Source organism: Stenella coeruleoalba (genome assembly GCF_951394435.1).
Source record: "Stenella coeruleoalba genome assembly, chromosome: 9".
Taxonomy (NCBI): domain Eukaryota; kingdom Metazoa; phylum Chordata; class Mammalia; order Artiodactyla; family Delphinidae; genus Stenella; species Stenella coeruleoalba.
The window spans coordinates 78,240,280-78,384,458 of NC_137155.1; the positions used below are offsets into that span (position 1 = coordinate 78,240,280).

Below are 144,179 nucleotides of genomic sequence, written 5' to 3' on the forward strand. Positions count from 1 at the left end.
GGTGAGCTCAGTTTTGAATAGTATCATGTCTGAGTTGCCTGTCCATTTGAAAGTAGGGGTCTAGAATCATGGGGTGGGATTCGGGCTGGAAGTGAGGATTTGGGGGTTGTATATGAGTAGCATTTAAAGATGGGGATTTGGACGAGGTCACTCAGGGAGACCGTGGAGAAGGGCAGAGGCTAAGTATGTCCAGAGAGAAACCAGACGAGAGTCAGGTGGCAAAGCAGAGAGTTGCGCTAAGGAAGGGCCAGTCGGCAGCATAAGATGCCTCAGTGAGTTCTGCAGCTTGACAGGGTTTACTTGAGCCGGTGATCTTGGTGGGAGCAAGTCCATGGGAGCCGTGGAGATGGAAACTAGACTGTAGGGGTAGAGTGGGGCGACTCTACCACTGCAATGAAGAATGTAGGGCGATGCTTCAAATAATGGGTGTGCTGCTCTCTTGCAGAGTCAGCCGGTCCACAAATCTCAAAATTAAAAAGGCACATCTTCCTGGTATGTCATTACATTATATTACATTATATTATATTTTCACATACACAAATATATACATACATTATCATCTTTACTTTATGTGAGAAAAAAATGTTATATATGTTTCTCTGTAAATACATTTATATATTATATACATACTTTCCTCATGTCAAATAGAAAGGACATATATGTGCACATACATGTATATATACAGTCTAGATAAAGTTCACTGGAAACCTCAGTCCACCTCTGTGACAGTCCAAAGTCTTCTGCAAGGTTTCTGAGAATTTCTGGGATGAAGGGGCTGGGGGCCGGAGGTTTATCTGCCCGTCGTTGTCTCTGGCTCCACGCACCAAGCATGCATCTAGCAAACCTATGGTTTAATGGCCCTATTTCAAACCACATGGAAATGGACCTGTGGCAATCAGCCCTCTTTCTTGGTTTCCACAGGTTCAACATTACATGAAAATTTGGGAAATAAAGGTAAGGTTGACATTACAGCAACACAAATGACTTGGTATCAAACATGAGATGTTATAACAATAACAGAGGGGCTAATTCCCCATCAGAGATTTTCTTCCCCCACTGGCTATTTTATCGCACATAATAGTCTGTATTTTCTTGTTAGTTTATTACACTTGCCTCTTCTCTCATGATTCACCCTCATTAGTATCCTCCTAAGTCACTCCTGGGAATTCCAGATTCTCTTCATTTTGTTTTGCACAGCAAATTCAACTCTCTCCAACCCCTGGCGAAGGGCAGCTCCAGTTTACCTTTGCATATCCCTCAACTGGCCAGAGTGGTGCAGATCAAAAGATGCTTTTATTTAACAGGAGCCTCCCTAAGGTTATGGCTGTGAATAGAATTTCTCCCCTTGAAAATGGCATATCCTCTCATTGGTCACCACAAAAACCTTTGGTGGGTCACTCACAATCTGTTATCCGGACTGTTGCTTCTGAACTGGCTTCTTCCTAACTGGTTCCTAACCAGTTGCTTCCTAACTGGTTTCTCTGTCTCCATTCTCCCTCACCCCACATGGCTCCTCCACATGCTAGAGTGAGATTTTTCCAAGATGCAATTCTATTGACATCAGTCGCCTGCTTGAAATTCTTCCGTGGTAACCCATATTCTGCAGAATAAACTTCAAATCCCTTGGCCTGGCAAACATGGCCCTGCTGATCTTTCGACCTCATCTGTCCTCACGTGCCCTGTGCTTAAGCCATCCTAGCATCGTGCAGTTCACTGAAGCAGTGATGTTCCCTCTTGACACACACCTTTCACATACCATCCTACCTGCCTGGAATTCCCCTCCCACTCTTTACCTCGGGGGAGCGCCTACTCATTCTTCAAGAGACCTTGAAGGATGAGTAGCTAATTGAACCAAGGAGATGGGGAACAGGGCGCCTTTCAAAGGAGACTCTATTCTCTTCCACACTCTCCCTGGGTGACCTCAACCAAACGCCTATCTTTAAATTCCACTCGTACCACGTGATGCCCAAATCCTTACTTCCAGCACAAATGCCACCCTCGTGATTCTAAACCCATACGTTCAAAAGAACAGGTACATCAGACACAACGTATTTAAGGCTGAACTCATCTTTTTCCTCCAACACTGCTCCTGTTATAGTCTGTATCCCACTATCTCGCAATACATTTTACCTTGCATTATATACTACCTGTGTAGATGTCTTAATCTTCCTACTATCCTACTGGATTCTATATCGTGGAGATCTGGGACTTTATCAGCAAACACTCAATGCATATATCTGAATAGACGGAGATGATTAGCTGCTCAGCAACAATGAAGAGACCAATGACGGTATCTTCTCGCCATCCCTCCCAGGGTGGCCAAAGGGTGATGCGGGACCAAAAACGATCATGGTCGAGAAACCAAGCTTAGAGGCGAGATTGGTCCCAGGGTCTGTGACAGGGCAGGACCTACATGTGGAGGCTGAGGGGCTCCAAGGAGTGCATCACTAGGGAGCAGCCAGTGGTAGGCACTCCCTCTGTGTGCATTGCAGGGCCAGAGCTCTAAGAATATCTGCATCCACTCTTGCTGGCCATCCTCTCTCAAAGCCTCACTCCACCCCTTCTCCCGTGTGATCTGGGGCCATGGTCAGGATGTAGTCACGAGCGGCTGCGCAAGCTACAGTCGGGAGAGTGTTCGGGTAAGCCGAGGACTGACAGCTGGCGGATGGAAGTCCTGTTCTCTACATCCTGAGGTCAAATGAGTATCATCCTTAAACCCCTAACCCTTGAATTCATTACACAAATTTGCACGCCGAAGCAGAAGTCTTTACTCTGATATACTATCTATTCGTACATTGGCTATTTTGCACTAATTTTCAGATGACTAATCACTTGTTCCATATTGGAACTTTGTGTAATTAGCCATCTAGTCTTTATGACAAGTTCAGCAGGTTCTTAGCAACACGACTTTTGTGGGGTTATAGATTTAGAAGTTTTAAAAATGAAGCATGTATTTGAAGTCTAGCCATCTCCTCTGATCGAAATACTGTTGTCACTCGTACCCACAGCTAAATTCTCTGTCTTCCTGAATGAAATCTCAGCTGATCCATCTGAGTAATCATCATTACATAAACACAAAAACAAATCATCTAAAGTCAGTCTCAAGTCACAATTTGAAATTTGCCCTCAGCTGTTGCCTCATAGTTGCAGACTATGCAGGAGACCAGCAGAAAGCTGAAAATATCACAGTCAGAAAGAACAAGATCATACTCACCAACGTGTTCATTTATCTTTCTCTAAACGCTGCCAGGAAGTTTTGGTGATTCTTCTCTGCGACACTCATAAGAAGGTTAACAAGAATCTTGATCTGTCAGAACTTGTTGGGATGGTAACTATGCTTTTACCCCAGAAGCTGTCATTAATAAGTTTGTTTTTAAAGAAATGCAAATTATTTTTAACAGAAGCAAAAAAAAAAAAAAAAAAAAAGGCAAAACAAATCCAGCTTCTTCTCTACACATGATATTCACAAGTTAAAAGTCACCATTGGGGTGATGAAAAATATGACATCAATGAAAAATGCTTAAGGAAAGAGACACACTGACAGAGATTACTTGAAATTCAGAGAGAAGATTCTGAGGTAATTCCAAATAAATGCTTGTGTAATCATTTATTAAGCATTTGGGATTACTCAAACGTGCCAGTTACCTAATCTAATATTTAAATGGAAAAAAAATTTTAATGGCGATGGAAGGAGGAATGGGGATTGGGGATGAGCAAACACAACAATTATGAAAGATTCTATTTACCGAATAGTCCAACCATCTGAGGCTGTACCGATCTCAAAGCTGGCCTTGGCTTTTGCTTGAGTGGCTGTTGGTTTGGCTGCATGATTTTAACATATTTTCCTTCCTGCTTTTTTTCTTTTGGAAAACAGAATGACAGCATTTCCCTTTGGGTCTTTACATGTGCAAAAGCAGAACAATCCCAAGCCTCCTACATTTGAAGTAAAGATATTGGAGTGATATTTTTTATCCAGATCATTGCTGGTGTCTTGATGCACCTGAGAGGCCAGGAACTATAGTGGTCGAGGGTACGTCCTTTGTATTAACACAGACCTGTCTGATGCTCAGCTCTGCCATTTACTATTTAACTTGGTGCAAATTGTTTGTTTCATTTGCCTTGGCTGAAAAATTGGGATAATAACCTCCTCATGTAAAACATTTCATGTAATGCCCAACACTTAATAAGTGGTCCAATAAATAGTGGTTAGTATTATGATGGGTCCTTTTAAACATGACTTTTCTCAAAGGAAAAACATCTCAGTTATGAAAGGTCCGGGAGTGGAATAAGCACAGCCAAGGGGCTTCTGGAAGCCCCTTTAAATGGCATCATCATTATCATCAAAACGTGGCTTGGTCTGAACTAGCTGATTGCTCACATTACAGCATCCCCTGCAGAAAGGAGACAGGGCCAGGGGATGCCTCCCTGTGGAAGTTAGAGAGCAGTCTACACTGGGAATTGCACACTAAGTGCGCAGGTGTTGACCGTGCCCTCTGGGGACAGTGTTTATCAGAAAAACACTTGTATGGGCAGGGAATGTACTCCCTGTACAAAGCAGAACCAATACCTGGAGGTGTTCGTTCTTTTTTTTTTTTTTTCCTTTTTGGCTGCGCCATGCAACCTGCAGGATCCTAGTTCCGCGTCCCCTGCAGCGGAAGCATGGAGTCTTAACCACTGGACTGCCAGGGGAGTCCCTATTTGAAGGTGTTCTTGACATTACTTATACAAGAAATCCATTGAATTTCCACTGTGCTCCCCAAATCCCAGTATCAACTCACAAGTCTCAAGAACCCACACGTGCGAAACCAAATCCCCCTAGCTCTCTTGGTTACCAGATAATTACCGTTAACTTCTGTCATGGGGGAGAGATGTAGGAGGGGATGACAGGAACCATAAAACAACAACGAAAAACATTGTATTGGATAATTTCTAGGAGAGGTAAGCAGAATGGAGGTTATTGCTTTAATAGTCAGAGAAAGAGTAAAGCTGGAGGATGATTTAAGGGGACAATGCTTTCAAGAGAAGCAGTAACTGAAGACCGGGAAGCAGCCCCCATAATTTTCTGAAACCTGTTGCTGCTTCCAGTTCCCTAGTCAACATTGTGTAGTAATTTCTATCTCTGGGGGAGATGCTGTGAAAAAAATGCCATTGGGAATTCAGGTATGGAAACCAAACAACTTGGGGGAAAGTTTTCTATATTTTGAACTTTACATGGCATTATTTTTGTTCCTTCAGACTTGTCAGAACAGATCTCGAGTCAATTAATACCGTCGTCAAGGCGCACATTTATTCAGGCCAGTTATTCCAGAAGAAATAGATGACAGTCTAAATGTTGCCTGGGCCTGCATTTCACTGAATAGTGTGTAGGGTATCAAGATTTGTCCATGTCTAACAGTTGGTCGTTTTTCCCAATTATAAGAGAACAAACAGCCATGGAGAGATGCTGACATAGCGTTGACAAAGCTTGAGATGTATTTCCCATATTACATCAGTGATTCAAACTCTCGCCATATTTAGAGATAAATCTTATGGCAATTTGATGTTAACACTCCTACATAAAACAGTCTGGAGTCACCAAATCTTTCAACTAGCCTAAGTTTTCATCACTAAGCTCATTGCCAATCTTGTGGGTAACGCTTACCGATAGAAGCCTTTTCCCTATCTTTTTCTGTCTTCCCCACATTTTCTCATTAGATGCTGAGTGCGGTCCTGTGAACTCCCTAAGAATCATGACCTATGGCTAAAATGCTATTTCTCAATCTAAATGGAGTCAGCTGAGAAACTGTGCACTAATTCCTCCTACTTATACCTGGTCAAGTTAGTAATTTCCACAGGCCAGGATAGTTCCATAAATATATTTTCTATACATCAAAATACATAAATGTTCCTGTTCATACACCCTAACACAAAGAAAATTTCTTGAATAACGTCAAGTGTCTCCCCAGTGACCTGCTAGAGGAACCCATACAAGTGTTTCTCCAACATCTAGTGTCGTTTTTTCCAGCCCTTCTTTCTTCTTCACCGTGTGCCTTTTTGCCATTCTTTCATGATCGATCATGAGCACACCTTCTATTCCTGATTGTGTGAAGCTAACTGAGTAAACTACAAAAACCTGCTAGGGAGCTGGCAGGCGGGGTTGAGAGGGGAGCCTGATTTCTCAATGGGTCTTAGAATTACGTGGTCACATGAATTTCCTCTATTACCCTGATGTAGATATATTAATACATGGAATGAGAGATGTGTTTTATTCTGAAGCCTACTTCCAACTTACAGTAACAATAATCATTTAAAATAGTTTGGTTTAGGATAGGGCATTAGGATAACACTTGCGTTCAAGTGCATTCACCTAGTAGCTCTGAAAATACGATGTCTGGGAATTTGTGACAACTTGGGAACATGATCTAGGAGAACATTTCCTTATGTTTCTGTTTCTTCTTGCTTGATTCACCGGTTCCTATTAATATTTAAGAAACTTGTGTATTTGAAGGCTTTGGGGGCAAGATTCTCCAAAAATGTTAACAGTTTTTACAACGCCCATCCCCATCCTCAGTTTTGTGGAAAATCTTATCAACATAAAGACACAGCAATGGTTTTCATGTGTTGAAAGATACTCCAAAGTTTTATTATAATGTCGGACAGTTCATATGCGGGGTCATTACTGCAATTATAATTTACCATATATCATGAACTGAGACCAAGATATGAAAACAGTGCTACATCTAAGTGTTAACCAGCCATGCAGTGGAAAGAATACCACCACATTTTTTTCCTACAAGTATCCTATCTTTTCCAACAACCAGCAAATCCCACTTGAGGAGTAAGCTTTACAGAATTACAACTGAACTCAAATGCATAATGTTTCCCCCTATCCATCTTCTCCCACGCAGGCTATTGGAATAGCCAACGTAATGATGATTGGTTTCGGATTTAGCTAGCTGGGAAATGAAGAAACATATAAGAAAAATATAAAGTGGTCCCTCAGTACACACAGAGGATGAACCCCATGGATACCAAAATCCAAGGCTGCTCGAGTCCTTTATATAAAGTGGCAGTCCAGTGGTTAGGACTCTGTGGTCTCTCTGCCAAGGGCCTGGGTTCAATTGCTGGTTGGGGAACTAAAATCCCACAAGCTGCACGTTGAGGCAAAAAATTTAAAATAAAAGTAAATAAATAAAATAATAAAAGTAAAGTAAAATAAAATAAAATAAAATGGAGTAGTACAGGGAATAGAGTTGGCCCTTCGTCTTTAGAGGATGCGACACCTGCGGGAACAGAGAGCTGACTGTAGTGTTCCCCGTCAAACCAGTTTTTCTGTTGTTCTGCGTTCTGGAAAACAAAGTGATGAAAATGGAAAGTAAAAAGGATACTGAAAGGGCTCGGGTTGTGTGTAGAATTTCTCTTTGCTCGTGGTCTAACTGGCATAAACCTCATCAGGCTGTCCCAGACATGTTGGCTGTAAAACCGTGGGGCACTGGTACAGATCTAAAGCATTCATCGGGCTCAGAATCTACTTGAACTTTCTAAACATCTTGAGGCAACAGGTCCTTATAAACATGTTCCATAGGGGCCAGAGGCATTCATGCATGAACAAAGCAAGACCACTTACAGGAGAGAATCCATTTACAGGTGGCTTGGAAAGTGGTTGCAATTCTAGAACTACGCTTATTAAGTTAGACTCTAATAATAATTTTTTAAAGTTGGTTTTATTTTTTTAAAGATTTTTCTGATATGGACCATTTTTAAAGTCCTTATTGAATTTGTTACAATACTGCTTCTGGTTTTATGTTTTTGTTTTTCTGGCCATGAGGCATGTGGGATCTTAGCTCCCCGACCAGGGATAGAACCTGCACCCCCCAGCCTTGGAAGGCGAAGCCTTAACCACTGGACCGCCAGGGAAGTCTTGACTCTCATAATCACTTAACTATTAATGTTAACTACATCACAACCTTCAGCAAATATCCATAGCAAAGTTCACAGGAGTCTTAAAAGGAAAAAAAAATTTTTTAATTTCCATTTGAATGGGCTAGTATGGATTGAGCTTTAGCTGAATATACAACTAAGATGTTGGCCTTACTACGTTTACATCCTTGTGCAATAAACAAAACCCAGATATGCTGAGTATTTCATCAGCTTCTCCCTAACTAGTTATCATCCTTCAGAATGGAGATGTGAATATACTTAATTTTACTTGCCGAGTGTTTTCCCAATCCCATTCTGAAAACAAAAATCTGGCAGCAGACACAAATCCCTTCTGTTCTCTGCCTCCTTGGAGTCCCACTCTAGTTAAAAAAAAAGAAAGAAAGAAAGAGAAGAAAAAGGAAAGGTTGCTTCTTTTTAGGCCCAGAAACTGATTTAAGAACCAGAATTGTCTTACAGACAACTACAGAATTGAGATATTATGAACAGCTTTGATGATTTGTTTCCCTACAGTTAACTGCACATAATGTCTTTTCCTTTCACTTGTTTCTTTCAACACCACAAATACTAAATATGTTTTATTTTCCTGCCTCTTTTACAATAAGGGTGAAGTACATGCAACCAAATTAGAATCTCCCCTGTCTCACTAGTAAGAAAACCAGGAAATTGGATTTAAAGTGTTCAGTTTGTCCTTGTACTCCTTGGAAGAACTCCTGGTCTTTAAATTGACAGTACAGCTGTTGATTGGAAATTATACAGAAAGATTAATACATCCTCAAAGTAATTTTCTGTGAGGCCGTTGACTAAGGTTTTACAAAATACGTATGTTTATTTAAAGGCATTGCCCATTTTACATCTATAAGAAACGAATGAAAATAATTTGGATGTAGAATAGAAAGCTCAATTTCATTTCGACCCAGTACTAAATGACAGGAGTGTCCTGTGACGACTGAATGCCTTGACAATGTAGGGTGGCCGCCATCACTGAGCCAGACTACTACCACATGCCTTAGAGTCAGAGGCTGGCTCCTCAAAGTAAGCCAGCTTTCCGGGGCAGATGACAACAGGATGTGCTGGAGGCTTCTATCAACACCCAGCTGACATGGGTGACATTTGTAGCCATAAATCTTTCAGAAACAAAGTAAATCTGCAATTTATCCACAACTTAAGGAAAACAGAGAAAACAAGGATAAAACAGTATTATGGTAATAAATGGAAAAGAGCAACTGACCTAGTAGCCAGATCTGGCTTCTAGTACCTAGCTTTCTAATGGGCTTCAGGCAAGGCCCTCAACGACCCTGGATACCCTCTCACCCAGGAAAGGAGAATAGGCTTGATATAACTCGATTGTCTCCAACTGTCTTTCAATTGTGAAGTTAAATATTTTAGATTTCAGGAGGAAGGGAAGCTGACTGAACTGTTATATTTTACAATACCCATCACATAGTTAATTTTAATAAACAGTTGTTTAAATAAGGTGATACTGATGCTTAAAAATTCTTAGACTTTTGGGCTTCCCTGGTGGCGCAGTGGTTGAGAGTCTGCCTGCCGATGCAGGGGACACGGGTTCGTGCCCCGGTCCAGGAGGATCCCACATGCCGCGGAGCTACTAGGCCTGTGAGCCATGGCCGCTGAGACTGTGCGTCTGGAGCCTGTGCTCCGCAACGGGAGAGGCCACAACAGTGAGAGGCCCGCGTACTGCAAAAACAAAAATCTTAGACTTTAGGCCTTGATGAAAATCCTCACACATCTAGCAATAACTAAGATAAAACTGAATTTAGGTCAGGACACGCCAACCAATTCAAGGTAGAAAATGCCAACGTGACACTTGGAACTTCAAGTTCCACAACGCAATTTGATACTGCTAAAGCTGTACTTCTTCTTAAATAAAAAAAATTTTTAAATCCTTAAATTTTTTTGGTTGTTAAAAAATTAAGGGGCTACTTCGATTTACTAGAAATTCCCCAACACACAAACATCTAAGCCAGAAACCACCCATAAGCTACTGTTACATTTTACTCAAAATAATTGTTATTCATATCTTGACTTGTCAATCGTGATGGTGGTACACATGACCAGTTTAGATATACACGGGACTTGTGTAAAAAGTAATACTATATGTGTATCAATAGTTAGTATGGCCATTGGTATATATTAAAAAATGTTTTTTTAAGCTATGGTTGATTTATCTAGATTTTGTTCTAAAGCCAAAATTTGCAATGGGTTCCCTCATGGCAAGGGAGGATACCATGTATCACATATGGAAGTAAAGGCAGTCTTCGTATTAACTGCAAAGTAAGTTCCCCATCATATTCATAACAGCCAAGTTATTACACCTTTTTCCAGTGGCTTCACTAAAAGCAAAGTTAAAAAAACAATCTATGAATAAAAGAACAAGTGATTACAAAGAGTATGCTGTGTTTTGGAGGTATGATGTGACAATGTCAGTAAGATAGGTGTGCAAAATAAAATGTCTCAACTTTTCCATAAATAATTTTCTATTGTACAATAAACAGGCCTTATCTCTATAGTTGTCCTTTAAGAACTCCCTTTCTAAAGCAGAGTAAGTTGTTTCAGGAATTTCTTCACTGATTAGATTAATATAATGCGACAAGAGCAATTCTGAGGCACTTCCCTCTTTAAAAAAATTTTTAAGAAACAAAATTTGTAATAGGACATATCATTATGGAAATGTTTAAATTTGACTAACACTATTAGAAGGCATTTTTGTAGCATCCTACACGCTGGATTCCGTAACTCAGTTTAATCTTTAGACACCCACTTGTGCCAGGGCCAGGAGAACAGAAAATTCTATTTATCAAAAACTGAATTTCCTATTTAAAAGGAAGCACCATGTTTGATACCATTTATTAAAAGCTATTTAAGTCCCACATGAACTTTACATTTGGTTTCTACTGCAACTACCAGTAAACTCCACTATTACTCTGATTTAGGAAACTGCAACATTTTCGGTGTGCGAGAGTTCTGGTTTGACCTTGCAATGTGAATGCTCTGTGTACCACAGCAGTGGCTCCCAGGGGAACAGCTGAGCAGCCGTCACGTTTCCCAGAACAGGGTGTAACATTCTTTTGCTCACCATGTTTATTTAACGGCATGCTCCAACTCTCAGGGCATGCAGTCAGCTAAAACTTTCAACCCTATTGTTCACTGCTATGAACCCGTTACTATACAGTTTAAGATTTTTTTACCCATTTTAATCTCTTGACAATAAACAAATAAGAAACACACTATTTTATACTATTTGGGTCAAATTAATTTTATTATGCTCCATGATGAATTGCCACCAGTGCAACATCCTATTCACTATACATTTCAAAAAAATATTTCACATACTAAACAAAATTTCAGTTGATAAATGGAAGTGAATGATTGAGAGTCTTTATGAATCTCATACATACAGCATGTGGCTAGCTGAAACTATCACGCAGCATTCAGATATAAAAAGCCTCATGCTAGTTTGTTAAAGGCGAACGCTGTCAGACAATCATTTAGCTGGAGCACACGTGGGAGGCCCTCAGGCTGTGCACAGGTGTAGTGCTGTCCACAACGCAAGGCAGTGGGGGACTGAAACATGCAACCTTTACGTCTAAAGCGGATTTAGTCTTCCTGGCTGGACGGAGCTCCACAGCTGCTGTGTTTAAACCAATAGCGCCTCAGACTTTGTGCAACAACAAACAACAACAACAAAGTCTTTTACTTTTCCTTTAAGAAGAAAGAATAAACTCGATTATCACTGGCAAATTTTATACCCACCTGACGTATTTCAAATTGCGTTTCCAATTCAAAGAATTGATATCCTCTGCTCAGAGCAGCTCCTGATAAATCTTTATCATAACAAAGTCAGCGGGGAAACCCTGAATTCCTTGCCCCAAAGTTAACAGAGATCTTAGATTGGCATTACTTTAAAGATATTTCTAAGATATTTTAAAAATTCTGTATAATGTCTAAAATAAAAGAAAGGAACACGTTTATTATTACTTAAAATAATTACAATGTTCTATTTACCATTTGCACAAATTTCTAATTTTACTGGTTAGTAGTTGTCCAGCCTCATCCACACCAGACCCACAGAGCTCAAGCCACAATAAAAATGAGAGTAAGCAGAAAAAGGTTTCCAGCAGCAGAGGGCACTGTTTTTGCAAGAAACAAAAAGTCTAGAATCTTTCCCACGTTCTTAAATTATTCCTGCAAGGTAGGTAACATTCTTTGAATAACTTAACTGTTTTACTGCACCACTTACTGCTTTCAGCAACAAAACCTTTTAAATTATTTCTCATGATAACTAGACGCATGATCACTAGAGATTATGTGATAACTGGTTAAAATTCAAGCCACATCTTGCAGGTCCAGCCTGTCAAGATCATGCCAACACCAGATTTTGGTCGGTACAATTATAGACAGCTTAATTTTTAGTTGGATATTGTGACTATAGTAATGAAATACATTTGCAACTACATTCTGAGTATGACTCAATGTGAGAAAAATAGGTGTCTGTATGTAAATCAGATAATTTTTCTACCTAAAATTTAAAGTAGGTAGGTATGATAATTAATGCTATAAATATGAAACAACCACCTTTAGGCAGACTAGTGTATTGTAGAGAGGCATCGTATCATTTAGCATACATAACAAATGTGCAGGTTGTAAAGTTTTATTTGTTTTTTTTTTTTAAACCTGTCATTCAGTTTTGTATTTCAAGAAATTTGACATTGGGACCACCAATCTTTTAAGAAAAATGTAACCCTTCACCTGACATTTGACAAAAATCTTGAGAAATTATCAAACTTTAAAAAAACAGCATAATAGTTTCATCATTACAGTGTATACCTTTGCCAAATAGGTAAGATTTTTATGTCTGGTATTTCTGAATACCTCAATCTATACAGACTGCAAAATAAAAATACTTAATTCCACACCACTTTTATGATGTTCTGATTTTTACAGTATATTTAACCAAATATTGAAGTAACCACAATGTATAGCCTCCTTCAGTTCATGTAGAACGAAATTATCTCTAAGATCCCCAAACCTCAACAACTTTTGTTTCAGAATAGTACCAAAAATATTTTTTAAATTTTTGCCTAAAAGAGCCTGCCACATTTGCTATAGCACAAAAATAACCTCAGTCAAGCATAGGTATGCAAGGGCTCCTTATGATTCCAGCCTCCAAATACCACATCTGTACAGTAACAGGCAATATTGCTGTAAGAGGTGTGTTACCATTTTCCCAACTAGCATCTCTGTAGTGATTTTACATAGCGCATATTGCTAAAATTTGAGAAACTGCATCAGTGTAGTGATGTCTAGAGAACTGTGCAATGTATCAGCTTCAACATTCATGTGGCATGTGTTCGAAATGAAGGGGCTAAATAAACTAAAGTTTGCATCACTTAAAAAAGAATGTAGTGCTATACTAGATTTTAATAAGAAAATTTAGGTACAGAAAAAGTAGGGTATGAAAATAGTGTTTTCCTTCTGGCATTATAACTAAATTACATTAAGGTTTTTGTCAGTCTCACATATAATATTTAAACTCCCTTGTTGATGGAATGAGAAATATTCACAAATTAAGTGAGCATCCTGGTGTAAACGTGCACACAGTAACAGGGAGTAGCTTTGCAGAGGATTATGACAAACCCTTACAGATTAAATGAGGTATTGCACAGATTAATAAAAAAAAGCAAAAAAGGCAACAAAAATATACAGCAAATTGGTAGAACATTTACATGATAATTTTACAGAATCCATAGACAGAAAGTAGTGTTTAGTATTTCACCTTAAAAATATATATATAATATATAGATCAGTCTTCCCATTCATCATCATCCTCAAAATCTTCTTCATCATCTTCATCCTCATCTTCATCTAGAAGAGAATCATTAATACAAACAATTAAAACATATGTATAAATCAAATGACATTTCATAATTCTTAGGGGACTTCTCTAATTATTCAGTTTCTAAAACACAAACCTGGAGGAATCTAGTTACTAAAATGGTTTAAAATGAATCAGTAAAATACATCTAAAGAGTATTGGATAGTAAGCTGAAGATTAGAACATGACTAAGAAGACTTGGGTTCTAGTCCCTAAGTATCTATGTAACCAGTTTCAACCTGCGTTTCTTTATATGTAAAATTACATTTGAGTTGATCTCTCTGAATTTTAGGCTCACATATCGCAAACCCAACAAAGGTCCCTTCAATGACTGTCTTTAAAGAAAAGTTGTAAAAAATATAACCAGCACATTGTTTGGCTACCAATTTTAATTATAATTCCAGTGACAGGTGGGAACCGCATCAGCACTAAGCCATAAAGGAAACGGAGTAGGCAGTCCCAGTACCTAATCTCCTCTTCTACCCCCTATTCTCCCTTGAACCCACTGACACCACTCCTTCCGGGTCACCAAGGACCTACCGTCGCTAAAGCTAAAGCTCAATTCTCTGTTCTCATTTTCCTGACCCATCACACCCACCTGACCCAGATGATCACTCCATCCTCCTTCAAACACTTCTTCACCTGACTTCTAAGATACCACACTCTCCAGTGCTCCAAACTCATTAAACTTTCTCTTCTCCATTTATACCCACTTTGATGAGCTCATCCAGTTCCATAACTTTAAATACCATGTATATCTTAATGACATGCAAATTTATATTAACCGTTCACATCTCTCCCCTGAATTCCAGACTCATAACCAAATGTCTACTCAATATCTTTTAATTTTTTAATAAGTATCTCAAATTTAATTTGTACAGAATCAAATTCCTAATCCTTCCTTTCCAACTTGCTACTCCTACATCTTTCCCACTCTGTTAAAGAAAATTTCACTCTTTCAGCTGCTCAGTTCAAAAACCTCAGAGTTATCCATCACTCCTTTTTTTCCAAACCTCACTTCCAATCCATCAGCAAACCCAATGACCTCCATATTCAAAGTATAACTGGTATCCAACCACTTCTCAGGTGCTCCCAACCTGATTCAAACCTGCATCATCTCTAGCTTGGATCACTGCCACTCCTCTGCTAAGAACCTTCCAGTGACTTCCCATCACATTCATGGCTTCCAAAGCCTTACTCCTGACCCGCTGCCACCTCTCAAACTACATTCCTTCTTCTTTCTCCTGCTCTCTTATTCCAGCCCTACTGACCTTGATTGGCACTGTTCCTCAACCTCAGGAACTTTGTACTGGCTGTACACACTTTCCTGTTTTCTACATGGTTTACTCCCTGAACTCCGTCTGGTCTTTTCTCACATGACATCTTAGGTAGGCCTCATTATCCTATTTCAAAATGAACTTCCCTCTCACGGCCTGTTAGTCCTTATATCTCCCTTTTCTGCTTAATTTCTGTCCTTAGTACGTATCACCATTTAATATACATATTTTCTAATTTGTTTTATTTATTGTCTCTCTCTTTCTCACTAGAATGCACGGTCCATGAAGGCAGGAATTTTTGTTGTTTTGTTATTTTATTATTATTCCACAATAAATATTTGTGGACTGAATTAACCTATCCTATCTTTGTAACACGGTACGGAAATAAAAATGCCTATTTAAGAAAAACAAATGTTGCTAAAAGATCTTAGATACCCACATCCTTAAGGAGAAAGAAAGAGAAGGAAAATAACATTTACTGAACACCTACTATGTGCTAGGCAATCTGCTGGTTAGCTGCATATTAGTTTACTTACTGTTCATATCAATCATCTGATTTATGAATTCTCTACATGTAACAAACTGGAGAATTGAGGTCCACCACAGGGAGTAAGTAATAGATTTAATAAGAACAAAGATCTGCTTCTAGTACATCATGCTCTCCAGTAAACCTCAACCATCACACCAGCAAAACCCATATTCTTTCTCTCTTTTAAAAGTGATATTCATTTACGTGGTGGTGTGTATATGTTTAATAACCTCAAATGAGTACTAGTTTATTCAAATAAACCTTTTAGGAAAAAAAAAAGAGGAAACAAAAAACTTTAGGATTCTTTACTAAACCCTAGAAACAGTATAAATTATCTCATTTCTCAGCCCCAACTCTTGCAAATCAGGGAAACCTAAATTTCTTATGTCACAAGAATGTCACAGGAATGAGATTCAGAACTCTCCAGCCTTGTTTACAAGTTGTTTGCCAGGCATTCTATTAGTATTTCTGGTTCAGGAAACAAAATTGTCATTTTGCTAAAGTTGTTCTTCCAATTTATGATTATGACAGTGGTGTCTTGACATCCATTAAGCTTCAAATAGACTAGTCACAGTTGCAACAACTTAAAATATATCCTAGAACCTACATCAATAAGTTATTCAATAGCAGGGGAAAATCTAGCAAAGACTGTGTCACAGAATAAAAAGAGAAGCAGAACTTCAAATATTCAAATTTATTAAATATATATATATACACATGCAAATATACCTGAAGAATGAATGGCTTTGCTCCTTTTCTGCATCACTTCCATTAATGCACCTACAATTCCTGAAGTGGGTGCAGGTGTCGGTGGTGTAGACTCTGGGCCGTCAGATACCTTGGAAAGGAAAATCAGCAAAATTTAGTAACACATCCTTAGCAACAAATCTCTGTCTCCAGAAAATCTTTCTCTCTTAGAATCACTTTATTATTTTAAAACAAAACAAAACAAAAAAAGCAAACAATCAAGCCTAGAATAGGATTAACAAAATTAAGAAGAAAAAAAACTGCTGCCTTAAAATAATTCTCCAAGATACATTTCCCCTCCTTAATGTATAAGCCATTAATACACTTCCAAATTTAATACAACAGTCAAACTTTTTCCTAAATAATACTTGCCCTTACAGCTGGGTTACTTCTGTTCATTCTAGTACACAAAGCCTTGGCTGATGAGAAACTTTAAAACGATTATCAAAGGACATCACTTTACAAAACTAAGGTAGTATTTAGATGCCTAAAGTTATTAGAGAAGAACATTTTAGGATATCTAAGAGCAATTAAAGAGACTTATGGTTTCCTAGAAAAACTCAGCTTTACTAATAGGCTTTATAACTTTAAATATTATACTTAATATAAAGTTATAATGTAAATATGTACAATATATAATATACTAGAATTCAAAATGAACCTTCCTTCTCATATCGTGTAGGAGGAGGAGATCAGATGCGTAGCTTTCAAAATGTACCTCACAAGGCAACTAACTATCCCTAACTAAAGTACTTTACCTAATATAAACTACATTTGGGGGGAAAAAAATCAATATCAAAGGGTCTCATTAAAATCTAATTTCTATATAAAATAATCCCTGATTCCAACACTCATTAAAAAAGAAACTACAGGAAGTTTGTAGAGATTTAGGAAAAAAAAATACAATTTAGAAACTATTGCTGTATGTGCACTCTGACTAAAATGAGCAGTCGTTTATACAAAACAGTCATTTTGTTAACTTTGTCCCTGGGATGATACTGGTATAATTAAAAATGAAATAGCACAGCTATACTAAATAATTACATACACACACACACACACACACACACACACACACACACACACACACACACAGTTGACCCTTGAACAACACGAGTTTGAACTGCATGGGTCCACTTATATGCAGATTATTTTCAACAAATATATTGGAAAACTTTTTAAAGATTTGCTACATTTGAAAAAACTTACAGATGAATCACACTGCCTAGAAGTATGGAAAAAATTAAGAAAAAGTTAGATATGTCATGATTGCATAAAACATATATACACATCTATTTTATCATTTACTACCATAAAATATACACGAATCTATTATAAAAAGATAGAATTTATTAAAGCTTATACACAGACTGTACACGGCACCATTCCCTGTTGAGAGAAATGTAAACAAACATAAAGATGCAGTTTTAAATCATAACTGCATAGGATTAACTGTAGTGCACATTGTACTACTGTAATAATTTTGTCCCCACCTCCTATTGCTATTTCAGTATGCTCAAGTGTTGTAAGTATACGCTTAAAACTCCCTGTGATGTTATCAGTGTGAGCAGTTTGTCCCTCCAATAAATTGCGTATCACAGTAAAAAGTGATCTCTCGCAGTTCTCATGTATTTTTCATTGTATTTAGTGCAATACTGCAAACCTTGACCAAAACCACGGGACCCATACTAAGCACCACTAGTAATGCTAGAAGTGCTCCCAAGAAGCAGAGAAAAGTCATGACATTACAAGAAAAAGCTGAATTGTGTGATATGTATTGTAGACTGAGGTCTGCAGCTGCAGCTGCCCACTGTTTCAAGACAAATGAATCTGGCATTAAGGACCATAATAAAAAACAGAACAAGAAATTCATGAAACCATCGCTGCAGCTACATCATCAGGTGCAAAAACCTTGCACTTTTTGTGAAATAACTTTATATCTCATATTGAAATGCAGCTTCCATGTGGATGCAGGATTGCTATAAGAAAGGCATACCTATAGACTCTAATGATTTGAGAAAAAGTGAAGTCATTACATGACAACTTAAATGAAAAGGAAGGTGAAGGATCTAAAGCTGGAAAATTTAATGCCAGCAAAGGACGGTTTGATAATTTTAGAAAGAGGTTTGGCTTTAAAAGAAAAGCAGCTTCTGCCGACCAAGAGGCAGCAGAGGAGTTCCCAGATGCCATTAAGAAAATAATAGAGGAGAAAGGATATCTGCTTGAATAGGTTTTAAATGTAGACGAAAGTGTCCTAGAAGTGCCCTGGAAGAAAAATGCCACAAAGGACACTTATAAGTAAGGAAGAGAAGCAAGCACCACGATTGAGGAGGGATAGGTTAACTCTGCTGTTCTGTGCAAATGCAGTCAGGTTTACGATCAGGACTGCTCTTATCTATAAATTTGCTAACTCTTGTTGAAGGGAAAAGATAAACACCAGCTGCCAGTCTTTTTGGTTAGATGACAAAAAGGCCTGGACAAGGAGAACACTTTTTCTGAATTGGTTTCATCAATGCTTTGTCCCTGAAGTTAGGAGGTCCCTTGCCAGTAAGGGACCACCTTATAAAGTTCTTTTGATACTGGAGAGTGCCCAGGCCACCCAGAACCCCATGACTTCAACACCACAGTGGTCTACTTGCCCCCAACACAACATCTCTAATTCAGCCTCTAGATCAGGGGGTCATAAAGACCTTTAAGGCTCATTACACATGGTACTCTATGTGACGAACTGTCAACTATAGAAGAGAACTCCGGGAGAGAGAACATCATGAAAGTCTGGAAGGATTACGTCATTGAAGATGCCATTGTTCTTACAGAAAATGTGGTGAAAGCCATCAAGCCCAAAACAATAAATTCCTGCTGGAGAAACTGTGTCCAGATGTTCTATATGACTTCATAGGATTTACAACAGAGCCAAGCAAGGAAATCATGAAAGAGATCATTGATATGGCAAAAAAGGTGGCGGGAGGTGGTGGCAGTGGTGGTGAAGAGTTTCAAGATATGGATCTTGGAGAAATAAAAGAGCTAACAGATACCACACCAGAAAAATTAACAGAAGATGACTTGATGAAGATGAGTGTTTCCAAACCAGTGCCAGATGATGATGAAGAAAATGTAGAAGAAGCAGTGCCAGGAAAACAAATGGACATGAGACAATCTGGAAGAAAGAAGGGTTCTCGGATTATTCAAGACTGCATTTGACTTCCTTTACAACACGGACCCTTCTATGATATGGGTACTAAAACTAAAACAAGGAATTATTGGGTTGGCCAAAAAGTTCCTTTGGTTTTCAAGTAAAAATAAAAGACACATTTTTCATTTTCACCAAGCACTTTAGTGAACAATGTAGTCACCCTTTTGTTCCACTATCTTCTGCCACTTTTCAGGCAACATCATAATTCCATCTTCTAAAAACTTTTTTTTTTTTTTTGGCGGTACGCGGGCCTCTCACCGCTGTGGCCTCTCGTCGCTGTGGCCTCTCCCGTTGCAGAGCACAGGCTCCGGACGCGCAGGCTCAGCGGCCATGGCTCACGGGCCCAGCCGCTCCGCGGCATGTGGGAGCTTCCCGGACTGGGACACGAACCTGTGTCCCCTGCATCAGCAGGCGGACTCTCAACCACTGAGCCACCAGGGAAGCCCTTCTAAAAACTTTTTATCTTTTTGAGCAAAGAACTGTCCCAGGTGCCTTTTATAGTCTTGCAGGGAATTGAAATTTTTTTCATTAAAAAAATTCTGTGAAGACGGAAATAAATGGAAATCCGAAGGTGCAATGTCTGGTGAATATGCAGGATGAATCAGAACTTCCCAGCCAAGCTGTAACAGTTTTTGCCTGGTCATCACAAAACATGCAGTCTTGCATTATCCTGATGGAAGATGATGCGTTTTCTGTTGACTTAATTCCCGATGTTTTCATCAAGGGCTGATTTCAGTTGTTCTAACTGGGAGCAGTACTTGCTGGAATTAATTGTTTGGCTTTCCGGAAGGAGCTCATAATAGAGGACTCCCTTCCAATCCCACCATATACACAACATCATCTTCTCTGGATGAAGACCGGCCTTTGGTGTGGTTGGTGGTCGTCCATTTCGCTTGCCCTACAATCTCCTCCGTTCCACATTATTGTACAGTATCCACTTTTCATTGCCAATCACAATTTGTTTGAAAAACGGAATGTTTTCGTTATGTTTCAGTAGAGAATTGCATGTGGAAATATGGTCAAGAAGGTTTTTTTTCGCTTAACTTATGTTGAACCCAAACATCAAAGCGATGAACATAAATCAAGCTGGTGCAAATGATTTTCACCACTTGATTTGGATATTTTGAGTATGTCGGCTATCTCCCGCGTGGTATAACACTGATTGTTCCCAATTAATGTCTTGACTTGATCGCTATCAACTTCAATTGGTCTCCCTGACCGTGGAGCATCATCCAGCGTGAAATCTCCGGCACGAAACTTCACAAACCACTTTTGACACGTTCAACCAGTCACAGCCCCTTCTCCATACGCTATACAAGTCTTTTTTTACGTTTTGCCTGTGTTTTTACCTTTCTTGAAATAATAAAGCATAATATGCTGAAAATGTTTTTCTTCCGTTTTCAATATTAAAACGGCTACACAAAAATTCACCAATTTTTGGTAAGTTTTTTTTTTTTAATGCACGCTGATATGACAGCTGTCACAATACAGTCTAATAAAATTGTTTCGAATGAAGTTAAAGACAACCTAAGCGCTACTAGAGCCATCTTACGGGAAAAACCGAACAAACTCTTTGGCCAACCCAGTATGATATAGTTCTATAAAATTAGTGTGCCTGCCTCTCCTGCCTCCCCTCACCCCTCCCTCCACATCTTCCATTGAGGCCACTCCTGAGACAGCAAGAAAGACCAACACCTCCTTTTCCTCCTCCTGCTCTTCAGCCTGCTCAACGTGACGACAACAAGGATGAAGCCCTTTACGATGACCTACTTCCACTTAATGAATAGTAATCATCATGCTGTACAGTTAATAAATTTATCTGTTGTGTATGTGTGTCTCTGTGTGAAAATCTAATAACTATATGGCAAGAAGTGTATGAAATATTTTTGTGTCATCATCATCACCTAAGTATTCATCATGTAGAACACTGTGTGTAAGAGTTGAAGTGGATAGCCGCTCCTTACATAGGCGTAAGGTGAGGGATATTTAATATAAAATTAACACTGTGTTAGTTTTCTTACTGTTCTACAACTTTGCTTTTGGAGAACTACCTTACCATACAGTATGCCCCCCCTCTCGTAACTGGAGAAACTGCGTATCTGCCTACCTTCACAGGCAAGTGGTTTTTGAAAAAACATATAACAATGTTCCCAATACAGTATTATGAATATGACTGTACTAACATATGCCATAAAAATTTTATAACGATTCATTCACTAGTATATAGGCTGGCTACTGTGAAGCAACCATATCGAATATGCTAGGCTACCATAAAGCAATCATATGGCTGTCTCTCCGTTAACGCTGCATGAATTATTATACATGTAAATAAATATAAATTTCTCACATTCTTTTCATTTTTGATGTCTACTGTTAGTATTACATATAACATCTACAGTGTTTGTATTATATTAATAAGACAATATTGACCAAATTGATGTAGGTACTAACAGATAGATTATTCATCTTGTAAACAGATGATGTAAACTTACAGCATCAATAAATACAGTTCAGTACTGTAAATGTATTTTCTCTTCCTTATGATTTTCTTTATAACATTTCCCTTCTCTAGCTTACTTTGTTGTAAGAATACAGTATATAATACATATACAAAATATGTGTTAAATTAACTGTTTATGTTATTGGTAAGGCTTCCAGTCAACAGTAGGCCATTAGTAATTAAGTTCTAGGGAGTCAAAAGTTATACACAGATTTGACTGCTCAGGGGGCTGGCACCCCTAACTCCCATTGCTGTCCAAGGGTCAACTTATGTATTTGAAATTCTAAAGTATATGACCCCATTAAAATCTGCTATTCACCTGGGCTGTGGTCATTTTGACAATAATTCCCCCCCCCCCAACAACTATTCAAAGTTCTTCAACTGCTCCTGAGAAACCTGTAGTCTGAACTAAATGGGGAGAGGGAGCAGAGGTGATTGTTCACAGGCTGATCTAAGTATCATCCTGAATACATATTAAGAAAAGATGTAGACACATTTTAAAGAAGTTTCTTAAATCTGTGCTAGGTTGATGTTTAAATGCTTTCCTTCGATTAGCTGTGTTCCCTAGCCATCATTCTCTTCCTAGCTAAAGCTTCTGAGATTTAGTAAGTTATCATAATTCTCTACACACTGCAAAATAATTTTCAATTAAAATCTCCTTTCAGCTCCATTTACTTCATAGAAAAATCTACCATCCGTAACCTGCCTGAAGCCCTGCAGAGCAAATGTTCCTCCTGGAACTGAGAGACCACACATAAAGGCCCAGAGGAAGCATGTGAATGTTAGCCAGGTTAGGCTCTAGGTCAGGGGTCAGGAAACTACGGCCATGGACCAAATCTAGCCTGTCCCCTGTTTTTGTATAACTTTTTTAAAGCTAAGAATGATTTTTTACATTTTTAAATGGTTGAAAGAAAACAAAACAAGAATATCTGTGATATGTGCAAATTACATGAAATTCAAATTTCAGTGTCCATAAATAAAGCTTTACAGAACACAATCATGCCCACTGACTTATGTGCTGTCTATGGCTGCTGCTTTTGTGGTATAATAGCAGAGTTGAGCAGCTGTAACAGATACCATATGGTCTGCAAGCCTAAAATGTTTATTATCTGGTCCTTTAAAGAAAAAGTTTGCCAACCTCTGCTCTGGAAGATGAAACGATGACCTCAACCAATTCAGAGAATCCAAAATTATCTGTCACTATAGAAATTCTAATTAGAACTCTTTGAATTTTCTGTGGAGTCTCATTCTCTACTAATCTAAATTTCAGACACATAAACTTTAAAATATGGTTTAGTTTTCATAAAGTTAATGGTTTGACTTTGCCAAAATGATTACAATTGGTTTCAATAGGACTATTTTTACTTCTGTATAGTTTAATAAAGATTTTTCTTTAAATTAAAATTTATTTAAAAGTGTAGAATGACAGATTGCAAACATAGTGCAATATTCTTTATATGAAGTTCTAGAATAGGCAAACTAAACCTATGGTGATAGAAATCAGGTCAGTGATCCTTTCTGAGAAGGGAGAGGCATGAGGGAACTTTCTGGGGTGATATTTTGATACAGAAGTATGGACCACACAGGTAAAGGTATAAACTTACGCATTTTAGGGTATGTAAGGGTTGGAAAAACACACACCAAGAGAAAAAGTAAAAAAATTTTTTTCAAAGATGTCTTATAATTGCTTTAAAATTCCATTAAGACAGGCAGTCTAAACCGAAAGGAACAGATTACTTACAGATTTCAGCTGAATACCCTGCCGTATCTGGTCTAAAAGCGCATCCCTTCCAGAGCAGGACACCGGTCGACTGTTCTGTTCCACTTTTTTTAGCTGAGCACCCTCTCTGATTTGATCTAAAAGAGCTGCTTTGCTTCCTGCAGAAGTTGGAACCTGATGGTCACCATCGGAAGGGAGGCCGGGGGGAGGTGGCGGCCCCGGCGGCGGGGGAGGTGGAGGCGGCGGGGGCGGTGCCGCCGGCCCCGCCACCGACATTGGCGGAGGAGGTGGCGGCGGCCCGGAAGGCGCTGAGGAGGGAAGGGCCGGAGGAGGGGGAGGGTACATCCTGTTTGGCGGTGGCGGAGGCACCCCGACACCTGGCCTGGACGGAGGCGGCGGTGGCGGCGCAGCCGAGGGAGCTCTTGAAGGGGGTGGGGGAGGAGCCCCTCTTCCCCGGGCAGGAGGGGGAGGAGGGCCCGAACTGTGCGGAGGCGGCGGGGGAGGAGGCGGCCCTCCCCGGGACGGTGGTGGAGGTGGTGGTGCTGCAATGAAAACAGAAAAAAAAAGCATGCTTTCCCCCCGCAAAACATGATACTGAAAAAGCGGCTCATTTCAACATGTATTAAAAAAAACCAATATGAGGGGGAAAAAAGAGGCCTCATCTTTGTATGTTACTTTACAAAGATACCTGGGCACAGATGATACCTTACAACTCTGTTTGGGACTACTCGGCCTGAAGATCGCCTTCGTGGTCTATCTTGAAAAAATACTAGCTAAAATAGTAGAACTTAGTTTTTAGGAATCAGCACCACTTATCAAGGTAAGGGAATAAACACATTTTTATGTAATAATAATAAAACTATAACAATGATATCAAACATTTTGGGCAATAAGCGACATTTTACATTTTCATAAAAATGGATACCTTCTCTCTTTAAAGAATCAAGTACATTTAGTTGTTTTATAAAATTAATTTACATTCAGAATTAAATAGCTAATGTAGTATAATCTATTAGAATTTATTCAAGTTAATCTGAGCTAAACTCAAAACTTTTTGACAATGTAAATCTTTGTCACCTAACTTACATTTGTAATTTATATTGTCCTACATTTTTACATGTATAGAACATATAATAACATATAATACAAGTTATGTAATAAATATATATTATAGTGATATATAATACAATATATCATGTATATATTGTATCTGTTGTACTACATTAATAAAAGATGGTCAGCAATTCCAGTGATGGCATTAAGGGAGGCTGGTTGCTCAGCTGAAATGTTCAACTACTTATCCATTAACAAATTAACTGAGAATTTCTAAACACTGTAAAATTAAAGTTATTAATAAAATATTAACATTATCCTGGTAGTAATGACATATACATTCTTATTTTACTTAAGGGAAAATGTAAGCTAAAATAGAGAAACAAATTCAAAGTACAAAATTTATTACATTTCTAGAGACATGATTTTACCAACAGCATACACAAACTTACATAATAATGAACTTCATTACTTCTCCATTCATTTAAAGAGTGACTAGAAAAAATAACTATTTTTAGGAATAAAGAAATCCTAAAACCCATAACAGCTATTTGTATTTACTGGTACCAACCAATATATTATTGATGGATATTTCGACAATCTATATAATAAAAATACCTACCTTAATTTCAAATAATAATAGGCTCAGATGCTCAATAATGCAATGATACCAGAGAAGAAAAGGCCCCCCTCAGTTCAAAGGAAATCAAACATTATCTTCTGATTTTATTTGGGACTATCATGGAAATACACTCTAAAATATGCTATCAAATGTAGTCATAAACATTAGATGAAATATACGGAAAGGCCAAAGCTCACAAGGGTACTGTCTCCTGGCATAGAAACTTTTAAAACTGGAAATAATATATAGCTGCAAACAGGACAGTCATCCTACTTGGATACAGGCCATCACTGAGGGAAGTTCCTATGATTTACACTCAAGGCATACTGGAGATCTGGGTGTTGCAGCTAAGGTTCACCCAATTTTCTCACCAGATCCAAGGCAAGGAGGTTTAAACTTGCTAAAACCAAATTCTTTTCCTAACATAATTTGTAATAACAGGGTAAAACCAAGAGGATATGGCATATGTATATTATGTATACTCCCTGAATAAGATAGTACATCAAATCCTTCAAGCAGATACAAAGATTTCATTTTAATCAGCTGAGGTTTACATTTCAAAAATCAACGTTGTCTGAACTAGCATTTTTATGATTTAGTTGTTTGTTAATCAAGAGGAAAAGGACCCACTCTATTCTACTACAAAAGGTATTAGTCCATCATTTCCTGTGGTTTCACCAAGGACTCTGGAACCATAGTCTTTTCTATGTACAATGATGTATCTCTTCAATAGATAGATTTAAAGTTCTTTTGAACTGGGAATAAGCACATTTATTGGAATAATGTGGGACTCAGCTAATACCCATTCAAAGAGACAGTAAATTATTGTTCAGGCAAAGGGAGAGCCTTAATTGATAGTGAATAAATTATCAACTGCACCAAGTTTGGGTACAGCACAAGTTCAGCATTTCTATTATCTGAAAAGTGAGCAGTAACATCTCTGTATTTTCATGAGGAAAACATCTATTACCAACTTTCTATTTTTAAAATCTGTATTATGCCTACATAAAAAAAGGAAAGTATGCAGAAGATATGCCATATCATACCAAGGTAAAAAGGTGAAAGAATTAAAACAGGAGGAGAGGAGAGATAGCACGTTAGGTTCACATGCACAAAAATGTCTGCTGAGCAGATCACACACCACTGTGATAAAGTCTGGCGGCCTACAGATTTTCAAAACTGAGTCACACGAACACCAGAATCAGAATGACAATGATAGTTCTTAGATATTTAATAAATACATAAAGTAAAAAGCATGAGACAAACGTTACAACAAATAAAACTGTTCTTACTATCAAAGCTTAGTTAGAAAAGAAGAAAGACTGAGGCTTATGGAAAAAACCCCGTCTTGATGCTGCACTATAAAGAAAAGTTGATATACTTAACTTTCAGATATTATTTCAGATCAAATTAATATTAAGAGTAATTGGTAGATAACTCTAGATATTTAAGGGAATTATAAGCAGAAATTGTAAAATAATATAAATATAACTAATATTTAAAAGAAATGTAGTTTTATAGAATTCAGGAAACTACTCTCATGAAGATGAAGTAAACCAGGCAAGTATTATTCAAGACAAATTTAAACTTATGGGAATACTAACAACTCTCTGAGTAGTCATTTATAACTGCATGTTTGCTTATGTTTAGTCCTCCCCACTGCCCCAAATTAATGTAAAAATGTAAGTATATTTTATGTAGGTTATTGAAATAATACCAATTGTGAAAAGCAATCACTAAAAATAAGTATATTAATAATAAAAACAGTGGTGCAGTTAAGAGGTAATCCACAGAATTTCAAAAAAATTATCTAAATTACAGATGAAATATGAGCTCTGACTCATATAGAAATAAACTTCCTTTTTTACTTTAGCATCTATGTAACATTAGTTACATAGCCCCAAACATTAGTTTGAATAGAAGGCAGAAAACCTTACTGGATGTTAGATTTGGAGGCAGGATAAATGAGTTGTAGCTTCTTTGAAAATAAACACATGCATAATTTAGTACACTGGGCCAAATAACATCCCCCATACATACCACTCCACTGTGGTGGACCTAAGAACAGATTATTAGAAATTAATGGACTTCAAACAATTGCAAAGACACACACACAAAAAGATACAGTGGAAATCACAAGGTCTCCTACTTTTTACAAATTTGATTACATGATTTTACAAAATAAATTTCAAGAGATTTAAGTTTTACAAAATATATTTTTATGATAACTTCATAAACTTCTGTCTCTAATTTTTTTTCATACTTCTGAACACACTATATGTTTTGCCTAGAAAACATTTCCTTAATAAAAATCATTAATCTGTCTTTTTATTCTTCCTCTAAAAAAATGTACCTTCTATAAAATCAATCTTGGTTGTCTAAAAGGTTTCAAACTGGGAGATAAGATTCTTGAGTACATGAATCTTGAGTATAAGTTCCCAAAGCATGTTTTATGTAATGCCTGTGAATTTTTTTTGTTTTAGGTAATTTAATTGAGGAACGACCTTGCCTAATTTGATGTTTTAAAAGCAATTAGAATAAAAAGCAGTAATAATAAGTTTAAAAAACAAACTCAATTAAGTTAATACAGACAACTCTCAGTTACAGATATTCAGGTGAGAGGGCAGCAGTATGGACTAACAAATGTCAAGAGTATTTATAAACTTATAAATTCAGAGAACTCAGAGAGACCCTGAAAATATTTTGGTATAAGGTGAAGGTGAGTGGTAACAGTGGAGAAAAAGAGAGTCAAGGAACAAACTAGAGGTCCACAAGACCTTCCATCATCTGTATACTAACTGTAACTACAACTCATTCTGGCCGCATTAAAAAACAATAATGTTGCTGTGCCCCAGATGTTTTTATTAAAAATCCACAGAATTTGGAAATGTAATCTCTTCATGAAATAAGATAAATTAGCATCATACTAGTTTCAGTGGGACTAGCATTGTGTTTCCACAACAGTAATTATGACTGTATACTTCTTTATATACCTGTTGTCACACCAGACTAAGATTTCTGGGGGCAGAAACCGTACCTTTATATCGAAATATCCTGAGTAGAGACCAGTGCTGACATAACAATGTTTACTGAATATATGAATGAGTGAATGAATGAACATCAGCAGTGAAAAAGATACAGGTAAGTCAAATACCTAATTGAAAATGAGTTAAATTCTTCAGAAGAATGCTATGATTAACTGGAGCTTTTGTTTTGCTACACTATCTATCATGAGTATGCAAAGACTAGGAAGAAGAAAAGTAACCCCAAATGAATAAGGTGGCAAAGAGATAACAGTTATATTAGAAAACTCAGAATTAACTGTATTTGCATTTTACTGTGATAATTATTAAGATATGACCAAAAAACAAGGTGATTTAAATAAAATATCAGCTCTTAAAAGGTTGCAAGTTGTTTGTGCTCTCAGGTACCGAATGACAAATTTTATACTTTAGCCAAGAAAAAAAATGTATTTCAAAATAAATAGATTTTTCATTATTTATATTCTGAAAATGCTTATTATACATTACAGAATTCATGATTATATTTAAATTACTACTTCTGAATTGTAATAAAAACAACATTGATAGTGGTCTCTAAGATTCAGTAAGTGAAATATTATGCAACTATTATTTTTTATTCTAAAACAAATAGCCAGAAGATTTTGTATGAATTTTCATTAATTTAATATAAGACTTTTTAATAATAAGGAAAGCCTTGACAAGTTTTTCAATTATACTGAAATAATGTAAAACACAGTACACTGGGCCAAACTAGTTCTCCATAAATTTGAACATTCTGCTTAAGGAAGGTTCACGTGAATGTATGTAGCTGTCGTCCATGAAACTGGCCTCAAAAGAGTCAAAAGAAAAAATAGATCAGAATGCCTGAATAGAAATAAAAGTTACCTTGCCTTCGTAGTTCATTTTTAACAGCTTCAACACCTCCTGTTTTTTCAATGAAGTCATATATAACTTTTGATGTTTCTCTGTCTTTAAGTTGTGCCTCTGAGATTCCACACAGATCAAAAAGATTCTTCAATTCTGGATCCAAATTATTCAGCTACAACAGACAAAATAACTGCTAACTATAAAACCTATGTCAAATTTTTTACAATAGCAAGTTGAAATATTATTCTCATATCTATGCCCTTTATGAAATTATTTTCTTTTATGTTTATAAATTTTTAATATAGTTAGATTATTTATATGCTAACTAAACTGTCTTACAAAAAATAGAAAAGATAAGAACAAAGAATAGGTTTTATATTTTATCTCATCTCTTTGTTCCCTACCTTTAAAAAGAAGGCATCTCATTTAAAGTTTTACTAATCCTTCCATGACTCAAGACACCTCTAATGCTCACCTACTATTCCACCTTGTCCTAAATAAGATTTAGGTATAATCACAAATACCACAAAAAAAGTAAATCATTTGAAAATTTGAGGTCAAGGACCTCTTTATGACCCAAGCACCCTGTACAGTGCCCAACACAAAGAGGCACTCAAAAAAACTGTGGTGTTAACATTGTAGTTCTAACAAAAATAACCAAAATAATTTTTGACCCCAATCACAAATAATATTTCTTTTCAAATAATTTTTCCAAACCCTGATTATCTGCCAAATGTTAAATACGTAACTTAGGTAACCAAGTTTCAACTATTTTGCTCACAATGCTATAAATTAATGAATGATGAAAGTGCCAAAAAGAATAATAGAACAAAAAGACCTAGATAATTTTAACAATTGGATATTCAGAATTTTATTATAGTACTTTCCAGTAATTTGGCATATATTCCCCTCGAATGATCACTTTGCAGAAATAATTTTCTTCTCTTGGCTTTCAAAACATAGAGTTTTTACATTATAGTAGATAAAGCCAAGGAGTTAAAAAAAACTTTCTCTTTAGAGACTTAGCCATCAATGATAGAACAGTCTATGATTTAAAACCTCAGTGGAATATGAACATAAATACAAGCACATTCTAATAAACACTAGAGTTAACAAAAATGAATAAGAATAAAAGTCTAAAGATAGGCCATGACATTCCCACATATTTAGAATAATAATGCTTATGGCTTGAAAAGACACTTACATCAAAGCCAGTATTCGGATCCCAACCAACATGTCCAATGTGCCTAAAGCAGTAGATAGAAAAATATAGAAAAATAAAATGCATAAATGGCATTAAAAACCTAATATATATGAAATCCAATCCACTCAGTGAATTTTTGGCCTGAACTAACAGTTCTCATAGACATAACCATATTCAGGGAAAAACTGTACAAGTAGTCAAGAAACCAGGATTCTAGCCCAGGCTCTGCTACTAATTGGGCCGTAACATTTTTACACAATCTTTCTGAGTATCCATTTCCTTAACTGACAAACTAGCATAAGAACACAAGCATTATATGTATGAGAGGACAGGAGTTTTGTAATGAAGTAATGAAATAATGGATAAGAGAATGCTTGAAATATGTCAAATAAATACCACAGGTATGATGCCTACTATAGACTGAGTATGTCTTCCGAAAATTCCTATCTTGAGACCTAATCCCCAATGTGATAGTTCTTGGAGATGAGGATTTGGGGAGGTCATGAGAGTGGATTCCCCAAGAATGGGATTGGTGCCCTTAAGAAAGAGGTCCTGGAGAGCTCTCTCGCCCTCTTCCAACATGTGAGGACACAGTGAGAAGATGGCTGTCTATGAACCAAGAAGTGGGACCTCACAAGACACCGAATCTTGCCTGCCTCTTCCTTTCTCACAGCCTCCAGAACTGTGAGAAATAAATTTCTGTTGTTTATAAGCTACCCAGTCTATTGTATTCTGTTAGCAGCCCAAACAGATTAGGACAATGCCTTTAGGCAATTTCCAAATATCATTTATAGGGAAAAGTGAGATTTCCTTTTCATGTCCAACAATTAGTTGAAAAAACAACTCTAATTTTTCTTTTCTCATGGGTGGAAAAGTAAATAAACTAAGATTAATAAAATGTCTATTGAGCAATAGCCTTTAAAAAACTCCAACAAAATTTATAGCTGAAAAGGTATGCAAGTGATAAATATAAGGGTTCTCCCAAAAAGCAAACCAAACTTTCTAACAATTTAAAAACTCAAGAGCAGAAATGAGTAAATCAAAAGTAAAGATAAGAATAATAAAAGAACTGTCTTACTGGAAATTGCTTGGTGTTCCAATATCTGCCTTAGTTAATCTCTTCTTTTTAGCTTTTCCTTTTTTCTTTTCTTTGGTATGGGAGATGTTGTTGACTTGTGGACCATAAAATCTATTTGTTGTAATTTCTGGATTTTTTATGTCAACTGTTGCCATGGGTAGATTAGGACCTGCAAATAAAGTCAAAATAATATAAAAGGGATATAATTTAAGATAACAATTATTACAATCATAATTTAAATATTTTTTTCCTGCGGTAGGACCACTTCATTACTATAAATTATTTAAATTTTAAACCTGCATGTTAATTTTTTATAATTTCAAAAATTCCTATATTTCCAAAGTCTATAATAAATTCTTTTTTTTTTAAAGTGTCTGTCTTTAATTCCATATAACTTTCTTACAGATTATACCATCAGTTACCCGAAGTGAAAAAGCAAAAGAGAAAGCAAAGCAAGATGCATATGCCCAAAACAGAGCAAGGGCAAAGGAATTTCATAAGGTGAGCAGCCACCGCCCCCCCCAATTTTTTACGTCTAAGGCACATCAGAACTATAACTGATAAATGTTATTATTCCCTCCACAGAAAACATTAGAGACACCTCGAGCCAAAAATATATGCTGACTTTCCGTACAAAGTGTAAAGGGTTTTTTTTTTTATTATGTGTAACACAAAGTTATTTAAGTCAATAAATTTTTAAGGAATTTCACACGTTCTGATTCTTTCCACTGCCAATCACCTTAGTTCCTCCAAACTCATAATCTTCAAGATAAAACAGCCCTTTCAAAAAGAAGTTATCATGTGAGTCAGCCCACAATTCTTTTAGTTAGGCTTCTTTGATCTCCAATGAAATATGGACACACTTCAAAATTCCCCACCTGTAATCTTTGGGATCCAATTTCCTCAAGCAATTTACTTTAGGACCATGTTTAGGGTCAGGAGATGGATCTGCCTGGTTCTGAATTTGACACCCTCTAAAAACGTATTAGGTTCAAATCATAGTCACTCCTAAGCCATCACAACCTAGTACAGATCATTGGGATATGCCAATACCTAAGATAAAAAGTTTGTTAGGTTTTTCACAGTTTACTTGGCAGCTCTGTCTTGTAGTTCTTTCCCACAGATCTAACAGGTAGTTCTATGAGTAAAGGAAACCACGCAGTTAATCTATGAGGCGTTTCCAACGATGTAGGTTTACAGAAAAAGCCCCATCGGGATAGACCTCAACTATAATAAATTCTTAAACAAATTAGCATAGATACATTATTTCAAAGCAAACTCTTTTTATAACATTAAATCTCATGAATATAAATTTTCAACAAGAATTTAAATTTAATTGATCTGATCCATCAAATTTTGACTGTAACAGCCTCACATCCAACACATTACTCATTGGTAAAGTGGCATATATTACATAGGAAGAGTAAAAGAAGCATCGACTTTGTTTTAAATCTAGTAAAGAAGTCTAGTCTTACTTCTTTATTTCAACTTTATTAGTCTATGATGAACAAAAATTTATACAAATATTACTACCATTTTTTTCCAAAACTGTCATACTTAAGTCTAGTAGTATTCTCCCATTATACATACACTTTGGCTAGCAGAAGTACAGAGCTCAAAAATTTAAAATAGAAAAATTCTCAAAACATTCCATCTTCCACAAGGATCAACAGTAAAAAGATCTCAAGCATCTTCAGGTATTATTAATAGCATCATCAGGAATGACACTAAACGTAGCACACAAAAATTTGTTTTGTAATTCACAAAAGTATTTTGGTCTTAAAAGTATGAGAGTCTGAATGAAATATATTCATCTTAAAAATTCCTTAAAAAATTTAACCAAAGGGCAACACATGTTCCTTAGAGATCCCATTTTAACATATGATTCTCTGATATAACTTCCTATTAGACCAAATTCCTCTGAGATGATATTATTGATGACTTTTAAAATACTGTATAAAATATAATCACTACTGTGCAGAGAAACAGTCAACATAGCAGGCCTGAGACTGCTATCTTTAGAAAGGCCTGCTTTGCAAGGTTGGCCCTTAGCTGGCATCTAGGATCTAGGATTTCAAGAGGGTTCCCATTATCCCCTGATAAGATGGGCTCATTGTGTCTCAACTATTTGTGCTAACAATGTGGTTTATGCTGAATACTTGCTTCCCTTCTGGGAGTCTAGAATCTTGGTATGTCCTAGACAGAAGATGCCCACGTGACTAGCCCCCAATAAACCCTAGGCACTGAGCTTCTTTAGACAACAGTTCATGTGTGTTGCAACAATTCATTGCTGGAGACATTAAGCATATCCCCTGTGACCAATGAGAGAATACTCTTGGAAGCTTGTGTGTAGTTTCCCCCAGACTTAACCCCATGTGTCTTTCTCTTTTGTTAATTTTTGTTTTATATCCTTTCATTGTAATAAATCTTTGCCATGAGTACCTCTATGTGCTCAGTCCTGTGAGCCCTAATGAATCACCAACTGGAGGAGTGGTCTGTGGAATCCCCAACGCAAGCATAGAATGGCAGACAGAAATCCCAAGACATTACAGGCTAATGTATATCGAGTGATCACTAAATGCTAACTTGACTATAATTCTTCAATTATGCTGAAAACCTCAAATGCATCCTATTCATAAAAGTTGTCTGCAATAAAATATTTACCTATATGGGAAATTATATATAACTAATTTTCTCTCTCTCAACTCTACTATTAAAGACGAAACAGAGTTAAAATAAAATTATAAATGCCATCTGCCACTTTATCAGACAAACAATTTTGAAAGAGGTGCAAAATTCATCTATTTTCCCTTAATATTCAAAGTCTAATTACATAAGTATAATATGTAAATGTCTAAAGTTCTATTTATAATTTCACACAAAATTCCATGGGAAGTTGCTCATATTGGCAAGAAATAAAAATTCTTCTTGGAAAAAATGGAAGCTAGTGAACAATACGGATAAAACCTTTAAAAGCTGATTCAGTGTCAAGGAATAATCTGAAAATAATTGGATCAAAAGTTAAAGGTTAGTTAAACAATATAGAAGGCTTATTAAATAGTAGATAAAGAACTGGATTTTCAAATTGGTTCAGATTCAAGATTTCAGAAATCACTGTAGTTTCACAAAATAAGGGACTTATTAAAAATATCCAGAATTTGAGCGTTAGAGGGTTGAATTGGGGTGATACTAACATTTTCATAGACTTAATCTAGTAATATGTTTTCACTTCTCATTCTTCCCTTTCTGCTTTCTCTCCTCTTATAGTTTATCATTACCAATCATCATCAGCAACACCGTCCAAATTAAGATGTTGCAAATTATTACTCTCCTATCTTTACACTTAATAACATTTAAGAACTTCCTTGAGACAGATTTAGGTTAAGTCAGAGTTAGGCACTCTCTTTATACATGTCATCCTTCCTGAAATAGGTGTCCAAATAGTAATAATGAAGGAACAACCAGATTCACCATTAAAAAATAACAAAAAATTTGGGAATTCCCTGGCGGTGCAGTGGGTAGGACTCTACGCTTCCACTGCAGGGGGCCGGGGTTCGGTCCCTGGTCAGGGAACTAAGATCCCTCGAGCCATGTGGCATGCCAAAAAAATGAAAACAAAAATTTAAAAATTATAATTAGTTTTTAGGAAAAAAACAAAAATAAAAACATTTTGATGCTACTTTAGTTTACGTAAAAGTAACCAATTATACTATGGATGTCCTAAATGCTATAGAGTTGGTAAGGTTAATAGTTTAAATTATCCAAACCAGTAAATTCTTTTCTGGGAAACAATAAAGTTAAGGTTCTTATAAGCCTGATTTATAACTCACTAGAGAAAATAACTCAGCCATCTCTGAAGAAAGCTCAAGGATGAAGAAGACAGGAATAAAATATAAGTGATCTGCAGAATGAATACCAAAGTTTCCCCTCCTCTCTCTACCCCAAAATCAGGTGTGGATATATTGTATGCATCCACCAAGCAGTTCATAAAGCTGTGGCATTAGCTCCTTAGTGTCCTTACACATGAACTTCATCAGTACTGGTTAAAACATTATTTAATTAACTCTACATAGAAAAGTCCAGATTACAGAGATGTACAGAAAATTGATATTAGCTGGGAAATTAAAGAGCTTTTCTAAATCTTTCATTTTATAGATAAAAACTAAGGACAAGAAGAGTCAGGTGACCTGTCTAAAGTCACACAATTAGTGACAAAGGGAAAGGTGGACTCTACTATCTTGGTTCCTACTCCACTACTCTTTCTATTAACTATTATAACTTTTTTCACAAAAGTTAAATGACAAGGTGATTGATAATGCTAACTTTACAAATGTTATATTTTATTTCTTTACCAATTTATCAGTTCTCTTAGTTTGCAGTCCAACAGTTCATCATTCAAGAAATACTTACGAATAACTTTCAATATTTAGAAAAAAGGCTTTTTACACATTTAAGAGATTAGGTATTTGGATATTCCTGTTGACAAGCGTCATTTTACAGTTTGAAGATGTTAGGAAATAAATTTAAAATAATGTTCTAAAGCCCAATTAAATATTTGTTTCAAAAGTGACAGACCAAAAAAGTGATAAGTTGTATAAGGCACAGAGGTATTTTTAAATAAACTTTATGAAAGATATGGTAATGGAAATACTCAAATCATATCTAGTAAAGTTTAATTATTCCATTTCTGAAATTACACTCATCCTAAGAACATGTACGAAGTAAACAGATAATAAAGGGGACTGTTTCCCTTCTTTTTCAAAAAGCAGTCAAAAGACAAATTACCTTCTTCTGATTAAGGACAACTGTCAGAGAAAAGATTTTTTAATATTCTCACTGAACAGCATTTCTAGTTAATTTTAAAACTAAAAGAACAAACTGAAGTCTTCCCCTTAATTACATAAAAAGCAGAGAGCTCTCACCAAGGTAAAATAGTTGAGAAATAGGGGGCCTAGAGGCCTCTAATGTCAAGCAGTCATGAAGCTGAGAACAAATCATTGGAAAGCATCTAAGCTAAAAGGTGAGACTGACCAATAAAGAAAAAAAAGAAAAATATATGGATTAGGAGTTAATGAGGAAGACACTGAATTGTATTTCAGGAATATATGTTACTTCTACATAAAGTGTCTTTTTAATAGTTAACAATGTGAAAAAGGTTTGCTAAACTGATCTTCTAAATGAGGATCTGGGACAAAGCTCCTGTATGGACACTGCTAGGCAGTTAAGGTGTCCACTGCCACCTAGTGGCAGTGCAGCAAATGCAAAAAAGTAATATGCCACCTGCAAAATAGTGGTCTCCACACCATGAGGAGAGCAAGGGAACCCACTGCACAGCAGGAGAAAATATTAAAACTTCTATTAATAATTATGTTATGTATATTTAAAAAATATATAAGTATGCAAATATTGTCAAGACATGCTGTATAATTTCGCATTTTAACAATGCCATTTTTTTAAACTCTCCTTTCATTTAATGAAAAAAAGTTTGGCACCACTGTATCAAAGGGTTAAAACTTTAGATCTAAAGATTTAAAACCAAGAACAAACTCAGAGAAAGAAACTGCATTTAATTATGAGTATCTCTCTTACTATGGGTAATAAAATTGTAAGACACCATTGTCACATAAAGAATATCCAAATTCTATTATGGATTAGGTGCCTTTTCAAAAATATATTTTATATGTATTGAAAAGATTAAATTTTAAAAAAACCATGAAGTATTTACATCCTTAACTTTAATTATATTATTTGTACAACATCTACACTTTAAAATCACTCAGGTTACTTTCCCCAAAGATGGTACCACTAGGAAGCCTTCTGCACTGGTATTTAATATATGCTCACAGAATGCCGAATAGTTTAATAAATTAAAAAAGACATTAAAATATTGAGCACAGAACAAGGGGGAAAAATTCTAACGCCACATTAAAGGTTCACGGATGAAGGACTTCTGGCTCAGCTGCTTCTGCTTCCTTTGTTTCTGTGACATACTAGCTGCATACCTCAAGGCATGTTACTTACTCTCTTCAGGTCTCAGTTTCTCCTTCAAAATCATCTTGACACAGCACAGTGGTTAAGGGGGCAGGCTCTTGAGTTAGAACACTTGAGACTGAATCTTGCTCCACTTTCCTAGTTTTGTGACCCTGAGCAAGTTACCTATTTGTGCCTGTTTACTCATCTGAAGTAGGGATGATAGCAGCTACTTCATATGGTTTCTGGACAGTGCCTGGCAGGTAGTAAGTGATCACTAAATAGTAGCTGCTATTATTATCACTGTCATTGCCTTCATCGTGATAACTATACTGATTAAGCACCATGCTAAACACTTTGATTACTTCATTTATCTCCAAGCAGCCCTATAACGTATTAAAAATTTCCATTTAAAAGAGAAAGTCAAAGTATACAACACTTGGCACATGGTAAGCACTACTGAAGGTACAGTCAGAGTTTTTTAAAATTATACTAAAGTAAACCAAAATTTAATACAGCAGTATTTGGTTCATGTTTTTGTATCAGGAAAACAAATTTAAGGACAAAATCAGAAGGCAATATATTGGTTTAAAAGAAAAAATACCCAACAACCACTAACAGTTGTCATATATTAAGGACTCTGTACTATATTAAGTGTTTCCCTGAATAATCACTCTAAATTCTGATGAGAGAATTTGAGATGCCTTTAAAAAGCAGCAGCTATATTCCCCATTATAACGAAGGCTCCTGGAGCAATGTTCTTTACTATCATAGGGTCAGGGGTCCCACTTCAATCTGATGAAATCCACGGATCCTCTCTCCCCAGAGAAAAGAACATATATACTTACAATATTTGGCACAAAGTTTCAGCGAGAGTTTATGGGGCCCAGGATGAGATTCTATGCCCTAGAGATCTGGGACCTTCGTATTCTGCTTTTATTCTTTGGTATAAATACATATATTTTAAATGAATCCATATTACTTCAAGTATTCGTTAGCAAATTAAGGAGAATTATGTACAGCTACTATGTGTTCTAAACGCACCAGCACAGTAAGCATAGCTACTATTTGTTTAAACACACCAGAATAGTTAAGTGTTCATTCTTGAAAGGGGCTAGTTTTATATTCCCAGTGTGAAATAATCTTTTGAAATAAGAAAAAAAAAGACTAACATGAAAATAGGAAATGAAGAAATATGCTAGATAAAACTTACCACTTTTAAGGAAGACATTAAGACCAGGTTGTACAATTTCTAAACTTAAACAACTGTGAATAAGGAATTAAGATATAAGTAATAGTGATATTCACCCTATACAGTCTTCCCTCATCCTAGAAAAAAGCCAAAGAATAGTACATTTCTAAGTCCCATCTGTTATTTATTTTAAAATAAGAACACAATAAACTACAGTATTTAATCGTAGATATTAAATACTAGGTATTAATATATGATACATGTTTCCACAAGGATTAAATTAAATCTAAAATCTTTCTGATCAATAATTATCAAAGAGCTTACCGTTTGGAGGGTCTCGTCTTTTCTCTGTTAGGAAATAAAGGAATATTATTAGACATATGCAATACAAAAATCAACATAAAAAAATCAACTCATCTAAACTGTTTTATTCCTACGTCCATATATAAGTGGTTAACAAGTTTCTCTGAGGAACTGACATTGGAGCAGACATTTGAATAAAGCAAGAAAGGGAACAACATATTGAAAGGCCCTCAGGAGGGAAGAACATGAAGGAACACCATAATACTGGACTGCAGTGAGCCAAAGGAAGAGTGGAAGGAGAGGTCAGAAGGAGAACCAGGGAACTGGAGCGTGTAGGGTCCCACAGGGCATGGGTTAAGGAATATAGTGTTCTATACATGATAGGAAGCTCTTACAGGTTTTTGAATAGGGGAAGTGACATGATCCAATCTATGTTTTTAAAAGTTTTGCCTGGTTACTATGTGGGAGAGAGCTACTAGGGGGCATACAGTGACAGCAGGGAGTCCGTCATAGTCCCGATGACAGACAACGGTAGCTTGGATTAGGGTGGTAGCAACAGAGGTGGTGAGACAGATCCAGGACTTGTTTTTGAAGATAGAGAAAATGGGACTCATTGATAGGGCTTATGAAGAACCACTGTGAGCCAGACTGACAAGGTGGAGCCAACGCCTTTTACTGGGATGGGGACGGCTAGGAGAGGAGGAGGAGCAGGTCGAACTGGGGCTTGGGGAACACGGGTCAGGCGTTCTGCTCACACATACTAGGTCTGAAGGCTATTCTGACACCCAGCTGGAGCACACAAGTCTGAAAGTCAGGGGCGAGGTCAACAGGAGAGAGAAAACTTTGGGAGTCAGCAGTATATAGACAGTGTTCAAAGCTATGGGACTGAACGAAAGCATAAAGATAATGAAAATACCTAGAGATGCCTGAGCTATGGGGGAGACCAAAATAATACTTAGAAGCTATAGCCAATTAAGTAGGAGTAATACCAGGAGAACTTCTATTAACCCTTTGCATTCATACTCTTACATATCAGGTTTGACACAATTTTGGTTTCAAGAAAGCTCAAAACTGGTTGAAGAATTTTCAACAAATATAATTTCCACAGATTTTTCTAATACAAAAATTTCCAAAATTATAAGACAAATAGCCATAATAATAATATAATAAAATATTTAGTTTATAAACAGCCACAATCCTAAAATTAATTGGATTTAATTGAGGGACAAGTTGAAAATCCTGGCAATGGGAAATATAAATGTATTACTCCATCTGGTGGTCTGATGAAGTAATTTTCTGAAACATTTGATGTAAGCACATCCTATCTAATGTCAATGAATGTCAAATCCCCAATTTCCAAGGTGATGTTACCTCTGCATCCACAAAGGAAATACTTCTTAAATTGGCAGTGCCACAAATATGCTGAGATAATGTAAAGTTCAGAGTGTAAGTCCTAAAAAGCAATTACTTAGAAACATGACACTATCGTGGCTTGAGAGCCATTCTTATGAAAAAAAGAGAAGGTTTGGTTGAACTAAGAATGGGAGTTGATGGTGTGATGTATTTGCTAGAAACATTAGCAGAACAGTGTTTAATCATATTAGGGGACGTTTTTAGTATCACAGTACTAGTCATACTACTGTTGGATTACTGTGTTCAAATCTGGACATCATATTTGAGCTGGACCATTTTCTCAAATCTGCATCATTTGAAGAAGACATAAAAATGTACAGGGCATTCAGAGCACAGTATATAGTGCTCTGAATACAGTATGATGAGTCTGTAAGTTATACAGTATGATGAGTCTATAAATCATATCATGTGAGGAATAAGAAACTGGAACTGGTTAAGCTAAAGAAGTGTAGGCCTAAGGAGGGCATGGTAGATGGCTTCCAACATTAAATGGCTAATGGAAGGAAAAGAAAACACTAATTCTTTGTTGCTCCAAAAGTTGGACCCCATGCATCTAAGTTAAAGAGAGGCAAGGCTGAAGGCTGACTTAGCATGAAGGGGCTACCCCACAATCAATCAGCTGTCTCCCATATGCTGTGATCTTCTGCTTCTGAAAACACGATGCCTAAAAGCTTAGGAACTGTATAAAACAGAATTCCCATACCAGTTAAAAGACACCTTCAAGTGACCTATCTATTTCAAAAGTCAATTATTCGATATTTTAAGAAGTATTTTTTACTTTTTTTTTAATTGAAAATTTAGTCACACAGTTTGACTAAAAGAAGTCCCAGGGAGTCCCTGGCCTGGCACCACAACATGTCATTGAAATAAGAACTGAACCGTGAATTATTCCACAGAATTAAATTCTTCCACAGCATGGAATCAAGTGGTAAACACCCTTGGCCCCAAAAAGAAGTAACAAAAAACAATAGGCTCCTAATCATTCTCCTATTCACTCATGACAAGGGGGATATATAAGATGGCAGTAAGTAAGGCAACAACTTAGTTCATTTCATTTTCATTTTTACATTACCTTCCTCTCGGAAACCCATTAAAATAACAATAAACATATATAAAATGTAACACACGTGTTTACATTTCTGTTTTCAGGATCCAGTGCCTTCCTTTTTCATGACTTATTCCCTCCTATTGGTAAAGCACATCCTTGAATACAGTGATTTTCAGACTGGGGTAACATGTATACTTGGATGTACAAACTTTTCAAAGAATATATGGGCATGGTTAGTTTTAAGGGGATTTATTTGCTGATCTCAACTCCCATATGTTATTTCTCCTAAAAGTGACCTGCTTAAGAAGATGATTTTGGAGAGGTTCACCTTTCCTAATCACCCTTCTCCCACGTTACAACAGAAAGGCCTGGTATGTGACAGCTGTCAAATAGTTCCACATCAATGAATTTAAAGCTTTACACTATCCTGCGTCGTTCTCTAATTGTCTTATATGTATTAAAGTCTCATGCATTAAACTAAGTTCCTTATAATTTTACAATATACAACATTAGGGACAAAATAGAGACAAGGCAATGTTTACAGATCTTGTTTGCAACTTTGCTTATTTGCTTCTAGGCTTGCCTAAAGTATTTGTTCACAAACTATAAAATATTTTTGTAAATGTAAGTTACAAATAATGTCATAAAAATGCAAAGTTAAGAGTCAGTATATGTAAAATGTTATCAACAGAAAAGGTTATTGGAATGAGTTCTTTAATAAACCTGAAAAAAATCAGCTCTCAATGAAAACAGTATTTCTTGTAAGGTAAGGATTAGCAACCTGTTTTTTGTAAAGGGCCAGATATGCGTCACATAGTCTTTGTCATAACTAGACAACTGTGTTGTGGAAAAAAAGCAGCCAAAGACAGTATGTAAACCAACAAGCATAGCTGTTTTTCAATAAAACTTTATTTACAAAAACAGATAGCAGGCCAGATCTGCCCCATGAGCCATAGCCAGCTCCTGTTTAAAGGAATTTTTGTTTAAAAAGTTTACCAGATTTCCTTTGTCGACGGCCCAACAAGTCTGTAACTGCTTTTCGAAATTTTTTTGCTTCTTCTTCATTGGCAAAATTAAGGGCAACTTGACAGGTCTGAAATATTTTCATCAAAAAAGGTAAACAACAAAAACCACAAATCTAGCTTTACTTAACAAAAAAATTAATAACCAATAGAAGTACACTCTGAAGAAGAAAAGTTTCACTTTATTAGCAGACAAGAACTTACTTTATGACTTAAAAGTTATAACATAACTTAAGAAGGCAAAAAGCATAGAGAAGGTAGAGTAAAAGAGTACTATTAGAGAGGTTACCTATCACAGTAGACACTCAAATGTTAAACTGAATACTTCATCTTCAATTAAAAAAACAAAATAGTAAATAGAATTTGATCCTTCAAAAGAGCTCTATGAACATTTGGATTTGAAAAGGCAAACGCTGGAAACATTGATCAAATGCAGATCAACTCTATGTTTTTCAGATATTATTTAAATTATAACCTTAATTCATGTAAATTATTAGAAGTGTGGAAACACCCTGAATTATTATGGCATTTAGTCCACACTTTTATATATGTACATATATTTATATACAATCCAGAAAAATGTGAAAAATAACAAATAAGGAAGAAAACACTTTTTGAAAAGATGGACATATCATCTAATCCAACCTTTTATTGTAGAAAATTTAGGAAATACAAATATGAAAACAAAAAAAATTAAAGTCACCCATAATCCAGTCACTCAGACAAGTCCTGTGAGTATATGGTATAAAAATCCTTCTACTTATTATATTTTAGTACTCTTCTAGATCATATTCTTTCACAAAATAATTTGAACAGCAATATAATCTTCAATTTTTAAAAGTTACCATGGATTAGTGGTTTCACTTTTATAGATAAGAAAACTAAAACTCAAGAGAGGTTAAACTATTTGTCCAAAGTCACACAGAGGTAAAACTATCTGACTAAAGAAAGAGAAGACGAAAAAACAAACCTCTTTTCTACATACCAAATTACATTTACAGTACTCTTTGAAACCTTTTTTTTTCCCTTAAAATCTTAGCCATTGCTTCCTACTAAGCCATAATATGGAGGCTTTTAAAAGTAAAATAATTCTTTATATTTTATACAATGTTTACACAAAAAGCTCAAAAATACTTTCCATAGACAAATGTAACAGTAATTACATTAAACAGGGCAATAAAGAAAATATGACTTACATCTCCAGCAAAGGTATGAAAATATCCTCTAGGACTATTATATACAAAGTTATTGTATAGCTCTTGTTCCCACAATAGTTTCCCATCCTAGAAAAAAGTAAAAGTTAAAGTAAGAACTACCAATAAGTAAGCCTCTTGGAAAACACACACACACACACACACACACACACACAAAACAAAGCCGATGGGCCTTCCCTGGTGGCACAGTGGTTAAGAATCCACCTGCCAATGCAGGGAACGTGGGTTCAGTCCCTGGTCTGGGAAGATCCCACATGCCGTGGAACAACTAAGCCCATGCACCACAACTACTGAGCCTGCGCTCTAGAGCCCGCGAGCGACAACTACTGAGCCCACGCACCACAACTACTGAAGGCCATGAGCTCTAACGCCCGCGTGCTGCAACTACTGAACCTGCATGCTGCAACTACTGAAGCCCGCATGCCTAGAGCCGGTGCTCCGCAACAAGAGAAGCTAGGGCAATGAGAAGCCCACACGCCACAACGAAGAGTAGCCCCCACTCGCTGCAACTAGAGAAAGCCCGCGTGCAGCGACGAAGACCCAATGCAGCCAATTAAAAAAAAAAAAAAAGCAGATGACTCATATTAAAGAAACTTTATATTAATACTAGCTTTTACATACACACAGACCACATATATATATAATACATAAGTAACATATCACATAATTTAGTAAGTAGTAACAGTAAATACTGGATAATGTTTCTTTCATAAAAACTACATACCAAGTGAGTTGAATTCAGTATGCTAAGATATAATCTCATTAGCCAAGCATTTCCAAATATAGTTACTTGGTCAAATACATAACCAAACACTTACTAGATCATCAACGTCAGATAGAAGGGGTAGGATACTTTTATATATGCACTGATTATCAATGCATAGTTCCATCAGCAGTACCTAGACTGTATGCTATCAAATATTACAGAAGGATTTCATTCTTTTCCTCAATTCTGTAGATGCTGGGAGGGTCAAATAAGTCTTCTCTGTACTGCTCATTAACAATCTTTGAATTCCTAAGTTTTGCAGAGTGGTCTAATTAAACATTGGTATAAACAGTATCAATCACGTGCAGAAGGAGACTGAGGATTAAAGTGCACCGAGGTTAAACTATGGTTAAGAGATCCATGGTGATTGTCATATTGATAGCTGTAGTACAAGAAATATAATTAACCTTAATACCAAAGGTGGCTAATTCCAAGTATTTAGCAATGGCTATCTATAATTGGAGATGAATGGTTAGACAAATATAATCATTGCCCTATTCTGGTTTTGTTGTTGTTGTTGTTATTTTTTTTGCGGTACGCGGGCCTCTCACTGTTGCGGCCTCTCCCGCTGCGGAGCACAGGCTCCGGACGCGCAGGCTCAGCAGCCATGGCTCACGGGCCCAGCCGCTCCGCGGCATGTGGGATCTTCGCGGACTGGGGCACGAACCCGCGTCCCCTGCATCGGCAGGCGGACTCTCAACCACTGTGCCACCAGGGAAGCCCCCATTGCCCTATTCTGAAATGCAAGGTTCTACATAGACCACAATTTTAAAATATTTTAAAATGTTGTACACACATTATGACCATTGTAATAGAATCCCTTTCTTCTCAGTGGAGTTATATGTACGTTTGATTTCTAAACAGTGCTTCTCCTTGGTGGTGAGAAATAAATATATCAAAGGACTTAGGAGTGTCTTTCAAACTATGCATGTGTTCCCCATCCCCCAGAATCACTGCCATAGTAAGTAAGCTACTGTTAGTAACAGGAGTATGCCACATCTCTCAGCTGTCTTGGGGTATGGAGAAGGGGATGTTACAAATTTCTAATGTACAAAGTGCAGTAACTTAAATATCATTTAATCTCAGGGGAATACTCTGCAACAGATCCAGATGGTTATCCCATTTTACAAATAAGTAAGCCGGAGCCCAGGGAAGTAAACCAGTTTGAATACAATCTGTCTAACCGTAAGTATCGTCCAGGAGTTCAAACTCAGTTTTATTTTTCTGTAACTACAATCCCATTACACTTATAGCCACATATGAATATTAAGCAAGGAGGCTTACCCACGGAAAAGATTTTAAAAGATAAATGGAGACTTCATCTCAGCCAAAAAATTATTTTTAGTGACTATCAGAGATGAATTCCTGACAAAGGGCATCCAATCTAAGACAAGGTGGATTTATGTTTAAGAGTGAGGGATACAAAGCTGTGAAAATCGGAACATACCTATGTTGACAAACAACATAAAATGGGTAGCAAATACTTTATTATAGATATTGTATAATGCTTTAAACCCAGGCCGAAGTAAGTAAGTACACACCAGGCTAAATATACTTTTGTAGCTCTCTGAAAGAACTATATACACTAGTCTGTAATGGACAGGATGGGATAAAAAGAGTATCATTAGAAAAAGAGAGAATGTGGGAAAAGCTCAAGACCCAAAGGAATAAAAACAGACAAACCAACAAAACCTTTAGTGTGCAGACAGATAAAATGGGGAACTATTCATGTCCTGGTTTAGAATGTATTCCCAATTTGGTCACAGTGCCCATGGTTCAGTATCTAAAACCAAGCTTCACTCTTCTAGTGTTAACTGAAGTAGAATATAAATATTACATACAGGATAAACAAATCTATACTATGATAAATTACAATTGAGGTAGAAAACCCTACAGTTTAAGTGGAAGCAAAATAAAACTCACCTTGATATCAAATATTCTTAAAAAATAAGATCTCTGTGGATTGTCCTTAACAAGACAAGCAACACCACTGCACTTCTTTGACCACATACAGTTCCGATCTGCTGCATATAACTGTACCACTGCTGAAGACATAGTCTGCAAAATATAAAATTTATAGCCATTAGGTTCAAAATAACACTAGGATAACCATAGCTTCTGCTAACACCTTGACTGCAATCTCGTGAGAGACCCTGAACCAGGACCCCCTGCCAACCTGCTCCTAAATTCTGGACCTGAAGAAATAAACATTTATTGTTATTTTAAACTACTTTTTGAAGTAATTTCTTATGTAGTAATAACTAATATAATAACTATACTAAAAATAATTATTGAAAGCTAACATTCATTTAGGCTTAAAATGTGTAAGGAATGTGCTAATAAGCAGTTTAAAATATTGGGTTGGCAAAAAAGTGCCTTCGGTTTTTAAGTAAAAATAAAAGACACATTTTTCATTTTCACCAAGATCTTTATTGAACAATATATTCATCTTTTTATTCCATCTTCCCAAAACTTATCACCTTTTTGAGCAGAGAACTGTTCCAGGTGCCTTTTACAGTCTTCCAGGGAAGTGAAATTTTTTCCATTAAAAGAATTTTGTAAAGACCAAAATAAATGGAAATCTGAATATGCAGTGTCTGGTGAATACGGTGGATGAATCAGAACTTCCCAGCCAAGCTGTAACAGTTTTTGCCTGGTCATCAAAGAAACATGAGGTCTTGTGTTATGCTGATGAAAGATTATGTATTTTCTGTTGACTAATTCTGGATGCTTTTCGTCTAGTGCTGCTTTCAGTTGGTCTAATTGAGAGCAGTACTTATTGGAATTAATCATTTGGTTTTCCGGAAGGAGCTCATAATAGAGAACTCCCTTCCAATCCCACCATATACACAACATCACCTTCTTCGGATGAAGACTGGCCTTTGGTGTGGTTGGTGGTGGTTTACTTCGCTTGCCCCACGATCTCTTCTGCTCCACATTATTGTACAGTATCCACTTTTCATTGCTCGTCACAATTTGTTTTAAAAATGGAATGTTTTCATTACGTTTAAATAGAGAAGTGCATGTGGAAATATGGTCAAGGTTTTTTTCCGCTTAACTTACGTGGAACCCAAACATTAAAGCGATGAACATAAACCAAGCTGGTGCAAATGATTTTCAGCGCTTGATTTGGATATTTTGAGTATGTCGTCTATCTCCCGCATGGTATAACACTGATTATTCTCAGTTAATGTCTCGATTTGATCACTATCAACTTCAACTCGTCTACCTGACCATGGAGCATCATCCTGTGTGAAATCTCCAGCACGAAACTTCGCAAACCACTTTCGACACGTTTGATCAGTCACAGCACCTTCTCCATATGCTGCACAAATTTTTTTTGCGTTTCGGTTGTGTTTTTACCTTTCTTGAAATAATAAAGCATGATATGCTGAAAATGTTGCTTTTTTTCTTCCATCTTCAATATTAAAATGGCTACACAAAAATTCACCAATTTTGATAAGTCTTTTTTTAAATGCACACTGATATGACAGCTGTCACATACAATCTAACAAAATTGTTTGCAATGAAGTTAAAGACAATTAAGTGCTACTAGAGCCATCTTATGGAAAAAACCAAATGAACCTTTTGGCCAACCCAACATAACTCAATTGTTATTACTATTATAACCTCACTTTATGCTTGAGAAACCCAAGATTAAAGAGGATAAATAATTTGCCCAATATCACACAGCTGAGCTGAAATTCTAATCCAGGCAATTTGTGACTTTAGATCCTGTATTCTTACTCCCTGTACTATATACTGTTTTCCAATAAAATGAACATTTGATCAACAAAGTAGTAGTATCAATAAAGTCTGACATCCATAAAGCAGTTAACCCCTTAAGTAAAGATACTAAGTCAAACCTGAAAGCAAGATTTATGTTTACTAATTACAGTGCTGGAAACTTTGAACATATTATCATATGAAGATAAATTCTAACATCTCCTTTTTAAAAAATAATTAATTGATTAATTAATTTTTGGCTGTGTTGCGTCTTCGTTGCTGCACGCAGGCTTTCTCTAGTTGCAGTGAGCGGGGGCTACTCTTCGCTGTGGTGTGCTGGCTTCTCATTGCGGTGGCTTCGCTTGTTGCAGAGCACGGGCTCTGGGCGCGTGGGCTTCAGTAGTTGTGGCTCGTGGGCTCTAGAGCGCAGGCTCAGTAGTTGTGGCACATGGGCTTAGCTGCTCCACGGCATGTGGGATCTTTCCAGACCAGGGCTCGAACCTGTGTCCCCTGCATTGGCAGGTAGATTCTCTTAACCACTACGCTACCAGGGAAGCCCAAACATCTTTTTTAAAGATGATAAAACTGAGGGGAAAAAAAGATTTAAAGTGAACTGCACCTGGCCATACAGCTTGAAAGCTATACTGAAGATATGGAAAGTGATTTGAGTGACGACTGTCCCAATTATCCCAAGGGTATACCTAACTAGCACTCTTTTAGATGCACAGTAAAGAAGCTAATTCATTACATACAATGGACACCTTAGAACGTGCATTAGGGTTTTCCAGTACACCACGCTGCCACCTCCCTCATGACTATATCATGAACCAGTGGAAACTTTCATTTAACTCTAATTTAAGTTTCCTGTATATTATAATCTAGAATGTTAACTATTCAATCCCAGTTTCTGTAAGAGTTATTAATACACCCATTACTGGTACAGCACTTACAAATCTTCTAAAAATGATAATTTCTTCTGATCCAGCAATCTCACTCCTAAATTAGAAATTAAGGAAATAATTTAAAATAAAACCAAAAATTGTATTTTTAATATAAATATAAAAACCAAAATAGTTATATGAATATATATTAATTATGGTTTTTTAAATAACCAGAAATAGGAGACAATTAAGTAACTTGGTACATCAGTTCAATGAATACTGGGCACTGTAATAAAAAACAGACTACATTAAGATTTGGAGATGACACTGTTTTGGGTTACTTAACTATGCCTAGGGAATGCCCTCCTTTGACAAGAGAATTCCAAAGACCTATTCTACACAGGAGTCTTTTCTAATAATAATAAAGTCAGAAATGTAAGATCAGTGTACTGCTGGAGATCAGAATTTCAGAAGAACTTTCTTTCCCAGATAACAGTGATCGATGCTGTTTTTAACTTTTGCAGACCAAACTCATCTTTGAATTTCATAGACGGTCATGAACAGGACACAAAGCAGCAGGAAAAGTTCCACAAGAGCCATTTTAAAAATTATGAAGATAGCTTAGAAACTAGGACATTGGGTTTTTAAAAAGTAGATTGAAGAATGTGGGTGTGCCTTTGGCCTGCTCAGAACATACCAGTGTGCTGCAAGTGCACAGTCTCAGCATGATACCTCCACAGGCCCCCTGACCCTAAACCCCTAGCACTGAAACCATCAGAAAAATGGATTTTGCATACATTATACAAAGATGTTAAAGACCAAGCTGAAAAATTTAAAAATCAGATGAGAAAATTTGTTTTCCAAGGAAAATTCATATAAATTACAGCCCTTTTTAGTATGGTGCTGTCAAACTGCAGTCATTTCTAAACAGAAAAGCAATTAGTAAACTAGATACCAAGATAAAGTTCTAAGAACCTTACTTTACGTTTTAACTAGAAAATAAGAAGTTACAGCTTGCAAAAGAAAAAAATATGCTATTAAATAGAGTATGAAATTCCATTATGGAAATCCCCTTGTCAAAAGAACCAAATATAAAACCAAATGTAAAACACTGTCTGGATGTATATGTGAACTTAATAACAACAACAACAAAACCCCCCAAATCCCATTTAAACATTTACATAAATTTAAAACAAAATCTAAAACATCTGCTTTTAAGAAATAAAGACCCTGGAAACAATGTTATAATTTTCCACACAAACATGTTTGGCATTATAAACAATTCATAAACTTTTTTTTTTTTTTTTTTGCGGTACGCGGGCCTCTCACTGCTGTGGCCTCTCCCGTCGCGGAGCACAGGCTCCGGACGCGCAGGCTCAGCAACCATGGCTCACGGGCCCAGCCGCTCCGCGGCACGTGGGATCCTCCCGGACCGGGGCACGAGCCCGCGTCCCCTGCATCGGCAGGCGGACTCCCAACCACTGCGCCACCAGGGAAGCCCCAATTCATAAACTTTTAATACTAAAGAACTCAACTAACCAGCAATTTTCAGTAATGGGATTTTCAAAATTTTGCTACAATGTTATTGTCAGTCTAAGTGTGCCTATTTCATTCCTTCTTATCTTAACCTGTCAAAAGTCTGAAAATTATATACTATAATACCTTATAAAAGCCTTTTCTGACTAATTCAGAATAATTATAGTAAATGCAAGAATAGCATAACATTTAATATACAAATGCCAGAAATAATAACAACAGTGACTATCCCTAGAACTCTAGATTGACAGTCGCTTAATTAAGTTTTTAAAAACATTCCTTCCATTCCTTTAAAGTAATTATAGCTAATCAACTCTATTACTTTTTGTCTTTCATAATCAAGAAGGTAGTCTTGAAAAACAACCTAAGGACAAGTGCTTAGGAAAGGAAACCTATTTCTTATTAGCTCAATAATGTTAGGGTTAAAATTTGTTAATTAAAAGGGGAAAAAAGTACTCTATCAATTTTTGTAGAAACAGAACCTGCCCTATCTCACACATTCCTGATATTTCAGTAGTGAGTTACTGCAATAAATAGCACATCCGTCCTCAGAACTTTCACTGTCAAGGGCAGAAATAAAATGGAGGATGAATTCTGGGATGTGAATCCCTCCCACTCTCCTTCAGCATGGCATGTCCACCTCTCTGGGGCTGACTGCACCAGTCAAGAAGTATTTGGCTGATTCTCTAGGTTGAAACGACTGCTTTTTCTTCGTGTTTCTAGAGTACCTTTTTGTGTATCTTGTATAAAATCTTGTCATGTGACAGATCTTATTCTAAAATAGAATTTTCTATATTGATTTACTATCCGTTAAGTAGACTGTAACTCCCTTAAGCACCTAAAATAGTTTTGTAAGCCTATATTTCTACGTCACCTATACTTTGCCCCAAGTAAGCAGACACGTGTTAAATTAAATTAAAAACTGCATACTATGATTTTGATAATGATACTATGATAATGAAAAAGAGATTGACCTTTGTTTTAGGATACACACTCTGAAGTATATGGGGCATCATATCAGCAACTTATTCTCAAGTGATTCAGAAAATAATAATATGCACGTATATACACACAAAGAGTAAAATGTTATAAATGGTAAAATGGTAACCCATGGTAAAATGTTATAAATGTTTGACAAATATATTCGAAGGATATACAGGAATTCTTTGTACTGCATTTGCAACTTTTCTGTAAGTTATGAAATTATTTTGAAATAGAAAATTTTTAAAAGCACAAATGATTCAAAACAATGCAAGACTCTTAACCCCCTTCCACAGTCATGACAGGCTTGCGAAGGTGGTTCTCTTCTCAGAGTCAATGCTACCTCTACACATGTTAGCCACTGCCACTCTGACCCAAAACTAAGAAAACTGCCACTTCTTCCAAGTCCCTCTATACTAATACTAACTTTGTTAAAAGGAGTTTCATCTTGAATAAGACTCAAATCATATTATCAGAACAACCATACTATATAACAGGTCAGAATAAGAATTTTAGGTCAAGAAAATAGATTTTTATTTTAGAATCAGCTAATGACAGGGAAAAGACTGAAAAACACCAGGAGTTACAGATCCTTGCTTGACAACCGTCTACAACAAGTACTATGACTTAATACTGAATAATTGTCTACAATGATTACTGTTTTAATAATCAAAAAACATACAATGGTGTTAAAGAAAAATTTTTTAATATATTTTCAATGAATATGAAAAATAAACTGAGTATGGAAAAGGAAATCATATGATTGAATAAATAAAAGTCTTTTCTGCAATCACAATGGCCTAGATTAATAGTCAAAAGATTTCAGCTTTTGGGCTTTCCTGGTGGCGCAGTGGTTGAGAGTCCGCCTGCCGATGCAGGGGACACAGGTTCGTGCCCCAGTCCGGGAAGATCCCACATGCCGCGGAGCGGCTGGGTCCGTGAGCCATGGCCACTGAGCCTGCGCTCCGCAACGGGAGAGGCCACAACAGTGAGAGGCCCGCATACCGCAAAAAAAAAAAAAGATTTCAGCCTTTTTTTACGTGCGTGTGTGGCCCCAAGTTCCTAAAAACGAATCTGGGAAAATCCATCCTAAGTTTTCTTAATACATAAAAACTAAGCTTTAAATATGTTCCTAGATACTCTGATGACACATTCACATGAAATGTCCCATTATTATCCTGAACATGAAATTTTAATATGAAACATAAAAGAAATTTTAAAAGTAAAGAAAGATAAGGAGTTTGGTTATTCCTCAATTAAAAAAAATTTAACTGTAAAAAATTTGAATTCTTATAATTACTTAATTATACAGTGATCTCAAAGAGCAATTTCCTAAATAATTAAATTATAACACCACCTAAGTTACATGGCAACCTAAAAACCCAATACAGAAACCACCCATTTAAAAAACAGAACCAAGATTCATAAGTGGTAAGTACCAGTAAAAATTATCCAGAAAAAGAAAACAAATAATTCACTTTGGAAAGAAGAGATTTTTATTACCTGGTAATTTCCACAATGAGAAATAACCAGAAAAAGAAAGAAAAAAAAACAATAGAGAAGGTAGAGATTGAAAAAGAATACATCAAAGACAAAAGGCTCCACAAGGAGTAGTAATTTTAAAAAAGCAAAGCTGGAGGACTGAAAGAGGAGGAGCACAAAAGCAGTAAGTAAAAAGCAGGATCCCAACAGTGAGGAAAAATGGAGCCATATAAAAGCAGCTACTGCCTTAGGACCAAGCACAAGTAGTCTTTTAGGTCTTATTAGCTATTTAAGAAAACTGGTGCTGGATGTATTCATTCATCAAATGTTTACTGAGCACCTACTATGAACACAGGACTGATCAATGGGGGTGGGGAGGAATAAAAGTGGGGTCAAACACAAAAGTGAATTAGATAGACACGGTCCTCGTGAAACATGAGTTCTAATGGGCAGACAGACATTAATAACTATTACAAATGCTATAAAGGAAAAATCCAGTATGCAAGGAGTGTGTACAGTCTACCGAGCATGGAAAGGCTTCCCTAAAGTGACACTATACCTGAAGGATGAAAAGGGATGAGTCAGGTGAGCAAAGAGTTGGGGGGAAGTGGAGAGGAAACAGCATTCTAGGTAGACACATCAACAAAGACCCTACCACGGGAAAGTGCTAGGGGAGTTTTAGAAGCTGTTTGGGGTGGGAGATAAGAAAGAAAAGAGTGGTATGGAATGAAGTTACAGCCAATATTAAAGCAACATCAAACAGTTCAACTCCAGTTGAGAGAGATAAACAGAGATACACAGTTTGGAGATGTGGTACAGCGGGTTAATCGTTCCCATATTGGCCCTTGATTCCTCTCAGAATCCAGGTTCTTTTATAAACTCTCCTCCCCGCCTGACCCTGGGTATGTCTATATGACTTGCTTTAACCAGTAAGATTTCAGCAAAGTAGAGCTTGAAAAGTACTTGCACATTGTGCCTTGCCTTCTTAGAACTGCTGCCCTGGGGTAAAAGACCACACGGAGAACATGGGCCCAATCATGTCACCTGCACTTGCTGAGCCCAGTTCCCATCAGGCCTGCCAGGTGAACGCCACTGCATGAGTGAGCCCAGATGACAGGAGTAGACTAAACACCCAGCCAGTCCACAGAATCGTGCAAAATAAATTGATATTGCTTTAAGTCACAAAAATTTTAGACGCTTTGTTTGTGGCAATACATAACAGATGTTGGGGATTGTTTTAAGATACTAAAAAGCACAGTAACCTATAATAGGTAACTGTAGCTCCTGCCTCCATTCCATTTACATTGGACCTGTGTTTAAAATTACAAGTAAAATCATAAAAATTCTAGAGCTCACTCTCATTACCAGTACACTCTCTTTTTTGAAACCATTTAAAAAATCACTTTATAAATGAAAGCCTTACTAAAAGATATACGCTGTGCAACAGACGAAGCTCACTCAGTAAACTCACAGCCACACATCATCTCACACGGTGCCTGTGATTTAAATTCATACATCTAGAACACTGTAAATTATATGGCACAGATCTTCAGCATTACCTGCAAATGCTGGTATTTACAGATGCTAAAACTACAAATGGCAAGGCTTACTGTATTCTTAATTTTCTACTTCAAGGATAATTATATACAGATTAAGGCTCTGAGAGGGATACTGATCTCATTACAGACTGGGTCACATTTGCAAGCAGGTGAGGACACTGTTAAAAGTGTGAGCACACAGGTATGGCTTGCTCTCTTCTGCTTCTCCCTTCGCTGCAGCTTAAGTGGACCTACTTAAAAGGGGTTTTTCTCTTGTTGCCTCTTCCCTTTGTCTGCTTCTCTCTTGCAAGGTCAGTTGGCTTATGGTAAAACCTGAAGTTTAGGATTGGGTTTTCAGGGAATGAAGGTGGGAAGGGTTCCCTAGGATGCTCACCTCAGCTAACCAAAGTTTAACGTTACCAGCTGAGACCCAAGCTCTCTGATGACAAACAATCCCCTCATTTTATAGATGAGGTCACTTTATTTGCCAAAGGTCATATATTGGTCAGCTCTGGATGCGTTTTCCAATTAGCTGCTCATTTTCTATTCACTGTACACCATACTCATTGATTCATCTAGTTCCTATATTGTCATATTTTTGCCCTATCCCATCTAAATGATTCTCTAAGAAAAATATACCCTTAATATAATTTTATTTCTCTACTGATCCCATTTGGTTTAAGATTCTTACCTTATTTTGGGGGAGGGAAGGGAGAGGCTGGCGGTGGTGAAGGTGGTGGGAAATAGAAGATTGCTAGTGCCTGAGAGAAAAGGATCTTTGTGAAAAGAAAAACTTCAAACAGATATACATTCTATGTTCTGAGGACACAGGTAGATTTATCATGAAGTCAGTTAAGTTTAAGTTATAGGCAGATTTACTATGAAGTCAATTAAGTTTAAGTCAGGTTAAGTTAAGTTTCCTTTACTTGGAAAAGTCCCTTATAAGGCTTGGCTTATTCTCCTTTGAGGACACATGAAGTAGCAGCAACCCCTCTCATTCCCAGGGGATCCTCTCCAGCTATCCCTGGTGGTAATCTTGGTATTTCCACCAATGATGCCTTATCCCAACATTTGCCCAGCCCCAGAAATAACCTGTCCCTCTTGGACCACATGATCCACGCAGACCCAACCTTTAACTCTAAGCAGAAGGATCTGAATAAGTGCTGTCCAGCTCCCTGCTGGGGGTGGAATACTATGACCAAACTTCATGGACATTTCTGGGGGTGGTGGCAGCGGTCCAGCCAACTGAGATCAAAGAGGTGGAGTTTTCCCAAGGCAAGAAGCACCCTCTAAGCAAAGTGAAGGAAATTAGAGATGTGCCATTACCTGTAACTGCTTTCAAAAAATTTCTTTCAGCTTTACAACTATCAATAAATAATAAGAAACAATAAATTTTGATCAAATGTACTAAGCAGGAATCTTTTTCTGCAAAGTGCCAGACAGTTAATATTTTAGGCTTTGTGAGCCATTTGGTGGTCTCTTTCCACTCTACACTGTAGTGTGCAAACCCAGCCACAGATAATTTGGAGATGCTTGTGTTCCAATAAAATTTTATTTACAAACTCAAGCAGGCTGGATTTGGTATAGAGGCCATAGTTTGCCAAGCCTTGGACAAGAGGAAAGATTCTCTCTATAGAAAATATAAGATTGTTGTCATGTAAAGAGGCGCTGATAAATATGTGGCCAAAAACGTAGATAAAAACTATTAAGGAGGTGTATCAGTCAGTAGTAGCAGAAATAAGTTATAATACTAAGGAGCTACTTTTCTGAATTTTGTAATGTTTATGGTATTTTTTATTTGTTGTGATCCTTGCTCATACTAAATAACCATTCATTTTTGTATTTAGTTTTTGGATTCTTTTTCTTAAAGACAGCCTCTCCAAATTGAGTAAGTTTCAGACCACAAAACCTGGATCAGCCTTACCTGGAGTGAGAAAATGATGCATCAATTAGAGCAACAAAATTCTGAATCTAAAGAAAATGAACTATCTAAGCTAATATATTCCTTTTGCCAAACCAAATTTAACATAGTTATTTTTTAACATACAATGACCTTTCCCCACTAAGAAAACAGGCTAAGCAACTTAAAAAAAACCCACTAAATAAAACAGGCTGGAAAGGCCAGTTATGTGTTTTGGGGGGGGAAGGAGGGAGGGGATGCTTTTATAGTCAAATCCTTCATATAACATTCTTAATAGATGACTAAATAGCATTTGCTTGAACGCCTGCTGTAATGAGGAGCTTACAACTTGAGGGAAAAAACTATCTCATCATGGAGCAGCTCAGTTAGAAAATTATTAATACGTAACCTAAACCTGTTTTCCTAGCAATTACCACTCATAGGTATTTTAATCTTTAATTATCCATTTAAACACCTGTTGAGCGTTTGCTATGTGATAGGCACAGCGCTAGGTACTGTAGCTACAGCAATATAAAAGTGGAGGTGTGTACTGTCCTCACTAATTACAGCGTACTGACTCCTGTGTAGCGGCAAGAACATTCACTTCCCTAGAGATGTGTCCCCACAACCCTATTTCTCAGGTCATCTCCTTTCCAGCTAAAATTTATTTTGATCATTCATCATCTGACCTGATTTATGGATTCCTTATCAGTCTGGTAAAATGAAGTAGATGATATTTAGATGTGGTCTCATCAATGCAGGATATTAGCTAAATGATGGGGAAATAATTTATTCCCAATCACAAAAAGGAATGCATGTACAGCCTCATTCTCATCTATCACACTGCATATTGGAGACACACGGGATTGTCTTTGTCTAACTCATTATCCTTTCTCATATCCTGATCTTCCATTTCAATTCCATGCTCCCAAAGGCAAAACACCCTGCATCTCACCCTCCTTTTACCTGGCTAACTCTATTCATCTTTCAAATCTCAGTTCGGGGGTCATCTATGGGATGCCTTAAGTGTTAACACTTAACCTACTATTATAGCCTACTACTTATGAGGATACGCAACATGAGCTTGCCTAACAAAATACTTTGGTCAGCTTCAGCCATCAAAAACTAGAGGGAGAAAGCAGTGCCTCTTTTCACTAGGCCTTAACAAAGAAGACTCTTCAAAAATGCCAATGGACTGGTTAGGTAATTAGGTCCTTTCAAACTATACAAATGAGTGGGTTAAGTATTTTTTAGTGGACTGGAAATACTAAAGAATAAAATGAAATACAGAATTAAAAGCCAACAAGAAGCAAACATGCTGAGAAACTTAAAGTTCATTTGGAAACAAAAAAAAGCCTGGAACAGGAAAAATTACAATCTCTGATGTAGCTAGTACAGGGGTTTCCCCATTAGCACTCACAGATACTAAGAACAACTCTCCTAGAAGGAAGCCTAATGGAATGTTTCCTTGACAGCAGAGTTGCCATAAATCCTCTGCAGTCTAGCCCATGCACTCAAAAAATATAGGCAAGCATTACTCAAACAATCTTGCCTATGTGGAACAGTAATAAATTTATAAAACACTGAGACAAAAGTTTTTAGTAATTAAGAGGGATGAGAAATATTACATAATCAAAGATAATATAACATACAGTATAAAAGAAGAGCTGTAACTGATTGGCAATAACCCTAAAAAGTATTACCATGGTCAAGATGAATAAATTCATAAGATGATTAGATAATTTGCATCCTACAGTAACAACAGACTTTGGGGCAAGGAAATACAACACAGTAAAATATATGGTACCCAAAATGTTCACATAGATGACCTACCTTATCATATAGGCGTTAAAATAAGTTCAGTTCGGTCTATTTAAACCAGGGTAAAGGAATAACTCATTTTAGAAACACTTCCATCAAAACTATTAAAATAATTCAAATCTTACATTTATTAATTCAAACCTTCAGAACCTTAAAATTATCCAAAATTACTCAGGCAACTGGAATTTTCTAGATCATCAAGAAAAATACCCACTCAATTTATTAAATAAGCCACAATTCAGCTATACAATGGGATATTATACAGCTGCTTAAAAAAAAAATAAAGAGGCTCTTTAACTCATGATAAAGAAAGACCTTCAAGATACATTGTTATGTGAGAAAAAAGCAAGATATAAAATGAAGGGTATAGTACTCTAACATTTGTGTGCAATAGCAGAAGCAAGAATAAATAATTTGCATTGCCTAAATATGCATAAAACCATCTGGAAAAAGACACAGAAAGCTAGTAACAGTTGCCAGCTGTTTAGGGGTTTTCTGTGTGTGTATGGGTTTTGTCGGGCAAGGAGGGACTGGGCAAATAAATGTAGGATAGGATGAAAGAGAAACTTTTCACTTACTTTTCATACACTTAATTTTAAACCAAGTAAATATTTTAGCTTTTCAAAAAATTAAATATTGATTTGAAAAATACACACACAAAAGAAAAACAAAAGACCTATTCGTGTCATATCGTGGTATAAGTCTGAGAAAAATAAAAACATCATCTTTCTGATTTAGAAAATTATAACTGAGGAAGCATTTCTAGTAGCTTTTAAAAGCCTTCCCCTTAAAAAGAATTAGAAGTGAACACTGATGAAAATAACATACTACAGTGTCTAAAGCTATAAAGTAAGAGAAAAGCAAACTTTGGCTAGTACAGGGAGATAGCCTATGTCTGTAATGAAGGTCAAAGTCTATGATTTCTTTCACAAACTTTCCCTTTGAGTCTTTTGAACTCTTAAACATGACTAATCAAGTAAGCAAGTTTAAAATACAGTTGGCTCTATCGCCTATATTTGTTACTATATATGCAGCAATTCATAATTATCCAAGCTTTTAAAGACAATCACAGGAATGTGCTTATATATTATATATATAAGCACATTTAATTTGCTTGACTTTCATATGTACAATCAAGCTGGGGAAGAACATGCAAAGAGAAGGTTAATCTAAGAGTCAGTAACAGTTTAAATTCAATGTACAACCTAACTTAAGGACTTTAAGTACAACATCTGAGACTCTCCCATATATTATGCATAAGAATTAGATAGGCAAAAAGGGGGGTGGGGATTGCAGATAGGCAAGAACAGTTCTGAAGTTGTTTTTACGATTTACACTTTATAGGGCTTCCCTGGTGGTGCAGTGGTTAAGAACCCGCCTGCCAATGCAGGGGACACGGGTTCGAGCCCTGGTCTGGGAAGATCCCACATGCCATGGAGCAGCTAAGCCCATGAGCCACAACTACTGAGCCTGCACTCTAGAGCCCGTGAGCCACAACTACTGAAGCCTGCATGCCTAGAGCCTGTACTCCACAACAAGAGAAGCCACCACAATGAGAAGCCCACACACCGCAACGAAGAGTAGCCCCCACTCGCCACAACTAGAGAAAGCCTGTGCAGAAACGAAGACCCAACACAGCCAAAAATAAATAAATAAATAATATTTTAAAAAAAGATATGTACAAGCTTCCATGCACCTATTTAAAAAAAAAGATTTACACTTTATTACAATTTCAGAGACTTAAAACTGTAGTGTAAAACATTAATAATGATCTAGTCAGTAATTTGAAAAATAAATTTACTCAACAAAACAAGCTTTATATACTTCCTCAGAAAGCTCAATGTTGCTAGTTTCAAAAGGCAATTTTTATTCTAAATGCATGAGCCAACATTTCTAACTCTGGTTATTATTACTGAAATCGAATGACCATGCATATCTAGATGTTAGACTGCAACCCCTACAAAGGAGTAGGAAACTGACTGTATTTAAAAGGTATATCATATTAGTTTTTTTTTTTTTAAAGAACTTTACCATTTAATAGATCAAGAACTTGTGGGTAGCAGGGGCAGGGGAGTGGGGAAGATGTGAGGATTTTATATAATAAGAACAGCTCTACTACCAGCTTATAAAAACTAGTAACTGGAGTTCCAGCATTCCTCAGTTTTCAGCAAGTTGGTCAATGAAAATAAAGAGAACCAGGAAAAACCCCAAGCTTCCAAAAACACGAAAGATACTCTTACACCTTTACTATCTGCAAATCTAGGATCAAAGTTGTGACTAAAAAAGTATGCCAGTATAGTACAGAGTAAACATTTTTAATAATGGCACCTAAAGAAGGTTTAGGTCAGTGAGAGACCAAATAAATAATCATGTACTGTATCTTGGTAGGATTTTCACTAGCTTTTATATATATGATAAACTTACCTTGCAGGTCCTGCCTGTCCCCCACCCCCAATACTTCTAATTGTTAGAGAACTGCTGCCTCTTCCCAGGGACAAGCACAGGCGCTACAGCTCAGTCAGTTTAGATTCTCTCCCAGGAATTTAGAATTCCAAACTGAGTCATAAGACTGAGGAGTTCAGGGAAGAGATGAATGGAGTTGAGAGAAGTTCCACTGACTCTTGTTGTTCTCAGAGCTTCCCAGCCTCCTGCTGTTCCTGAAACTTTATTGTTCAATTCTGTTTTGGATTCCATGGGATCCTCTGGTAGCCAATATATTCCTTTTTCCTTAAGCCATAACATTTCATTTACACATCCAATGAAGCACTTATCACTGAATGACTTGTTATAGATTCCTATGTGAGGTATGCTTCACCAATAAACTGTTCATCCTCTAAAGACAAGGGCCATGTATGTCCCTCAGCCTTAGCACAGTACTTAAAATGCAGTGTGCACTCATTCACTGGATGAAATAAACTGAGAAAGGTGAAAAGTGAAAGGATTCTTTCTTAGAATCATATTAATTATTGCTACATTATCAAAATTATTTTAAATACTTTTTCAAAAAGGTAGAAATTGCTAATCTGTGCTATTTAAATTATTTTTAGATGACAACAGTTCTCTTCTTGGCACTTCACTGACCGAAAAAAACATCTACATGACATAGTGAAAAACTTCAGTCAATGCAACCACATTCCTAATATTTTAAATGCCACAAAACACAGGAATTTGCTTCCACCACAACCTCCACCCACAGAAAAGGGGAGTGAGCAAGGGTTTGGGGACAAAAAAAGCATACCAAAGTCAAAACATATTTTTAAAAATAAGAATGTACTTTCCCCACTAATTTTCAAAGCATGTCAAGGCCAGTAAGATGAGCACAGAAGCAGGAAATAATTTCCAGTACATTCACTTAAATAAACAAACAATGTTGTGGTTTTCAAGTGAACCTAAAAAATAGACAGTGCTCATCTTTTAGAGAATACTCAATCCCATCCATCTGGATCTGGTTCACATTTATAGAATACTTCAACAGTAGAACACACATTCTTCTCAAACTTACGTGGAATAATCACCAAGACAGACCACATTCTGGGCCATAAAACACAACAACAAGGAATTCATACATTGTTGTCTGTTCTCAGACAACAATGTAGGAAGCAATATAAGAAAGACAGCTGGAAATTTTCAAAACATTTGGGGATTAAATATACTTCTAAATAACACATGGATCAATGAAGTCTCAAAAGAAACTTTAAAACATTTTGAACTAAATGAAAATTAAAACATGGCTTACCAAATTCTGTGGGATGCAGCAAAAGCAATGCTTAGAGGGAAATTTATAGCACTGAATGCATGTATGAGAAAAGAAAAAAAGATCTAAAATCAATAACCTAAGCATCTACTTTGGGAAACTAGAAAATGAAGAGCAAATTAAATCCAAAGTAAACAAAAGAAAAGAAGAAAAATAAAATTTATAGCAGAAATCAATGCAATTGAAAACAGGAGGAAAGAAATCAAAAGACAAAAAAGAGATAAGACACAAATTAATAACATCAGGGCCCAGAAGTAGACCCATACAAACATATCCAACTGATCTTTGACAAAGGAGCAAAAACAATTCCGTGGAGAAAGGATAATCTTTCTGAAATACGGACATCCACTTACCAAAAAAAAAAAAAAAATCTAGATACTGATCTTACACATTTCACAAAAATTAGTTCTAAGTTGATCACAGATTTAATTGTCAAGTGTGAATCTAAATAACTTCTAAAAGATAACATAGAAAATGTACATGACCTTGGGTTTCATGATGACTTTTTAGGAACAAGAGCAAAAGCACAACCTGTCAAAGAGAAAACTGATAAATTGGGCTTCATTAAAATTAAAACTTCTGGGGCTTCCCTGGTGGCGCAGTGGTTGAGAGTCCGCCTGCCGATGCAGGGGACGTGGGTTCGTGCCCCGGTCCGGGAAGATCCCACATGCCGCGGAGCGGCTGAGCCCGTGAGCCATGGCCGCTGAGCCTGCGCGTCCGGAGCCTGTTGCTCCGCACCGAGAGAGGCCACAACAGTGAGAGGCCCGCGTACCGCAAAAAAAAAAAAAAAAAAAAATTAAAACTTCTGCTCTGCAAAAGAAACTGATAAATGAATGAAAAGCCACAGACTAAATAAAAATATATACAAAATTCATATATGATAAAGGATGTATATCCAAAATAGGCAAAGAACTCTTAAAACTCAATAAGAATAAATTAACAATCCAACTAAAACTTGGGCAAAAAGACTGAACAGACACCTCACCAAAGAAGATACACAGGTGGCAAATAAGCATACAAAAAGATACTCAACATCATATGGCATTAGGACTTGCTAATTAAAAGGATGAGCTATGACGATAAACCTATTAGAATAACTAAAATCCAAAATACTGCTAACACCAAATGCTGATGAGAATGTGTAACAACAGGAACTCTCATTTATCCCTGGTAGGAATACAAAATGCAACAGCCAGTTTGGAAGACAGTTTGTCAGTTTCTCACAAAGTTAAACACATGTTTCCCATATGAGGCAGCAATCATGCTCCTAGATATTTACCAAAATCAACTGTAAACTTACGTCCATGCACAAACCAGCAAATGAATGTTTATAGCAGCTTTATTTATAACTGCCAAACATTGAAGAAATTGCGATTTCTTTTAATAGGTGAATGGATAAATAAACTGTGGTATATCCACACTAAAATGAAATATTTTTCATCAATAAAAAGTAACAAGATATCAAGCCACATAAAGTCATGGAGGAATCTTAGATGCATATTGCTGAGTGAAAGAAACCAGTCTGTAAATACCACCTACTGCATGGTTCCAACTATGACATTCTGGAAAAGGCAAAACTATAAAGAAGGTAAAATATCAATGGACCCTAGGGTTTCAGCAGGAGAGAGGAGGGATAAATAGGTGGAGGAGAGGGTAGTTTTAGGGCAGTGAAACTATTCTGTGTGATACTGCAATGGTGGGTATATGACATGCATTTGTGAAAACCAAAACTTATATATCTGTACAGACTAAAACCTAGTGTAAACTATGGACTTTAGCTAGTAACAATGTATCAATATTGGTTCATCAATTTTTTTTTTTTTTTTTTGCGGTACGCGGGCCTCTCACTGTTGTGGCCTCTCCCGTTGCGGAGCACAGGCTCCGGACGCGCAGGCTCAGCGGCCATGGCTCACGGGCCTAGCCGCTCCGCGGCATGTGGGATCTTCCCAGACCGGGGCACGAACCCATGTCCCCTGCATCAGCAGGCGGACTCTCAACCACTGCGCCACCAGGGAAGCCTGTGGTTCATCAATTTTAACAAATGTATCATACTAATGCAAGGTATTCATAATAGGGGAAAGTGGGGGTGGGGAGAGGGAGACAGGGTAACGTAAACCCTCTACACTTTCCACACGATTTTTCTGTAAATCTAAACCAGCAGAAAAAATAAAGTCTATTAATAAAAAAAAATACAAGCTAACTATCTATATTAGAAATCAGACTTTCAAACATAAATTTGGACCACAGCCAAGAATAATCAGATAATTGAGGAAACGGGAGCAAAGAAGAGAGCAACTATATGAATATTAATTGAAAATTTTTTTCAATGATGAGAACTTAAAAAAAAATTAGTATCTTCAGATATATTTAATTAGTTATTATTGCAGAAGGAGGGGGGAGGCTGCTCTTAAAATACAGCAACTAGCAAATGCAGAATACTTTGATGGAAAATAAAAAATAACACCTTACCATTAAAAATTCAAAGATAAGTGTCACAATATCTGGTATCCAATAAAAAAGCTACCAAGTATGTGAAAAAGCTCTTACCATGCTAGAGCAAAGATAGAACATGTTAAGTAGAAACACAGAATATACTTTTTTAAATCCAAATTAAACCCCAGAGATGAAAACTATAACATCTGAGATGAAAAAACTAACATCTAAATGGTATTAATGGCAGATTAGACATTGTAGACAAAAAAGATTAGTGACTTTAAAGACATAGCATTAGCTACTATCTAAAAGAAACAGCGAGAGAATAAGATGGAAAGAAAAAAAAAGAGCTGTACAGTAGTGAAGTCTAGGACAAATTCAAGCAGTCTATATGTGTCTAGCTTTTTTGAAGTCAAGGGTTTTTTTCTGGGGGGGTGGATATTTGGGGGGAAAAAAGACTGAAAATTTTCCAAACTTGATATAAACTTACTATAAACTCACATATCCAAGAAGTTCAAGAAATCCCAACATAAGAAACAATAAGAAAACTAGAGCAAAGCACATCATAATCAGAGTCCTTAAAACCAGTAATAAAGAGAAAAATCTTAGAAGTAATCAGAGAAAAAAGACATGTTGTATACAGAAGATTAAAGAAAAGGACAACAGCAAATTTCCTGTCAGCAGTAACTGCAAACCAAAAGATACTGGAGCAACATCTTTACAGAAAGAAGAAAAACAAAAAAACTATCAATCTAGAATTATATATATATCCAGAAAAAATATCTTTCAAGATTCAGGGCAAGATATAGACTTTTTCAGAGATACAAAGCTGAAAGAATTTACCAGCAGCAGACCTGTACTACAAGAGATGTTTGGGGGGGGGGGGGGGAGAAAGAAAAGAAAGAAAAGGAAGGAAGGAAGGAAGGGAGGGAGGGAGAGGAAAAAATACTCTGAAGAAAACTGATAGCAGAGAGAAGTCTGGATCTAGACAAAGGAATTAAAGGCAACAGAAATGATAACAAGTGGATAAATATAAGAATTTTTTTTCCTTACCATCAAATCTCCTTAAAAGATACTTGAATCATTATGGCAAAATAACAATGTATCAAGGAATTTAAAGGTAAAATGTATGGCAACAATACAGGATAATGGCTTGAAGGGAAGAAATGGAACTGTGCTATTGTAAAGTTCTTATACTAAATGTGAAGTGATATAATAGCCTTTGAAAGTAGACTGTAATAAGTTATATACTGTAAGCTCTAAAGCAACTACAGAAACAAAATAAAGAGTTACAACCAATAAACCAGAAAAGGAGGTTAAAAGAAAATTTAAAAATACTAATCCAATCTAAAGAAAGCCAGAAAGAGGAGGAGGAAAGGAACAAAGAAAATGTGAGACAAACAGAAAACAAGTAGCAAGATGGTAGATTTAAACCCAATCATATCAATAATCATCTAATTAAATGTAAATGGTCTAAACACCCAAAGTAAATACTACCAGACTGGGCTTAAAAAGCAAGACCTAACTATGTGCCGCCTATATGAAACCCATTTTAAGTATAAAGACTCAAAGAGATTAAAAATAAAAGAATGCAAAAAACATTATAACACCAATCAAAAGAAAGCTTCAGTAGCTTTATTAATAACAAAGTTGCTTTCAGAGCAAAGTATATCAGGGACAAAGGGGGTCATTTCATGATGGTCAACTCTTCAACAGGACATAACTGTTGTAAATGTTTATGTACATGATAAACAGGTTCAAAACAAGTGAAGGGAAACTGATAGAACTGCAAAGTGAAACAAATTCGTAATAACAGTGGAAGAATTCAATGCCTTTCTCTCAAAAAATTGATAGAGCAAGTAGACAGAAAATCAGTAAGGAGAGAGACGACTTAAACTACACTACGGACCATCTTGATATAATTAACATTTTCTGAACACTCCACACAATAGTGGAGTACACATTATTTTCAAAGGCATGTGCAATGCCAATTTAGACCATATTCTTATCAATAAAAAGGATCCATGTATTTTCTAACATAATAGAATTAAGTTAGAAATCAGTAACAGAAAGACATCTGGAAAATCCCTAAATCTTTGGACACTAAATTGCATACTTCTAGAAAACCTGTGGGTCAAAGAAATGAGAAGGAAAATTAGAAAGTAATTTAAATTAAATAAAAAATAAAATACAACATGTCCAATATGTGGGATGCCAGTAAAGCAGTATTTACAAGAAAATGTATAGCACTAAATCTCTACATTAGAAAAAGAAAAAGGTCTCAAATCAATTACCTAAGTAGTTACCACCTTAAAAAAGAAAAGCAATTTAAACCCAATGTAAGCAAAAGGAAATAATAAATATCAGAACAGAAATCAATAAAATAGAAAACAAGAAAAACAACAGAAATCAGTTAAACTTAAATCTGTTAAGAAAATCAATAAAAATAACAAACCTCTAGCCAGACTGATTAGGACAAAAAAAAACCTTATATAATGCCCGCTATTTATTTCCAAATAATACAGGAAAGGCAAAAGTGGGTAGCGATATACAGCAAACAAGACTGGCCATGAGTTGATACCTACTAAAGCTCAGTGACAGGTCCACGTAGATTCATTATCCTATTTTACTTCGTATATGTTTAAAAGTTTCCATAATAAAAATGTTAAAAAAAAAAAAAAGCATGAGGTCAATCTATATGTACATAATATAATCTGCCCAGAATATGACCCCTTTCAGGTAAAATGCAGAGATATGTATTCATATACATACTTACAAACAAAAAGGAAGGGAAAGAGACACATCAAAACCTTAAGAGCTTTCTATGGAGCCTAATTGTATTAGGGGATGAGAAGTGTAAAGGGCTGTTTTACCTTTTAACTCCATATAGTGCAGACTGCATGTATGTGTGTGTGTGTGCGCGTGGTGTGTGTGTGTCTAAACAATGAGTATAAATGGGTATCGCTTTTGTACCTAAAAAAAAAAAAAAAAAATTTAATGGCTAGTACGGATGATATGAAAACTATATAACTACAGAAGGAAATAAGACAAGTGGCAAATAAAACAGACTTGCTTGCCAATGGAAATCCCCACTATGTCAATTTTTCTTAAATTAATCTACAAATCCAATGCTATTTTGAAGCAAATATGCTTTTGGTGGGAGATGGGGTGGGAGGTAGTCTTGAAAAAATACTAAGCATAGGCACATAAAAATAGCTAGAAAATACTGAAAAGGAGAGTAATGAGGGACTTTAATCAAACTATGTCATAATTATAAAGCTACACTAATTAAAAATTCAGTATACTGGCAAAGAAATAAACAAAAAATAAGAGAATGTAGAAATGATCTAAGTACATCTGGTAAGACAGCGTTTCAAATAGATGGGAGAAAATCAATTGCTCAATAAATGACATCGTTTGTAAAAAGGTAGCACTGGCTTTCTACTACCCTTGTTTTCCAAAATCACTCCAGAAAGATCAAAGATAACACGTACAAAGTAAGACCATAGAAGTACTAGGAAAATGTGAGTAAATATTTTTGCAGTTCTCAACTAGGACAGTATTAAATAAGAACTTGATATACTAGAAAGATTATCATATTTAACTACACAAAATTTAAAACTTATGCAATGACCAAAAATACTCGTCGAAAAATAAAATGATGACTGCCAAAAAATACTGTAAAATTACTATCCCTAAAGAGTTCTTTAAGTCACTAAGAAAAAACAACCCAATAGAAAAATGGTCTAAAGACAAGAATAGGCATTTCACAGAAGAAATATAAATGACCAACAGACATGAAAAAATATTTAACTTCACTAAAAACTACAAATCAAACAATGAGATTTTTTTGACCAGTGAAACCGTCAGAAGCAAAAAAAGATTTTTAAATTCTAGTGTTGATGTGACTATACAGAGTTTGGTAACACCTGTTTTGTAAGATAATTCAGCAGTATCTATTACTATTTTTTAATACTCATGCTCTCTGACTTCACTGCTTTGAATTTACTCTATAGAAATACTTGGAAAGGATACAAAGAAACAGGTATTTGAATGTTCATTACAGCACTGGTTCTAAAAATACACTGTTTATAAAAATACCCATTGTTATGGGTTGAATTGTGTCTCCCTAAAAAATACATTTAAGTCCTAACCCCTGTATCTGTGAATGTGACCATATATCGAAAAAGATTCTTTGCAGATGTAACCAAGTTAAGATGAGGTCATTAGGGTTGACACTAGTCCAATGACTGGTGTCTTTATACAAAAAGAAGACAGAGAAACAGACAAGTAGAAAACATCCTGTGATGATTACATAGGTAGAGACTGGAGTGATGAATCTATAAGCTGAAGAATATCAAGGATGGTCAGCAGATGCCAGAAGCTAGAAGATGCATGAGACAGATTCTCTTTCAGTGCCGCCAAAAGGAACCAACCCTACCAACACCTTGATTTTGGACTTCCAGCCTCTAGAAATGAGAGAGATTAAATTTGTTTTTTAAGCCACACAGTTTGTGGTACCTTGTTAAACTAGCCCTAGGAAACTATTAGAGGTTAATAAGCTATAAGCAATACATAAAATATAGGATGTAGTAATGAAAAGGATGCACCAGATATAAATGAACATGGAAATGTTTGAAAGATATACAATATAAGTGAAAAAGTTAAGTTGCAGAATACCACTTCTCTGGTAATTTAAAGAGAACATCTTTCTCCCCCTTCAACTCCTCACTGAAACCCATCCTTTTCAAATGTTGGTCAAGTCAAATATGGACTAGACTGCCTCCCTCTGTAATCTTCACGTGCACTGACACCTTCACGGATCTAACTCCACTCCTAAGGCCTCGACAACCAACACTGTAAAAAGGATTCCAACAGCTCTAATCCTACAATTTAGCCATTTCCACAAGGAGGTTCTGTTGTCATCTTGAATTCACAAAGCCAACCAAGTACTGACATTTTTTTCTTCACAATGTTTCTAGAATAGAGCCTTGGAATGGCAACTAGATTTCATCAACTGTGAACATGGACTGATTGGTAGTGGCTGTGTGTAGGACAAAGTAGGAAAAAATGCTGTTAGTGATAAGTGGTGTCTGCCATGAGAGCAAAGGCCAAGGATTTACTATCCTTCATAATCCTTTTTCCGTACCAGATGCTGCTACAATTCAGGTTCCTTAGCCAGGCCAGGTCTGGTCTGCTAAGATAATGAATAAGAAATTGGTTAGTAAACTTTAAAGTGTTAATTATTCTTATTACGAATAATAATTTCCAGTTTTCCCCATTCCTAGATCCTTCCTATCTTGACATTTTTTGAATCAAAATCTTTGTGACTTCTCCCTACTTAGGGACTAAAGTTCAATCCCTAGGTTTGACGTTCAAGGTCTTCTAAAATCTGGCCTCAATTTATCTTTCGAACTTATCATTCACTATCTCCTCAAGCAAATACCATTCTCAGTTCTAGCCAAGTCAGTCTATTCAGTGTTGCAGAACACTCCATGAAAATTTTCTACTCCTAAGTTGCTCACACATTTTCCTACACTTGAACTGGGCTACTTCCTTATTCTGACATAAATTCTGTAGGCCATTTAAGGTTCTCATGCTCAAACCCCACAATGATGTATTAAAACCCACAGTGATACACCTATCTCTCCTATTATTCAAAACTTTATTATATGCTGGCTTGTAAAACTATCTTTACATGCATAATTTTTGTCTTCCCTGGCTTAGTGAACAACTGAGGGGTAAGGACTAAATCTTCCCTACCCTTTCCATGCAGTCCAAGATACCGGGAAGGTGTTATGTACTCAGCAAATCCTCAATTCTTGATCATGACTATATTTTATTAATAAGAATAGAGGAAATCATTTGATTAGCTTCATGCACTGCATACAAATCAATAAGCTCCTTTACTACTATGAATATTTCTTAGGTATTTAGGTATCCTCTGATATTTTTATGGCAACAAAAGTATTCACCTTACTGGAGGGAGAATTTCACTTAAAATTTTTTATTTTGAAACCAAAAAGAATGATAAACAACTTCACCTCTATTTTAATACTTAAAAACACTAGATAATTTGAGCTTCTCCAAGTTTAATATGAAAGTTTAACTTTAAAATCAAACTTTAAAATATTTCATTGTCCTAAAGTTACTGTGCATTTGTCTGATGATAATTTCGATCTCCTCATATTTTTAACAGCATTTTATATTCCCAGATGTCTTTCGCATTTCCTTTTGTTTCAATTTATCTGGTCTTTAATGAGTACTCCTTTTATAGAGACAGATTTCTATAGTAATCTTCAGGTCAAGTAAAAAATAAGTTAAAAAGCCAAATCATCATGGCAGAGGAACCAAGGACATAGAGAACAATTAAACTAACAGATAGTCATAGTAATTGAAATATGAAGTTACTACAAATCTTTCATTTGATTTTATTTTCTAAAGGGAGTTCTTCTAGATTCACCTCTTCAACATTACACCAGTTATTTGGTTTCTTTAAAAAAAAAGGGTAATAGGGACTTCCCTGGTGGTCCAGTGGTTAAGACGCCATGCTCCGTACAGGGGGCGCGGGTTCCATCCTGGTCAGGGAACTAGATTCCGCATGCCGCAAGTGAAAATCCCGCATGCTGCAACTAAGCCCCGGCGCAGCCAAATAAATAAATAATTTTTTTAAAATATGCTTTTCTAAATAAATAAGGGGTCATAAAGTCCTTTACAACACATTAACTCCAAAGGGAAACTGATGTTTTCTAATAATTCCACTCTCTTATATTAACACTATAGTGATGTAATCCTCTATTTCCTAGAATACTGATAGATACAATAAAGAAAAACAATACATTTTTGTTACACTACATTTATGAATATAGTTAAATATGCCAAATGTCTTCTAATTAGTAAACAATACTTTAAAAAATACTAGATTGTTCAGTTATACAGCAATAAGAATTTTATTTACAGTTAACAATATATATTAGATTACTCTGGAGAAGAGTGTATAAACTTGTTTTGCTTCCAGAACCTTTACAATGAAAGTGAACTCTATTAATAATGCTGAGTTCTCATCTGTTGGATCAAAGCTATGACTCTCAGACAGAATAATTTATAATGAAGCTGAACTCCATCTGCTCTTCTAAACCTCAACTTTTAATCATTCTAAAATAACCAAGTCAGTTCACTATAACTACTGAGTCTAACACTTAAAACTAAAAACTTAAAAAAAAAAAACTTATTTTTAACCTTAGATAATAAGCAATAAAAGGTAACACCAAACTATCATATCACTAATAAAGTTTCATGCAAGAAATGAGGTTCTAGACGGAACTGGTTAACAAAAGAGGAACTCTTTAAAATAACTCCATCTTAATTAAAAGGCATACTTATAATAAGCCAAAAATTCCTTGTAATTAGAATAAATAATTAATAATTCAAAGTTAGTGAGAGCTGATTATTCTATTACTAATGCTTTTTAATTCTGTTTACCCTGGTTTTTCTACGGTAAAATATCTATCAAATTATGATGCTAAGAAAAAGGTGAGTTAGAAATGGGAATCTGCAGTGAAATGACTGTAGATTATCTACCTTGCACTTAGATATATACTATCTTTGTCTCCACTGAGCAAAACACACATATTCCAAGGTTAACAGAAGCTCTGTTCTTTCCCTGCTAGAGTCCCTGGCAACTAGAACATTTAGAGTGGTAGAACATTAAAGGTGGAAAGACTGTGGTGTTACCTGTCCAACCACTCCTTTTCAGACCAGGAAAGTGAGGTTCAGGAAGGTAGATACCTGTTCACATTCACAATTAATTGGTGGCAGAGCATGGACTAAAACCCAGGAACTCCTAACTCTTATACCAGTATCCCTTTTTTCCTTTCCGGTCAGCAGCCAGAGGGGCTTAGGCTGCCCAGAAATTCCCCAAAGAGATTTGTTCCAGCTGCTGCTTAACTCTTAATTTACATACTCTATAATGTACTGACTTTAAGCCAAAATGTTAGAATTAATTTACCTAAATCAAAACAAATACAATATACAGTTCAAGATTTTACTTTAAAACCTCTCTGCCAGTAACAAGAAATCTAAACCAAGTAGTGAATAGTATTAATGACAACATTCTTTCACATGCTTCTCCAACTCCCAGAACACTTTGTAAGTGGCCGGCGTTCTAACAGCTTTACACACATTATTGCATTATTCTCTGAAATCCTTGACTAAGTCCATTTTACAAATCTAGACACTAAGGCTCATACTTGTTAAGAAATATGACTATACTATAGAGCTAAGAATAATAAAAAAAAGGATATATAAACCCAGATCTGCTGGATTCTTCTAAATCTCCTGTGCTTATAGTTCACCCCGTATGACACTCACTTTTGTACTCACCTTTTCCCTCTTCACTAGCCTAGGTTGCCTTCATGTCTTTGTCTATTCCAAATCCTGTGAATTTTTACCTTTTTTTTTCTCCTTAAATATCACTCAAGGTGAAATACATTCCCAGCACTAACTTCCCTCCGGGACCGCCTCAATTTAGGGCTTCATCAAGACAATCATCCCTCATAGGCACCTCTCTCTCTAAACCTATTTAAGAATTTAGCACAGAAACAAATGTTGGACAGCTACTGCTACCAACTACATTAGTTCAGCAGAAGAATTAAACCACTTTGTTCTCCTAATAAATGAAGACTGAAGTCCAGATACCATCTGTATTAGAAACTGAAGGTTTTAACAACCTGATCAAGCAATGAGAAATGCTGAATGAACTCCTAAGGAGTAAACAAGTTAGCTATTATAAGTATGCAATCAGTAAGTATTCAGTGATCTGTATGCTGGTTATTATAAAAATTATAGAAGACTATGTAGGCATAAGGTCTAATCTCCCAGAATTGTATATAGGGTGAGAAAACAAACAAAAAACTAAAGACTTTAAGCAAGTTTAAAACAAGTGCTGAGGAACTAAAGAAAATAAAAATTAAACTTAGTTAATAAAAATGCCTTCTTAAATATCACTAAATCCTGAAACAAACCAAATGAGTATGCAGGGAATGGTAATAGTTAACATTTCTAACCCCAATCCATCTGGATCAGAGGGATAGTATAAGGTTTTGTTTTCTCCCAATCCTTAATTTCTTACTTATTCAGGAATGTATATATTTAACTTTTCTTGGCAAGATGGATATACTCTTTACAGAAAATAAGTTAAATCACACACATGAAAGAAAGGCAACAGAACTAACTACAAAACTAGACCTAGTAATCTTGTTTCTAACCCTTCTTAATTGTTCTAAGAAAATACCACCAGCTAATAAATTGCAACAGAACTATTAACTTTATGTAAAATTACATAACATATATTTACATATAACTTTAAATGAACCTCAACTTTTTCAAAATCTATTTTTAAAAACTGTGGTAAAACTATAGCTTTACTGAAAATTCACCTCCTCCATGAAAACAATCAGCAACCTAGAGTTTCATTAACATCTAGGCATATTTACATCTAGTGACACATGCCTGTTTCTGCATACTTTTTCTGCTGGTGGTTTTATACCTGACTTTTCCCCAGTTCCCTTCCTTCATGCCCTTTACCTAAGGGGGATGAAATCTTACTGGAGTCTTTTGCTCCTTTATCCCACTAGCACTGCTTTAATTCACATCATCATCATATTTCATGCAGGTGATTGTAAACACGTATCTGATCTCCTTTGCCTCCAATCTAACAACCCTCAATCCACCTTCTATAATAGAGTGCCTCTACCTTTCTCCCCAAACTTTCTAAAAGTCAAATCTGATCTTGTGGTACCCCACTAACTAGTGCAATACTTCCTCAACTGCATCTCTTACACCTATGAAATACACATTGTTATCTGAAGGGGTTAGAGAAATGCTGTCCTGAAAGAGTTTATGGACCAAAGATTGAGGGAAAACCTATTAACATTTCCAAAGTGCTTCAGAATTACCCTATTAGAAAACAGTGGATTTTAGCAGTGGTTCTCAAACCCTGATATAAGTTGGAGACTTCTATTAAGCTTGCTAAAAATAGAAATGTCCAAGTTACACCTCAGACTCAATGAATTTGAATATTATCTAGGAATTTGGCCTAGCCATATGCATTTGTAATAATCTCCCCAATGATTCCAATGTATACCTAAACTTGAGACCCCTTCTTGCTCCATAACATACTATTAGGAGGTCCCCTGACTTCCCAAGCTGTTTCATACCTCTCATCAATCTGGGGGGTAGTTGGCCCTCCAAATCTCTGGACATGGAGGGCTGACTGCAAGGGACTTGAGCACCCGATGACGACTATACCTACTAATCTTCAATGTTCAGGTATTGACCATTCTAAAAAGCGTTTACTCATCCTCTCTTCTGATCTCCTAAACTTTTATAAAAATAATAGCATCTACACATATAGTCCTTCTAATCCACACAACCACCCCAAGAGATAGTATCCTTATTTTAGAAAAGAGAAAACCAATGCTACGACAGGGGGCTTAAGAAACTTGTCCAAAGTGACCATATGAGTTTAAACCCTGATCTGCTGATTACAAAGCCAGGATACAGGATTTTCCATTGTGACATGCAGCCTCTTGCACATCACTCTGAAGTATTGACATACTCATCAGTTTACACATTTGTTTCTCTTTTTAGATACAGTAAGCTCCCTTAGTGCAGGCATCAACCCTGATTTTGACCTCAACATTTAGCTACTCAATACATATTTGCTGAGTGAAAGAAGGAATGAAACTCCTTGAGAGCTGGAACTACAACTACACCTGTTTCATTTCCTGAATTCTTAGATAGAGTTCTGAATACATCTTGCTAAACAAATTTGGTTTGACCTATAAATCTCATTGCTTCATTTTTTTTTTTTAATGAGACCATGTATTTCAGTATTGTACAAAAAACTGCATAGTCAGCAAAGGAAAAAAAAAGGGACTGTTCCAGAAAATTAACATATCATTCTTTACTCTGTAATTGGAGACTTCAAATATTAAAGTTAATCTCCACAACCATTTCACACCACAAGAGCAGGTAACTACAACAGTGTGGTTTTAAATGACAGAAATTCATTCTCTATCTATCGCTGTATTCTTCCACATCAGTCATTTTTTTGAAACCAGTAAACATTACAGGTAAGCACAGAGCAATTAGTCAGTATACTTGGGTATAAATGTAATGTCCTTCCTGCTTAAAGTTAATGCGTCTGGTAGGTTACACACGGTACAACTACTTGCTTTCTGATACAGATTACACAACAAAAGTGGTAAACCCACAAACTTTAAATAATGTCATTTTTAAAGTACTGAAGATTTTCCTAAGTTGAAAATATTCAAAAATTAGTGCTGCTTTAAGAGTCTTACACTTTAATTATATCAGTTTCCGATGAAAAATAGAAGTTACTATTCCTTTCATACCACTTTTAAATAAGTCAATAACAAGTAAGAAAAAAAACTCTTCTAAAACAACATGATGTAGTGGAAAGTACAACAGAGTAGGCATCAGGAGTCCTGGTTTTCTAGTTCTGGTTACATTACTAAATTGCTGGGTGACTTCGGGCTCACTGGCTCAGTTTTCTCATTGGTTTAAACAGTGTGTGTGGGGAGTAAAAGGCTTGACTGCCCTTACAGTTGTTTCCCCCAGTTCTCATTTTAAGCCACCCCCCCCTCATTTTATTCTTCTAATCAGGTCTAACTTCTGAAATCTGAAACACATCTGAACTGAATGTAATGATTCAATCTCCTACTGGATGGCACAGGATACAAAGGGTAAACTCCTAGAAAATTAACAATTAATCTGGTAACTTCCCAGAACCTGTCTAATCCCAACTTCTCAAACAAGCAGGTGGAGTCTGGTTTGACACACTTAGCACTACTAAGAAAAGCTGTAAAAGGTACAGCCCTGTTGGCATTTCACTCGGTGCTTCCCGGGTTCCAGTGGCACATACTCCGCAGGTGTTAAGCAGTAAAGGGGGGAGAAAGGGACCCAAACAGCGTTCCAACAAACTCAACCACAGTTCAACCCAGCCAGCGCAGTAAGATGCAGCCTAACGAGGCCTACCCCGCAGAGCAGAACCTCCCCACCCGCAGAAGTGCCAGCGGCCCGTGTAATGAACGCTTCCGTCAACAGCACACATTCCCCTTCCCACAGCAAAGCTGCTCGCTCCCAACCGGCCATCGGGGCTTGGACCAGGCCGCACTGCACCAACCTAAGAACCATTCTCAGACCCCCAAAGGCCAAGAACTGCTGGAGACTGCGGTTCCTCTGCGCTTGGTGTGGGAGAGCAACATCTCCCACCAATGGAAAGAAAGAAAGAAAAGAAAACAACAAAAAAAAACCCAAAATCAAAAAACAGTGGAGAGGAGAGAAAAACCAGGCCTGGGCGAGACCGCTGGATAAATAAACCTCGTTTCTCTGCAATGGGGAGCAGTAGCATTTCCTGCCCTCATTCTGAACAGACGCACTCGACTTCATTCCTCAAAGGAATGAAGATCCTCAAAGGAGATTAAAAAACCACCTTATGGTCCGATTCATTCATATTTGGGCCTCGGTCCCCGACCGACCCACTCCTGAAACCTCTGGCATTGTGAAGGAAGGCGCCCCCAGATCGGCTGTAGGTGGAGAAGCGAGGGCCAGTCCAGGGGCCCAGTTACTAAGATCAAGCATCTCGGGCAAGAAGAAAATCCCCGTGAGGCCTGACAGTAAAGTCTGAATCAGCAGCAAGGGCACGGACCCGGGTCCGACCGAGCAGGGCTCCAGGGCAGGCCTGTGGAGGTGACACTTCCCTGCGTGCTCCCCGGGCAGGTCCGGGAGGCGGCGTCCGGCCGCGCCGGCCCGCACCCAGGAAGCCGGGCCGGAGGGCCGACGCGGGGCCGGAGGGCCGACGCGGGGCCGGGGCCGACGGGAGGCCTGGCCGGCAGCACCACCGCCCACCCGCGCCGCTCCCGCCTCCTTCCCCACTCCCACTTCCCGGCCCTCCAGCCCGGGCCCGTGAGGTAAGGTCGGGGGCGGCGACGCGGGTCTCGGCCACTGACCACACATTTCTTGCCCAGGAAGGTGAAGAGGGACTCGTTCTCCTGCGGGGTGAGCAGCAGGGACCCCACGTTAGTGACCCTCCGCGGCGGCGGCGGCTGCTGCTGGCCGGAGCTCATGGTTTCGCCGGCGGGGTAGGGAGGCCAGGGCAGTCTCCTCCAGCGAGTGGGCGAGCGCTCGTCCCCTTTCTCGGTGACAGGGGCGGGAGGAGGGTAATCAGAGGCGCAGCATCTCGCAGCTCCGCCGGCGCGGGGAGGAGGCCACGGGAAGGAGGAGTCGACGGCGGGCCGCGCTGAGAAAGGGAAGCTCCCAGCTCCGGCCGGCCCAGGCTCTGGCCGGAGGCTCGTTGTCTTCGCACTCCGGCGACTGCGCTAAACTCCCAACTCCTCCTCCAACCCTCCTTCCGCGGCGGCAGCGGCGGCGGCGGCGGCGGCAGCGGCGGCGGCCGCACAATTCAACATGGCAGCGGGGACGGGCGAGACCACAGGACGCAAGACGCGGGGGAGCGCGCCGGAAACGCGCGTCTGCGGCCCCGGGAGGACCCCCCCCCCACGTCGCGGCTGGCTTCGCCGCGCCGGACCGAGGCCACACCCCCTTCCGGCCGAGGGGCGGCCGAATGCGGGGCTGCGGGTCAGGCGCGGGCTCCCGGGTTTGGGCTTCTTTCTCGGGTGTTTTCCGCTGGCAGAGCCCTGGAGGGAGGAGGCGTCTGGTCTCCGTGGCCGAGCTGCCCGTCTCTCTTATGCTGACGCACACCTTTGCGGAGCTTCAGTGCAGACCCAGGTCATCCTCCGCGGACGAGGTCGCCTTTCTGGGGCGCGACAGCCGGACGTTCACGCCGCTTGTCAGAAAGGTCTGGAATCTGCAGACGGAAAATGGGAGAAGGGACGCGCTCCCCCGTGCTCCTCGCTGGTTCCGTCAGAGCCGCAGGTGCCTACGGTTTCTCAGAGTTTGTCCAGACTTCAGCAGTGGGAGTGGGAGTGAAGGACCAGGTCTCTCCCAGAATTCTGAAACAGAGATCTTGCTGATGGATGTTCCGAGAAAGCAGACGCACTTAGAAAAGATTTCTACCGCCCGCTGGTGTGTCTCGTAGGACAAATGTGTTTGTAACATTTCAGTTCAGCCTCTTCTCGAAGGGTCCTCCACACATTTCCCCCCCCGTTTTGTGAATTAAAAAATATTTCTTTTTTCCCCCCCTCTCGTCTTTTTCTTTCTCTCAAACCCCAAAGACTTTGTGTTCTCTTTATCCAAAATGAATGTGCCCATTTTGGGGTGTCACCCAGGGAAATACATATTGTGATTTAATCCTTAGAACTTATAGATCTCAGGAGTTTTTTTGTTTTTGTTTTTGTTTTTGTATGTCTCAGAATACTGAAAGCCACCTAGGATAACCCCCTTTGTTCAGTAAATTAAATACTAGACAGCTGTATTAGAACCAAGTTTTGGAATATGTAAATGATAAATAATACCCACTGCTGTGAATTATAAATAAGCATCTCCACTTTAAACAAATTAGCATTTATTGCATAAACTTTACCATCATGTTTGCTTGCTATTCGGTTAAAACAAAAGAGTTACCTATATTAAACTTAGGACATCTGTCCTTTGCCAAATGAAATTTGGTAAAACTATTTGATTTTAATATTTCTGAAAGCTCCCAGTACAAATCTTGGATGTACTAAACAGATTGCTAAACCATTATCAATACACTTTAAAAATATAAAAACTTTGGGCTTCCCTGGTGGCGCAGTGGTTGAGAGTCCGCCTGCCGATGCAGGGGACAGGGGTTCGTGCCCCAGTCCGGGAAGATGCCATATGCCGCAGAACGGCTGGGCCCGTCAGCCATGGCCGCTGAGCCTGCGGGTAGGGAGCCTGTGCTCCGCAACGGGAGAGGCCACAACAGTGAGAGGCCCGCGTACCGCAAAACAAAAAAAAAAGTGAGGTTCCTATATATAAAAGCCACAGTGATAGTGGAAAGCATTACCAATTCTTGAGAAGTAGAGATTAGTTCCGTAATATTTTCAAACCTGTGAACCAGGATAGTAACAGAAGTATAGGCTTCAGATAGGCCTAAGTTGGAGTTCTTATTCTGTCATTCTAACCTTACGGACTTTGGCCAAGTTGCTATTCTGAGTTTGTTTCCTCATCCATACAGTGAAAATAATTTCTGTTGAATAAAGGTGTAGCATAAACAGATAATTCAACATACTTCAAAGTTACAAAATTTACCAAGATAACGTGTAAAATACCTGATACAGAGTGGTTACTCAAATACTATTTGTCCTGTCATTGACCATCCTTGTCTGTGGTCTGCTCTGCCTTCCCTTAGCTAAGGGAGCAAGCGTTGAGCTGAAATGTGTACTTTTACCTTGGTCGTATCTAAGCATGCTACTTTGAAAATTGTCCTTCGTATTTGGGACTCTATATAGTTCTTCAGATAGATAGTGGTGAATTTGGGGCATAATTTCTTTGTTAGCAGAATTTCTAGTTAGGCTATATGTTATGTCACATAGGTTTATGTGTCCCAGTATGCTGAAATTACAAAACTTTTTGAAACTATCAATCTAGAGACAGAATCATATTAATTTCTAATAAAAACTGAAAGATAGCAATTTTTATGCCAGAATGCCAGCTTTTAAACGTTGCAGACTACCAAACTATTTTGAAGATACTGTCCCGTGCTGACAACTGTTGGGTTCCAATCCTTTCACAACCTGTTGTTAGTCTAGACTATTTATGTTTTAATTGATTTTTTTTCTTTCAGGAAATTTTCAACAACTTATCTATTTCTAAATGCAATTTTCTGAGTCTTTTGCCCTTGTTCTTTTTTCTTTAGAAATGAGGATGGGAAATTATAACGACCATAGGCTTTTGTCTCAAGCCCAAAACATGTCTTTAACTTTTCCTCAAAATTTTAAATATGGTTTTGTCCACAGAATTGCAATTTAAGTTCTTATTTTCTACCCCTTCATTGTCGTTTTTGCTTTTCTCTAGGCTTTTTCCAGCTTTTTGTTCTTAATTCTTAAATTGTGGGAAATGTAAGCGTGGACATTGCATTGGCAATAGGACTTCCTTACTCTCATGAACATGTGAACAAGCAATATTTGGATTTTCCTGCCTTACCATGCATACAAGGATTCTATTTTTCCACGATCATCCTGAGACCAAGCAGTACCAGCTGTATTTGTTTGAAAGGTTTTAGCAAGTCCCCTTCTTCCTTTGATTCTTGAGAGCATATCCTTTATTTGGCAGAACACAAGACAACCTTCTCTCTGTTTTCTTTGGCAAGTTATTTTCTTATCTCAAATTCTTTTTACCCAGTTTGAGAGACTGGATTTGATCCAGGAAATAAGAAGGATTCTATTTCCCTTCAACTAAGTATCTTGAAGTTTGTAAGCTAGGTGAAGAAGACTGTAGGGATTCTATCTTCCTGTAGGTATAAAATGCATAAGCTGTCTTAAAATGTCTATGGATATCACTCAGAATAAGGCAATTCATGTTTAATTTTTCCTATTGACTTTCCTTGACTCACTTAGAATCTATTTTAGGTCTTTTATTTTCTTCTCTCTTTGCTATAATCCTTTAAGGTAAAGTCCTCATTTTAACAGAAAACATTAGGGTAGCTTATTTACGGAAACGAAGGCATTTTTTTCAGATGCATTCCCTGCCGTTACTGTTATACTTTGCCAATTTCTCCTGTCCTAGTGCTCTGTTAATCCACTTTTCTCCTTTACAAATATCATTGTTTATGTACTGTTACAAGTCCTCTGAAGCACCCTGTTCCCCTTGCTAATGTTAATCATTTAAAAATGGAATGACACCCTTCCTTGTAGGGGAATGTAGAGGTAGCTGCACGCAGGGATCTGTGACATTCAACAGCCATTGTAGTCATAATTACCAATCCTGACTTGCTGCTTTCCCATGGCAGAGCTGAGTTGTAGAGACAGAACAACAGCAAACCTGGCTGCTGCAGGAGTGGTGAATGTCACTTCCCACACGCAACCTCCAAGTGCCATGGGTTTAGAATATGCGCCTTGTAAAATATCTCTGCACGTTTATGCGAATGTTGCATATAGAAATGTTTAAGAGAATTTGTCCTTGTCCTCCCAAGTTAAATGTTTTATTTTTCATCAACTAAAATCTTGAAAAGTAAGCTAGCAAATGATATTCCACTCCCTCTCCCTTTTAAATTCATTTTGAGTACAAGCCTCTCTGGGGCTTACTTTTTTAGAAATAGACAGCTTATTTACAACCCATTCTGATTTCTTATTGGTCTTAGTGGAAAACTGAATTCTTAATCGTGCTAGTGAATTACCAGTGATAGTTACTACCACTACATGGCCAGTACCACTAGTCTCCACATACCTAATACATAGCTTTATTCAAGAAATTATTTGAAATATGTATGTTATAGTTCCCAGGATGCTGCTAACTGTTTTTTTTTCTTTTCCACTGCTCTTTAACTTTAATGAATACTCAGTGGTCCTCAGTTGGATTATTCCAAATGAGAGAGGGCAGACATTGGCTTCTTTATTTTAGTGTGCTCAAGGTCAGTCTACCTTATGGATGAGTAGGCAGTTTGGATACTTATGATGTTTTGACGATGTCTTGAGTCTCCATGGATTACTTCACTGAAAGTATTGAGATGAAGGATATGGACTCTTCTACCATATAACTTTTTTGTTGTAATTTTGATCAAATTTGTTATTTCTATTTCAGTAATTTTTGCGTTCATTTTTATTACTCTTTTCTTCAGGTTTATTAGTAGTTCATTTTCCATTTCAGAGTTGAAATCTAGGCTTACATATTTTCTTTTTCTTTTAATTGAGATATAATTAACATATAACATTATATTAGTTTCAGTTGTACAACGTAATTCAATATTTGTACATATTGCAAAATACATATAAATTTTTAAAAATCAATTTTTAGCTTTATTAAAAATGATACATTCACATGATTTAAAAAATAAAATGATACTACAAAGCTTATAACAACAGCATAACCCAGAAGCTCCATGCTTCCTTCTCTACCCCCATTTACTCCCCCCCAGAGTCATCCTCCACTCTGAACTGTTTCTTTTGGTATTTACATTACAATATTTACATTCCTGTAGGGCTTTTACTTTGTTGGGTTTATTTTCCCCTCGATGATTTCTTCAAATTTTCTTTTGTTTAATTGTTTCATTTCTTCTGTATTCTTTAACAACTGTAAAATCCCTCCCCATACTCTTTTCCACATAATCAAATGTATCAGGAATCTATTAGATGTACTTATGTTGTTTTTGTTTGTTTGTTTTAATCAGAGACCTGTCTCCCAGGGCCCTCCGCTTAATCTAGACTGTTGCTCTCTTGACTGCATGGCTGTTGTCTGGGATTTCCTTTCACCTCTTTTGTGTTGGGTTCTCTGATTCTTGGATCCTATGTTAACTATCTTGTTTTTTTCCCTTGTTTGGATAGCATGTATTCATTAGTGACTTCCCTAGACAAATATATGTAAAAAGTAAAATTTTTGAGACCTTGCACATCAGATGTCTTATTCTAATCTCACAAGTGGCTGATAGTTTAACAGGGTCTAGAATTTCAGATTGAAAATCTCTATCCTTCAGAATTTGGATGTGTTATTCCATTGATTTCTAATTTTAACATTGCTGTTCAAATATGATGTTATTCTGATGCTGATCCTTTGTGTGTGGCTATTGTCTCTAGAAGTTTTTAGGATCTTCTATTTGCTCATGGAATTCTAAAATTTGATGATATACCAACAGTGGGATCTTTTAACATTTATTGTATTAAATGGGTATTTCAAATGCCCTTTCTATCTAAAAACTCATGTCCTTTAGTACTGGAAAGTTTTCTTGTGTCACTTTCTCATCATTTTCTCCACTCTTTTCTTCTCTTTTTGATGTTTTTTTCTTCTCTTTCTGAAATACCTCTTGGTCATATGTTAGGCCTCCTGATTCATTCTCTATGCAACTAGGAACTACACCCAGGTTTCACTCTGGAACTGCTGCAGTGAACAGTGATCTGTTGTCATGTCTGGAGAGACACTGTAAATCCAATGCTAAAGTTGAGAACTAGAAACTAGAATTCTTCTGGGTTTCTAGAAGCTGTATATTTCTGCTGCCACCCTTGTGCCACCTGCTTCTTTATGTGCTTTGAAGTCACATTTGCCCATGAGTTGTCTGTTTAGAGAAAAGTCACAAAGCTGTGCCCTAGCTGGAAGAGAGCCTGAGATTTAAGGTTCAACTTTAGGGATCTGCAGATTCATAAGGTCAGAAGCTCCCTGAACATAGGAGGAGTATTTATAGGTACTCAGCAACTAGTTAATTTAGTTGGGGAGAAGTTAGCAAGAGACAGTAGGAACTTTAGGACACTGGATGACTGGAGAGGAGGTCTTTTTAGACAAAGCAAGAATATAAAATATTAAACATAAATAGTACTTGCTTTCCAATTTTATGAAAGTGATAACGATAGCATTTTGTGTACTGCATTACATGCATATAACATACATACCTGAGAGAATTATAAAACTTTGTCTCTTCGAAGTAAGCAGTCCTTTTTATTCCATTTTTTGTCTTTAATATGAACTAGCAATTTTTTTTCCCTCCACGTAAATTAGGTTATTTGCCCTTGGAAAGCTAGTAATGGTTGAATGGATTGGTACCATAAGATAATACATTTTGATGTCATTTATCTATGAATAGCTACCTAGCTAATCCATTAAAGAAAATCATAGTGTATCATTTTAATATAATATATTGTCATAGCCAGTGATATACAGATTTTCCATTTGGAAATTATCATTACTTTTTAAATGTCTGTCTCCATTGTTATTCTTAAGGCTGTCTGAGAGCTGGGAGCATGTCTTATTCATCTTGATATCTTCTTAATGTTGAACCTATACAATATTAAATATATACTTATAAATCAAGTGATCACATCTGATCCAAGGCACAATATGTGAATATTTTTCATGAGGTACAAAGATAGCTATACATAGTCTGAAATCAGGTCAAGAAACTTAGAGTCTTGTCCAAACTCTGCCACAGAGTATTAAGCATGTGATATTCTGCGAGCCCTGGGAGAGAAAATGCAATCTGCAGAAATCAGCACACAACCTAAGGGGAGCAGGGAGAGGGGTCGTGGCTAACAGCAGTAGACAGGAATGGCCTCCACCTTGGATGACCAGCAAATTAATGCAAGTCCAGAGCATGAAGTGATTTTTTTTTTTTTTTCCTGAACAGGAGTAGATATCCAGGGTCCCAGTCTGAGAGGAGAAATACAGGGTATGTTTTATGGGTTTCTGGGAGTAATAGTTTTTAGCTTGGTGCAATTGCCAGAACAGTAAATCAAGGTTGACTTGGTTTGGGAAAGCAACTCTGGAAGCAAATACTGGAGTAAGAACAAGAACCAGAACAAGATATAGTAGACTGGCCATCCCTAGGATCTTGGGGGGATAGACCAGTAGTTCTGAAAATGTGGTTCCCCTGACCAGTAGCATCACTTGGGAACTCGTCAGCAATGCAAAATCTCAGGCACCACGTTGAATCAGAAACTGAATTAGGAATGTTGGAGGTAGACCTCATCAGTTCATGTTTAAAAGAGCCTTCCGGGTGATTACGATGGCCAGGCCTCCATGAGGGCGTCCAGGGGATTCAAGATTCAAGTTACCTCCACCAACAAGCACCTTCCCTCTCCTCCCCCAACATATGACACTCAGTAGTGTATGTCAGGCTGTATCTGAATCCCATTGCTTTTTTGGGAGGGAGCTATAAAACCCCCTGGGATATATTCTTGTCAGTTTGAGGCCTAGATAGTGTAGGCTCTGTAGGGACAATGTCTTCATTGTTCACATCTGGCAAAACAGCTGCTAGGGCAAACGGATTAGCTGTTCTAATCTGAGTTCTGATATTAACTAGCCATGTAATCTTAGTAAAGTGACTCAGCTTCTGTATGCTTCCATTTACTGCTTTGTGAAATAAAAGGAATGAATTACTGATTGCTAAGGTCCTTTTCAGCTTAAAATTATATAATCAATCCCATGGGAAAAGACATCCAGCTTTTTAAAAAGTAATGGGTAAAAAGGCAGTGCAAAAGAGAATATAAACAATATTTTTTTTTATTATTACAAACAACCTTTTGGTGGTATAGAAATGAATATGTAAACCTTATTATAAGCCTACCTCTAAGAGGGGGTGATAAGAATTACAATCCCTTGAGCATAAATATCCTACTTTTAATTACCTCAGTAGAAAGGAATGGGTGATTTGTGACTGTGGTTTCATGGAATTATGGCTCTAATATGTATCATTTATATTCAAAACTAGATTGCATAATACTTGATCATTGTTAAATCAGTCATGCCTCTCAATTCCCCATGGCTGGAAGTTAATATTTTTGGGGTTTTTTTGTTTTTTTTTAAGTAGTTGAGGAAAAACATTGAACACTCAAATAATATAGCCAAAGTCAGTGGTCATGTTAGAATAAGTTCCTTATTCCTTGTTTGGGAATCAAGGGGCCTTAGCAATTATTTGTTCAAACTCCTCGTTCACCCGTGTCTAAAAATGGAAAAGGCAGAGAAGTATAAGAGAATATGTGGATGTATATGGTTTGTTATTTAGCAACAGCTGTCGATTAAATGTGTCTAAAAATTTCACTGAGAGGCAGCATGATATAATGAAAATAATGCAGTCCTTATAGTCTGACAGACCTAGGGTGAAGACCAGCTCTACAGTGGTCAGATTACTTCACTGTAGCTCAGTTTTCTCATCTGTAAAATAGAGATAATACCTACCTCATGGTTGTAGGGAATAAAATTGAAATAATGTATATAACAGCACCTGCTACAAAACCTGGCACTTAATGGTTGCTCACTGAATGGTAGCTATTGCTACTAAATAGAACTAAAGTTAATGGATCTCCCACACAAAAAAAAAGATTTTCCAGAATCCTTTTTTCTACTCAGCCATAAACTTGTAACCTGAACACCCTATAGAGTGTAGAACAAGTTTTAAAACTTATTTCCCTTCTGTTTTCTCAGTTCTTAAGTTTCCAATACCAAACAAAATATTTTGTCATCTCATCAATAATTACAACTTTGCATATTATTTAAGGATCGAATCCCTAAATCTTAGTATTGGAGTACCCATTTTATCTTATTGCTTAAATTATTCCTGTGTTTCTCCAGAATCTATTTGTCCTCGAGATTTTTTTAAAAAAAATCATCATTAGTACTTGTATTAGAGCAGGTTCCCTAGAAACAAAGCCTGAGACAGGGGTTCAGGCACACATGCTTTATTGAAAGAACGTTCTTCAGGAAACACTTACAAGGGAATGAAGGAAGCTGCATAGGGAAGGGGAAATCACTGCACAGTTGACATGTCTGATGAAGTCTAGCCTTAGCCTGATCCAAGACAATGAAACACTGGATCATAAATGAAATTTCACTTCACAGAAATGTCACCTTGAGGCAAGAGGTTCAGCCTTTTGTGTGTCACTTATTACACACTCAGCCATTGGCTTTGGGAAGAGGGAGCTTTGGGATTTGGGTGCTGACTCCCGTTAGCCAAAAGCAATGCCAAATCTCTGGAGAAGGGAGCAACTGTGAGCTGTTAGCAGGCAACACTTCCAGCAGCTGGGAGCTGGGTGCATGAACTGGTCAAGGGAAACTGTCAACAGTGTAGTTCCTTTAAGTGGAAGGTTTCTAAATCCATGATTTTCCATTGCACTCACAGGATGCCAAATGATAATTTCTATATCTGTACGAGTTGATATCTGGCTCACACTCTGTTAGACAAGTCGTGTGCCCTGGCACCCAGAGGAGACATCTTTTCCTAATTCCTACAAAAGCATTGAATAGACTAGTGACAGCTCTAAAGCATAAGCTGCAAGTGAAGGGCCTCAATAACTAGTCCTGAGCAGGGCAAGGAAAGCAATACTGACATGTTTAAAGTGAAATAGGACTTGGATATAAGTTATCTTTTCATCAAAGTCCAATAATTGTTTTTCTCTGCTTGGTCAGCACTCTCACTGAGTGAACCCAGCTGGAAATCAGCTGATTTGGAAGCTGGGAATTGTATCTTGTAAGGGTGACCCCCCCTACAATACAGAACCGAGCAGAGACAGGGTGAGAAATTGGTTCGATAGCAATTTCTCAAGGACAAGTACAGTTATTTGCTAAAATAACCTTAGAAGGTTGTATTTGGCCGTCTAAGTTCCCAGTCCCTGTATCTCCTTTGGGCATAGCAGCATATATATATATATGTTTTCAAATCATTTCCTTTTGGCTGTACTTTTCCCATTCAGTTTCCGCTCATTGCTAGCTTTCAGATCACTTACTGATCACTGGTATCCATATGTCATCTTTACTCGTCTATATTTTCCTGTAATAGATACCTATTCTTTTTCAAAAGCTGATGTTCATGATCCTGAGTAGTGGTAGCCACATTTATATTTTGTGACCTTGCCCTTAGAAGGTCACATCTAAGGTTTAAGGCCCTTCTGGCCATAGAAGATTGGACCAGGGCTAAATAATCTCTGGGCCAACAAATTTGTTTCCTGAGATCTGGGGATCATGTATTCTAGATGTTAGTATACGCTAATTGCATAAACTAAGGACATATAAATTCAAGGAATGTGGGGTGGCCATTTTCTGCTGTGTTCATGAAAGAAGAACAAAGCAATTTACAGAGAGAAATTGGAATGAAGCGGACTTAAAGAAAGAAGCAAAGATGTGAGATCATGGGATCTCTAGAGAGGGAGATAAAAGGAAGAGAAGTCTCCATCCCTGCTAGCTTTCCATTTCCTAGTTGAGGGCCAGTATCAGTTCTTGTTCCTGGATTCTCCATCGTCCTATGTAAGTTCCTCTTTTTTGGTTTATTCCAGAGCTCTCTGAAAGTGCACCTCAGGTGGTACTGGAACCCAGTTGCACCTCAGCTGGAACTTGAACCCACAGTCTTCCAACTGAAAACCACAACTCATCTCAGGACTTAATGAAGCTCAGGTTCTTTATGTCTCGGCACAGAAGGAATTCAGTAAGAGGCAAAGTGATAGGTAAGAAGTAGATTTATTAAAATAGGACGCTTGTGAAGGATTCAAGCGGGCAGGCAAGAGGGCTCTGCCCCAAGAACTAAGTGGGCTACATTTTTATAATCAAAAGAAAAGTGGGGAAGGGTAGAAGACCACCTTCCTCAAAAGATGTTGCAAGAAAATGGGGCATGAGAGGATGGTCATATCCCGGGTCTCAGCTGAGTCCCTGGGACAGGCTGCCAAATGAGGGTCCTTGGCTTCGTGCAGGAAAGAATTCAAGAACGAGCCAGAATAAAGTGAAAGCAGGTTTACTTAGATACTCATTCCATAGGCAGAATGGGGTCCGTCTCAGAAAGTGAGACAGCCCTGGGAGATACACACTCCATAGATAAGAGTGTGGACCATCCCAGAGGTGAGAGAGCCCCCAGGCTGCAGGAGTGGTTAGTTTTTATGGGCTGGGTAATTTCATAGGCTAAGGAGTAGGAAGATAATTCCAACTCTTTTGGGGGTGTGGGTGGGGATTTCCAGGAACTGGGCTATGTTTTGGCCTTTGATGGTTGGCCTCAGAACTGACATAACACCTGTGGGTGTGTCATTTAGCATGCTAGTGTATTATAAAGAGTGTATAATGAGGCTCAAGGTCTACTGAAAGTCTAATCTTCCACCGTCTTGGGCTTAGTTGGTTCCAACCAGTTTATGTCTTAATCCTCAATGGCTATGTCATTCTTTTAATGGTTGTGCCCTGCCCCCTTCTCTCCTGTCTCATTTCTATTACCTGCACCTAAAAGATCCTTGACCAAGATAACATTTTAAACTAATTTGAACAAGTTGTTTAAAAATTAAGTTTCATATTTTCTTTCTCCCATTTCCATTTTCCTCCTTTAAGATTTGTAGGAAGATAAAGACAGTGGAATACTGGCACTTCTTTTTTACCTGGATACTCTTCATACTGAAATTCCTGTATGTTTACGTTATATTCAATTAGACTAGGACTCTGAATTGATGAAAGAGGGAAGTTCTAATAAGCATCCAGACTGACTTGGTACGATGACTCAGCTCCTACGTAATGATGGTGTCTATGTGCATGCACATTATAGTGTTCTGACACACGTAAGGAGCATGTGTCATTCTTTCACAATTTGCTGTTTTCATGCAGGCTCATACACATCCCAATCTTATCTTCCTCAGGCTCTCCAAGCACCATTGGATTTAATCTAGATCTGTAGCTCCGACTAATAAGCTCCTTAAAGGCATGGTGCACAAATTCGAACTCATTGATCTTGGTTGCAAATCTTTCTTCTTAAGGTGTTTTCTTGTCTTAGTGAATAACACAGCTGTGTACTCTTTTCCAGTCAGAAACCTCAAAACCGTCCTATCCTCCTATCCCTCACACTGTCCCCGTCCTCTCTCCAGTCGCTGTAGCCTGTCAGTTTTACCTCCTGTTCACTCTCTATCATCACCTCTTTTTCGTCTCTTCTGCCTACGCCCCAAATCAGACCATCATTGACTGCCTTCTTGGTCTCCCTGTTTTAAGTCTCACTGCTGTGCCCCCAGTTCATCCTGTACATTTTTGCCAGCAAGTGAGAAACCGATCATGTTAGCCTCCCTAAAAATTTCTTCAGAGATTCCTCATTACTTAACAGGGTAAGATTTAAGCTCCTCACTCAGATATATAAGGCCCTTCAATATCTATCCCTCCCACCTTATTCAGCCTCATGCTCTGGTAACTCTTCCCCCTGCGCCCAACCTCTTACACTTCACACTCCGTCAGTGCTTAGAGTTGCTTCAACAGGCAACATTTCTCACACCTTATTCCCTCTGCTTGGTGTGTCCTCTCCTGTTTCCCTAAGGTTGTCTGTGTGGCAAGCCCTCCTTCAACAACCAGGTCAAGTATTTACCACTTTTGTGAAGGCTTTTCTGAATTTCCCAGGTAAGGTGCCCTTTTCTCCTTGGTTCCCACATCGAAACTTGCACGCAATTCTGCTACAGCTTAAAATGAATTAAACTGATGTGTATTTACTTGTTTCCTCATTTGACTCTAAGGTGATGGATCCTGTATTTTTATGTGCATACGACCCCATATATGTGTATTTTTCAGTTACATGATCCCCCACTGCCTAGCACAGATTCTCAATAAATATTTGTTGACTAAGAATTAGAGAAACATGAAAGGGAAGGGAGGAAAGAAAGGAAGGGAGGGAAAAACTAAAGGAGGACTGTTCAGAGTTCTAAGAAACTGCTTCATATCCTTGTAGTTCTCAATATCCTTTTCTTCTAAATAATCCTGGCTCTCCCAATGCAAAATTTTTGAATCATGGCCGAGACTTCTGTTCTCACCCATCAGGATATAAATGCTGAAGCTACCCTCTGCAGCCAGGTGAGACTTCAAAATTCTCCGATTTTCATTGGGAGATCTTTTGCCAGGTACCAGGTTCCTCTCTAATCTTACTTGCTTTTCTTTGACACTCTTGATACATAACACTCTCATAAGCAAAGAAAACAAAAATTTATTTTGAAGGTGACAATGACTCTGAATAATAGAAATACATTCAATAGTAGTACTGGTTTGCCCAGGAATTATATATTATATTTAAATAATCTGTCTAAATATATTTCTACTGCAAAAATGCAACATTAAAGACATAGAAGCTAATCACTGTGGACATTTTATTCACCATTCAAAGTATATGTTAGTCAAAAAACTTGTCAGTTTCTCATGGAAAACTGAACATACATTTTTCTGGAAGCTCTTGCCTTGTATTTCTTTTGAATTAACAAAGCTACAAGTGATAACTAAAGAAAATGAATTGTCACACTGATATTGCCTGTATAGAACAATCTTCTTGTTTTCTAAGCAAGTTGGGCAGGAGTAGGAAAGAGGGACCATGTCAGTATAAGTAAATAGAGAAATTGACAGTATTCAGTTGTTGGGGAAACAGTATGTTAGGGGTTTTTGCAAGTCAAGGGTTTAAACTGTAATCATTGGGTGGAGAAATCACTGCTCTTAAGACACTATTGGGGCTTCCCTGGTGGCGCAGTGGTTGAGAGTCCGCCTGCCGATGCAGGGGTCATGGGTTTGTGCCCCGGTCCGGGAAGATCCCACATGCCGCGGAGCAGCTGGGCCCGTGAGCCATGGCCGCTGAGCCTGCGCGTCCGGAGCCTGTGCACCTCAACGGGAGAGGCCACAACAGTGAGAGGCCCGCGTACCGCCAAAAAAAAAAAAAAAAAAAAGACACTATTGGGTATCTGTTAATTCTATGGGAAATATGATAAGAAAGGGACTTATGGTCTCTTACTCTAATATTTTGCCTTTAATTCCCTTCTTAGTTTCCATAAATTTCTGAGAAGTAGTATATGCTAATGAAGTAGTTTTTCCTGCAAATATTTATGCAAGTAAAAGAAAAAATAACTTACAAGTTTAAATTACCAGAAACGAAGACTTAAAGGAATAACTGCTTTTGTAGTCCATCTTTCTAGAGTCATCATTTCTTCAACTAATTCACTACAAAAACAGTTCAGGTCTTTATCCTAGTCTTCATATTTATTTAAACTAAGGCTATGATTAAAACTATTTTCATACCTAAAAATAGAAAGCAATATACTCTTCTTGCTTCCTTAGTATAGCAAAACATTGTCCCAAGGAGCTTTAGTCTATCGATATGTTCTATCACTCTCTTCTGTTAGGTCAGGTTTCATTTTTTATCGCTTTACTCTTCCTAAAGCTATTTTAATTTCCTTCTGAAGATAAGCTTTCCAAGGCCAAGTCCTGATGTTTCTCTCATTTGCCTGTTGCTGTTGTTCCATTATAATACTTATTCTTTCTCCAACAAATAGATTGTTAGGTTTCCCACTCTCCAACTTCTATTCCTATAGTTCCTAACTGAAGAGGCCTACTAAATTTGGATTTCTAATAGCTTATTTTCTCTTCTGAGGGACATTATGTTGATATCTTACCTATTATGACAAGGTTCCTAATTGTAGTTGCTACAGAACTCTTTGAATTACAAAAAGCCTTTTCTTTTGGTCATCAATAATAGTTGCCTTTGTTTTCTTGAGTTTGAAAACGTCTGAGTCTGTCCTCAAGTAGAAATGTAGAACACCAGTCCTTCAAAACCACCTCAGACAGCATAAACCATAATTTTTTGCTATTCAGCTACTCTCAAAACCCAGTGAGAAATGTGGGATTTTGAAAAGTTTTCAATGGAAATGCTCTCCATCGAAACCCCTAGGTAACTTAACTTTTATTTTTGCATTAAATTCAATCCCTGGGAGGCCGCATGGTTGTACTGCATTAACTTAAGCCACTTATAGAATCAAGTGCACTAAGTTATAGTGTAAAACTCTTGATTTTAATAGATTATTGTAAGAAAAAGTATTATGAATTCACTTTTATATTGATGATAAAACTATTGTTCAGGATATTTTTATTAAGTAATATAAGTTAATAGTCTCTCTATAAGAGTGCTAAGTGAGAAGTTTCTTTCGGAATTTAGTTACAGAGAATAAGCTGTCCAGAAGCACTGGTACAATTTCTCTTTTCCGATGATAGTTGTAAAATAATGTATTTCTTTCCACACACCCCCTCCCAACCCCACCTGCCCCACCTCAGGCTGCTCAAATACTCAGAGCAAAATTTGATGCTATCATATCAACTATGTCAATGCTTTCAAAATTTCAGACATTTGCATGATACCTTCATGACGTTTGCCATATCCTCATACCTCCAGAAGAATTTATATTCTAATTTTAATCAAAGCAGTTTTTTACTTTAACAATTGTATTTTAAAAGAAAACTTGGGTTTGATATGCTAGCTATATTTTTAATCCACATCAAAATATTATTAAACTGTCAAAATAAATGCTTTGTATAATGCTTAAAATCATCTCACATACTATCAGTAGTACATATATCATGCACTGGAAAACATTGAACTGTGTTAACTTAGGATTAGTTTATTTTGCTCTCCTATACCTGGTTCTGATTTTCTCTTAAATAATTTTATTGTGTATGCTTTTTGTTGCCTCAAAATATCTTTGATAAAAGGGACTCTTGACTGCAGGTGTCAGAATCTAAGTGCAACTAGCATATGTAAAGAAAAGAAGAAGGAGAAGAAGGAAAAAGGAGAGGGAGAGAGAGAACTGGGTCTGTTAACTGACAAGTTCAAGATAGACCTCTTAAGGCTTAGCTGGATCTGTCATTCATTGATGTCAGTATGTCTCAGCCCTTCATTCTCTACCTTTCAGCTTTGTTCTATGTGGCCATGATTCTTGGTCAGACTCTCAGTGTACTGGCTCCCTGCAGCTCCAGGACTTATCACCTACCAGTTTAGCAATAATTCCAGGGGAAAACACACAAGCAAATTCCTCTTTTCGCACAACGAGAGCAAAAGTCTTAGGTCTGATTCTCATTACTCTGACAAACATCATGTTACTTAACTAATCACTGTAGCACGGAGTTTTGCAGTGTCTGACTAATAAATTTGCGTCATGCACCTGGGGAAGATGGGTCAGTTCCACCCACAGCAGATATAAGAATACTAGGGTAGATAGTTTCTAAAGTAAAAAAGGGTATGGTTACCAGCTGTAATAGACTTAATATTTATGTCTCCTCTCCCCCAAATTCATATGTTGAAATCCTAATCCCCCAACATGATGGTATCAGGAGGTGGTGCTTTGGGGAGGTAGTTTGGTCATGAGGCTGAAACCTTCAAGAGTGGGATTTTAGCAACTATATATTAGGGTTGCTGGGCCTCGGCACTGTTGATATTTTGGACTGGCTAATTCTTCACTTTGGAGGGTTTTTAAACTAAAAGTTAAGTTGAAATATCAGAATCAAGGATAACTGTTTACTTTTTTGTTGTTTTTGTTGTGTTTTTTTATTTTTTAAAATTTTTATTGGAGTATAGTTGGTTTACAATGTTGTTTAGCTTCTGCTGCACAGCAGAGTGAGTCAGTTATACATATACATGTATCCACTCGTTTTTAGATTCTTTTCCCATATAGGTCATTACAGAGTATTGAGTAGAATTCCCTGTGCTATACAGTAGGTCCTTATTGTTATGTATTTTAGTGGTCCCCAACGTTTTTGGCACCAGGGACCACTTTCGTGGAAGACAGTTTTTTCAGGGAAGCGTTGGGGGGTTCAGGTGGTAATGCGAGCGATGGGGAGCTGCACATGAAGCTTCGCTCCCTCACCCACTGCTCACCTTCTGCTGTGGCCCGGTTCCTAACAGGCCGCGGACCAGGGCTTGGGGACCCCTGATCTATTTTATATATAGTCGTGTGTATATGCCAATCCCAACCTCCCAGTCTTCCCTCCCCCTCCCCCAAGGACAACTGTTTAAATAAGTGCAGCCATGTTTATATAATAAATGCTGCTTAATGCAGCATATGTGCAGCATTAAGATGTTTAACAACATCTCTGGCCTCTATCCGCTAGATGCCAGTAGCATCCTCCATTGTAACAGCCAAAAATATTCCCAGACGTTGCCAAATCCCCCTGGGAGGAAAAGTTTCCCCAGTTGAGAACCACTGCAATATATGTAGATATAGATGTACAAATGTAATGACATTTACAGTTAGAAATGAGCCTCATTGCTGATCCAGGTTTGTGATTAATGGTAAAATGCTATTGATGGTATTATAACTACTCCATGACCAACATTTCCTTCCTTATTACATCTACATAAAGACTATCCTTAGTTATATGGTCACTGATAAGATTTATTGAATTTATTGCTTGTGCTTCTGTATCTCTACCTCATGGATTCATAATTATTTTGCATGACAAAGGAGAGAAAACAACTTTACTGTACATCAGGGGAATCTGTCAGTTGCTGCTCTCACACATAATTCTATAGCCATTATTTATGTTTGAAATTGTATTTGATTTCAATCCATATCAATTGTTGTTCTTCTCTTCAGCTCATCATGTGCATATGTTTGTAATTCTATAATTTTCCTCCATATATATTCTTATAGTTGAGCTATGCTATAGCATTTCACCTTCCTGCTAGTATATTGGTTGCAGTTTAGAACATTTTGGTTGTTATAATATTTTGGCATTTTTGTTATGGGTAGTTTGTACATGACTCTAATTACTTGGATTTGGAGAGAGGTCACTAAGACTGGAAGCTGAGTGGTTAGTGGATAGAATCCATGGATAACTGCAATATCCGGTCACAATTCAAGTAAAGTGGGCACCAAAATTTACAGTGGGTGGAAAGAGCATCATCAGACATGTGATACTCTGACGTCTAGATGTACTTGTCATCTGTGAGGGTGGTGCACAAATAATAGCATTTCCAACCATTAAAATGATGTTTCTAGAACAAAATTTCAAACCCAAAGACTGAAGTTTAAAAAAATAAATGGCCCCTAATCTAAGTGGTGGGAATGAGCAACTAGGCAAAAAACTGGAATTGAAACTGAGAATTCTGGACAGCACAGAGGTCCCATTAGTTGAACTATGTGGTATAGAAATTGTGACTTATGGAATAGTAAGGGAAACCAATGGTAAGTGAGGTATCTTTGGAACAGAATTATAGAAAACTGGCTTAAAACTAAGCTTTGCCTGATGAAAGCTTCTTGGGCACTTTCTGCCTCAAGTCAAAGTGGAAGTGCCATGGGGTGAGCAGATCAAAGAACCCAGAGGGCTATCTGCCAACTGATGAGCAATGGAAGCTGATAGCCGATGTTCCAGTTAAAAAACTGGATTTGATGGCAGGCTATACAACACCTCTGAAAAAAGATTCGTAGTACCAACTATTGATGACACAACATGATGTCTCCTAAGATTCATTGGTTGTCATGATTTGATTTTCTTTTTTCTATGTCACTGGAACCTGTATTGCCTCAGTAGAATATTTTTATAATGGTTTAAGTCTATTCTTGTCTGTGGAAGCTACTGGCAGTCTTTAATCTTTTTCCTGGTTCTTGCTCAGACTTATTACTTGCTTCTTTAGATTTGGCAGTCAATTCAGAAGTTTTTGCTGTTAATACAATGGTCCATGTTCTTCTTGTATGAGTTCCTGTTTGTGCACTTGTATGGGAAAGAATTGCACAAGCTGTAGTTTATCAGGCTTGAGCCTTAGTTTTACATTTTTTTAAACAAATTTATTTAATTTATTATTTGTTTATTTTTGGCTGCATTGGGTCTTCGTTGCTATGTGTGGGCTTTCTTTAGTTGCGGCGAGCGGGGACTACTCTTCATTGTGGTGTGTGGGCTTCTCGTTGCAGTGGCTTCTCTTGTTGCAGAGCACGGGCTCTAGGTGCGCAGGCTTCAGTAGTTGTGGCTCACGGGCCCTAGAGCACAGGCTCAGTAGTTGTGGCACACAGGCTTAGTTGCTCCGCGGCATGTGGCATCTTCCCAGACCAGGGATCGAACCCGTGTTCCCTGCATTGGCAGGCAGATTCTTAACCACTGCACCACCAGGGAAGTCCCTAGTTTCACACTTTAAAAAAATTAGACATTTACTATTTCAGTTATTTAATAATTATAATTATGAATAATATATGAAGGAATAATGTAAAGTTTGCTCTGTTATTCTTTTTAATTTCTTTCCCTCTTTTCTATGGAAAATAAGGTAAGTGTAAAGTATCACTACCTGAGATTACATTATTGGTTTTTAAATTTTATATTAAATTGTACTAGCTCAATTTTATACTAGTTTGGAAAAGGATAACTACAGTGTATTTATATGCTCATCACATAAAATGTTTTTACTTAGCATGCATTTCTCACATGGTATTAGCTTTCTCAGTTTTACCTTAGTGTATGTATGTGTGTGTGTGTGTTCTCTTTACATCAACCAATGAATGCATTGTTTGAGTCAAATCTTTACTATTTGCTTTACTTAAATCCCTTAAGCTTATGATTCAGATCTCACAAGATACCACAGAAATCTCAACCTAGATGGGAATTTCGAGCTGTTCAAATTGAGCTTTCTTCTTCTTTAGCAATGTTCATTCTTTGTTTTAATCTCTCCCCTCAGGTTCTGTGCTTTTTTAATGAATAAATGTAAGTAGTCAGTCAATCAGTGAATCCATATTCACCCATCCGTTCATAAAATATTTGCTTCACACTATGTCCTGCATGGCAGTTGGCTAGGCAGTGAATGGACATTACCTCACAAGCCAGATTCTTGCCTCTACGCTTTGCTCACCAGTGAGGTATGCTCCCCTGCCCTGCCCTTAAGTTAGTGAGCAAATCCTGTCAAGTCTGCCTCTTTTTCAACTGCTAAATCTGTCCTTTGCTGCTCCTACCTGTCTCTGTTACCACATTCCTAGATCAAGTGTCTATCTTTTGTCACTGGGATACATACGACTGATGAATCTCTCTTCCTCTGATTCTTATTCAACTCTGCAGTCATAGGATCTTTCTGAAATGCAAACCAGCTACTCATAACCCCTTGGAAACCTTCCATTCTCCTACAGTGAAGTCAATATCATTAACATTCTTCAAGGCTTTTCCTGATCTGACTCAAGTATATCTCACCTGCCTCATCTCTTGATACTTCCTCCCTGAAACTCTTCTTGTCCTTCTATCCTTTATATCCTTGTCTTCTTGTTTTTATGTCTCTTCTTGTCTTTATGAGACAAGGGAATTGTCTTTTCCACTCTTTATACCTGGAAACTAGCTTAGTACTTGTTACATTATAAGTGTTAAATAAGTACTTGTTGAATGAATGAATGATTGAACAAGTGAACAACTCATCAAGTATCTCAAATATTAAAAAACAACCTTCTAAGTCTTAAAAAATGCCATTAGAGTCTATGTTCTATACTCCATACTAGGATTATAAATAGAAAATAACTAATGACTTTGTTGTTAGTTCTCAACCATGTCTGGAATAAGACAAAAAAAAAAAAATACATGCAGGAATAGAGTCACTTTGCTTTGTGTCATGTATAAAATGCTGAGTGCAGCCAATTTTCGACAGGGACTTAGATTTAGGTTTCTTAATTTCAATCTCTGGATTCCCTTTTCTTTTTTTTCCCCATTAAATGACACACAAAAAGAGTGCCCCCCCCAAACACACACACCTTTTTGTCATCATTCTCCGTATGAATCCTTAAAGTAGCAAACATTCCTAGACAACTGGTGTAATGGAAAGCCCACTGAACCAGAAGTGGAAGACCTGCAGCAATTTGGAAAAATAGGGGAGACTACATTTATCTCAAGGGCAGGCTTAAACTGGTTGGGCCACTTTATTCATCTGGGAAATTAGAGGAATTGGATCAGAAGAGACTATTCCCGGAGAACATCAAATACTTACTATTCTATATTCCATTTTAAATAGGAATTAATTTACAAATTTTCAATTTATATAAAAGTTTCAGGAAAATACTACATAAAGTAAGGTATATTTCTATAGGTCTCTGCATTTGAATTACCTTAACTTACATGTAAATCCTTATGTGACAGGGATCTCAACTTCAAAGTGGACTGGGTCCACCGCCAGGATTTAGTCTTGACTAAGCATCTCTTGAAAACTGCTTGCACAAGCCTCAGAAGATCCTGCTTTTCATGGGTTGCTTGTCAGGAGGACTTTGGTTTGGAGTTATGGGAAGTCTGAGGAAGTTTAGTGCATGGGAGCCTGGGCTCTAGAAACAAATGCTATGGAGGGCACCATGTCTCTTTCCCGATCTCCTATTAAATGAGAGCCTTTGGGGAAGAAGTGATTTGGGTGGAAGCTGAAGGAGCTGTTTTTATGACAGAAGGTGAGATTTGGGAGAGGGACATTTTCTACATTTTGGAGCAAGACATTGCTGCACTGGCACAGTAAATTGTGACTGGAATGTGGTGCCACTTCTGATCCTTCAACTGCAGATTTGGGATGCACTGGGAGACACGGCTTTTGACAATGATGGTGCATCCCTTCAAGTGGCTTCTTAACTGAAGTAGGTATGGGGATTGGCTGTGAACACAGGCAAGACATCCCTGGACACTGAAAAAATATGCTGATGAAGTGGAATATTGCAACAGACTATTGTCCTGTGAAGTGTAAAGAACAACAAGCTCACCAAATCTGAGTAATTGCTATCAATAAAAACAACTCTTTTGTACCCCTAGGATGATGACACCAGGGGAAACTTGGATTAAATTTACAAAAGGGTCATATAGATACAGTCTAAGCCATAATTACCATTGTGCTATTTTTTAAATTTTGTTTTTTTATTTTATATTTTTTACTGAAGTATAGTTGCTGTGCAATATTATATAAGTTATGGATGTACACTATAGTGATTCACAGGTTTTAAAAGTTATATTCCATTTATAGATATTATACAATATTGGCTAATTCCCTGTGTTGTACAATATATCCTTGTAACTTATTTTATACATAATAGTTTGTACCTCCTACTCTCCTACCCCATATTGTCCCTCTCCTTTTCCCTCTCCCAGCTGGTAACCACTAGCTTGTTCTCTATATCTGTGAGTCTGATTCTTTTGGTTATATTCACTAGTTTGTTGTATTTCTTAGATTCCGCATATAAATGATATCACACAGTATTTGTCTTTCTCTGACTTATTTCATTTAGCGTAATGTCCTTCAAGTCCAACCTTGTTGCTCCAAATGGCAAAATTTCATTCTTTTTTATGGCTGTGTGTATATATATACATATGTGTGTGTGTGTGTGTGTGTGTGTGTGTGTGTACATATATACACAGCACAGTTTCTTTATCCATTCATCTGTTAATAAACATTTAGGTTGCTTCCATATCGTGGCTGCTATGAACATTGGGGTACATGAATCTTTTTGAATTAGTGTGTTTGCTTTTTTTTAGATATATAACCGGGAATGAAACTGCTGGCTCATATGGTAGTTCTATTTTTAGTTTTTGAGAAACCTCTGAGCTGTTTTCCACAGTGGCTATACCAATTGACATTGCCATCAACTGTGTAAGAGGGTTCCCTTTTCTCCATATTCTCACCAACATTTGTTATTTGTGTTCTTTTTGATGACAGTCCTTCTGCCAGGTGTGAGGTGATATCTCATTGTGGTTTTGTTTTGCATTTCCTTGTTGATTAGCGATGTTGAGCATCTTTTCGTGTAAATGTTGGCCATCTGCATTTCCTCTTTGGAAAAATGTCTATTCAGTTCTTCCACCCATTTTTAATTGGGCTGTTTATTTTCATATTGAGATGTATGAGCTGTTTATATATGTTGGATGTTAATCCCTTATGGTCATATCATTTGCAAATATTTTCTCCCATTTAGTAGGTTGTCTTTTTGTTTAGTCCATGGTTTCCTTTGCTGTTCAAAAGCTTTTAAGTTTAATTAGGTCTCATTTGTTTATTTTTGCTTTTATTTCCTTTACTTTAGGAGAGGGATCCCAAAAAATATTGCTTCGATTTATGTCAGTGTTCTGCCTATGTTTTCCTCTAGGAGTTTTATAGTATCTGGTCTTACATCTAGGTCTTTAATCCATTTTGAGTTTATTTTTGGATATGGTGTTAGGGAGTGTTCTAATTTCATCCTTTTACATGTAGCTGTCCAGTTTTCCCAGCACCACTTACTGAAGAGACTGTCTTTTCTCCATTGTATATTCTTGCTCCTTTGTCATAGATTAATTGACCTTAAGTGCATGGGTTTATTTCTGGGCTTTCTATCCTGTTCCATTGATCTGTTCCACATATCCTGTTCCATATGTGTCGGCTTTTTTTGTTTGTTTGTTTTTTGCTTTTATTTATGGAAGAAATTCTCCCATCATGATCTATACTTGCTCTGTGCAGAATTGTAGCCACTGGCCATATTGGTCTGTTGAGTACTTGAATTGTGGCTGATCTGAATTGAAATGTGCTGTAAATATAAAATACTGATTTCTGAGACTTAGTATTAAAAAAAGAATGTAAAATATCTCAATAATTTTTATATTGATTGTATGTGGAAGTAATATTTTGGATATAGTGGGTTAAATAAAACATATTACCAAAATTAACTTCATCTGTTTCTTTTTACGTTTTTAAATGTGGCTCTAGAAAATTAAAAACTACATAAGTGGCTTGCATTGTATTTCCATTGGACAAGGCTAACCGATAATTAACATTTGGCCAGTCAATCGTATGCCATTTATTTTACTTTTTAAGTTATGCATACAAAAATTTTTAGGTTGATAAAATTATAAACTCCTTAAGGATAAGTTCTCTGTTTCTATTTTTCATTTTTCCAGGTACTTATATCACTGATAGTATGTGATAGGTTTTACTGCATGCATGTTCATTTGAATTGATTTAAAAAGACTATTCGTTTATTTCTATAAAACTGTGACGTACTTTTAGATTGTGTCCTAGGTAAGTGTATTTTGGTTATAAACAGAACTTGGTATTGTTACAAAAAGTATTCAGTTCAGAAAAGGTATTAATAAATAACAATTACTTTAATTCCATCATGAGCTCATTTATCCATTTTCTTTATAGTTTTTAAAATGAAAGTTAAGAAAGGCATTAGGGCAATTTTCTTCATTAACGTGTTTATTTCTATAAGCCTTTTGATAACTTAGTCTAATTGGGAGAAACTTTAGCTGAATTTCTAAAATTCCAAATTAGTATTTTTATTTTTAACTACTTGTTTTGAAATAATTTTCCTACAGAAGACATAAGAAGAGCACAAGAAACTCCTGTGTACCCTTCAATCAGATTCATCAATTATTTACATTTTGCCACATTTGTTTTATTACTCTGTATTTTATCCTTTATCTGTCTATCCATATTATTAATTTTTTCATGAACCATTTGAGAGAGAGACACAGACATACTTTTTGACCCCAAAATACTTAAGTTAGTATTTACTGAGAACAAGGATACTCTTATAAAATCATAGTACAATGATCAAACTTATGAAATTTAACATTAATTTAATGCAATTATCTATTAATCGATACATATTTAAATTTTGGCAATTCTCTTTGTGTTATACCTCCATCCCCACCCCCTATTTCCCCACCCCCCCACCCCTGCCAATCCAGGGTCCAATTCAAGAGCATGCATTGCATTTAATTGCCATGTCTTTTCCAGTTGCTTTTAATCTAGAGCAAGTTCCCCAGCCTTTTGTTTGTTTGTTTTGGTATGGTCTTTCATGACAGTGATATTTTTAAGAGTCTGGGACAGTTGTTTTGTATGGTGTTCTTTGACAGGAGTTTCCTAGCGATTAGAAGGCAGATTATGAATCTTTTGACACAAGTATAACAAAGGTGATCTTCTCAGGAACCACATCAGGAGAACATGATGTCAGTTTCCCATTTTGATGATGTCAGCTCTATAAAGGTGGTGTCCACTAGGTTTCTCCACTGTTAAGTTACAATTGCAATTCCCAAATTTTAATTTTTATGAATTTGTACTTCATAAATAATTAGGAGGGAGATACTTTAACTAGCTAAATGTCCTATTCCTCTTAAAACTTTCACCCTTATTTTTATCCTATATTGATGATTCTTACCTGAATTAACTATACTTTATATTCTTCAACCACCAATATATTGCAACAGATTAAATACAAAAATAGATATGAGAATCCAGATGAATTCTATCCAGCAGACAATAAGAGATTTGCAAAAATGTGCAACAATGCCACTCTTCTACTAGTTTATTTTTTGTTTTGGAAAATAAAGCTATTTCCATAAAAATATGCTACTCATATTAATGTATTATTGGGTTTATGATTCCACATTTCAACTAAATTTCACTGTTATTTTTAAATGAATGAATTTTTAAGAAATTTCTCAGCAACAATTTCTAACATAGTAAGCATCAATAGGAAGAACTCACAAAAACCAAAGCTCTCTGAGATCCTCAATAAGTTTGAGGGTGTAAAGGGGCCTTGAGAACAAAAAGTTTGAGAACTATTGTCCAGAACCAAGTGAAATGCTGACATCACTGCTATAATCTGGAAATTTCTTAGGAAAGTGACAATGAGGGGAAATTGTAACTGAGGTTCTCAAATGAAGTCTATCTTTTGGACAGTAGTATCTTCAGTATAAGCCTGAAATTCTCCACAGAAAAGTCTTATCTTTTAGAAGTATAGCTGATTCACTTTGTTATAAAGCAGAAACTAACACACCATTGTAAAGCAATTATACTCCAATAAAGATGTTAAAAAAAAGTATGTAATGAGAGGTGGAATAATGTGATGTCTGACATTTGCTTTAAAATAATACAATGGCAATAATGATGGTGTGGTGGTGGTAGGGGTATAGATGAAATGAGATTGTACTTTAACTGTTGAAGCTGTGTGGTTGGTACATATGGGTTCATTATAAAATTCTATTTTGAGTATGTTTGAAGATTTTCAAATTTATTTTAAATGTTTCATCTCTAGATAAACTTTTTAATGTTATGGATTTAGGAGAGAATCAAGCTTGATTGCCTGAAATGTCATAATAATTTAAAACATGTTAATTATACTTTCTTGGATTTATGTAAATATCTTTCTTCTAAAAAGTTCAAACTGATTGACCTTGACTGGTTTTTACAACATGAATACTCATATATTTCTTTGACCTTTTGAACATCTTAGGGAAGTTTGCAAAATAAAAACAAATACATTGAGTACACATCAAAAACTCATAAAATGACAAGTAATATTATTGTATTTTTGGAATGAGCTGTCGTGAAGTATATATTACCATAAAATCAGATAGACCTGAGTTTGATTCCTGGCTCTGCTACTTCATAATATTTATAATAACAATAACAGAAATAATGTACTAACAAGGCCAACATTAATTGAGCTTAATATGTGATAGGTTTTGTGCTAAATGTTTTTTTTTAATATAAATTTATTTATTTATTTATTTTTGGCTGTGTTGGGTCTTCGTTTCTGTGCGAGGGCTTTCTCTAGTTGCAGTGAGCGGGGGCCACTCTTTATCGCGGTGCGCGGGGCTCTCACTGTCACGGCCTCTCTTATTGCGGAGCACAGGCTCCAGACGCACAGGCTCAGTAGCTGTGGTGCACGGGCTTAGTTGCTCCGCGGCCTGTGGAATTTTCCCAGACCAGGGCTCAAACCCGTGTCCCCTGCATTGGCAGGCAGATTCTCAACGACTGTGCCACCAGGGAAGCCCTGTGCTAAATCTTTACATTAGTGTATTCACTGAATCCTTACCACAGAACCAGAAGTTACTCTGCTTAGGAAATGACCTGCCAAATGATCACATTTCATAAGGGATTGAGCAGAAATTCGAAGCTGGGGCACTGGATCAGCTGGATCAGCATCCTTGCTTTATCCACTGCACTACATTGCCCTATTTATCACCTAACTGCCTTGGACAAATTATTTCTTCTCTCTCAGCCTTAGTTTTCTCTTTCATAAAATAGGGATACAAATAGTAGCTACCTCACAGGCACAGGGATTACATCAGACAATGTATGTAAAACACTTGACACAAGTGGCTAGCATGTAGGAAAATAAGAAATGCCAAAAAAACAATGATATATTTTTATTTTTACCCAGAAATCATCTGGATAGTAGAAGTCGCTCTCCAGTTTGGTAACCACTAGCCACATGTGGCTACTGAGCCCTTGAAATGTGGCTGGTCAGAATTGAGTTGGGCTGTAAGTGTAAAATACACACCAGACTTCAAAGATTTAGTATGAAAAAGAAAATATCTCAATAATACATTGATTGTATATTAAAATAATATTACTATGGATATGTTGAGTTAAAAATATTATTGAAGTGAATTCCAGCTGTTATTTTATTTTATTATTTTTTTAACATCTTAATTGGAGTATAATTGCTTTACAATGGTGTGTTAGTTTCTGCTGTATAACAAAGTGAATCAGCTATATGTATACATATATCCCCATATCCCCTCCCTCTTGCGTCTCCCTCCCACCCTCCTTATCCCACCCCTCTAGGTGGTCACAAAGCACCGAGCTGATCTCCCTGTGCTACATGGCTGCTTCCCACTAGCTATCTATTTTACATTTGGTAGTGTATATATGTCCGTGCCACTCTCTTACTTCGTCCCAGCTTACCCTTCCCCCTCCCCGTGTCCTCAAGTCCATTCTCTACGTCTGCATCTTTATTCCTGTCCTGCCCCTAAGTTCTTCAGAACGTTTTTTTTTTTAGATTCCATATATATGTGTTAGCATACGGTATTTGTTTTTCTCTTTCTGACTTACTTCACTCTGTATGACAGAGTCTAGGTCCCACCTGTTATTTTAAAACATTCTGTAAGGTGACTATTGGAGCATTTAAAATTACATAGTGGCTCTCATTGTGTTTGTATGGACGGTGCTAGTCTAGAATTTGGGTTACTTCACAAGTGCTGACTTGCTTATGGAGCTTTTTTTAACCCTTGCACCAAAGCGTGAAATACTGCTACCTTTCTGTAGTTGAAATCATTTACAATATGGTCAATGCTCATAATGTAAAAGAAAGGAGAAAGCATTAGTCTCTGCAATCCTAGTATTTTGAGTGGCATGGGGATGACCTCATGGGCAGAAGCCAATATTTTTCAATCATCTTCCCAGCTGCTAAGTGAGGAATTCCACTGTGTATTATTCTTCCCCAACAGCATAACTCTGTCATCACTTCCATCTTTCAAATTATACAGTTTCAAAGGAAAAGTAGTAAAAATGGTGAGGATTCTTGTGCTGGAAAAATAAAAATATATCATTGTGTTTAATAGTTTTGTGATCTTCCTGTTGCTGTTTTCAACTCAAATACTAATATTGGATATGTATTAACATAAAAATAGTTTTGAACTTTGACCTGTTAGTTTAGTTTTATTTCAAAGTGCATTCCAAAAGAAAACTAATCCTGTAGAATTAGGATGACCATACATCCTGGTTTGCCAGGCATAATCCCAGTTTACACCTACTGTCCTGACATAATTATTAACAGCTCTCTCTTGCATTCAAGAGCAGTTGCTCAGTTTGAGCAATAAGTTCATGGTCATCCTTCATGAAATCCTCACTGATGAAAAGATTCCTTCGTCAGATAAGTTTAGGAAATGAATCACACTCCATCCTTCTCTTAGAAGTTTACAACACATACCAGCATTTGAGAAGTTATACAATAAAGAAACTTGTTTAACTTCATTTAACTCAATGTTTCCTAAATTTACTTAATTGTGGAATTCGTTTTTTCCTGTAATACATATTAACATCCCACAGAACACACTTAAAACTGGTTTAACCATACTTAGAATTTTTCAAGGCCAGATTTTTAACTAATAGTGGCAATTATTTTTTATCATTAAGAAAATAAATATAAAATATTTATACTTTTATACCTCTTATACCTCTATAAAATATATAATATACCTCTGCCTTTTTCTAGAGTGTAGCAATGACATGAACAGATACCTGTTTAAGGAAATGTTCCTCTTTTATTCATGATCAGGAAATCTGAGTTTCAGCTCTGAAATTCCGATTCAATTCAATAAATTTTCACTTTATGCCTTTTATACATCAAGTCCTGGCCTAGTACTGATAATTCAAAGATGAATCAGGCATGATCATTAGCCTCAAGTTGCACATAATTATATGGATTGATTTGCCTCCTCTATCAGGGACTTTTCCTCAAGTTTTGGTTGATTGGTTGTTTTTTCTAATTGTATTTCTAGTTCTTGTCACATTTCCAAAATTCTGTAAATGTTAGTGGAGTTTAGTGGTAGAGTGCACATTATCCTGTTAAGTACTGTAACACAGGTATAAACAAAGTGTTAGTAAAACACAGAGAGGGTAACTGCTCAACACCACCCCACCAAGGTCATTGAAAAGTACTTCACTGAGGAGGTGCTATGTGATTAGAGAACGTTAAAATGCTCACAGACACAGAAGGAGTAGCAGTATTTCCAGGCAAAGAGAATTGTTTGTACAAAGAAGCAATGCCAGAAAAGTTTGTTTCATGCTGCTGTGGGTAGGTTAGGTGTTGACAGGGGACAAATGTAAGTTTGGAAAGATAATTGTGAACCAAATATAAAGGTTCTTTAAATACCACTTAAGGATCTTGAAGAAATCTTGAGAAGTACCTATGCTTCTCACTACTATGACTTTATGACCTGGATGAGTACACATCTGTATTCAGACAACTCATTAAGATCCTGAAGAGGAACTTCCGTAGGCGTGTTAAAACTCTACCAAAACAATACAGTATGCTGAATCACCATCGTGCATAATAGCATTTAGTCACTCCCTTTCAATCAAATAATAGTCATAAACTGTGTTCATAAGCTAATCTTATTATTTTAGCAAGAACTTCCTGCAGAAGGAACCTGGCTGCTGCTGCTGCAGCAGAGTATACTTGTAAAAGGGGGCTTAATTCTGTGGTTTGAATGTGATTTCCTTTAGTTTCCCATCTGTCTAATAATATTATCCTGGTATATTAAAGTGTCTCTAGTTTTGATTTTTTTTCAAATTCTTTCATTTCAGTCTATTTACCAAAATAAGACGGCAAGGAAAAACTAAACATATTGTGTATTTACACAATAAAAAAATAAGTTGTCAGATGAATGAGTTCAACATGTTGGAAATTTAGCACAGACTTTTCGTATACTCCATAATAGCAATATCATGGTAGGTTTTAGAAACTATTGGGATGTTTGTAATCAAGAATCTTCATTTTTCACCAGTTGAGAAGCTGCTTAATTCCACTAGAAAGTGTGACATAAACTCCACACTGACCTCACTTAATGACTAGCCGAATAAAAACAGGAGTGTAGAGGTTTCACAGCTGCTGACAGAGAGTCCTTGGAAAGAATTACGTTGGAATATTCTCACTGTTGCTAAGGAAAGGAATTAAAAGGTTCAGAAATAAGAAACGAGGAAGAAAACAAGCCTGTAAACATTCAAAACTGATTACTAGGGAATTGATTTGTGGTTAAAAATCCACAGTATTTCAGCGACTTATTTAGGAATGTTTATTCCAAAGGACTTTCATTGCGTATATTTTGCTACAAATAAATTTGCTTACCTTAACTCTATAAAGAGCTTTACAAACCACAACTGCTTGGATTTGAATTTGCCAGTTTTCACAACAGCTCCCAACTCCACTGAAAACCAGGAACCTTCCAGGATGTGGGAGGGGCCCTGGCAGTCACAGGGTCCAATTATGTGGTTGTCCCTTTTGTTATGGTTCACATTTTAGAAGAAGGCAGATAATGAGCTGTAGCTTCCACCATTAGCAACTGGGAGCCTGATAATTGTGTAGGGACCCCTTTACATTGAGTGTCAAAAAGGGAGATGTGGTGTTTTTCTAATCTAAACCAGTTGGATGATTTACTTTCATTCTCTCATTTGCTTTAATACTTGTGGCATAAACAATCATTGAAAAATTAAGTATATTGATTTCTTTGAACAAACAAAGGAATCTCTCACTTGGATTAGAGAATCACAGTGCCTGTTAAGGGGGCTAGTGGGCAGTGCATGAATTGAGATTCGGAGGACCTACACTCCATTTTCTACTTATTTATAGTTTGATTAGTCTCATCCTAAGGTAGGTTAATTTCCTCAGTTTCAGTTTCATCATCTTTAAAACGGAAGTGATGATACCTATAGCAGAATGATGTAGGGATCAAGAGAGATGGTGTGTTGCCAAAGTATTTCATTAAAACAGTAATTTACTATACTGCCTCATTTGCCATCCCTGCCATAAACACATTTTTGCTTCTTAAAGTTCCTTGATCTCAGGGCTAGATTAAGGCATGGGCCACATGGACAGCCCCAGCCAGGTGCCAACTTATAAAAGTGCTGCACAGCCCTGAATTACATTGAAAATATGTTGCCAGATAATGCAGGCTTTGACCTGCCATCCTTGGCAAAATGCAAATTTTGGTCCCACTTCTGCCAAAAGAGGCAAGCCCTTGAGCAGAAATAAAAATACAAAACAAAACTCTTCTTGCTAGAATTAGCTAGCTATACTGAGTTTTCTCGCAAACTAGCAGTAACAGTCAAGATGCCAAGGTCCAGGATACGGGTCACAATGTTGCTTAATGGGGACATGATTGATCTTTTTATTTAGATTTTTAATCTATGGATAAGCATCCCACTAAGTGGTCACATTTTTTTCAGAACATTGACTATGCTTTGACCAGTAGACGTCAATCAGTAAAGGAATTTGTTTCTATGAAGAATTTTTTGTTGATATAATTTTCCACACTCCCTAAGTAAATCTTCAACAAGTAGTTTTTGTATATTGGTTGAAATAGGTGCCAGGCCGTTTGCCTGCCAATGATGTTTAGATTTTCTTGCATTCACGGTGCTTTTTCCATATATTTCCATCTACAAATAGTTTGTATTTACTCTACTTTGTTCACTACTCATCTTTTGAGTCCATTAAAAAAAATCAATTGCTCTATGATACCTTCCTGTCCCCCTTAGTTTCCTACAGGGAATTATATTGATAATATTTTCTTGATTCTAAAATAGCAGCGTTTTTTGAAAATCGAAGCAAAACAAATAGAACGTTAAAGATATGCATCAGGTTTAAGACATGTTCCAATAGAGAAACACTAAAGTGATCAAGCAAGTTTTAAAATCTGGCAAGTGGGGTAGTTCCTTTCTTCAAGGAACATTTCTAGCACAGTACATTCTCTGTTTTAGTACTTCTATATCCATGTATCTGACTGTAAGGAATATGAATTTCCCCATGAGATTTGGGTGAAACAAAAATCATATTAACTTATTTTGAAAAATCAAAATAAGTCTTGCTCTGAACTCTCTTGTCAACATGTTTAATACCAATTACTAGAGAGCTCCTCCTTGAGGTTGTTCGTGATTCCCAGGGGACATTATATAGTTTATCCTATGTCATCATGGAGGAAAGGATTCTGTTTTTTTAAATATTTATTTATTTATTTCGATGCACTGTTAGTTGCGGCACGAGGGCTCTTCGTTGCAGTGTGCAGGATCTTTGTTGCAGCATGCAAACTCTTAGTTGCGGCATGCAGAATCTAGTTCCCTGACCAGGGATCGAACCCAGGCCTCCTGCATTGGGAGCGTGGAGTCTTAGCCACTGGACCACCAGGGAAGTCCCCAGGAAAGAGTTCTTGACTTGAGTTCATTCTAGTTGCTTTAGTTGTCATGCCCGTTGCTCAAGCCCACGTGACCTATTTTAAGGTAGGCTACTCTCTTGCTTGTGTAGTACCCTTCCTCCATTGTCGTCTCAACCCCGGAAGCCTTCTCCAAGGCTCAAAAGACCACAGCAATAGAGACTGAGCCACCAGCTTCCTACATACATTCCCTATCAGGGGTCCTTCCACCTAATGAAATTCTGAGTGGGAATAAGATCGGAGTCCCTACCCACCTCAGGAAATCACCTCCAGGTCTCAGTCACACCCCTTCTTCAATTCCAAATAATAACCTCTATCCACTCCCCTTCTGTGATAATCCAGTATAATCTTGCTGAGTAGGCCTGAATCCAGAACAGTTTAACTTTCTTTCTGAAGAGTTCCGTCTGGGTTTACTGAGCGGGGATGGGGCAATTGCAATATAACGGGAGAAGAGATCTCACCTTTTCAGGTGCAAGGTAGAAGAGGAGATAATTTATTTTACCACAGTGAATTGACTGCAGGGAAAACTAAAACTGACATTAAACAACAATCAAGATTGACCAGTTGGTCTGGTGTGTATGTCTACCCGCTCCCAGTGGTCAGTGGTCTTCTTGAGGGTGGGAGCGATGTTTTCTTCATGGATGGATCCTCAGCACTCAATACAGTGCTTATGTGCTTATAGTGCTTATTATATGTTATCAATCAATAGATACTGGATCCATGAATTGAGTGTATTATAGATTATTATTCTCATCTTTTAGAGAAATGCTGGTTTTAGAACTTTTAGGTGCATCAAAGTGTAAAACTAGTTGAATAGAACTCAAAAAAAATCCCTGCTCTCCAACCATACATTTCAATGAATTTTCGTTTAGAGATGTAAGGAATATTGGTTGCCAAACATGTAAATTGGAATTTTAAAATTCTGGGATCTAAAATAGATTTCAGCTCTGCTTTTTACCCCGAGAAGTCATTTTAACTCTTTGTGACACTGTGTCTATTCACATAATGTGAAGTTAGTAAAGTGTTCCAAATTTAGATGGAAAGTACACACTGTTCATTGAGGGCAGAGCAATATCTTTGAAAGTGAAATATTTGCTGTGTACACAGATGCTTGTACTTTGCTTTTGCTACATATTTAGCAGCGGGTTTATATCACTGATAAATATCAAGAACATTTCATGGGAGAACAAGGAAGTACCTTGGTTACTATGCAGTCACCAGAGTACACTTCAAAGCCTGTGTGATTTCACTACCTCTGTGCATAAAATTCCCTCATTTAAAATATCATTTTAAGCCAACTTTCAACCTCACAGCTAAAGCCCCATGCTGCTGCTTTTCATTCCTTCACTACCTAATAAATGTTCACCACCAGACCACTACCACATATCAGTCACTCTGATAGAAACTACTTATAGGATTTGTTATAGCACAAATTAGAGAAAACAGCTTAAACTCGAGAGACCAAAATGACCCACGAAGGTTTATTTATTCAGTACGTATTTATCAAGATACCTTAGGCAAGGAGCTATAGGAGGCTCTGATGAAAACTATGATTTATCAGTAACTACTGTCCTCAAGAATATTGCTATCTCCAGAGGTGGGAACAACACAAACACACAAATAACTGTAATTCAGGACTTAAAGTGATGAATACTGTAAAGAGGAACAGAGTTCAAAAGAGGTAGTGACGACTTTCAGTTAGAGGAATTGGGCATTTCCCCTTAGAAGCGTCATTGAACTGTGCCTTAGAAAATGGGCTACATACCATTTGGACAAAGGATGACTAGGAGGGAAAGGATTCCAAATGCAAGGAGTGCCTTGAGCAAAGACACACTCATGCCACAACATGCTCCCCCAAAGAAAAGCAAACATTCTCTTTTTATCATATTTCCTACTTGGGTATATCAAGTATATGTATTTCTTTGGAATAATGAAATATTATCATGTAACATCCTATATATTTACTATTTCATATACATTCAAAATTGGACCAACAGAAAATATGTTAAGAATAAAATAGTACTTTCAGAGTTTTCTTTGATTGCTTTTCACATTTTTCTTGTCAAAGTAAGTTCTTCATTCAGAGCAGCTATTGTATTAGTGTTCTCCAGAGAAGCAGGACCAATAGGATGTGTGCGTGTGTGTGTGTGTGTGTGTATGAATGTGCATGTGTACATATACATATATGTGTATATACACATACGGTCAGCTCTCCATATCTGCAGATAAGGAGGGTCAACTCTATTCATTGTACTACATCATTTTATATACGTGACTTGAGTATCTATGGATTTTGGTGTCTATGGGGGCTTGTGGAACCAATCTTCCATAGATACCAAGGGATGACTGTTCATGTATGTATACACACACACACACACACACACACACACACACACACACACACACACATATACATATACCTTTCATATTGGTTGGGGAGAGAGATTTATTTTCAAGAATTGGCTCATACGTGTGTAGGGCTGGCAAGTCTGATATTTGCAGGGCTGGCCGGTAGGCTGGATATTTTTGGCAGGAGTTGGTGTTGTAGCCTTGAGTCTGAAGTCAGTCCTTTTTTTTCAGAGAACTTTAGTTTTTTCTCTTAAGGTCTTCAACTTATTGGATGAAGCCTATCCACATTATGAAGGGTAATCTGCTTTACTCAAAGTCTACTGATTTAAATGACAATGTAAAAAAAATATTTTCACAGCAACATCTAGGCTGATATTTTATGAAACACCTGGGTACTCTATAGCCTGGTCAAGTTGACACATGAAAATAATAATCATAGTTACCACGAATCATGAAAACATGGTGCTAATGAAAAGAGGGAAACAGTATCTCTGTGTAGTTCATCATAGTTTTGTAAACATTTTTGCAAATGTTAAAAACCCTGTGAGGAAAGAAGGGAGCATATTGCTAGCAACAGTTTCTAAATGACAAATCTGAGGCAGAGAGAAATTCAGAATCTTGAAGGTTACGGAGCTAGAAGTAGCACAGTTGGTGTCAGAATTGGAACTGATGTCTTCTGACGCGTTATCTAATGGTCTTTCCATTGCACCATCTACTAGTGATCCAGTACCAATTCCTATAGCATTGATTATCTGTAACAGTCTCTTGACAGTTAAATGTACCTTTACTGATATATGTTCTACTCGCCAACTAAATTCTAAGACGTGCCTTATTATAGAAAACCCCGCTATGTCCTATATATAATTGAATATCAACAAGTGTTTTATAAGAGTGAATTCTGCTACAAATCCTATTTACACTAGGTAACGATTTGTTTATATAGCTTCTGGTGACAGACTCCTTGAATTAGTTTTCAAGGCTTGTGGATGATGCTGTGTTTCAGTGCCTTTTATATGGCTGGCAAGTGTGAAAGGCCTAAATTCTCTGTATTAAGAAATGCTTATGAGTTGTGTGAACATGGGCAAGTTGCTCAACTTCTCATAGGCCTAATTTCTTTATCTGTAAAATAGAAGATGATACTAGAACCTCAAGAATGTTTTATGTGAATAGAAAGTGTATAATAAGTATGAATATCTCCATAACACTCAAGGTACAAGAGATGTCATGGTTCCTTATTTTCTAAATAAAGCCATCTCCAAATCAGCAACTTATCAAGGTCAACTTACGAAGTCCGATGTAAGTGATTAACTGAGCTTACAAAATCCCTGGGGCTTACATATTCCTAGGAACATGGGGAAGGGCCTGGCTCTTGGTCAATAGGGATGGCTCTTTTTCCCCGTGGTTCCATCTAGTTGCTATATACTGGGACACAACCTTCACAGACACGGATGGTAGCTCAGTCTTCTAAATGCTCAACAATAGTTGGGCACCACTTCTATGCCATATACTGGAGATGGCCTCCTTGGGTGGGCTGACCAATATATACTCGAGATGTTCCTCTCTGCTGATTCCTTAGCCACAAACGACTTACTCGAGGTGCTCAAGCTGCAGCACTTAGGGCCAATTCTCACAGGCATTCAAACATCCATTCTCATACAAGGACTTGTTATCTCCAGAGTGCTGAGTCCAGGCACTTGAAGAAATCTACAGTCCTTCCCATGATTCAATCGGGGAACAACCTCCAGGGTTGGACCAATTTCCTGAAGCCTCCATTTTCATCCCCTTTGGGATAGTTCAGTTTAATCCCTATATTGGCTGAGGGCTTTGAAATGAGTCCTATTGCTCTCACTCTGAGGATAAAGGGAATCTAGATTTCAAAGGCGTAGGGCACTAGCATTATTCTTTGGTGTAAAGACAATAGAAAAAAAATCAAAATATTAATTAATTTCTCAGAAAATCACACTGATGCCTAGGCAAATCACTTAGCATAGAATAGTCGTTCAACATGTGTTGCTTTTTACCACTGTTATTTGGAAGACTATAAGTGCGTGCTGTTTATGCTGCATTGAATCTTCTGTATCTCCAGAAGCAAATTGTATCAGGGAAGGATCCTGGCTTTTGGAGTCACACAGCTCGGGTGTTGGTTCTTGGCTCTACTGCTTATTATCTCTGTGCACTTAGGTGACTTATTACCTCACCCAGCCTCAGTCTTTCTTCTGTAAAATCAATTGTGTAGGTTAAATGCACATAACCCATATAGCCTTAGGCTTCACCTGACGGGACATATAAGTATTTCACATTTATAATAATATCCCGAATCTCAAGGCTTTGAGTCCACAGCTGCTCGACTAGTAGAAAAATCAGTTTTTTGGTGGCAGCCCTTCCCATTCATTTAATTGTGTCTGGGAGGCCCCGTGGGTGAGGTTTGCCTGCAGTCACTTTGTTCTCACGTCCTCTGCTCTTAGCCCCAGGCTGCTGCCCTCCTGCCTCCCTCCATCTCTGGACAGTAGAAAAACTCGTTTCAAGTCCCATGATCAGAGATATTTCAAGTTAGGCCCCTAGAACCAGATCTGCAGGTAGGTCCCAGCCATAGCACACTCACGCTTGGTGAGGAACAATGTCAGGGAAGGTCATGTGCAGCCTCCTGCTGCCACATCCATGGCTCCCTTTGACATTCAGGCAAGGTACCAGCTTAGACCTGCTCTTCCATATCTTCTCACAGTTTCTAACGTCCCCTTCTCCAGGCCAGCCTCTTTCAAGGAATCCCAGTCCCCTAGACTGGTTTGTGGATGCCTGAACACAATATGTGGACCAGGTTTAAGTTCTCACCTACAGATATCCTGGGCCCATGCAAAATAAGATGTGTGTCTGGGCATCTGTGTTAGTCCTTAGGAGCATTCTGTGATGGTCACAAAGCCCCTGGGACATTTTGTAACAAGAAGTTGTGCTATTAGGCACAAATAGAGGACTTCATGCTTCAGCCTTGAGCGGGTCCAAAATATTACTTAAAGCAGCTAGCATCTGCCACATAGTAAGCTCTCAGTAAATAAAAGTCCCCTTCTGTCTTCTTTGCTTAAGAACAATTTGATGTATTTGCTAGATAGTTGACTTTAAGCATATTTTATCTTTATGCCAAGCGGACTGTTTTTACAGTGATAAAATTTGAGACCCAATGTCCTTTGAGTCATATTGTTAAATAGAGCATCTCAGGACTTGAGAGCTTACTATCAACGTAGTCTCCATGGTTGTAAGCATGACTGGCTTAATCAGAAATATGATTAGTGGAATGTATAATAGTTACCAGGGAGAGTCATGGTACTGCACCATGGTGGGAGCCATTTCACCTTGGACCGCAACAAACAAGGAATCCTTACCAAAAATGGAGCAGAATAAAACTGGCTCCTTGAGTCCTGTGGGACAGAGACATATAGGGTAAGACACTAGCGTTAAGAGTATTGGGCCAAGCAAATAATTAAATATCTTCCCCACAACTTACAAGTAAAGCAGGAAGGCAACTGTTTGCAAGCTATACTGCAGGGAAACGAAGCCTCTATAAAGCTTATATTTAAGTGAACTTTGATCGTTTGCCAATGTAAAGAATAAGCACTATTTATTAACCGTTATAAGGCACTAAAGAAAAGAAGCCACAATTTAAACACAGAACAATGTGGGGTTAGACATTCTGGGAAAACAGAAAACGGTTAGTAGAGTTGGGACAATACAGGAAGAATTGTCCAGATCTGACCAAACCTGAAACTATTCCTTTTGTCACGAAAGGGGCAGGGAAGAGGATATGGGAATTGATTAAAAAAACAAAAACAAAAACAAAAAAACACTTATGTGATGTTTATAAATATATTATGAGCCTTTAAAAAAAAACATTTATTTATTTATTTTGGCTGCACTGGGTCTTAGTTGCAGCATGTGGGATCTTTGTTGTGGCATGTGGGGATCTTTTTTTTAATTTTAGTTGTGGCGTGTGAGATCTAATTCCCTGACCAGGGATCGAACCTGGGCCCCCTGCATTGGGAGCGCAGAGTCTCAGCCACTGGACCACCAGGGAAGTCCCTATGAGCCTTTTATATAGTAACTTCCTTTATCTTTAAAACAAGCATATGAAGTACTGTTGGCTCCATATTATAGGTAAAGTAACTGAGGCATAACTTTCCTAAAAACACAGAGCTAGAAACACCAGAGCCAGGATTAAAAATCAGGTACTCTTTATTAAACATGGTTATCATATAACCTAACAATTCCATTTCTAGGATCTAGTCATTTCATTCCAAGAGAAATTAAAACATATGTTCACATAAAAATGTGTACACTAACGTTCAAAGCAGTATTATTCATAATAGCCAAAAGGTGGAAAAATCCAAATGCCATTTGGAGGACGAATGAATAAACAAAATGTGGTACATACATACAACGGAATATTATTCAGCTACAAAAAGGAATGAAGTGCTGATATATACTACAACATGGAGGAAGCTTGAAAACATTATGCTAAGTGAAAGAAGCCAATAACGAAGAAGCCAATTCCATTCACAGGAAAGGTCCAAAATAGGCAAATCTGTAGAGAGAAAGTAGATTAGTGGTTGCTTAGGGTGAGAGGGATGGGAAATGGGGGTGGGGAGGGGAGGGTAAAGCTAATGGGTAACAAGATCTCAAAAGAGAAAAAAATCTGGTTCAAAATCTGGACTTTCAGCTCCTGGACTAAGGCATCTTTCTTGACCCCCGAAGCCTGCTGACTACAACTTCTTGCTCTATATACTTGAAGACTATAAAATACATTCGGCTTTGATATGCACAGGGGGGAAAAGTCAGGTGAAAACAGTCCCTTAAGGGAGCCTGGCTTAATGAGTTTCAATGATAAACTGATGGGTAACATGTTGAGGTTTCAACATCTGTTCGCTGACTATTCTTGTACCTTCCCTTACTGTAGATCAGGTCTACCATTGTCCTGTTGCTGCTGAACATATCAGAAAAAGCTGGGATTAAAGTGTTACCGTGGGGTATTCTAGAGCAGGTTCATTACATTGTTGCTCTCTTTAAGTTCAGCTTTCAAAAATGGCTAAATAGAACCCCAAATTTAATTTCTCAAGGAAGCTATGAAAAATTAATAAACAGAAGCCTCAGTTAAATAGAGTTGGGAGACCAGAAAGAGGAGCTCTCATACCCTGTAGAAATGACAGAGCCCATTGGACAGAAAAAGACCCCTCTTCTTTCCTGGCAAGGATTCAGGCAATGAAAAGCCATGGACTCTGTTTACTAGAGTCCTCCTAACTTCCTTTTCCCCTGTATAAAAGCTTGCTCCTTCTCTTGCCATGCAGGGACTTGCACATGGCTTGACATGGTTGCAGACCCTGAAGTGCAGTTCTTTACTGATCCCAAACAAACCTATCTTGGCTGGAGAACTATGGCAGAAATATTTGTTTCAGGTTAACAAAGCAATCTTCAAGCTGTGCGAAAATGTCAGCTAAATAAATGGGGCACAGATACTTGAAAGCTGAAAAGCTGAAAACTTTTGTGTTCATGCCTTTTTCAAAAAGAATCTCACCATTAAATTCTGATACTGACCAATAAACAGATATGAGGAAGGGCCCCCTGCTCACACTTTACTAATAAGTACTAAGTGAGTTGGAGGCCTATGCTCAGTGCCTTGGCCTAGCACGTGTAAACTTTCTAAAATTACCAAGACTCTCGGCTCTTTGATGATAATAGTCTTGGGTTGGTTGTAAACCACCCTCTCATCACTACCACAGGCCATTTTCACTGACCTGGGTTTCCCCAGATCCCGGTGAACAGCCATCAATCAGAAATGATAAGGTGAAAAGTCATACACCCTCTATTTGTCCCTGTTTTCTAAGGAGAGAATTTCATTCCTCAGGTATAAGTTCCAAAGCTCTCAAAAGGCTTTTGTTTGGAAAACTGATTATATCTACAGCAATTGTAATAATATTTAAAAGCGCCCACAACTACTCATTTCTTAATAAGCAAATCTCCAATTTCTCCTGTCATTCTTACCCACCAGGTGGTGCTACTTCCTTACATTTCCTAAAGACCTCAACTTCTGAAGTAACTTTTTATAGTAGGTTCAAGTTCCCTGTGTTAATACTGACTCACAAACTTCTGTTGTTCGAGACTCATAATATAATAAGGAATTTTGTAAATGGAAACCAGTCAGTTGTAGTTGAAAAGCCAGTTGCAACACAATCGGATGTTTAACGTTGAAGTCACTCTTGTGTATTTAAACCAGAAGTAAGGCCAAGGTTATGGGCAAGCTGTGGTGATAGAAACCATGCATTCAGTAGACTCCACCTTTCTACTTGTGTGGTGCCTTATTCCTAACAGGTATAAGAGTAGATGAGTTCTCGTGCCATAAACACTGCTTCATTAAAAAACACACACAAAATATTACCTACAATGATCTTAGAACAGTAATTTAGCATTTAATAAAGCTTTGTAAAGATCTTGCAATATTTTTCCTTGATCACAATATTTAAAGCAGTCTTTAAAACAAGGATAATAATATTTATCCTGAAAACAAGGGTAATAATATTTATCCTGAATTTAAAGGCAACCTTGGAAATGAAAGAACTTAAGTAAGGAGGAGGCAGGTGGCTGGATACATGAATTATGTTCATGGGGCCGTGGCAGGGGCAGATCAAACCCATTTGCTCTCCTGCCATTTCCTGGTCACCTTGCAATTAGATGGGTTCAAAGGACTAGTTCTGACTAGTGAAATACTAGTGGATGTAAGTGTATTATTTGAAACGCCTTTGCGAGTGCCTCGTTTCCCTCTTTCCCTAACTGAACACCAGAGGAAGCTGCGTGCTCAGGCTGGTGCACCTACAACATGGCGGCATCTCCACTGGCCTGGGTCTCTCAATGACCGTGTGGAGCAGAAAGTCTGCCAACTCATATGAGCGTGTAATGTGGACAAAAATATAAACTTATGTGTTAAGCTACTCAGATTTTGGAGTTGATCGTAACCCTTGAGCACATGCCCAGAATAATGCCAGCTTTCTCTCTGCAAGGATGTTCTGCTCTCTTATGTCATTCCTAACCAATACATGACTTGATTCTGTTTCAGATTATTTACTTTTGGGGCCCTTGTTAGGGTGTAGACTTTAAGTCAGTCTATAGTCATCTGTATTACATATTGTGTTGGAATCCTCTACTTTCATTTTCTTCTCTTTGCAAGGATTAACCACAAAAATTTCAAGAAAAGGCATTTTAGCAGGAGCTTGGTAGATAGAATTGTTTGAAATCCCAATAATGTCATCTTATAATTTGTGTTACATAACCTTTATGAGCATCGATTATTTCTTTTCTAAAATAGAATTAATAAGCGTACCAATCTTAGAAGTTTGATGTGAGGATTGGTAATTTTTAACATAAATAATATAATTTTCTTTTTTGCTTTTCTGAACTCATGACTTTTACCTTGGTGTTAAGAAAGCTTCCATCTGTGCAGGATGAATCTAAAATTTGTTTATATGATGAATGCAAATAGAATAAATTAAAATTCTTCTTCTGACTTATACATTTGGATTGTGCAGTAAGACTTCAGCCTTATAAGCTTAGAGGACTCAGCTTAGCAGTTAACCAGTGATGGAGAGATGTTTCCCCTTCTACCTATGGTGGCCAGCCAGGCCCTCTCTGGGGTAAAACACACTCCTTTCAAACTAAGGGTAATTATGGGAAGAAGAGGACAGTAGGAGAATGAAGAGAGTGGATGTCTCTGCATTTTTCCTTCTCTGGGTTTTGGCTCTGGCCTAGACCCAGGCATTCTTTAAGTGCAAGGAACACAGAGAATGGAGAGGTACTCTTTCACCCTTCTACTCACCATTTGAGATTCTGGGAGGAAGCAAACATGCGGGCTGCCATGTCCCAAGTTGCAGCACAGACACATAAGAATGAACTATGTTCACGTGGAGGAAGGCCTGGGTATTTAGGCTTCCTGCGTTGCCTTTGATCCTGCGTGCGGTAGACTGACCCCAAGAGATTGAACATTGGGCTGGAGAGCTTTCAGCAACATCCTGGTGGATAAAGAATATTGCACTAGAAACCAGAAGAGGCAAAGGATATTACATTCAAGGCCCCTGACACTTCCCTGTTGCCACGCAGTTGTACAAGTTGTACCCCTGCATGAGAGGGCACCATCCTTAGGGAGAGAGGCAGAAGAATGGAGAAGACCCTATGAGACTTTTATTCTATAGAAAGAAACATTATACTTGTTTTTTTTTAATGTTGAGCCTTCTTTTAATTAATTTATTTATTTATTTTTGGCTGTGTTGGGTCTTCGTTTCTGTGCAAGGGCTTTCTCTAGTTGCGGCAAGCGGGAGCCACTCTTCATCGCGGTGCGCGGGCCTCTCACTGTCGTGGCCTCTCTTGTTGCGGAGCACAGGCTCCAGACGCGCAGGCTCAGCGGCCACGGCTCACGGGCCTAGTTGCTCCGTGGCATGTGGGATCTTCCTAGACCAGGGCTCGAACTCGTGTCCCCTGCATTAGCAGGCAGATTCTCAACCACTGCGCCACCAGGGAAGCCCAGAAACATTATACTTTTAAAGATGTTGGATTGGATTAAATTTAAATGGAATTGGACAGTTAATTTTTTTCCTATTCAAATGTAGGGAATTCAAGTTGAAAACCAAAGTAGTTGTAGACAAAATAAAGCAATTACATTTTATGTAATTTATTTACGATAAGAAGTACATTCATAAATAAACATATATATGTATATGTAAAATGTCTACATTACATAGTATGATGTAAAATTCTGACCCTGCTATATATATTAAATTCTGAATACAGTGCTCATAATAAGTGCTTAATAAATGTTAAATTAATGTTAAAATTTCCAGAATGCATGGAATCTCTTCTTGGATATTTAAGAAGCACATAAAATTTAGTATGTTAAATAAAGAATTCTTGACTGCCCACAATTCCGATTTATTTCTTCTCTGCCTTTTCCATTTCAGTAAATGGCCTCACCATCCAGCCAATTTCCTCAGTCTTTGAGTTTTCCCTTTTCTTTCAACTCCACATCTAATCCAGCATATCTTTTTTTCTTTTTAATGTCAGCACTTGGTCTTTGCTTTTTTTAATTAATTAATTGTTTATTTTTAAACATCTTTTTTGGAGTTTAATTGCTTTACAATGGTGTGTTAGTTTCTGATGTATAACAAAGTGAATCAGCTATATGTATATATATACCCCCATATCCCCTCCCTCTTGTGTCTCCCTCCCACCCTCTCTATCCCACCCCTCTAGGTGGTCGCAAACCACCGGAGCTGATTTCCCTGTGCTATGCAGCTACTTTCCACTAGCTATTTATTTTACATTTGCTAGTGTATATATGTCAATGCCACTCTCTCACTTTGTCCCAGCCTTCCCTTCCCCCTCCCTGTGTCCTCAAGTCCATTCTTTATTCCTTTCCTGCCCCTAGGTTCATCAGAACCACTTTTTTTCTCTTTTAGATTCCATATGTACCAGTATGAAATCTTGTTGGCTTTCTTAAATATGTGTTGAATCTTCCTTTCTCCCCATGTTCATTATCTAAACTTAATCAAAACCAACTGGATTTCTGCATTTAACTTCCTAATAGTCCCCCATCCATTCTGTATCTCTCCCAGAAGCGAATGTAATCTTTTAGAGACGTAAGAGGAATCTGGTCAATCCCTTGCTTACAAAGACTTTGATGACTTTCCATTGCTCTTGGAGTAAAATCGAACCTCATCACCTTCATCAGCTAAGCCCTGCGTGGTCGCTCTCTGCCTGCCTCTCTTTCTCCCTCACCACTCTCCCCCTTCCTCCCACAGATCAGACCACGCAGGACTCTGAAATTGTTCACTCATGTTCTTTGTGTCTGGAATTCTCTTCCTCGGGGTCTTTGCAGGACTAGCTCCTTCACAGCCCACAGCTCTCATCTCCAGTATCACTTTAGACTTTCCTGACTCTCCTGCTCATTCTTTATCAAATGTTTATCTCCATTATAACATTTATCACAATCTATAACTATTTTCATTTGCAAACTCTGCTTACCGGTTTGTCGTCAGTAGATTATGAGCTCTGTGGGGGCAGGAATCTATTCACTGTTGTATCTTCATCATCCAGTACCCTTAGCTATACATAGAGGAGTTCAATACTTATTTGCTGAAGGGAGGAAGAGGGAAGGAAAAAAGGAAGAGAAGGAAGAAGGAAGGAAGGAAGGAAAGATGTGGGTAACAAATGAAGACTCCCAAGTCCAAATCATTAATAAAATTCATTATGATGACTGTAACATATCCTAACCTATTTTCTGCTATATAAGTCTTAATAAACCATTTATTATTTATAATAAAATTAGCATTATTTGTTTTTTACAATCATTGCATATTCGGAACTAATGTCACAGGAAATTTTATTTATTTATTTTTTATATTTTTTGCGGTACGCGGGCCTCTCACTGTTGTGGCCTCTCTCGTTGCAGAGCACAGGCTCCGAACGCGCAGGCTCAGCGGCCATGGCTCACGGGCCCAGCCGCTCCGCGGCATGTGGGATCTTCCCAGACTGGGGCCGAACCCGTGTCCCCTGCATCGGCAGGCGGACTCTCAACCACTGCGCCACCAGGGAAGCCCAGGAAGTTTTATTAATCTTGGTTATTAAATTGTTTTACCAAATTTGAAACATAATTCACCATGTGGTAGTGCTCGTCATCAAATATTTCCAGGTTCTTGCCTTCAGGTAGATGGTGGGAGTGTACTTTCTGGTCCCTTTTTTGGTTGGGAGGGGCCACGTGGCTAGTTCTAGCTAATGAGTAATTAGTTGTGATGGAAGTGGTGTGTTTCATTCGCAGACTGGAGCACGTAATTACTGATACAAGGTCTTTCAAAGATTTCAAAGATTTCTTGTGCTAACAGGTTCACCAGAGAAAGTAGTAGTCTTTATGTTGCTTTTTATTATTATTTGTTCTTTAGATGCTTATAGACACTTAAGCATTTTCCCCATTTATTAAATTTTGATGAATGTATGTAACATTTGCTTTGTTTTGTAAAGCTATTACTTCAACGTGTCTTGGAAATCTATTTTTATCAGCTGTTCATCATTCATTTATTCATTCAACAAACATCCACTAAGTATCAGGCCCTCTTCTATGCTCTTGGGATAGATCAGTGTACAAAACAGACCACGACGTTCACCCTTTCAAAGCTTGCGTTGTAGAGTTGTAGAGATAGACAATAAGTATAATATTTAAGTAAATTATATAATATGTTGTAAGGTAATAAACGTCATGGGAAAGAGAAAATGTGAGTGAGATTCAGAAGTCTGAGATTTAGAGGAGGTGGTCAGGTAGGGCCACTGGGAGAGTGAAGCACAAGCAAAGTCTTGAGGAAGGTGTGGAACTGAGCCAAGCAGATATGTGAGGGAAGAGCCCTCCAAGCTGCAGTGGATTAGCTAGGGCAATGATTCTCAGTGTTTTGGTCTCAGGTCTCCTTTACACTCTTCAAATTTGTTGAGCTTTTGTTTTATAGTTGACATTTTAGATCCCATGAAAGGGTCCTGGGCTTACAGGGATCCCTGGGGCATCCTTTGAGAACTACTGAGCTGGAGCAAAGTCTCTTAGGGAGGCACACGACTGCTCTGTTGTAGGAACTCCAAGGGTGCCTGTGTGACCAGAGAGTGATCCAGGGGAGAGTCAGGAGAGGAAGTCAGAGAGGTAGGTAACTGTGTCCCAATCACGCAGGGCCGTCCAGGATCATGTAAAACCTTAAGTTTTACTCTGAGGCACATGGGGCATCATTGAAGAGCTTTGAGCACAGAAGGGGTATGATCTGACTTAAGGTTTTAAGAGGACACTGTGGTTGCCATGTTGCAACTAGACTGGAGGACACAGGAGTGTAAGTTGGGAGACTGGTAAGAGGCTATTACAATCATTCAGGGGAGGCAACCACTTTATCAGTTAACTCTAAATACATCAGTAGGCTCATTACAAACTCCTTTTGTATTGTTACAGTGATGCCACTTCCCTCTGACTGAGTCACATTCAATGTATTCTCTTCTCTTCCCCTCATGGCCTTATGTAAAGATGTTATTTCTTAATTGCACATTTCCTGTAATTTTCTTGTTAAAAGGCAGTACCGAAAAAAAAATCACTTACTTTCATAGCTCCTTTTTAATATTTTCAATTCTTACTCTTTTATCAGCAGACTAATTTTTCTAGGTCTTTTCAAACATATACTACTTTGAAAGGCAATTATGAATTCTTTTGTTAACATTTTTGTTAGTCATTTTTTTTCCCAAACCCATGGTTTTTTTTTTGAGCAAAAATCACCATAGCGAAACCTTTGACATATTACAAATATGGCACCCTGAAGTACAGAACCACATCTATTCAGAGTATTGCCTGGCCATGTAAGTTTGCCTTTAATAGTCCATTCCAGCATTCAGTGAGGCCGGTGACTTCTGGAAGGTACAACCTTCTATAGTCATTCTCTGGGCTTCCTCTGGTTTTTGCAGAGATCAGACTGGTGAATTAAACACCAGTGACGTGATGGTGACCACCACCTCTGCATCCCAGGATTTTAACGGTGACATTAATTTCCACTCTCTCACTTAGAATGTAATAATTGGTTTTCATTTACTACCTCGACTTGGGTGCAATTTCAGGGCTTCCTTACACTGACGGGTCTTACCCACAGGACTGGAAACCAAAATGAGGTTATTGCAACTACTAAATATATCATCCCCAAATATACATGTGGGTACTGGAGACGTGATCACTGTGAGCCACATTTGAGTCAAGACGCCCCTGACCCCTTTAGATCCCACTTTAATGGGGTGACCATTTTGACCCTTTGGGTTTCTATGAGCCAATCAATGTCAATGTTTTATTACTGGTCCAGGTTTCCTCATTTTCTCCTCAAGTAAATGATAGACTATTAAAAAAAAAAAAGAAAACTGTAGTATGTTTAAGCTTATTTATTCTATCTCTAAAATTTGTATCACAGAGAAAATGTCACCTTCTCTTATGTCAAGATGGCTTATAATCCATGTCTCAATCTAATAGATCAACCCTATTTTTAAATTCGTTGACTGTTTTAAAGCAGTGGTGTACTCAAATTTAGTCGTGCCAGTAGCCATGGCAACCACAGACCTCAAAGGCTACCTTTGTGGAAAGTCACTATTAGGACTTGGCAGCCCTCCACCGTGGACCCTCGGCTCACACCCGCTGAGGTGGGAAAGAGGCATCAAACGTGGCCTCCAGTGGTGAGAAGATTGGAGGCACTGGCTGAGTTCTCGCAGGTGTGGAGACCCACAGAAGCCTAACACGGAACAGATTATTGTTTATTTTCTGGTCAATGAAAAGACCCAAACCTAAGTTATATAAAAGGAGAGGATAATGGAAATGGAAAATTTCTAAGAATAAAAAGAAGAAAATTAGTGAAACAATTTGAAACACTTTTCCTAGCTCAAGAAAATGCATTTGATAATTTCCTGAATGTCTCTAAAAGTATGGTTACACATTTTGCTATAATGAAATTTTAAGTCACTTTTAATGAAATTCGATTCACAAACAGCACAATTCACCCACCTTTAGTGTGAAGCTTGGTGAGCTGTAACACATATAAAGGATAATCACCACCCCAACTGAGATAGAAAACCTTTCTATAACTTCAAAAATTAACTCCTTCCAAAAAAGAGTGGATCTATGTATATGGATAACTGATTCACTTTGCTGTACAGCAGAAACTAACACAACATTATAAATCAACTACACTCCAATAGGGATTAATTTAAAAAAACAATTAACTCCTGCTCCTTTAGAGTCAATCCCTCACCCCCAGGCTCTGGCAGCTACTGATCTCTGTATTTACAGTTTTGCGTTTTTAGAACGTTTTATAAATGACCTGGCTTTTTCCACATACCAAAACACTTCTGAAATTAACCCTGTTATTCATCAGTAGTTCACTCCATTTTATTGCTCAGCCCTTATTTCTTTAGATCAATATGTCCCAATTTATATATCTCTTTATAAATTGATGGATAGTTGGGTTGTTTCCAGTATGTAGCTATAATGAATGAAGCTGTTATAAACATTCATGTTCAAATCTCTGTGTGGGTATTTTTTACATTTCTGTTGCGTAAATACCTAAGACTATTCAAAGACACTGCACCATTGCACCCCATCAACAACGTAGAAGAGATCCAGCTCTGCACACTCAAGCATTTAATGTTGCCAATTTTTCTTGTTGTTGTTGCTTAATTTTAGCTCTCCTAGTAGCTGTGTATTAGTATCTCATGGTGATTTTAATGTGAGTTTTTCTGATGAAAACTGATGGAAAGAAAGCGCCTTTCTATGTGTTTGCTCTCCAAATCATTTCTTTTTGGTAATGCATCTGTTCAAATATTTTAATGAGTATGTTTAAGTTCTTTATGTATTATTGATACAGTCTCCCATCAGATATGTGTTTACAAACATTTTCTTTCTGGTCTCTGGTTTGTCTTTTTATTTTCTTTTCAGTGTCTTTCAAAGAGCAGGGAGTTAAATTCAATTACCCAGTTTTTAGGGGTTCTGCTTTTTATATATGTTCTATAAAATCTTTGCCTAACCTAAGATCTCAAAAATTTTCTCCTATGTTTTCTTTAATTTTTGAATTTTATTTTTTAATACAGAAGATTCTTATTAGTCATCCATTTTATACACATCAGTGTATACATTTCATTCCCAATCACCCAATTCATAACACCACCATCCCACCCCCCAACTGCTTTCCCCCCTTGGTGTCCATACGTTTGTTCTCTACATCTGTGTCACAACTTCTGCCCTGCAAACTCGTTCATCTGTACCATTTTTCTAGGTTCCACATACATGTGTTAATATACGATGTTTGTTTTTCTCTATCTGACTTACTTCACTCTGTATGACAGTCTCTAGATCCATCCACGTCTCAACAAATGACCCAATTTTGTTCCTTTTTATGGCTGAGTAATATTCCATTCTATATATGTACTACCTCTTCTTTATCCATTCATCTGTTGATGGGCATTTAGGTTGCTTCCATGACCTGGCTATTGTAAATAGTGCTGCTATGAACATTGGTGTGCATGTGTCTTTTTGAATTATGGTTTTCTCTGGGTATATGCCCAGTAGTGGGATTGCTGGATCATATGGTAATTCTAGTTTTACTTTTTTAAGGAACCTCCATACTGTTCTCCATAGTGGCTGTATCAATTTACATTCCCACCAGCAGTGCGAGAGGGTTCCCTTTTCTCCACACCCTCTCCAGCATTTGTTGTTTGTAGATTTTCTGATGATGCCCATTCTAACCAGTGTGAGGTAATACCTCATTGTAGTTTTGATTTGCATTTCTCTAATAGTTAGTGATGTTGAGCAGCTTTTCATGTGCTTCTTGGCCATCTGTATGTCTTCTTTGGAGAAATGTCTATTTAGGTCTTCTGCCCATTTTTGAATTGGGTTGTTTGTTTCTTTAATTTTGAGCTGCATGGGCTTCCCTGGTGGCGCAGTGGTTGAGAGTCCGCCTGCCGATGCAGGGAACGTGGGTTCGTGCCCCGGTCCGGGAAGATCCCACATGCCACGGAGCGGCTAGGCCCGTGAGCCATGGCCGCTGAGCCTGTGCGTCCGGAGCCTGTGCTCCGCAACGGGAGAAGCCACAGCAGTGAGAGGCCCGCGTACCGCAAAAAAAAAAAAAAAAAAAAAAAAAAATTGAGCTGCATGAGCTGTTTATATATTTTGGAAATTAATCCTTTGTCCATTGATTCGTTTGCAAATATTTTCTCCCATTCTGAGGGTTGTCTTTTTGTCTTGTTTATGGTTTCCTTTGCTGTGCAAAAACTTTTAAGTTTCATTAGTTCCCATTTGTTTATTTTTGTTTTTATTTCCATTACCCTAGGAGGTGGATCAAAAAAGATCATGCTGTGATTTATGTCAAAGAGTGTTCTTCCTATGTTTTCCTCTAAGAGTTTTATAGTGTCTGGTCTTACATTTAGGTCTCTAATCCATTTTGAGTTTACTTTTGTGTATGGTGTTAGGGAATGTTCTAATTTCATTCTTTTACATGTAGCTGTCCAGTTTTCCCAGCACCACTTATTGAAGAGACTGTCTTTTCTCCATTGTATATCCTTGCCTCCTTTGTCATAGATTAGTTGACCATAGGTGCGTGGGTTTATCTCTGGGCTTTCTATCTTGTTCCATTGACCTATGTTTCTGTTTTTGTGCCAGTACCATATTGTCTTGATTACTATAGCTTTGTAGTAGAGTCTGAAGTCAGGGAGTCTGATTCCTCCAGCTTCGTTTTTTTCCCTCAAGACTGCTTTGGCTATTTGGGGTCTTTTGTGTCTTGAAAAGAATTTTAAGATTTTTTGTTCTAGTTCTGTAAAAAATGCCATTGGTAATTTGATAGGGATTGCATTGAATCTGTAGATGGCTTTGGGTAGTATAGTCATTTTCACCATATTGATTCTTCCAATCCAAGAACATGGTATATCTCTCCATCTGTTGGTATTATCTTTAATTTCCTTCATCAGTGTCTTATAGTTTTCTGCATACAGGTCTTTTGTCTCCCTAGGTAGTTTTATTCCTAGGTATTTTATTCTTTTTGTTGCAGTGGTAAGTGGGAGTGTTTCCTTAATTTCTCTTTCAGATTTTTCATCATTAATGTTTAGGAATGCAAGAGATTTCTGTGCATTAATTTTGTATCCTGCAACTTTGCCAGATTCATTGATTAGCTCTAGTAGTTTTCTGGTGGCATTTGTAGGATTCTCTATGTATAGTATTATGTCATCTGCAAACAGTGACAGTTTTACATTTCTTTTCCAATTTGTATTCCTTTTATTTCTTTTTCTTCTCTGATTGCCGTGGCTAGGACTTCCAAAACTATGTTGAATAATAGTGGTGAGAGTGGCCATCCTTGTCTTGTTCCTGATCTTAGAGGAAATGCTTTCAGTTTTTCACCATTGAGAATGATGTTTGCTGTGGGTTTGTCATATATGGCCTTTATTATGTTGAGGTAGGTTCCCTCTAGGCCCACTTTCTGGAGAGTTTTTATCATAAATCGGTGTTGAATTTTGTCAAAAGCTTTTTCTGCATCTATTGAGATGATCATATGGTTTTTATTCTTCAATTTGTTAATATGGTTATTGATGTTAATCACATTGATTGATTTGCATATATTGAAGAATCCTTGCAACCGTGGGATAAATCCCACTTGATCATGGTGTATGATCCTTTTAATGTGTTGTTGGATTCTATTCGCTAGTATTTCTTCTTGCTTCTGCTGTCTGCCCTCTGGTTGATGAGGCTATCTAAGTGACTTAAGCAAGCTTCCTGATGGGAGGGACTGCTGGTGGGTAGAGCTGGGTGTTGCTCTGGTTGGCAGAGCTCAGTGAAACTTTAATCCACTTGACTGCTGATGGGTGGGGCTGGGTTTCCTCCCTGTTGGTTGTTTGGTCTGAGGCAACCCAACACTCCAGCCTACCTGGGCTCTTTGGTGGGGCTAATGACAGACTCTGGGAGGGCTCATGCCAAGGAGTACTTCCCAGAACTTCTGCTGCCAGTGTCCTTGTCCCCACAGTGAGCCACAGCCACCCACTGCCTCTGCAGGAGACCCTCCAACACTAGCAGGTAAGTCTGGTTCAGTCTCCCTGGGGTCACTGCTCCTTCCCCTGGGTCCCAATGCACACACTACTTTGTGTGTGCCCTCCAAGAGTGAAGTCTCTGTTTCCCCCAGTCCTGTCGAACTCCTGCAGTCAAATCCCACTAGCCTTCAAAGTATGATTCTCTAGGAATTCCTCCTCCTGTTGCCGGACCCCCAGGTTGGGAAGCCTGACGTGGGGCTCAGAACCTTCACTCCAGTGGGTGGACTTCTGTGGTATAAGTGTTCTCCAGTCTGTGAGTCACCCACCCAGCAGTTATTGGATTTGATTTTACTGTGATTGGGCCCCTCCTACTGTCTCATTGTGGCTTCTCCTTTGTCTTTGGATGTGGGGTATCTTTTTTGGTGAGGTCCAGTGTCTTCCTGTCGATGACTGTCCAGCAACTAGTTGTGATTCTGGTGCTCTCACAAGAGGGAGTGAGAGCACGTCCTTCTACTGTGCCATCTTGGTTCCTCTCCTCTGTTAGTCATTTTTTATTTATTCATTTTGACTCCATGTTTTTTTTTGCTCTTTTTATCAGACATATTTTTCTACAATGAATGTCTTACATTTTAAACTAGCTCTTTCTTTGACTTCAATTCCAACAAGAATTTTTTTCTGAATACATTTTTTTTGGTACATGAGTTCATTATAAAGTAAAAATAGAAGTTTCTTTCCCTTGGTACATAAAAAAATCAAATAAGTCTATATCATCTGTTATGATTCAATTAGAATGCAGTCACTCTGTTTCTCTGCATTTTAAAAATTCTTTCTACTCATCTATTTCAAATCTCAATGTTATTTTGAAAGATAATTTATTATGCAGCATTGGTTTCTATGTCTATTTCATCCTCTTGAAGAAGAAGCTTCACTAATCTTCCTTTACCCACCCCTCATTTCCTGTCCCTTGTTGGCTCATGAGGATGTGATCAATTTAGGCATATATTTATGTTATTTCTCATTCACTTCTGGTTTCCATACTGAGGCACTTGAAAAAATCTTACTGAACCAACTAAAACATTTTAAAACTTTTAAAAATTGAGGTGTAACTGACATACAACATTATATTCGTCTCAGGTGTATAACATAATGATTTGATATTGAATATATTGCCAGATGGTGTCCACCATAAGTCTAGTTAACTATCTGTCATCATACATAGTTACAAAGATTTTTTTCTTGTGATGAGATCTTTTAAGATTTACCCTCTTAGAAACTTTCAAATATGCAACACAGTATTATTAACTGTGGTCACTATGCTGTACATTACATCCCCATGGGTTATTTATTTTATAACTGGAAGTTTGTACCTTCTGACTACCTTTACCCATTTATCCCACTTCCTCCCTCCCACCCCCCAATCTGACAACCAGCTATCTGCTCCCTCCTCCCTGTATCTATGGGCTTTGTTCTTTTTGGATTCCCCATACAAGTGAGCTCCTATTATATTTGTCTTTCTCTGTTTTTTTTTTTTTTTTGCGGTACGCAGGCCTCTCACTGTTGTGGCCTCTCCCATTGCGGAGCACAGGCTCCGGACGCGCAGGCTCAGCGGCCATGGCCCACGGGCCCAGCCGCTCCGCGGCATGTGGGATCCTCCTGGACCGGGGCATGAACCCGTGTCCCCTGCGTCGGCAGGCAGACTCTCAACCACTGCGCCACCAGGGAAGCCCCCTTCTCTGTTTTTACATAGCATAATCCCCACAAGATCCATCCATGTTTTTGCAAATGGCAAGATTTCACTTTTTATGTCTAAATAATATTTCATTATGTATACATATGTGTGTGTGTGTGTATCACATTTATCCATTAATGGACATATAGGTTGTTTCCGTATCTTGGCTATTGTAAATAATGCTTCTGTGAACATAGGAATGCATATATCTTTTCAAGTTAGGTGTTTTTGTTTTCCTTAGATAAATACCCAGAATTGGAATTGCTGTATCATGTGATAGTACTACTTTTAATTGTCGAGGAAACTCCATATGGTTTTCCACAGTGGCTACACCAATTTACATTCCCACCATTAGTGTACAAGGGTTACCTTTTCTCCACATCCCTCCTCACAAACACTTGTTATTTCTTGTCTTTTTCATAATAGTCATTCTAACAGGTGTCAGGTGATATTTCATTGTGATTTTGATTTGCATTTCCTAATGATTTGTGATATTGTCTTTTCACATATCTGTTGGCCTTCTCTATGTCTTCTTTGGAAAAATGTCTATTCAGATCTTCTGTCCATTTAAAATCAGATTGTTTGTTTTTTTATCATTGAGTTGTGTGAGTTCTTTACATATTTTGGATATTAACACTTGATCCAATATAAGATTTGCAAATATTTTCTCCCATTCAGTAGGTTGCCTTTAATTTTGTTAATGGTTTCCTCTGCTGTGCAGAAGCTTTAGTCTGAGGTAGTCCCACTTGTTTATTTTCACTTTTGTTGCCTTTACTTTTAGTGTCAAATCCAAAAATATCATTACCAAGGTGGATGTCAAGAAACTTACTACTTTTGTTCTCTTCTAGGAGTTCTATGGTTTCAGGTCTTACATTCAAGTCTTTAATCCATTTTGAGTTAATTTTTGTGTATGGTGTAAAAGATAATGGTCCAACTTCATTCTTTTGCATGTGGCTGTTCGGTTTTCCCAACACCATTTATTGAAGAGACTGTCCTTTCCCCGTTGTATATTCTTGGCTCCTTTCTCATAAATTACGTGACAATATATGTATGGGTTTATTTCTGGGCTGTATTCTGTTCCATCAATCTATGAGTCCAAAACTATTGTTTCTTAAATTTAAGTGGAATTGAGTTGGTTCGGGGGTAGCACTGGTAGTTATTAATCCAGAAAAGAAATTTTGGTGTATTCTATATAAATGGATCTTAACATGCTCTTAAATAGAGATGAGATGTTTCAGTGTGCTCATTAACTTGAGCCAAAAATTACATGAAGCCTTTCCTCTCATGAGGAGAAAGAGTAAAAAAGTACAAATTGGTTTATTGAAGATGACTAATAATTCTATAGTTAAATTTTCAAATTAAAAAAAACCCTACCCTTATTTCTAAGCCGTTAAACTCTTATAAATAAAGAATAAAGTTAATAAATAAAATTATCATATTGACTGATGTCACCAATTTTATTGTTTGTTTTGATTTTATAATTTTTTTTGCAATTTCATATTCCTCCAGTTTGTAGGTTAATTAGAAAGTACTTTGAAACTTCTTTTTTTGTTGTTTGTTTTACTCAGGCAGTGTCCTCTTCCTCTTGCTCTCCCAAAGGAAGAGAAGAATGATCATCAGTGGCCAATGGCAGTTGCAGAACCAACACCAAGAACCAGCTTCACACTCAGGAGAGAACACTAAGCTTCTTCCTCAGAGTTTCAAGTGCTCTGCACATTCAGAGAAACTTCTCTCATAATGAACTACAGAAATGATCCCTGAAAACATAATCTTTGAAATTCCTATTTTCGGTGCAGGCAGTTCCTGACTTAGGGTGGTTCCATGATTTTTCAGCTTTACAATGATACAAAAGTAATATTCATCCAGTGGAAACTGTACTTCAAGTTTTGAATTTTGATCTTTTCCTGGGCTAGTGATTTGCCCTAAGATACTCTCTTGTGATGCTGGGCAGCGGCAGTGCTGCAGCTCCCAGTCAGCCACGCAATCACAAGGATAAACAACTCGTACACTTACAACTATTCTGTGCCCATACACCCATTCTGTTTTTTTCTTTTCCTTACAGTATTCAATAAATTACAGGTGACATTTCAACATTTTAGTACAAAACAGTCTTTGTGTTAGATGATTTTGCCCAACAGTAGGCTAATGTACGTGTTCTGAGTACATTTAAGGGAGGCTGCACTAAGCTGTGATGTACAGTAGGTTAGGTAGATTAATGTGGTTTCAACTTAATATTTTCAACTTATAATGGGCTTATTGAGACTTAATCCACCGTAAACTGAGAAAGATCTGTGTTATACTTCTCTTGAGTCTATATAGGGCAATTGCTACATATGTAGGGTGTACATATAATTTATTTTCTAAATTGGAGCAAAACTGAGAAATAAAAGGTGCACTAGAACCTAGGACAATGGGTATAATTGTGACTGTCCCCAGCACACCAAAATATCTCATCACCCTATAGACATGTATTGGAGAAGCACATTTCTTTCCACGGTTTTTGTGTCTTGAAGGGAAAGAAATTTCCAGAATAGTATGGTAGAAACAATTTTATCTTTTCTCTGCCTCTTCCCTTATCCCTCCCCAGAAGAGGAGGAGATTCATGTGTCTGGGAGAAAACTGAGCATGTAATCTCCAAGTACAACCACTGCCAAAGCAACCAATGTAATACTTGATACTTCCAAAAATAAAGATTTTCCCAGATGCTTGCTGCAGAAGGTTCTGATATTATATAAAATGATAAATGTTTGCTTGATAATTCTAATTTTCAATATCCATGTGGAGTTTTGAAAAATTAAATTAAAAAATATCTCTGTCTTCACTACAACTCCCTCTACTGTAAATCTTTTCAAAGTCTTCAGGTAGAAACTTCTTTTTAAAGGAAAGCTTTCTTCTCATTTTTACGTATCATCAAAAGATGCCTTCTCTGTTTCTGAGAATCCTCTGTTTAATAAAATTTAAATTTAGCTTTTGCCTTTTTGCACTCATTAAGGGTGCAAATCAAGTTCAACCTACTTTATTTTGTGTATTCTTGAGCTATATTTATTATTAATCTAAAATTTAAAATCTAACCCAAATTGTGGAGCCCAAGTTGGGAAGTTTTTGTTTTTGTTTTTCATCTTTTAAAGACTTCCCTACAAAAGAGTGCCAATGAGTATATGTCACTTTTGAGCAGCCTATAGATCTTTCCATGGTATTGAATCTTTAATTTTAAAGACAGAAACAAAAGATACTAAAAGCAAAGCTAAACATTAACAAATGCCTATTTTCAACTGCTTGAAAAAATAAGATGGCTTAATAAATAAAAAAGAAAGATGCAGGGCTTCCCTGGTGGCGCAGTGGTTGAGAGTCTGCCTGCCGATGCGGGGCGCGGGTTCGTGCCCTGGTCCGGGAGGATCCCACGTGTCGCGGAGCGGCTGGGCCTGTGAGCCATGGCCTCTGAGCCTGCGTGTCTGGAGTCTGTGCTCCGCAGCGGGAGAGGCCACAACAGTGAGAGGCCCACGTACCACACACACACACAGACACACAGACACACACACACACACACAAAGAAAGATGCAGTACTGTTCCAAATATATCTTTTAGATTATGAAATATCTACAGTCGTATACTACTATATCAGCTAGCATTCCCCGTATCTCTTAAATCCACTAGTATTTCAGGACTAAAAGACATCAAGCTCCTGATTATCTACTATGACTCTAAATATAGTGTCAGTTTGTTCTTTTACCTCTTCAGGAGTAAATTCAGTTGAGTATATGGGAGTCAAGAGGCCTGAACCATCCAGGCATCTTTTTTTTGAGACGGAATCCTCTCTTTACTCTAGCTGAAGGATCTCTAGGGAGAGACATCAAGAGGACACAGAGACTGCACTTGAGTCTGAGGAAGAATGCTGCCTTCACTAAGTGGATTCACTCATAAAACCCTTAACTGTCTTGAAACTGCTATACTGAAGGTCATTAGTCAGCATCTGATTGCCTCAGCAAGTTGTCTTTTCTTGGTTCTCATCTTGCACAGCTCATTACCTTCTTTAAATGCTTGTGGACTCTTATCCTTGGGTACACTGTCCTGACTTCCCTATTCTCTCGTGGCTTTTGTTTTTTCCTTCTGTTAGTGGATATTTTCTCTCCTTCTTCAATTTTCAGGTGATTTCCAAAATCTTCTTGTCTCACCTTTTGCCTGTAGATATTTTCTTCCTTTGTGTCAACCGCCTCCTCAACAAAGAAGATTCCCACTTCTATACTTCTAGAAAAATTCCTAACTTCCTGCTAGACTTCTCCACCTCGAGCTATCTACACCTCGCAAAGCAGCGTGTGTTACCATTTGCGCAGGCCCTTTGTCTCTCTTCCTCTGTAGTTTTCTTCCTGCTCTTCCCTCCATCTGGAGCCCCTTTGCAAATTCAACCTGTTCAAATCCTGCTTAAGTTCAAGCCTCAAATACACTTCCAGCTCAAAGCTTATCAAGACTTCTTTTAACCACATTTGATATCTTCATGTTTTGAACTCAGGTGGCACTCTGGGTTGTCTAACTTACAGAAATGATTCAACTTCGTATAATTTGTTGGTTATTTATATACCCTTACACTGTAATTCATAATTTACTCGTACTATACTATATACATGTTAAGAAAATGTAGCTTTCCCCCCCTATAGCCAGGCTGATTACCTTCACAAGCCACCACCCACCTGATGTGAATAAAGCACAGTAGTAAATGGCATATATGACATGACAATTTTTTCCTAAAGAAACATGTGATGAGTGTGGTTATTCACATATTTTTCCTGACTTTACCCACCATTGAGGATAAATGGTTCACATGTGTAATAATACACAAACTCCAGTGTCTGAGACCCCCTCATGTGGCTATACAATACTTTACTCTGTCCCCTCCAATTTGTAACTTGAGGAGTCCTAGAGGAAGGGAGAAGAAAGATCCTGACTTAATCAGCACGTTGCATTCCTTCTGCTCCAGTGTCCTTTGCTCAGACTTTATGACCCCTTGTCACAGTTCACTCAAGGGGTTTGTCCAACCCCTTTTCTGTGTGGCTACCAATCTACTCCACTCCTCGAAAGAGCGATCTTCTTATCTCTCCCCAGATATCTGAGAAGCTTGCTATTTTAATTCCACGGGGAAATTATAGGTCCCTGTGGCAGTAGGAATCACAGTGCTTTCTTCTATATCATTGTTCTCTTTTATCCAGAGCAGTCAAGCTCTTGAAGGGAGGAGACAAAGAGGGGTCAGAAGATGGTCAAGCCCAGTATCACACTGTACTTGTACCTGTTCCCTCCAATCTTTGGGTGCTGGACCTCAATCTACCTACCCTTCAAGAATACTATACTCTTCTTGTACCCGCTCCAGCCGAATCTCTTTCAGGGAGCCTGAGTTCATCTGACAGATCTTACAAATTGGAAACCTATCTGCAGGGAAGATTCATATTTTCTCCCACAGTCCTAGACTCAGTGAAGATCAGAAAATACGTCTGGACTCCTGTTCCAGTGTCCTTGAGGTCATTAGACTGACGTGGCTCTAATGCCATGGCAATCTGTGTAAGTAAGCAAACCAAAGTCTAAGTCTGTATTTTATAAGCTTTATAGAAAATTTTTTACTCCTTTATTATTAATTTTTTGTAGGGGAATTTAAATAATTTGAATTTGACCTGACATCATTTTATTACAAATTGGAAATATGGGTGAATTTGAACAGATGCTCTATGGAGTCAAATCTGCTTTAATCATTATTTCCTTTCTTTTTCTTTTTAGAAAACTACTATGGCTCTCTCTGAGAAAATCAAAACCGTAAGTAACCTGCAGGTAAAAAATAAATCTATTGATGCCATGTGGCTTCTACAGGGCTCCAACTTTCATGCAAACAAGACATGCCTTGAGAGAAAATTTCACCTATGTCTGGAATGCCCCACAGCACATTGTAAGAGGCTCTATGATGTTATTATAAACCTTTGTTGGTTTAAAGTTGTTGTAAACGGCAGTGTGATTTTTTACTGGATCCTAAGTTAATTAAGTGTTATCATAATGAACTTAGTGGTTGTTGATTTCATCATATGTAAAAAAACATATCTATCTGGGAGACGTCACAAAGTTTACTGTCATTGAGTGGAAAGAATGAAATCCCCAATTACATATGAATTTGGAGATATATATAGACATATATATCTGTATATATGTCTCTATACACACACCACACACACACACACACGTGTGTGTTTAGAACCATGTTAATTGGTTCACATTTTAGTTGAAGAACATGCATAACAAAAAGCTAAACCACATCTTTTTCACCTTTGACACTGTCCTGGGCAGAATTGAAAGTGAGGCCCACAGAACTCTGAATGCTATTGGCAAAATGATGTCCCCTTCCCAATACTTCTCACTACAGAATATCTAAGATACTAATGACAAGTAGGAGGCTGTAATTGGAACTGATGACTTACCTCCCTTTAGGACTCCATCAGAATGCATTCCATCATGCCTTTAACACATAAAGCCCAAACTCCCAGGTTATTTTTATCGCTTGTATTTTCCTCTATACCCTGTCATGGAGCCAAATTCACATCCCTCCCTGACCTGACAAACCTGTCCATTATATCCTCTGTAATTTAAAATCTGTCGTCAAGAAAATCCCCTAGATCATACATCTCTTTTTCTGAATGGTCACTTAACTTTCTTGATATAACAGAAAACTGGCAGTCTTCTGCTTCCCCTGCAGCATTCTTTTTAAGTTTATTCTTTAATTATGGCAAAGTAAACATACAATCAACTTACCATTTTAATGATTTTTCAAATGTACAGTTCAGTGATATTAAGTACATTCACATTGTTGTACAATCATCTCCACTGTCTACCTCCTGGACTTGTTTCCCTGAAGCCCTCTTGATTGATGGTTATTTTCTCTCTCACCTGTCACCTCCCATTGGACAGGGAAGGAGCAGGTGTTTCCTCATTACTGTTTGGGACCATTGCCCTTCCATTCGCTACTTATTGGACAACCCCAATTTACTGAAGCGTATGGCATCAGTTTAAACTGAACATCAGGCCAAACCTCTCAGAGCTGCATCATCCACAGATCCCTAGTTGCGATGACCAGATTTTAACACTTTGGTCACTCGTTATAGAGTTAAATTCAAAGTTCAATTTAAAAAAGTTAATATTTTTCTTTTTTCTTTGGCTTAAATCCTTTGGGAACATATCTGTCATGAGAGAAGGGAGGTATGTTTTGCTTCTTCTCCATTGTCTTTCTTCCAAATACTAGGCTGCTGCTGGCTCCTTCAGGGTGGAAGAGGGGATGGAGTGGCTTCAGGGAGAAGCAGGAAATGTTTACTTGAGAAGTATCAATCTATAATTGAATCTTTAAACCTGACTTTTGTCTTATGAGGGCTTTCATGGCAAAACAAGAGAAAAAGTTAAAAGATGATGAGAAACTGGGAAATACTTCATGCTATTTAATGGAACCACGTAATATATTTCATAATATATTTCACAAACTCCTTATTGATCACATATGTATGTTGTTTCTAGCTTTTCTCTATTGCAAATATAGCTCCCATGAACACAGTTTTGTCAATGTTTTCCCATTTAAATCGATTTTATTTTTTAAAGAATTTTTAAGTTCACAGCAAAACTGAGCAGAAAGAGTTTTCCTACCTCCCCCCACCCCGTCTCCACACATGCACAGCCGCCCCCGCTGTCAGTATCCCGCATCAGAACGGTACATTACAGTCGGTGAACGTAGAGCGATGCATCATCATCACCCAAAGTCTACAGTCTACATTAGGGTTAACTCTTGATGTTGTACGTTTTACAACATCAGGGTTTTGAAAAATGACATGAATCCACGATTGTCGTATCATATAGAATAGTTTCACTGCCCTAGAAGTCCACGGATTTTTTTTTTTTTTTTTTTTTTTTTCGGTACGCGGGCCTCTCACTGTTGTGGCCTCTCCCGTTGTGGAGCAAGGCTCTGGACGCGCAGGCTCAGCGGCCATGGCTCACGGGCCCAGCCGCTCCATGGCATGTGGGATCTTCCCGGACCGGGGCACGAACCCGTGTCACTTGCATCGGCAGGCGGACTCTCAACCACTATGCCACCAGGGAAGCCCCACTGATTTTTTTTTTTTACTGTCTCCGTTGCCTTTTCCAGCAGGTTATATACTGAGAATACTTTTCAGATTGGTTTCTTTCACTTAGTAATATGCACTTCATGGCTTGATAGCACATTTCTTTTCAAGGCTGAATAATATGCCATTGTCTGAATGTACCACAGTTTATTCATCCATTCACCTGTTGAAGGGCCTCTTAGCGGCTTCCAACTTTTGGCAGTTATGATTAAAGCTGCATTCTTGTGCAGGTTTTTGTGTGGACATAAGTTTTTAAGTAATTTGGGTAAATACCAAGGAGCAAAATTTCTCTATCAAATTGTAAGAGTATATTTAGCGTTGTAAAAAACTGGCAAACTGTCTTCCAAATTAGCTGTTGCATTTTGCATATCTTCTTTAGGGAGGTGTCTATTCAGATCTTTTCCCTTTTAAAATCAGGTTGTTGGGTTTTAAGAGTTTTTGGTAGATTTTGGATAATAATCTTTTATCAGATATGCTTTTTGCAAATATTCTCTCCCAGTCTTCAGCTTGTCTTTTCATTCTCTTGATATCATCTTTCACAGAGCAGAAGTCTTTAATTTTCCCAAAGTCCAGCTGTTCATTCAATAAGTTTAGGAGGAAAAGAAACATAGCACCATGACAAAAAGTTGGAGGATCTCAGAGGTCTCTAACCCGCCTCTCACTCAGACATGGATCTTTTCTTACCTGCTTTAGCACTTTTTGATGGGGCTCTCCCCATTCCAGAAGGAAAACTGCCCTATGGGGACAGTATTAATCCCTGGAAAGTTCTTGAGTATGTTGAGTCTACTCTGCCTCTGGATAACTTCATACCACTACTAGTTCTAATTCTAACTTCTCGTGAAACACAGAATAAATCAAATCCTTATTTCAAAAGTCAGTTCTCCAGGTATTTGAAGACACCAGTCATGCCTACCAAAGTCTTCTCAATAAGTTATTCCTCAAGTAACAGATCTCTCAAATCATGTCACTTTCTCAAATCCTTTTGGGAAAAAGACTAGGTTATATTTATTCATTCAAAAAATATTTATTGAGTTGCTACAGTGTGTCAGATAAAATATGTTATTAATAATATTGAGAAGAAAAAAATAATAATACATGCAGATAGTTTGTCTTGATAGAAAATGAGAGAATGAGATGAGCCATATTTTAATGAAAGTCTTTTTCATAACTTTCCCATTTTTTGGTACTTTTTGATTTTGGAAGTAAATTATGGGCTAAATAAATGAGCTCTACTTCAGAAGACTAAAACTCTAGTATTACCTGAGTAATAGTATATTGAAGTGTTTTAATACTATCTTGTTGCTTTTCATTTTTCACATATCAACAAACAGTATGGATCTTTCTCATTTATTGTCTAAGTAACATTTATTATGTTATCATAATATCATTATGTTCTTCATAATTATAATTACAAAATCACTTAAAACCAACTCTGCTGAATATTTTCTTTCCAGTGTCTCAATTTAACTGAGAGACTTGATTTTCATTTAATGAACAGAATACTAGTTAGTATAATGGAAGAATGATTTTCTTTCTTGTTTCATTACTTCGACAAATTGTGAAACACAAGTACTAGTGTTAGTAGAGACTTCATACAATGCAGAGGAGCTTTGCTGTAGCATGGCCACTTTCTCATTCTGGCTTTTGAACACTTTGCCTTTCTACTGGATCTCTGATTCTCCACTCCTTGTAGGGAAGGAAAGAATGCAGATGGTCCGTCAATCATTCCCTCTGTCTTTCATCTCTCCTTATTTCCTGCTTCTTTACTCTTGGTCTATAATCATGAATGTAACCTCCTCTCTTTCTCATCTTGGTGAATTATAATCTATTTAGTCACCCAACTTGAGAGTCACTTGGCTGCCTCCCCTCTCTTTCCATTACCCAGTAGGTAACTAAAACTTATCCATCTTAATTTCCAAATAACTGTTCAGTCTGTCTCCTCTGCTTTACAAGGACTGACCTTGCCTTTGTTGAGGCCCTCATCTTTTCTCACTGAACAGTTTCCATCATCTCCTATTTGGGGTCCCTGACTGCCATCTTGACTTCCCCCTCCAATAGGATTTTTTGTGACAGCCAAAAATACCTATCAGAGTTGCAAATGGGGACTTCCCGGGTGGCACAGTGGTTAAGAATCTGCCTGCCAATGCAGGGGACATGGGTTCCATCCCTGATCTGGGAAGATCCCACATGCTGAGGAGCAACTAAGCCCGTGTGCCACAACTACTGAGCCTGTGCTGTAGAGCCCACGAGCCACAACTACTGAACCCATGCACCACAACTACTGAAGCCCACACACCTAGAGCCTGTGCTCCACAACAAGAGAAGCCACCACAATGAGAAGCTCACACACCACAATGAAGAGTAGCCTCTGCTCGCCACAACTAGAGAAAGCCTGGGTGCAGCAACGAAGACCCAACACAGCCAAAAATAAATAAATGAAATAAAATAAATAAATTTATTTTTAAAAAGTTGCAAATGTGTTGTCTTCCAGTACTAAAACTTTCTTGTAGCTAAACCCTAGGACTTTAAAATAGCGTAATAAAATAAAATAGCATAAAAGACACTTGTATTTGGATCCTACTTATATACAATGATTCAGATGCCTTTACTTCTCCCCAAGTCCCCTATGCTTTTTACCGTAAGAGTTACTGGCACGTCTCTGTATGGATCATGCTTTTTCGTACATATGAGCCTCTGCCATTTTTCTTCCTTCTGGATATAAAACTCTGCTCTCTCTAGTCTATTTTATCAATTTATACTCATTTCCAAAGACCCTTCTAAAATTTCACCTCTTGAAGGAAGTCTTCCCAGACTTTTCCATGCAGCATTAAGCACTTCCTCTAATCTATATATATCTTGTTGGTGCTAATATGTAATTTAATTTGTTACGCTGTAGTTATATATGTCTGTCTCAATCATCACAGTAAAGCACTCCCTCAAGAACAGGAACTGGAATCTATTTCATTTTTATATTCCTAGTGTCTAGAATATTGCCTGGAGCATCATAAATATTTATCAGGTCAGTATCCCAGGCAGAATTACCCTTTCCAATTCTGCTCTATAGTCCTTTGTTTTAGACACAAAGATAACATTATCAATGTGCTCTTTACCACAGTTGATGGATTGAGAATTACTGAATTGTCAACGACTAAATATGGTTGGCGCAAACCGCTTGTGATCCTTCTCTTTTCTAGGAGGACTTAGTACATGCAGTTGGTGAGAGTGCAGCATTGGGGACGGCAGGAATAATATTGTGGGGAGGATATGAATATTCTGATTCAAAGGTAAGCAGTGATTACTCCGTCAGCATCTTGGAGGTCTTCTAGATATTGATTTTTTTAATTTTTCAGGTTGGAGACAAACGGTTGCAGATTATCTACTCACTTGACTTTAATAAAGCGCAAAGAGGACAGGCACTCACATTGAGCACTTACTCTGTACCAGCCACTGTTGCTGGTAGTAGCGTAGAAAGGGCACAAGTTTTCCAATCAGACAACCCTAAGTGAGAATTCAAATTTTACATTCTAGGGGTGTAATCTTGGACAAGTTAATTAACCTCTCTGAGACTCCATTTCTCCATCTAAAAAAAAGGATTGAAATAAAACCAACTTTGCCAGAATTTTGGTAGATTAAATGATGTAATATATATGTGGCAAAGAAAGAATACTAAACTTTAAAAATAAATATTTTTTTCATCCACATGGAGGATGGATTCTCCAAAAGT

The 144,179-nt window shown here is 37.5% G+C and overlaps 1 protein-coding gene and 1 pseudogene across 2 annotated transcripts in view; one reads left to right on the forward strand and one right to left on the reverse strand.

The window, feature by feature from the left end:
* Window positions 1-11,037: 11,037 nt before the first annotated feature.
* WASL (WASP like actin nucleation promoting factor) lies at window positions 11,038-78,083 on the reverse strand. The gene is made up of 11 exons (XM_079930943.1): window positions 77,641-78,083; window positions 46,478-46,612; window positions 43,771-43,857; window positions 42,549-42,645; window positions 39,113-39,136; window positions 31,627-31,795; window positions 30,549-30,591; window positions 29,363-29,516; window positions 23,801-24,321; window positions 16,349-16,457; window positions 11,038-13,803 (listed from the first exon to the last, which is right to left on the reverse strand). Exons 1-11 carry the CDS (start codon window positions 77,755-77,757, stop codon window positions 13,742-13,744), a joined length of 1,518 nt encoding a protein of 505 aa, XP_079787069.1. The 5' UTR covers window positions 77,758-78,083; the 3' UTR covers window positions 11,038-13,741.
* A 12,896-nt stretch (window positions 78,084-90,979) lies between these two features.
* The window catches only part of LOC307191749 (hyaluronidase-3-like), a 57,299-nt pseudogene continuing 4,099 nt past the window's right edge, over window positions 90,980-144,179 (forward strand). Inside the window, exons 1-3 of the transcript in view lie at window positions 90,980-91,042; window positions 138,084-138,134; window positions 143,650-143,739. The product of the transcript in view is annotated as a hyaluronidase-3-like (transcript). The remainder of the gene's footprint in view (window positions 91,043-138,083; window positions 138,135-143,649; window positions 143,740-144,179) is intronic.

Coding starts and splice junctions, on each gene's coding strand:
- WASL (XM_079930943.1), bottom strand. CDS start 77,757: ATGAGCTCCGGCCAGCAGCAGCCGCCGCCGCCGCGGAGGGTCACTAAC. Junction 39,137..42,548: donor CCGTCGACAAAGGAAATCTG/GTAAACTTTTTA, acceptor ATTTCCTAACAG/AGAAAAGACGAGACCCTCCA. Junction 29,517..30,548: donor ATCCGAATACTGGCTTTGAT/GTAAGTGTCTTT, acceptor TGTCTGTTGTAG/CTGAATAATTTGGATCCAGA.